The sequence below is a fragment of the Triturus cristatus genome, chromosome 10, assembly GCF_964204655.1.
Source record: "Triturus cristatus chromosome 10, aTriCri1.1, whole genome shotgun sequence".
Lineage (NCBI taxonomy): Eukaryota > Metazoa > Chordata > Amphibia > Caudata > Salamandridae > Triturus > Triturus cristatus.
In genome coordinates this window covers 423,070,296-423,214,474 of record NC_140593.1, presented here as the reverse complement: position 1 = coordinate 423,214,474, position 144,179 = coordinate 423,070,296, and the positions used below count along the sequence as shown (strand labels likewise).

General features: G+C 45.7%; 1 long non-coding RNA gene across 1 annotated transcript; it reads left to right on the top strand.

The window, feature by feature from the left end:
- Positions 1–44,415: 44,415 nt before the first annotated feature.
- Positions 44,416–128,414, top strand: LOC146789557 (uncharacterized). Its single transcript, XR_014969827.1, has 3 exons — positions 44,416–44,530; positions 101,513–101,610; positions 127,871–128,414. It is a non-coding gene; the product is annotated as an uncharacterized LOC146789557 (long non-coding RNA).
- Positions 128,415–144,179: the final 15,765 nt, after the last annotated feature.

Sequence of the window (144,179 nt, the reverse complement as noted above, 5' to 3'; positions counted from 1 at the left end):
AGTTCTAAATGAATTCCAGCATATATTTGTCTCTAAAGATGGGGAAAAGGAGTCTCCCCTACATAGATATATACACCTATCCATAGAAATCTAAATCTTTCCTTTTTTAGGACTTTAGACAAAGATATACATACATTCTACAGGTGTGGATTTTTCTCAAGAAATGCACCGAAAGGGAACAAGCAATAAGAAACATTTTACTACAGAATACGTTTGAAGATTCTCTCATGGTAATACGAAATTGAATTGAATTAGGACCTCACTGATCACTACATCAATTCCATCTCTAATATCATGGACACCCTTGCCCCCAAATAACTTAAGATAATTCCGTCAAAAAGGTCCAACCACTGGTTCAATTGTAACCTTAACAAACAACTTTGATACCTCAGTCGCGCAGAAAGAGCATGGAGACATACCCCCTCTGTGCCCAACCTCAAACTTCTAGGACATCGACGTAGCACCTACAATAGGCACATTAGGATATCCAAAGCAACGTTCTTCAAAAATCAACTAGACACGGCAACAAACTAACCAAAAAAACTGTACAAGATCATCAAAAAACAGTCAAATCGAAAAAGCGAGTTCATCTCCTTAGACAAAAAAACCTCCATTCAGTTGTGAAGCCTTTGTTTCCTTTTTCACTAAGAAAAACATACTAATCACCAACAATATTTAAAACGTTTTGAAACTCTTACCACAGGAAGCCCCCTGCTCCCCACTTCTCTAGATAAGGAAGTATTGCCAAGAAATCCCCCTCACACCTAAAAATAACGCCGTCTGATCCAGCTTTAAACCTTCAATGAAAATGACATACTAAATCTTCTGACCTCTTTGAAATTCTACGACCACTTCAACTATTCCCTTGTTTGCGAATTTCTCCCTGAATCCACTCATCTACTTCTCCCTTTATGGAACATGATAATCCAAGGTTCCTAACCTGACTGCCTAAAAAGATGACTCCTATTCTAAAGAAACCCAACTCAGACCAGTCTGATCCCAACAACTACATCTCCAACATCCCAACTTTGGCCAAAAACTTGGAAACATGTGTACACGTACAGCTTTGAAATCACATCGAGCAAGTCCAACTCTCAGACCCCTCAGACCAATGGCAATCAGGTTTACGATCAGGCCATAGCACCAAAACCGCCATGATCCATATTGTCGACGATGCCCTACGATTATTCGACCAGAATGAATCGTGCCTCCTAATTCTACTTGACCTCTCAGCAGCGTTTGACACTATCAATCATGATACCCTCTTAAACCTTCTAGAACACAGGATGGGTCTGTCCGGCACAGTTTTTAATTGGCTTTCCTCTTTCCTACATCACAGATCTCAGTGCATCCTACTCAACCACATTCTTTCCGACCAGTTGCCAGTGACACTTGGCATACCCCAAGGCTCTACTCGCCCCCTGACATTGTTTAACCTATACATGGAGCCCCTAATGAAAATCCTCAAACTCGCCCACATTTACTACCATATGTATGCAGATGATACTCAACTCTACATGAAAATCACTTTGCCTGATGACATCAATATCTGTAACCTCACCTTGACAAAAATGTAATACTGGCTGACTCATAATCACCTCAAACTCAAACTCAGTGCAATAACAACTGAATTCTTATTAATCTCGCTACCTTCCAGCGCCCCTAATGTAGAAGACTGGCTTCCACATCTTACTCCCTTTAGCTACACCGCACACATCTTTGACTTTGCATGATCCCTAGGTATAACCTTGGACAAAGTCCTCTCCATTCAAAAACATATCATTATGAAACTTAAACTTTTCCTGCCCCTTGGAAGACCTCAAAACAGCAGTTCAAGCTCTTGTACTACCGAAACTAGGCTTCGGTAACTGTACCCTTGCAGGCCTTCCAAAAACACCGCTTCCACCGCTGAAAGCCACAATGAATGAAACAGCTAAACTCAACACTGGATCAAAAATAAAGAGATCACCCCAGACCTCTAATCAGTGAAATGGCTACCCTCTGAGGCTAAGATCCATCTTAAAATTGCATGTATGACAAATAAAGCATCACACCTCAACACCCTTCCTACCTGTCCCAGAAACTGTCCCTCTCGGGTACAAACAGGACTTCCAGAAGCATAGGTTTCCTACTACTCAAGCCACAAAAACTCAAGAGAAAGAAAGCATACATGGATCCTTCTCTAGAATTGCTGCAAGAATCTGGAACGCTCTCCCTACTGAAATCAGATGCAACTCTTCCGCTTCCGTATTCAAGAAATGAGTTTAAACTCTATTATCCAACAAATTCACCATCCCACTGAGGACTTACATGCTTCTTAATTGGTTTACCCCCTCCTGCAATCTTCTCTCTCCTACGTTGCTCCACCATTTACACTATGTTCCTCCATCCCTAAAACTACGCTCAGGCTGGGAATTTGTTGGACTATGTGTTCCTATCTCTCTTCTACCCATCTGTTCATGTAATTTCTGTTCTCTGTGATATATGTCATGTTATGTATTTAATATCAGGCTATACTATATTGTTATTATTTGTGTATTTTTACTTGTGCTGTAAAGCATTCTGTCACCCGTAACAGCCTTGTTTATGCTATATAAAACTCTAAATAAGGCATTCTTACAGTTACTTTGACCTTACCAATTAACTTATTGTGTGACAATAGCCTGGGACAGTTTAAATGTCCTTGACTAGGCACAGAGTAAGAAAAGGACTCTAGGAGCATTTCTCAGTTTATTAGTGTGAATCTTGCAGTTCTTTATTTGGAGCAAGAAGCACAACAACAGTTAACATGTGAAATTGGTGATGTTAGCAGAGCACCATGACAGCCCTCATCACGGCTACCGATGAAATCTGAGCCCTACTCTTCCAAGGAGAGACTGCAGCTCGAATCCTCCTAGATGTCTTAGAAGCCTTCAGTATGGTCTTCCACTACACACTCATTACAAGGCTGCACAACATAGGCATCCAAAGAGCTCATGTGAAGAATGCAAAAAGTCTGCCTTATCCCCTTCACCTCCAAACCCCAAGGAAATAATCCGTGGAGTACCCCAAAGATCTTCACTCAGTCCCACCCTCTTCAACACTTATATGACACCTCTAACCAGCATCTCTAAAACCCACAGACTAAACATCATATCCTAGGCCGACAACACATAACTCATTCTCTCTCTCTCTGAAGACACCACCAACACAACACAACCAGCTTCCACAACTGCATGACAGACATCACACACTGGATGAATGACAATTGCCTGAATCTCAACACAGACAAGACAGAGGTACTGATTCTCAGAAACAAAAACTCAGTACTCGTACCTACTCCTACCCCTACTGACCACGCTAGGAACCTAAGTATCATTTAGGACAACAAACTAACCATGACGACTCTATCTCCTCCTCCTGCTGTTTCTTTCTCCATATGCTTCTTAAAATATACAAATGGGTACCACAGAGCTCAAGAAGCAATATCACCCAGGCCCTCATATCCAGCAGATGGACTACAGCAGCACTTTCTACACAGGGATCACAGCTCACCTCTGATGACTACAGACCATATAAATGAATGAATGAATAGGAAATTTATATAGCGCATAGTTACCCTCGGGCATCCCAGCGCTTTGTCCAGAGTGACAAACAGAAGAAGCTGACAGTTCGACCACATTAAGCAGGAAAGAGGTAAGTTTTCAGAAGTTTCCGGAATCGTAAGAAACACGTCTCTGTGCGCAAACACAGGGGGAGATTGTTCCACAAGATAGCTATATTGACTGAATATCTCCGCCCCCCCGGCCCGCGCCCTTCTAACTCTAGGAACTTGAAGAAGATGTTTTTGGTCAGATCGTAGGGCCCTGTTGGCTTTATAAGGCACAGCTAAATTCCGCAGGATAGGAGGTCCCTTCCCCTGAAGAATTTTGTGCGCAGTGCAAAGAGCCTTAAATTTGACCCTTTCGCGCACCGGAAGCCAGTGCAAGGCTATCAGAGCGGGTCTGGCTGATTGTGTCCTAGGTGTATTCATAAGTAGCCTAGCCGCAGCATTTTGTACTTGCTGAAGTTTATTAAACGTGGCTTCAGGGGCACCTAAGAAGATGGTATTACTGTAATCTAATCTAGATACAATAAGCCCCTGAACAAGTAGCTTCCTAGATGGCCAAGGTAGCAGGGGGAGAACTTTCCGAGCTGAACGGAGGAGACCGAAGCACACTCCTGACGTTTTTTTTTCCTGGGTCTTGAAGGAGAGATCTCGTTCCAGCCAGAAACCCAAACTTTTAATCTCTTCTTTAGGGCTCGGCAAAGCTCCGATGCAACTGGGCCAGCTGGAAAGAGGAAGAGAGGGGGTTTTACGTCCGAGCAGAATTAGTTCGGTCTTTGAACCATTCAGCTTCAACGCTGAATCACACATCCAGGTGTGGACCTTAGACATGCAGGAATGCAGCGAGTCGGGGTTCTCCACCAGTTGGGATAGGGTGACCACCAACTGCGTGTCATCGGCATAGCTGACGATCTTAATGCCAAATGGGGCCACCACATCCTCCAGGGGGGCCATGTATACATTTAATAATGTGGGGCTCAAAGAGGAGCCCTGAGGCACACCACACTGGAGGGGGATGGAGGCCGAACGTTCGCTACCTTCCCAGACCTGATACGTCCGGTCGCAAAGAAATGACTTAAGCCACTTCAGCGCCACACCTGCCACCCCTGTATCTGCCAGCCGTTGGATCAACACTTGATGGTTCACCGTGTCGAAAGCAGCACTGAGGTCCAGGAGGATCACTGCCACTGACCCTCCCGAATCTAGAATGCTCCTCGCTTCCTCAACGACTGCCAGAAGAGCAGTGCCCTGCCCTGGCCGGAAGCCTCGTAGCCAGCCATTAGCCTCCAAGAAGTATGATAACTGCTGATTCGCTAGTCTTTCGGTGATCTTGCTGAGACCAGGGAGGAGGGAGATAGGCCTGAAATTTGCCAAATCAGACGAATCTAGATTCGACTTTTTCAACAGAGCCTTTACCACTGCCCTTTTCCAGCTCGGTGGTACCAAACCCTGCGCAAAGGATGCATTGATAAGGTCCGCAACTGGGGCTGCGATAGTAGTTGCTACCAGTTTCAGAAATCTCATATGGACCGGGTCCCTAGGAGAACCACTTTTCAACGAGCCCAACTCGTTGCGAACTTCATCCACTGAAACTGGCCCGAAGGTATCCAAGTAAACACGGGCACCTCGAGATTGGTTACCTATAAATGTAGTTCGGGCAACCTGTGGAAGGGTGCTAAGAATATTGACTATTTTCATGTTGAAATAATTTGCAAGCTCCTTACATTTCAAGGGTTGCCAAAGGCTCAGGAACTTTAAGAAGTTCATTTACCACCTTAAAAGTTTCTCTAGAGGAATTAGCGGAACTATATATTCTCTCCTCAAAAAATTGGGCCTTTGCAAGACGGAGAGCAGCTTTATACGCCCTCATTGCCGTACGATAGTCCTTTCGCCTCGCCTCTACCCCCTCCTTTCTCCATGCCCTCTCCAGCTTCTTACAGCCCCTCCTGAGTGATCTCAAGTCAGGCATGTACCATGGAGCAGAGACCGCCCTCTTCTCCCTTATTGACGTTCTTTTCCTAGGAATGATAGCATCCAAAGAGCTGGTCAGCCACTGGTTGATATTTGCATCTGCGCATGCCGGGTCCACAACAGATGAAGGGCGCGAACCTTCCAGAACAGTAGTCTAGCTGTCGACCGTCAGCCTAGACCAGGCTCTCTCCAGAGAATGAGCCTTTGGGAGGGGGATCGTAGCACGCTCTATATGCCAAGTGAAAGGCACCAGGAAATTATCTGACCACGGAAGGGGCAAAGGAAGCATAGTTTTGAGAAAGGGCATGTTAGAAAAGATGGGGTCCAGCAGATGACCCTTAATATGCGTGGCTCCTGAGTTGGAGAGACTCAGCTCGAAGGCTTTAAGATCGCCCAACAAGTCTGCCGCTATGAGATCTTCGGGGTCGTTAAAATGGAGATTAAAGTCTCCTAAAGCTAAAAAGTTGGCCGTGGAGGCAGCTAACGGCATGGCAGTCTCCATCAGCGAACTGGCAAAGTTAGCCACACACCCTGGGGGACGGTAGACCAATAGACCTGACACCGACAGCGTAGGTGAAATCCGGAGAGAGAACTGACAGCTCTCACAGTCTAGAACCCCTCCGGGCTGAGCCCTGCACACAAAACTATCTCTATAGATAATGGCAATGCCGCCCCCTCGCCCCACAGGTCTGTCCAGATGGTATATTAGGAAGCCTGAGGGGGGGGCTTGGACTATGTCTGCCCCGGCACCCGGCGTAATCCAAGTTTCGGTCAAAAACAGGACATCTAGGTGCAGGTCCTGTATCAGAAAGTTAATCTCTAAAGAATTGCTGGGGAGAGATCTGCAATTCAACAGTGCCATAGCTAGGACATTCCTACGCTTTCCTGACTCAGTTGACTGACAGCTCCTACAGCCCAGAAACGGTTTAACACATGAGTGCATGTACTTACATGATGCATCTATAGGGGGGCGCAGAGAAAGGAGATCCTCACCAGAGTAGGTAATCCTTATGGCAGGTGCTTTTGCCGAGAGGTCTGGCCCTAAGCCCGGCTGGGCCCGGCTGGGCCCGGACGGGCACAGACGGGCTGGACTCTGGCGTGACTCCGGCGGTGATCCGGCGAGCCGGCTGCGCGTAACCGCTGCGCGTCCGCATGGCCTCCTTAAGAGAGGTCAAGCGTCCTTGTGACGCTCCTCCGACCAATCCGATGTCGCCTCCAGCAGTCCAGCAGTCCTATACTGCCCTAAGATGGCCGCCAAAGTTGCAAGTAACGGGGAAAGGACCCGCAAAAGCGCGGTGAAAAGACGATTATAGTGCAGGTGAGTGGGCAGAATTTAAAAACAGGGGAAAAGGCAAAGCAACCTTAAATTAAATACAGCAACAAGGACAATGTTTAAAAACGCCTCTCAGCCAGCGAAAATGGAGCAAATAGCGCGGCGCGCTCTGACCGCTCCAAGGAGTCGGTCACTCCACCAACAAGGCTTGACCCTCAGATTTGCCCTCCTTAAGAGAGGTCAAGCGTCCTTGTGACGCTCCCCCGACCAATCCGATGTCGCCTCCAGCAGTCCAGCAGTCCTATACTGCCCTAAGATGGCCGCCAAAGTTGCAAGTAACGGGGAAAGGACCCGCAAAAGCACGGTGAAAAGATGACTATACTGCAGGTGAGTGGGCAGAATTTAAAAACAGGGGAAAAGGCAAAGCAACCTTAAATTAAATATAGCAACAAGGACAATGTTTAAAAACGACTCTCAGCCAGCGAAAATGCAGCAAATAGCGCGGCGCACTCTGACCGCTCCAAGGAGTCGGTCACTCCACCAACAAGGCTTGACCCTCAGATTTGCCCTCCTTAAGAGAGGTCAAGCGTCCTTGTGACGCTCCCCCGACCAATCCGATGTCGCCTCCAGCAGTCCAGCAGTCCTATACTGCCCTAAGATGGCCGCCAAAGTTGCAAGTAACGTGGAAAGGACCCATAAAAGCGCGGTGAAAAGACGATTATAGTGCAGGTGAGTGGGCAGAATTTAAAAACAGGGGAAAAGGCAAAGCAACCTTAAATTAAATATAGCAACAAGGACAATGTTTAAAAACGCCTCTCAGCCAGCAAAAATGCAGCAAATAGCGCGGCGCGCTCTGACCGCTCCAAGGAGTCGGTCACTCCACCAACTATAGCACATCACATCCAGATTTGCCCTTGTCCTCCCTACATGAGCCTATATCGCCCCCTACCTCATGGAACTCCATAGGCTCCCTGTACAGAAAGGATGCTAGTTCAAGCTCCTGACCCATGCATAAAAGGTCCTACACAACTGCGGAACACCGTCTAAACTTCCATCAACCGACCAGATACTTCTGCTCCGTATCCCTTTCTCTAACTCTCACCCCCCACATCCAACGCAGCAGCTGGGGAGGTTGCTCCTTCCCCTACCTAGCCCTGTCACTTCAGTTAAATCAATCCAGTTCAGTCACAGGTGATAAACATTCTCATAAGAATGACAGTCAATAGTTGTTGTTCCAATGCTTTCTATACGAATTAACAGGCAGGTTAGATGGAGTATGCCGTAGGAAATGTATAGAAGAAAAACATACAAATTGTTAGAAATTGGGTTTCTAATTGGCAAAAACCACAATCCTAGTAGAGGTTAGTCAGATACGCACAAAAAATTAACCTGTGTTCACCCTCAGGAAGTTTGGTACAGAGTAGTCAGGCTTAATTTAAGAGGCAATGTGTTATTTATTGGTGCAATACAGCAAACAGTAAATCAGTGAAAAAAACACAAAAAGACTCCATATCAGTTTAGAACTAGGATTTCATAAACAAAACAAAGAACCAACCAAAAATCCAATAAGCATAAATTGAGATATGAATTTTTAAAGATTGCGGGGCAGATTACGGTCTCGTTAGGAAAGACTCCAAATGAGATTCAGATGAAGTGAATCCGATTCAGAGCATATGTTTCCGACCGAATCGTCCACGTTTTCAGACAATCAAGTACGATGCGTAGAAGCCGTCCGGGCTGATGACGAATCGGTTCCGAACCAGATTCAGGCAGTCCGACTCTTATGGAGCCGAGTCATGCAGCGCAATGGGGACGGTCCAAACGAGCCGGTACGATGACCGATTCGGACAGCCGTACCGACTTGGTTTTGACGAGACAAAACAGCTTTGGAAATCGGACTTTGAAGGCCCATAGCAGCCCCCCCCCCTTTCACCCTGACCCCTCCCAATCAGTCACGGAGGGTATCCGTGGGTCCCCTCTTTCTATGCATACACAGTGGGGCAGGCATCATTGTGTGCACACCACAGGGTGCACGCTTTTCCCCACCCACCCCTTTTTTCAATGAGAGCCCGTTTTCACGTTTGGTAAACAGGCTCCCATTGAATTCAATGGGAGTCCAACGGAATCGTATCTGGATGCATCCTGATACATCCAAATCACTTGGTTGGACTCCACCGAACCGAGTCATAAGATAAGCATTCCGGAACCGATTCAGTTGGAATGCTTTCCTAACGAGATCATAATCTGCCCCTAAGTAAAAAAATAGGACTTAGAAGCAAATAGCGCTAGCAGTGTTCAATAATTGTGCAGGACCAAGACAACAGTTCAGCCCAATTACGATGGAGCACAGGCAGGATATAGGAGCCACGCAGTGCCCATTAAGCAAAAGTACAGCAATCATTGCTCCAAACAACGAGATGCAGGTGCATTTGAGGGATGCTACACTGTCAGTCCTGCAGTCTAGGAGATACATTGAATTTTGCCATGCAACAATGGGGATGCACTGGTTTCTGAAGACAAAGCGCTGGTTCTGAGGTGCATTAGTTCTGTAGCTGATGTGCTGGGTTTCTCCACGAAAACAAAGGGATGCGTCAATCTTCCTTCGGCAGTAGCAGCAATGCGGCAGTTCTGATGCGGCGATGCTTGTGGCGATACTCAGGCTCCATGTGCATTGTAAAATTCTGTTGCCGCAACAGCAGTAATGAATCAGTTCTCTTCGATTCAGCAGAAGATGCACCTGGCTTCACTTGCAATAAACCAGACACTTGAGCAGAGTTAAAGACTTTAATGTCCCTGAGACTTTGAAGAACAGGAGGCTAGTCAGCTAGCATTTAGAGACACTCTAGGACAGGTGATGAAGGTCCAGTCACAGGGAGCAACAGAGAGCATAGCAAGGCAGCAGTCCTCAAGAGCAGCAGTCCAGCAACAGCAGCCCTTGGCACAGCAGTCCTTCTTGGCAAAGTGGTTTCAGGTCCTGAAGTGTACTGATTTGGTAGGGTCAGAGGTCCAGTACTTATACTCAGTTGTGCCTTTGAAGTGGGGGGACTTAAAAGAAGGGTCTTTGAAGTGCACAGATATCCCTTCATCCTGCCCTGGCTCCAGACTCACTACAGGGGGTTATGCGTGGGCAGGGTCAAGCCTATTCAGGTGTAAGTATGAAACTTTGCCCAGCTCCTCCCTCCCTTCGTCCCAGGAAAATGCATACAGTCACACCCAACCTTCCGTTGTGTGGGACTCTCTAGAGGGAATACACAAAGTGAATTGTTGCCTAGCGAAGCCACTGATCGAAGACAGGCAGTGGCCTGGACAGTAGCCTTTCCAGGATTGTAACTACAAATCCAATGTCACCATTAAAGAGGATTTGCCACTCCTATTTTAGAGGCACTAAACATGGCCACTCCACCTTTTCTCAGTTATGAATTACAACGTATTAATTGTAATAAGGATTTCCCAATGTTAAACTATGAGAGGGGTAGGCCTCTCAGTAGTGAAAAAGAAGTTTGGGAGTTTTATCACTACCAGGTCATACACAACTTAAAGTACATGTCCTTCTTTTTAGTTACATACCATCCTGCCCTAAGGGTTACATCAGGCCTACCTGACATATGTGTAATAAAAAGTGAGTTTAAGGCTTAGAAAGTGGTTTTAAATGGCAAGTTGACATGACAGTGTAAACTGTACATAGGGGTTCTGCAGAGACAAGCCTGAGACATGTTTAAAGAGCTAATTCTGTGGTTGGCACAATCAGTGCTGCAGGCCCACTAGTAAAAAATCAACACCGGGTTTTGGCTCAAAACACTCAGCTGAACTGAGCCCAATTAACTAGCAAAACAGAACAAATAGTTCAAGCTAAGACTGACTAAACCTTACGCTTTTTCAACTCCTAAAATGAAATGAAACATGAGAGGAGGGTTTTATAAATTTCCTTTTTAGTCGATGAAAATGTTTTTAATTAATTTCACATTTCAAAACAATTTTGCGCTATAGCATTACTTCATTGCGCATTAACCTTTTGTACAAATCCATATCTGACATTACATATAATACATCAACATAATACTCATGATCCCCTAAATGAGTAAAACAGACATACATACACTCTTCAAACAATCATGGCCAATATACTCATGCATACACAAAACTACACACACACTAAAAAACTGGGTCCTAGTAGCAACCTTTCTTCTCTGGTAGATTGACTACAAATCAATTTGAACAACAAAAACGTTCTGTCTTTTTTGTTGAAACAATAAAGTTCCAGTATTATTTTTGAAACAAAAAAAAAAATTTTTATGGGCGGTGCAACACTAGGACCGAACTGGTGAAATGAGACCCAAACCTGTATGGGTTCAACTTCTTCAGTGGCCAGACCACAGCAAAGGTTTCCCATTTAATAGCACTCCACCTTTGTTCCCTGGAAAGTAACCTCCTAGAGATGAAGGCTACAGATTGGTTTAGGCCCTCTCCATTTAGCACTGATAAAACTGCCCTCAGGCCATTGGAGAAGTCAGGGGCCTTGAGCACAGGAGCTGTGCCCATGGCCTGCGTCAGGGACTCAAATGCTTTTTGACACTTATACCCTATTGTGCCCAGTTGTGCCTTTCAATCTGTGGTGACTTCAAAGAAGGAACTATGAAGTGCACATAGTCCCCTTCATTCTGCCCTGGCTATCAAAGTCATGATCTCTTTTTTATATTCCACAGAAGATACTTGCATCTGTGTAACTAAGGGCAGGGATGCATATGACAAAGATCTTGCAGGGGCATTCTGATTCCAAGAACAACTGGTAAGCCAATACATACAACACAGTCACTTTTACAATGGAATGATTCCTACAATGTTTGCAAACATATTGTTGGCAAATCTATACTGCGCACAATCCCACTGATCAAAAAGATGCTGAAACCAAAGATTGAAAGTGAGAGTGTAACCAAATATGAGAGGTGGAGCTTCCATAAAGATGTATGACATGGCACTAGATTAGCATGTGTTGAAGGCCAAAAGAAGTCATCACAGTTTTGTCTTGGTCAGTTTGGGCAGATAGTAGCCAGTTCTATTAATATTAATTCATGCTCTCACTTTTAACACTTTTAATCTTTGCAGGATTTCGACTTAATGTATGCCATGAACATATCCTTTAGATACTTAGCATTGAAATGTTTAGTTGTACTTACATTCACTTGTGATTCATATTTTCCTGATTACGTTGAGTATGTCATTGACCTCAGCATTTTTCATCTCTTTTTATCTGCTTTGAAGAAGTAGCCTTTGGCTGTGGAACAGATATGGGATGTTTGCTATAAGTTTGTATTGTTCAATGGAATCCTTCTACCTTTTAGCATTCTCCTGTGGAATCTGTGTCATAGATATATAATATCTTTTTCTGGGTTGTTATTGTTTTATATTTGAGATATTCATTTAATGAATAGAGTAGCTTATATAATCAAAAATCAACTCAAAATTATAGTCAAAAATATTTTAGTGAGTAGGAGTGCCTCCAGAGTTTTACCTATGTATACTTTCACAATATTGTAGATGTAGCCCAATAATTTGAGTTGGTTATTCTCACACATAACAATTTTAAAATCTGCAAACCAATCTTTAAAAAGTGAAGTTAATTTCAGGATTTGCCACATCGCATGGTGTAAGCAAGATACAGGCTTGCTCCTAGAAAACGTAAGGATATCTTTTTCTTGGCAAATAAAAAAATAAAAATTGTACATGCATAATAGTAGCTGCACAACAGGCCTACTTTGTAGCTCTGGCTTTTGACAACACAACTGCCGTATAGACTTATAGTTTACAATGTACTTTAACTGGATTTTGAGTCTGCCCCTTTTAATGAGTGGCTTTCCTCAACCAGTTGCTTTTAAGTATGACCTGAAACCAGGGCCGAACTGGACATAGCAGGCACCGGGTATTTACCCGGTCGACCTGAAGGGTGGGGGCCGGTTTTGGGTCAGTGGGGGCTGTTTTTGCTACTGGGGGCCAGTTTGGCAACAGTGCTGCAAAATCGGCCGCTTGTAACAAAAGCACAGCAGCAGCGCTTCTGCTAGCACCCCCACCCCATCCCCTACCGGGGCCGGTCAGACATAAGTGCCAGGGCTGATTTGCGATCCCAGTCCGGCCCTGCTCGAAACTTTTTCATTCTTTTCTTGGCTCTGCCCAGTGGAGTATTCAACCGTCACCGAATACTGTTGGCTAATTCTATGTACCCTTCTGCCTCTACTTGAGTGCACTTCAAAACTGTAGTCCTCTCTGGCCTCTCCTGCTGATTTGAAAATGCTTATGCTGCATGCTCTAACACATTGAATCCAGAACTGTTGGCTTTATCAATGATAATTACTTTATTTGCTCCACGAGTAAATTGTTTCCTGCTGGAGAATTCCCTTCCATTACACCTTGGATCATTTTGGGGGTTTTTGCGTTCCCATTCTCAAAAGTGATTTTTGTCTAGGATAATTTGGTGGAAGGGTTCAGGGAAGAGTCTGATACCACTCTCAGACTCTAGTTTGGGGTTGTTCCTAAACTTTCCTGGCAGACTTCCTTGCCCCTTTAATAAGATTTACTCACACTCTATATGATACCCTTACAAGGTAATATTGTGCATGAGTACATTTATTACTTCTCAATCGAGTCATTTGCACAAGTCTGTCCCACACACACAAATGATTCTATGAACTGGACCTCATTTTCTTACATTCAAAATTGTGATGTAGAGGGAAATATGAAAAAAATGACTCAATTTTAAGCATGCTATCAAATGAGGGCTGATGAGCTACTGAACACCAAAATCTAGCTACGGGTTGCAGATTAGATAGCTAAGAAACAGTTATTCTTACGTTGAAATATATCTTCTGTACATTTTTCTGAAGGCAATTAAATTCAAATATACAAAATAGTTGACTGCTTTTATTCAGTTGGTCAAAATCAGTGTGCTAGAATCAACATGAATTAAGTTAAGAAAAAAGAGTCACATATAAGTAAGGTTGCAGTTGAATGATCTGATTCATGATAGTTCAAATGAAGACATTACTATGATCTGAAAGTAAAACATTTTTAAACATTGTATTACTGAAATGCACCATGGCATGTTTCTCTACATTAATAACCTGTTACATTTAATTTCAGGCTGAAGATCCCAAGATGGAGGAAAGGAAGGCATGCTGCATGACAAGTTGTTTTGCATTTTGCAGAAAAAAAAAAAATGGCTGTTTTCCGAACCAGTCTGAGCTTACTATCTTATTGCATTTAAAGCAATAATAATATAAATCAATAATTGCTGCCACTTATATCCAATCTAGGGATATGTGACAATGTTCACTTCAGAAAGCAAGAATATCCAGAACATTTCCCTGTGAACTAGGATTGAGCATCTAGCCTAGTGGTGTTAACTCTGTATTTTAATGAGTTTGGCCCATGTGTGCAATATGCAGCTGTGGATAGTCCCCGGTTACAGGAGGTTTCTGCTCCTATGCGGCTATTTTCTTACAAAGGTTGCCCGCATTCACACCTGACTGCATTACAGATTTCTGTAAAGTAAACATGTTGCTGATCAGTCTCTCATGGTCAAAGGTATCAAAACTTGGTAAAGATGTACCTAGTGAACAATAATCAATTGGGAACGGTTTGTGCTGGAATATGTCCAATATTGTGACTACCTACAAGTTAGATTTACAACAAATGTGAAAGGAGTCAGCATGAGCTGTGATCAATAATTGCTGTTAGTTGTATCCATTCTAGGGAAAAGTGACAGTGTTCACTTCAGCAATGGAGAATATGAAGACTATGAAGAACATTTACCTGCGAACTAGGGTTGAGCATGCAGCCCAGTGGTGTTCACTCTGTATTTGAATGAGTTTAGCCCATGGGTGCAACAGGCAACTGTGGATAGTACTGGGTTATTGGATGTGTAGGAAAGTTGAATCTGCTTCTATGGTTACCCCCACTTTTTGCTTGATGTAATGCTGTTTCTGACTTGTCTGACTGGGATCCTGCTAATCAGGACCCCAGTCTTGCTGCTTTCTCCCCTAAATTGTTATGGTAAGTACTTAGGTACATCCCAGTTTGGATACTGGGGTACCCTTATAAGTCCCTAGTATATGGTGCTAAGGTACCCACGGCATAGGTACCCCAGATGTCCCCCATAGCCTGAAGCATGTATTATGCCACCAATGGGAAACCATTCAAACCATCACTACAGGCCTGCTATTGCAGCCTATGTAAGCTGGTGCTAGTACCACTTACAAAAGATATAGGTTTCCCTATATCTAGGGTCACTGCACTTAAAACCTATAAGTCACCCATACAGCAGGCCTTCTCAGTCCTGAAGGCAGGGTGCTCAGTTCTAAGTGTGAGGTTGTCAATTCTCCCGTGTTGTAAGTGAGACAGCCATACAACATATAGAGGGGCACCGCATCATTACGCAATGACCATCTCGAAACTGGCTGTAAGGAACTCTGTTATGTTTGGTATCAAGCATGTTGGAATCATACCCCCACATCATAAAAGGTGATGGAGGTATGCTTCCAAGCACTGTAAAGGCCCTCCGTTAGGCCCTCAGTGCCCCTGGTACCCGTCTTCTATACCTGGACAGCACAAAATGGCTTCTGCCAACCAGAGACACGATTCTGCCCAACTGCTGCTGAGCCAAGCTTGAGGAGGGGAAGGCAGAACAATAAGCATCCTGTCACAGGGAGGTGTGACCACATTCCAGACAGGGTTTAGTGTATTGGGACAGGATCCACCACATAGTCTGCGTGCAGGGCACATTTGGTGCCCTCCATGCATAATCCAGTTCAAACAAGTTCAGAGAGCCGTTGGCTCCAGCGCAAAACTGCACAAAGGACAGGGCAGTATCCTCCTCCATGTCCAGCCTTCCTTAGGGAGGGACCCCTGGGTGTGAAGGAGTGCCCTGGGTGGGAGAACATAGTCCTATCCTTTTTTTTATTTTTTTTTATTGACATTTTAATACCAATAAAACGACATACAATGCCAACATATTGTCAACTTACAAACTGTGGCGCAACAACATTCTTCATCCATTATGAACAATACTGTCTTGTGGCTGTGGATCCCAGTAATTACAGTTCCAGCGTACAGCTATATTTAGTCAATCGGGTAAGCTTGTAAGTACTGCACCAAGTAGTGCCAGTAGTCTCTGGGCCGAGATCCCATCGGCAGCTCCTCCTCATATGTTTGTAACGTTTCTTTACGATACGTCAGGTCCTGTATCCATTGCCTAATCCGGGGTGCCCTTCTGCCGCCCCGGCACAGCGATATCCTCCTCTTGGCCAATAGCAACGCCGCCACACAGAATTTTCTCTTGGTCGCCCTTATCCCAGGGAGCAGTCCCAGCAGACACGTTTTAATGTCACATGCAATTGTCGCATCCACCATTTTCCCCACTATCTGTGTCACCTCCACCCAGTACCCAGCCACCTTGCTGCAATACCATGCCAAATACGCGAAATCTGAGCCTTCCATCCCACAGCGACAACATCTGCTCGCAGCCCATATTTATAAAGTTTTTCTGGGGTGTAATATGTGCGGTGTAGATATTTGTAATGAATCATACACAGGCCCCCATTAGGTGTTAGCATACTAGTGAGGGAGCAAGCTGTAGTCCATTCCTCCTCCGTCAGTGGCTCTTCCAAGTCACTGCTCCATTTACCCATTGCATTATATGTAGTGCCCGCTATGTCCTCTTGCAGTGAAGTATATAATCTCGAAACCAGGCGTGCGGCCGTGGCATTTGTTATCAGTAGTTGCAGTGTAGCCATCACCGGTGGCTCCGCAGGGTGTGTCGGGTATAACGCCCTCAGCGCTCCCTGCAGTCGATGATATGTGAATCGGAATAGCAGTGTTTGATTACTGATAAATGTCAGTTCTGTAAGTGGTCTGAAAGCCCCATTTCGTAAAGATCACCCGTGGTGACAAGCCCCACCTGCCGAAGCAGTCCCATTCCCACCTCCTCCCGAGTAACCGATAGCTCCGGGTGATAGTGTATCGGCAGTGCCGGTGCATACAGTGGCAGTTTACCCGCCTTCCTGCCCATAGTCTTCCAAGCTTTGGTGGTCGTGTCTATAGTGTTGAGATCTCGATTGTGCAATGGGGGTCTTTGGTGGGGTAGAATAGCGTCCAAGGGAATTGGGTGCGCATCTCCCTCTTCTATCGCTGCATGCGTCAAATATGGAATCGGATGATACCACACATGGGCAATCTGGGCCTGTGCACATAAGTAATAAAGGAAGAAGTCAGGGACCTTAAACCCCCCCCCCTGGTGTAAGGCAGTGTGAGAGCACGCATTCCTATCCTAGCCTGTCTGCCCGCCCATATTAGACGAAGAGCTAGGGTGGAGATCCTACGGAACACCTCGAGTGGGGGCTGAATCGGAATATTGTTAAATAAATACAATAACTTCGGCAGGATGACCATCTTTACCACAGCTAGACGGTCCGCCAAGGACAAGGGCAACTGAATCCATCGCTCTACCTTTTCCTCTAGTGTCCCAAGTGTCCTTCCGTAGTTTGTGCAACTTCCGGATCCCGATGGTACCAGATACCTAAGTATCGAACCGGGTCTGATTGCCACTCCAAGGGGTAGTCCAAAGCGCAAGGACTCGTGGTGTCCGTGAGCGGCACGATCAGGGACTTAGACCAGTTTATTTTTAGGCCCGAATGTTGTCCGAATCGGATATACTCCCTCAGCAAAGGGTTCAAGTTAATCCCAGGGTCACGTGCATAGAGTAACATGTCGTCGTCATACAACGATATGTGCAGTGGTCTTTGTGGGAACTGCAGCGCCGAATAGTGTTGTTTTTGCCTGATTTTACATGCTAAGGGTTCCAATGCTAACGCAAACAGCAGGGGCGACAAAGGGCATCCCTGCCTCGTCCCTCGTGCTATGCGTATTGGGTCGGAGATGTAATTGTTGACCCTAATACAGGCAGTGGGTGCCGTGTACAGTAATTGTATCCCCTGCAGGAAAATCTGTGGGAAGCCCATGCGTTGCAGTATCGTTTGCAAATAAGGCCGTTCAATGGAATCGAAGGCCTTTGCTGCATCAAGTAGCACCGCGGCCGCCTTGGTAGTGGGAATCAAATAGTGCGACAATGCAAAGAGCGTCCTGGTGTTATGAAATGTGGACCTAGATGGGATAAACCCCGATTGGTCCGGCAACACCAGTTTAGTCATTAGTGGCTGTAACCGCATGGCCAGAAGCTTAGCTAGTATTTTATTATCAACGTTTATTAAGGATAACGGCCGGTATGAGTCACAGCATTCTGGGTCTTTGTCCGGTTTTAATAGGGTCATGATCATGGCTTCTCGTAATGACGGCAGTAGCCGCTGTCGTTCATGGGCCTCACCGTACATGTCCACCAAGTGTGGTACCAATTGGTCTACGAATGTCTTATAGAACTCGCACGTGAATCCATCCGGACCCGGCGCTTTTCCGTTAGGAAGAGATTTAATGACCTCTGTCACCTCCTCCTCAGTTATAGGCGCAGACAGATATTCTCTCTGTGCATCCGATGGCCACGCAATCGCAACATCCGCCAGATACTCCATTATCTCTTCCGATGTTGCCGTAGACTGTGAGGCATAGAGAGCTTCATAGGTCTTCATGAATTCCACCATGATGCCTGGCATGTCAGATCGCAGTTCGCCCCTGTTATCTCTTACCGCCCTGACTATCTGTGGCTGCCGGCCTGAACATATTTTCGCTGCCAGGCTTTTATTCGGTCTGCCACTTTCACCATAGCGTCGCGCCTTCTGTCGCCTGCCAATATATTTTAATTCATCATCTGCATAAGTTTGGTATTCCGTGAGGACAGTACGAATTTCACCCAGAAGTCTCAAGTCGCGCGTACGTTCATATTCATGTTCTAGGTCCCTTAGCTTATCCTCACGTATAGTAAGCTGGCGCCGGAGATCCTTAAGGATGCCAGCGGTTGTACCAATGCAAACGCCCCGAACAGTCGCCTTAAATGCTTCCCACAATAGGCCCTTATCCTCCGTGGTGGGGGCATTAATATCAAAATATTCCTCAATAGTCAAAGCCTCCTTATACCTCGGATCCAACAGTGCCCTGGCGTTAAATCTCCAGCTATACGGCGGCGGCGCATAGTGCGGGATCACCAGTGTCAGCAACACCGGACTGTGGTCCGATAGTGTTCTAGGGAGGTGTTTGACGGTGTCCACCCAATGTACTATCTCCTCAGATCCCAGCCAATAGTCAATGCGTGACCAACTGCCATGTGCAGCCGAAACATGCGTCGCCTCCGTGCCGGATGGGTTCCGGACACGCCAGATATCCAACATGCGCCTGTCTATCATGATTTCTTTCACTTTGCTTACTGCCTTTCTATGTGGCTCTTGCGCGGTACCTGATCTATCCAGTGTGTTATTTAGCGCAAGGTTGAAATCTCCTCCCCAAAGCACTGGTATGTCTGGCAGCTCACTAAGCGTGCGCCAGATCTTGTGGTAAAAATCGGGGTCGTCCACATTTGGACCGTACGTATTTAGTATGGCGAGTCGCTGCCCCCGCACCCTTCCCGTGATGAGGACTGATCTCCCAGTTTCATCCGTGAGCGTGGTATCGATAGTAAACTGTACCCCCTTCTTCACCAATATGATAACCCCCCTAGCGTATGAGGAATACGAGGATCCGTGCGTGGCCTCCGCCCATCGACTCCCCAATTGTGATTTAGTTGTGGGTGCTATGTGCGTTTCTTGCAGCAGGGCAACATCTATCCCATGTCTGTCTAGGTATGCAAAGATCTGTCTAACTTTTTTGGGATTATTGAGCCCCCTGACATTCCATGTTAGTAAATTCAATGGCTTAGTTCGTGTCGTCATATTTGTGTGTAGTCATCTATGACCCCTGTAGAGTGAGTCAGCTGAGAAGCCGCATCCGTGCACCAAGACCCACACAGCCGTATAATCACATATGTCCAGGCAGTCTCATTGGATTCAGCAATGTATCTCAAACGCCCCAGCCTGTGAACAAACAAAACCCAACCCCCTTGCATCCCCCCACCGCCCACTTCAGCATCCCAACCATGCCAAAGCCATATCCCCCTGTCAATTGAACACATAACTCAAACTTTGTTTGGGGAGCTCCCGTGTAGGGGATCCACCGAGAGCACACATCTCCATCCACCGAAATGGATGTGGTCAAGCTTAAGGATATTTCGCAGACCCACCCCAGCCCGCAAGTCCAGGGCCTCTAACGATCACCTGTTAACGCCCCCTCAGAATACTCTCTCTTATTTTTGGTGCATCTTGTTGACGGAGCTCTGTCCCACAAACCCAGACTCAGTACCAATAATAGCTGTCCGGTTCCCCGCCCCGCAGCCCATGTCCGCCAGTGTCTTACATGCCTCATAGCCGTGCGTCGGTTTGGGTCCCATCAGGCTTAGTCAATAACACCCCATAGGAGTATGTATAGGTAGGTCTTACCAGTTTGGGATGCTTCATTTTCGAGGTCTAGTACACCCATGGTGTTCATTCAGTCCTGACCATTCTCCTGCTCCGTCCGCCGTAGCTCTTTGCGCTTGGCAAGCAACTGTTTGAGGAAGTCCTGTGCTGCTTTTGGTGACTGTAAAATGGTGGAGCGGCCCTCGTAGATCACTTTTAGCCGCGCAGGATACAGCATTGCGTATTCAATTTTGAGGCCTCGCAACTTCTCCTTCACCGCGCCGAATTCTCTCCGTGCCAGTTGCACAGCCATCGTGAAATCCGGGTAAAACTCCAGCTGGTTTCCCTGTTTTTTTTCCCGTGCCAACCTCAAAATGGTATCTCGGTCTCTATAGTTGAGAACACGGGCCAATATTGGCCGTGGCGTGGCTCCTGGTTTCGGTCACGGGGCAAGAGACCTGTGGGCACGTTCCATCACGAACATTGTGGATAGGTTCTCCGCGCCAAATACATTACGGAGTAGTTCCTCAACATAGGTCTCCATGCGACCTGTGTTTGTTGACTCTGGGATCCCCGCGATACGGACGTTATTGCGTCTGGACCGAGGTTCCAAATCCTCCACCTTGGCTTTAATAACGTCCAGCAGCCGCTCCATCTCCGTGCATGTTTTGGTCGTGCTATGGGACTCATCCTCCACCGCCGCGATGCGAGTTTCCGCCCCGACCAGACGTTCCCCATGTTTGTCCAGCTTGGCCGCCATGGTGTCCACACGCAGTGTGATCGTGTCTAGCTTGCCGTTGATGTCTTGTAGGCTCCTTTGTATGGCCTGAAGAACCCCCTCTATGCCCGCCGACATCTCCGGGTCAGTATTCGTTGCAGTGGCCTGTGTCATCGTCGCCTCTTTGGTCGCTTTTTTTGCCTCAAACTGGAGCTTGGTCTGCACCCTGTCCGTTTTCCCCATGTTACCTCTACGTTGATGCTCGATCGTTCCTGCAACCGTCTGTGCAGGATAGTACAGCACCAAGTGCAGGGACCGCAGTTCACTGCTGCGGGCGCAGCCACCAGCTGAGTATCTCCCTACCGCCGGAGCCCCCGCCCCGGGTTCTGTCGTGTAGGCGGTCTGGCCCGCGGCAAGGCAATCACACAGTGCGCCGAACATCGCTCACCTTCTCCTACTGTGCGATCCGTCACCGCAGCCGCGGCCCCGCCACAGGGACAGGTCGCGAGTAGCTAGGCCCTCATCTGTGCACCAGCGATCATAGACCCTCGAAGCGCTACTTTTCTCCAGCCGAGACAGGGCAATCTCTGGCCTGCTCTCAGTCCTGGCTCCCACCGTTCTTTCCCAAGTGCAAGTGGGTCAGTTGTAGCCCTCCAAGTACCCCCATTGCCATTACAGGGTCCCTGGGCGCTTCCGTTGTCCATACGCTGTGCTTGTAGATGCAGGTGCAGGCATCCCGGCAGTTGATGCTATCGCGCACCACGCAGCCCTCGCTCAGTGGCCTTGCCCCAGCAGCCTATCTCTCACTTGCTCATTGCTTCTCCGCTTCATGTCGCCGGTTTCACTCCATGTTTACCCTGCTTGCTCTCACCCACGCCGCCACGTGTAGCGCCGCCAGAGGTATTTTTGTCACCAGCTGGTGTGGCTTCCCCGTCGCACCTCTAGCGCCCGCACACAGTAGCAGCAAGTCTCGGGGGGGTCGCGTGGTGCTCCTTCCACCTGTCTTCGCTATGGGGCGGGTTCGTCGCCTTCTTCGCTTCGGTGTTCACCGTTAGTCCCTGGGCGCCGCCATCTTGATCGCGCCGTTTCACTGCTCCGGGTCGGAGACGAAGCTCGTCCTGTGAGGTGCTGCAGCTCTGATTGCGCCTCTTCTCTCGGTCAAATCATGGCCCTGTGCTTCCGATCGTCATTGCGTCCACTTGCGGGTCGCCTCGGGTCCGCTTTACATGCTTATTCCAGCGTTTTCGGCTTGACCAGGCGGAGCCGTCTTAACAGGCGGCCATCTCGCTGTGCGCCCTCTAGCGCCCCCCAACATAGTCCTATCCTTGGCACATGGAATCACATCAAATGGGGTCATGTACTTAGCAGCAGCTAGCCTGCCTACCACCTCTTCAGCTTAGAGAATAGTGCATATATCAGACATATTCACCAAATTTTAGAACCTGACAGTTTAGGTAGAGTCATCAATTTGTTGACCCTCGCTTTGGAACAGGAACACTGAGCTGAATAGTGTGATAGTGGAGAACATATTGAATACAATATCCAGTATCTTAGTAATCACGTCTTAAAGCACTCCTTGACCTGGTATGATATCCTGCTCTTCAAAGGCAAAATATGTCCATGTCTGTCTTGGTCACAGATAGGTGTCAACCGTGGAGTTAGAGATAAGATGTACCCAAACTATGCTAAATCCTACTTACATTGTTCTTTCTATTAAAGTATTCAGATCAGGGGTAACGTGGTGTGTCGCTAACCAAAGAGAGGTAAATATCTAGAGCCTCAGCACATCCTTGCAACTAGAACTAATACACAATACAGTACGGGGGCACAATGAAGGCTACTTGCTGATATCTGTGCTATCTGCTGACCAACAGGAATATATAAATAATAGAAGACTCAACACCCATGATGACTGCTGCTCTTATGAGTCTTTGGAAGTCTTGCTGAAATGAGACATGTCATTTCTGTATCACATGCCTGTCCTGCATCTCCGCCAATGCAGGCCATGTTGAAGGGATGGTTGAAGGACACTGGGTAAAACTGCAGTGGTAAAAACAAGTAACTCTGACAGAATGCTAGGGCTCAAGGAACATTAGAATTCATGTGCTAAAGGCAGAGGGAGAGGTAGAGGGAAGAAAGCATTGGCCCCCAAAATAAAGATAACACCCTCTTTAAAGTCATACTACTAAGTTCTTATTGCCCCCGTCACCTGGGTCTCCAATAAGGAAGGCGCCTGTCCCACTACCACCAGTAGGATGGAATCGAACCAACTCCAGAATTCGTCGCCGACTATGCCAACCATGCCACTGGAAGAAACCCAATCTTACTCTTGGTCTCTGATAGAACGGCAGAGACACTGTCTGAGGATTCTATTAGTCCTCAAATATCTGTTCGTCCTGCGGTTTCTATCTCAAACCGCTTTAGTGTGTTAGAGACGCAAGATGCTCAGCCTGGCTCCCGTCTAAAATTAATGCAACAAGTAACATCCTTCCAATATCCTTCTACATCTAGCCCAGGGTCTTTGGCTGATGTCCTTTTAGTACTCAAGGATGAGATGAGGAACAGATTTACAGTCTCCGAGACTAATCAAGGGGCAATTCAAGCATTGTGTGCAGTATTAGCCCAGATGTTGGAAGAGGTATCCTTAAGAACAGACATTTTGGAGCAGGAGATTCCAAAAATTAAAGAGGCACTCAATAATTCCTCAGCAGAAATGGCTAAGTTAGTAAGTCAATATAGGGAAATGAAGGATGATCTACAGCGGCTGGAGAACCACTCTAGGAGAAACAACCTGAGACTGATTATTGTTCCAGAAGCCCTAGAAGGTTCTGACATCAGGGGGTTTGTTACATCATTACAAAAAGAGCCAGTTTTAAAAAATTCCCCAAATATAGATTTGTCACAAGAGATACAACGGGTGCATCGAGACTCCTATAAAAGAAACCCAGCACAACAGAAGTCCAAAAAAATCCTGATAAATGTTGACACATATACTGTTAAGGAGGTAATTGTATCAACAGCACTCAAGGAAGGAACATTAACATCTAATTCCCTTTCTAAATCTTATTCATTTGTTATCAGGTCTGACGTATGTCATACCACAGCACATAAACAGTGGGAGATGGGCAAACAAATGGAGAAATAGAACAAACTGGGGGCTAGGGCACAATTGAAGTTCCCAGCATCATTCCGTACCATGTGGAACAATCACATGTACATCCACCGCTCGGCTGAGGAGGCAGGTGATCTTATGGATAAAATTAAGAAGGGAGCAGGGGTTTAGGTGAGGAGTAAGTTGAAATAAGGGAGGCCCTGAGAGACCAGAGAGACCAGGGAAAGGAAAATGGTTAAACACTTCTTTTTTTCTGGCCCAAGGGACTGAAGCCGATTAGGCTTATAACCTAAATAGTAGGAGGGGTTTCCAGGGGGGTTGGAGGGGCACGTGGGTGAGATGGGGGGTGGGAAGTGGGAGGAGCACGGGGTGGGGAGCAGTGGGAAACAATTAAAATAAATCCTCTATCATACTGTCAATTTCAGGTAGCCCGCTCATGGTTTTCTGTATCAGGTACAGATACAGCTGGAATGCCCCCTTTAATAGTTGAGCCTCTGCAATGGGTGTTTGTGATCAAAAATTCCTCTCGTGGAATATTAATGGTTTAAGATACCCACATTGACAGAGGTTAGTGATGAAACATGTAGAGCAAAGTCCCGCCCAAATATGACTAATTCAGGAGACCCATTTGAGCCACTTAGAGAGTCGCACCATACTTGCAAGGTACTCTTGGATAAAATATTTTTGCACTTCAGAACAGACAGCCCACTGCAAGGAGGTGGCCATTTTGATAAAACAAGGGGCGGGCTGCATAATTAAATCAATCAAAACTGACCAAATTGGGAGATGGATAATAGCTAAATTAGACTTTGGAGGATCAGAGTTAGTATGCGTATCCTTTTAGGGTCCTAACACCGATGATCCCACATACATATGCAAGCTACAATGGAATCTGATGGAAGTAGTCTCCCCTATAATAATTGGAGGAGATTTTAATGTGCTTCTGGACCCCTAAAGGATAGATCTAATCAGAGCCACTATGTAGGGGCACTCGGGTACATCAGACTCTAAATAATATGATACATGATCTGGAGCTTTCAGATCTGTGGAGGGCAAAGATGGGTAATAAACAGGGCTTCACCTATCACAATAAGAAACATGGACACTTTTCTAGGATCGACTATGTTCTGATTGACAGGTCTATTGTAGATGATATGACATCAATAGTCATCCAGTCTAGCCATATATCAGATCATGCCCCTGTTGTCTTTGCTTTAGCAGAGAGCCGGTACAATTTAAGACCTAGATGGACACCTAAAAGATCTATGCCGACTGACCCAGAGATAGCCAGAGATCTCAAACTTGCATCCCAAGACTATTTCTCTGAAAATATTGGATCAACGTCTATGGATTATGTGTGGGATGCCTTCAAGGTTTATTTGGGGGGCTTTCTACACAGTCGCATTTGTGCCAAGAATAGGGAGGAATCACATGAGCTACGAATGCTGGAGGATAAAATCTCCCAATTTGAGGCAGAAAGGATCCGGCTTAATCAGGGGGCACCTGAAAGAATATCACAAATTCAGGTGGATCTTGAAAATGCCCGCCAGGAATTTAGAGTAAGGCTTGATCAGAAATGTAAGGCACAGTGGCTGACAAAATCTATGCAGAATTTTGAATATGGAGAGAAGGCAGAAGCACTCTTGGCATGGTAAGCCAGAGCGGACCGTGAAAAAAACCACATAAATGAATTAATCATAAATGAAAATGGGGACACATCGAGTAGATTGGTGGACATGCAAGCTCGACTGCTTTTACTATTCTCTGAGCTATATAAGGAGGAGATTATACCAAATACTGAGATCCTCAAAACCTGGTTGAGGGAGAAATCCCTATCGACCACAACAGCTGAAAGCTGCGAAAGTCTAGATGCCCCAATAACTGAGGGTGAGATTAGAGAGCAAATCGGGAAATGTAAAAATAATAAAGCAGCAGATACAGATGCGCTTCCCAGTGAGGTATATAAACTTCCGCTGGAAGAGCTGGTCCCGAATATTGGCATTTTATTTAATTCAGTCTATCAGTCAGCGGGTAAGATACCTAGGTCATGGAAAGAGGCAACTATAGTGCTTATTTTGAAATCTGCAAAGGATCCTTTAAGGGCGGACTCTTATAGACCGATCTCTCTGCTAAATGCTGATTATAAGATCTTCATGAGCATTCTAGTAGGGAGGCTGGTTAAAATCGTCCCAAAGCTTATTAATGCCGACCAGAAAGGATTTATTCCTAAAAGATATATTCAAGAACAAGTGCAACAATTAATAGGCAATATAGAGCTGGCCATGGCTCGATCTGAACCCTTGGCCCTAGTGGCACTAGATGCGGCCAAGGCGTTTGATAGAGTCTGCTGGTTATATCTCTTGGAAGTGTTAAGGTCGATGGGCTTTGGGCCCGTCTTTAGCCAGACCTTTTTAAACTGTTATCAGGGGGTTTCCGCTAAAATATTATTAAACAGGATTTTAACATCTAGCTTTAATATTCTAAGAGAAACGAGACAGGGCTGCCCCCTTTCACCCATATTATTCAACATCTACATAGAACCCTCGGCACAAGCAATAAGAGCAGATGATCTGATTACACCTTTTAAATCCTATCAATGTAGCAGCAAAGTTGTATTATACGCGGATGATCAGCTGCTATATACTGACAACCCGGCGGTGGCAACACCAAGAGTTGAAATTTTGTTAGAGGAATTCGGATTCTTGTCGGGATATCTAGCCAACACCTCTAAAACTGAGGTGATGTGCTGGAACATCAACAACTGGGGGGTATAATAAGCCAAGAGTTTAAATACGTGGGTATCATAATTGTCAAGGATATCGAGAAAATCCCGTGGATTATTTAAATCGGACTATATAAGAAGTCGACTGACTATTAGCCAGGTGGAAAAACTTCCCTTTAACAATCTACGGCAGGGTTAACCTAGTTAAAATGGTTATTCTCCCCAAACTAACGTACCTTTTTCAATGCCATCCCCCTTAATTTCCCAAAACTGGACATCAGTAAAATTCTGAGTAAGATCGTGAGTTTCATCTGGGCTTATAAAGGTACCAGATTGGCTTGGAAAAAGCTTAGGCGTAGGCTTATTAATGGGAGGTTGGCACTTCCGGATATTAAGTGGTACTGTGTTGCAATCAATTAAAAAATATTCGGATGTTGCTTACAAAGCCAGATAAGTCATCTTGGTGCAGGCTTTTGGCTGAAATGACAAGGCAGGATGGTGGATACGGCTGCCTATATAAATTCAGGGCACCTAGGTACTTTAAAAAGTGCGACTGAAAGTACTGAAGGCTGCTCTTAGTCTGTGATTCAAAGTCAGAAGTAGATGGGGGATAGGGTATTACTCTGAGTTTGCCCCAATCTGGGAATCCCCAGGGACCCCGTTATGTCTTAAGGATAGTCTTACAACACCAATAAGAAGAGCGGGTGGCACTATATGGTCAGATCTGGTATCATCAGAGGGGGTTCACTCATGGGAGTTTTTAAGAGCCAGGATCGGAAGTGGCTTCTCCAGATTTAAATACATGCAATTAGTCTCTTGGTTTGCAGTAGAGAAGAGGGAAATACATGGGGTTTGGGAGTTGGAGCAATTCTTCCAAGATGTGAACCTTAAGAGCATGGAAATCTCAAAATGGTATAAAAAGTCTTTAGAGGCAGAGGAGAAGGAATACCCCCCACCAACACCTAGTATGGAATCAGGTCCCCTTGGAATGTGACATCGAAGAATTATATGAACCTTCTTTGAAGCTTTTGTATAAGTATGTTAAGCCGGCAAATCTCAAGAAGAATCATTTCTTTGTTATTAATTGATTACACTATACCCCTGCTAGGATACCAAAGTTTACTCCACTTTCCACCCCTAAATGCCCAAGATGCGACCTTACTAAAGCCAACGACCTCCCTATCTTTTAAGAGTATCCCAGACTCTTTGCTTTTTGGAGGGGAGTTGAGGATGCCCTTTGTGATATCTTTGGAGAGAAAATTATTTTAAATGTGACTCTAGTTCTTTTTGGGGATGATGGTACGTTAAGTAAGAAGATGAGGTATTCACATAGAGGTTTACTGCTATATCTTGTCTTAATAGTACAGACGGAAATGTGTATGAACTAGAGAGATCCTTTGCCCCCCATGCTTGAAGACTGGGTAAAAGCTGCTTCTACAATGGCCCGACTGGACCAGAGAGGAGGAAATGAGAACTGTTTGAACATCTGGCAGGCCTTTACATCATGGGGTAGAGGTCTGGGACTGGTGTAGCCCCTCTCGGTCCTATGATTACACCAAGCCACCAACAATGGGGCAGGTCTGGTCCTGGGTACAGACCAAAGCGAATGAACAGGTTGGAAGGGCGGCTTTTAAAGAATTGCAGACGCATATTTGGTGAGATGAGGACAGAAAAGAAAAAAAAGACATTGGAGGAACAAGCATTAATAAATGCCTTAGATTCTTCCATTAAGGCCCTGATGCGATCCATAGAAGAATATTCATCTCACTCGGGATATAAATTAAACAGGGATATATCAGAAGTTAAACCCTTAACATTCATTGCACCAGGGAGGTACTGGGTGACTCGGGTCTTGCGTGGCAACCTGGATTTATCAAATATCTAGGGATAGGGTTTGGCGGTAATATACTTGAATATCTTCAACAGAATGATACTGTCACGCTGGGAAAGATTAAAACTCTCTTAGACGCATGGTCACCAAGATTCATCATGTGGTGGGGGTAAAATTGAAACCCTCAAGATGATGATCACGCCCTTAGTGAATTATCTAATTACCAAGTTCCCTCTTCTATTGACTGAGGATTTCCACCTTAAGCTAGATATCCTCAGATCTAAATTTCTATGGCAAGGCAAAAAGGCGAGAATTGGCCTGAAGAAACTCAGATTAGACAAATCGCTCGGTGGGGTCAACCTAGCCGACTTTAAACTTTACCAAACAGCGTTCTTGGCAAAACAGGGCTCGTATTGGATCATGACACCCGCTGAATATACCCCAGTTTGGCTCGAAATTGAATATTTACTCAATAATCTTGCCCCAGTAGCCCTTCTCACCTCCAATTTCATGAATGTCAGCTGTTCAAAATCCATATTTAAAAACACAAGAGCAGCTCTACTGAAATTGGATAAGAATTTAGACATCAGCATAAGACGTTCCAATTTTGAGTCACTATGGGACAACCACAATATTTTATATAAAGGAAAGACACTACATAATGAGGCCTGGATTGATAAGGGTATCTTTTTTCCGTACCAACTGGTCGATTCAGCATACCCGATCACCTTCAAGGATCTGCAGTCTAAATATAATCTGGACACCCTGGAGTTTTACAATTTTTTAAAGGTTAAGGCGGCACTAACGAAGGCTAAACTACTGCCCTCACCCCCTTGCTCACCAAATTAAGTAGAGAGGATAAACAAGCTAGGTCACCAAGTCTCTTGGATTTACAAACTACTCCATCCAGAGCAAACTGCCCTCACCTTATCTTCTTTTGGGATTCCCACTCCTCTTCCCCGATCTCCGAAGCTGAATGGTCCCAAACTTGGAGCTCTGTCCCCAGGAATAAAAATTTCCCCAGCCCTTTCACAGACAAAATTCTGGCTCCTACATAAGGCTTATTGGACACCAGCCCACCTACCCTTGCACACGATACATGAGGACCCTACATGCTGGAATTGTAAAGAGGGAATAAGGGACCTGGCCCATCTGCTACTATACTGCAAATGTGTTGAGCCATTTTGGGACAGGGTATTTGACTTTATCTCCAAACTATTTTCATGCACCCTTAAAAGGGAACTATCTACACTGACATCCAGATTCTTCTGTGTGGATACAATAAACGATAAGGATAGTGCCCTACTGGACCTCCTTCTGACAGCAGCAGTTAAGTTTATCATAAAAAACTGGAAAGATACACAAAAAGCGTCTTTTAATTGCTGGTTAAACTGGGTCTCCCATCTTAGAGGCGCTGACAATATTGCTCGCCAAAACTCACCATGGAAGTGCCACCTTAGGCATATGTGGGATAGCCTTGATCTATACTTCAAATCACATAAATCACCATGATTCACAAAATTCAATGAGGGGGTAGGCCCTCCGCCTGACCATACCCTTGTGTTATCTGTCCAGCTAAATATCCCCTTCAAGAACAACACAATAGATCAATGAGGGTATATCATATTAGTAGCTGCATACTGTCAATTTTAAATATGTACTTTTGTATTTTTTGTATTGTGGTATTTTATAAATTATGTTTTTAATTTAAGGTGGCCCTTACAGCACATCACCCATCCTCTCAAAGTGTGTTGTTATTACAGATCTTGTGACACAATGTTTGAAATGTATGTTGCCACCTTAATAATGTAATCTTTCCTTCTTTATTGATTTTCTTGTTGGTAATTTGTATAATTTTGATATTTGTATTTGTTTTTATGAATACGACCAATAAAAACCTTTGAACGAAAGAAATGCCATAGGTTTCGCCTATGTGATTAATAAGTAGTTTTTTGTTGTATGTTGTAGCTTACTGAGTAATATAAGTTACTGGAAGTCTGTTAAAGTGTTATGTACAAGAAGGCAATATATTTTACTGTTACTAGTAGTATAGTGTGGGGAAGTAATAGCAACATTTAAAAAAATGAATTGAAAGAGGAACATAATAAAACTAATTGATGTAATAGCAATATAATGTGTTTAGAGGAGTTCTGACATCTTTTGGGCCTGGTGCCACTGCACCTGCTGCAACATTCAAATCAAGCACCTAGTGCCTGCAAGATAATTGTAGTTGGGACTGCCTGCTTAGTAGTAAAATATAGCAATATATGGTGTTTAGACTCTGCAGTTGTTCAATCGGATTGACGTGGGGCGCATCTCTCTTGTAGCGTCCCTGCCCACACATCATCCGGTTCTGAGCGAGAAAGACGAAAGTGAGGGGGGCTGTTGCAGCGAGTTAGAGGGTGCCTTGGTGTGCTTTTACCTGCCCTTACATCCCGAGGAGCTGAGCCTGTGGATTGCGAGTCTCCCTCCCGCCGTCGCCGGACAAACGCGACCGCCGTGTGGGGGGAGAGTAGTGAAAACTACATATCCCAAGATCCCTGCCATCCCGGAAGTGCCGCTTTTTCGCGCCAGAAGGCGCTACGAAACTGACTCTGCCCTCGGCTGAGCGGGGGCTGTTGTAGCGAGCTAGAGGGTGCCTTGGTGTGCTTTTACCTGCCCTTACATCCCGAGGAGCTGAGCCTGTGGATTGCGAGTCTCCCTCCCGCCGTCGCCGGACAAACGCGACCGCCGTGTGGGGGGAGAGTAGTGAAAACTACATATCCCAAGATCCCTGCCATCCCGGAAGTGCCGCTTTTTCGCGCCAGAAGGCGCTACGAAACTGACTCTGCCCTCGGCTGAGCGGGGGCTGTTGCAGCGAGTTAGAGGGTGCCTTGGTGTGCTTTTACCTGCCCTTACATCCCGAGGAGCTGAGCCTGTGGATTGCGAGTCTCCCTCCCGCCGTCGCCGGACAAACGCGACCGCCGTGTGGGGGGAGAGTAGTGAAAACTACATATCCCAAGATCCCTGCCATCCCGGAAGTGCCGCTTTTTCGCGCCAGAAGGCGCTACGAAACTGACTCTGCCCTCCGCATCGCGGGACGCGCGCGGGCGGCGCTGGGCTAAGCCCGGGCAAAGGGCGGGCCCTCTTAGGCCCTCAGAGGCCTGAGGAGACTGGACTGGGCCAGGGACGTTGGTCGTTTCGTCGGATAAACTTCAGGACATTGTAAGCACACCATTGTTAATACTTATTATTATCATTCGGACAGTTAGGCAATAGTGTTATATGTATATGTGGGTTAATTTTACATATACAATAGATGTTATTATCCCCCATCCATTGCCGTAATAGGAATTTTATTGACTAACTATTATAAATGCTATGGTAATTAGTTAAACAAGTATAAAAAAATTCGTCATTATCCATTTGTGCGTAGCTACCTAGACCATATTGATAAAATGTCACGTGAAACCAGAAGTAGTAAAGCTATGTCAGGTAGTTCCAAATTAACTGGAACCTTAGATGATTTTATAGTTCGTACAAATACACTGATAGATCAGGGTATTGTCCTTATGGAAAGGAGGGTCTCCCAAGATCTTGCCCAAGCAAAAAGGTCATCAATGGGCCATATTGCTACAGCTCGCACCCCAACGCGAACCCTTGAGAATATTACTACCAATTCTAACACACGGCATATTAATGCAGAGGTTCACGGTATTACAATGGCACTCTCCGATACTCAAGATTGTAATACTCCTGATCCACAGGGTTTGGCTATTATAGAAAGCATCTCGCTAGCCCCTCAGACAGAAAACCAGACAGCAAACAATAATATCTCAAGAAAAGGGATAAGGGAGGGAGCAATTCCCAAAAAAATAACAAGTAGACGATTAAATAAAAAATATCCCGCTACTAAATCTATTAAGGCTTCTAAGTCAGGAAAGTGCAAAGAAAATAATATATCTAATGCAAGAGGGTCAAGGGAAGGCAAGGGCCAAGAACCGGGGAAAGGAGGAGTTGCCCCTAAGACACTACCCATGAATATTGTAGATGACAGCTTTTTAGATAACTCCTTAGCTGACATTCTATCTGTTAATCTATCAGCTGAAAGTATAGGCATAAACATAGGGAACGAAGATTCCCTTATACTGACCTTGTCAAAAATATTCAAGACCTTGCTCATTCCTATAGAAGAAAGACTAATCGGGATAGAAAAACAACTTATAGAACTGAGGAAAGAGAAAAAAGATGAATATACTAGCAATCACAAAAAGGTAACTCAGGTTCCAGCCCCTATTATCAATGCACAGGTACCAAAAATACTTGACAATGACATAGAAAAGGAAAGGAATACAGCCCTAAAGGTCTCTATCAACAATCCTATCATTATTGACGTAGATGAAAATAGTGCAAAGTCCATAACGTCATGTGAAACAGCTAAAAAGTTGACTCCTTGTAGTATCTCTACAAACAATAACTTCATCACGCACACAGAAAAGCGCAGGAATATTAATTTACCTCCTGAAGCATGTGATTATGTAGTTATTCTAACTGGGGTTCCGGAATTAAGCTCATCAGTCTTAGAACCTTATGTGGCGCTCAAAAACAAAGTGTCACATTGGCTGAATAACAATCATCCACTACCACCAACAATAAGAAGCAATATCTTAATGGTAGAGAGGGTCCCCTGGGTAGGCCATAATAGGAAAAAAATACAAGGGGACTGTGTGATTGTATCATTTGAGGACCCTCGGTCAGTAGGACATATCTGTTCGGGAGTCCCAAGGAATAATGGTTCACTGATTGTAGCAAGACCCCTGGCTTATTTTTATCCACCAATGGAACACCAAGATAATGCATGGAGCTGGTTAAGGGACTCAAATCCAGATAGGGGTGGAATTTGGTGTGAATCTTTCGGGAACACATATCCTAAAAGATGGGGAAGGGAGGGGGATGATGGCTGGACTTTAATACAACGTAGGGCAGGGAGGCCCCAACATGCCAACTCTCAGTATCACAGAGAATGGATGGGCCCACAGTACACTCAACCTTTAATTTCTTGTTACAATAGGTTTAGTGGACTGGAGGGCATTGATTGACTCCAAGTACATGGGGAAGGACACAAATCCACACTCTGTACATTTGTTTTACCCGTAAATTCACCCGTGGCTTTAATAAGTCCCCTTAGGACGCCTAATTATTCAAATGGTTCATTTCAATTACTATCAACTGGTATACAGGGGGGAAATACTATATCTAAAAAAAAACCCTTGGAAGCTCCTGAATCCACACTCAAAGTGGAACAAACAAAGCATCAAGAGGCAAACGATCCTAATAGCAATAGATCAGACATACCGAGAAGATTAGGTAAATCTTCATCGGCTGCTAGCTGCAGCTCAAATCAAGGCCCTTCTATGGCCAGGATTGTTTCATGGAACGTTGCAGGAGTGGGTTCAAAAACAAGTGACCCCGAATGGAACCTTTATATAAACTCCTTTGAAATATGCGTTCTACAAGAAACATGGGCTACGACAGCTAGGCATAGGGTTGGATATAGAACGTATCAGTTGGAAGCAGTTCCATCAGTAAGAGGGCGTCCATCAGGAGGGCTAATAATATGGGTTAGTGTGTCCATTAATATAGCCATACAGCAATTAAGAACCGATTCCTTAGATATACTCGGTCTAAAAATGGTTACCATTGATAATCGGATGATCCATCTTTTTAATATATATAATCGACCATGCCCATCATATAAGGAGTCACCATGTATTGACAAATTAGAATCAATACTGGATACGTTGGACCCGGAAGCAAGCACGATAATATGTGGGGATATGAACTGCAACTTTGAACCCATTGCCGGAATGAATAAATTGTATGAGGATGAAGATAATGCTAATGGCATACCATCCTTATCTAGTAATGGGACAGTTGCAGGTTCTACCCTAGCTTTTCAAATTACAAGGGTACTGGTAAGCCATGGACTGAGGGCATGTAACGGGCGTTTTCCTTCTGACAGTCCCAAGGTACCCACTTTCACGAGACGTAATTGCCAAAGTTTAATTGATTATGTTATTATTTCCATGGACTTGTGGCCATATACAAAAGACTTGATGGTCATATACAAAAGACTTGATGGTCAAAGATAGATTTGATAGTGATCACCATTCCTTGGAAGTCAGCTTTGCAAAGAGCTTAATACTGGGTCAGGAAGTAGATGAGGGAGGACACCAACCTGTCCCAGATAATGTTATATTAAGTAATAATCGTCGGTCCGTTAAATGGGCATACATACTGGGACAAGAAGATTTAGTGGCAAATATTTATAATTGCCTCACTAATGTATTTGACATCTATAATCCCTCCGAAAGCGAACCCGGTTTATTTCTTAAATTACATAAAGAGTTCTTTAATGAACTACTAGAACTCATGACTAGAAGACCAAAAAAAAGAATGGGTGCTGTGAAGCTGCAGCCTACAGGTAAACCATGGTTCAACAAAGAATGCCGAACAGCAAAATCAGCTTTGATAGATTCGGTCAAAAGTAAAAATACTATGGTAATTAAAGAAAATAGGAAATTATATAATAAGGTGCTGACCAATGCAAAGCGTTCATGGGATGAGGAATTATGGTCCGGTTTGCTGATGGCAGCTAAAATGAAGGACCAAAAGCTATTTTGGGAAACAGTGGCTAAGGGTAATCAAAGAGAGAAAGGTTCGAGAGAAGTTTATCTTAATGAAGCAACCTGGATAGACCATTTTACGAACCTGTACGCCGCCCAAGGGACTGCTAATGCAGTGCAGGAAGATCATGCTGTGTTGCTTACAGAGGTTGAATCTACACATATAGTTTTTGATTTGGTGGAAACAAAAATAGCTATCAACTCTGTCAAATATGGGAAAGCTCCTGGGCTGGACAAAGTACCAGGTGATCTGTTCAAGCATGAACTAGATGTCTGGGTTCCCTACCTTAATCATCTGTGCAACATTGTTGCTGCTGGGGAGACAATTCCGGACACATGGAACGGGGCGGAAATTATTACTATTTTTAAAAAGGGCGATAGAAGCAATCCTGCTAACTATCGTCCCATAAGTCTTTTAGACATTACCCAAAAAATTTATGCTAGGCATATACTAAACCGCATAAATACCTGGTTGGAAGAAGAACAAATTTTAACAAAATATCAGGCAGGTTTCAGAGTAAAAACAGGAACCATTGACCAAGTCCTAAGGCTCTGTTGTTTGTATTGGAAATACGTCGTTATTCGTAAAGGTCATTTGTATGTGGCATTCGTAGATTTACGGGCCGCATTTGACCTTATACCGCGAGACCTTTTATGGGAATCTTTGAAATCCCAGGGGATCCCGCTAGGTCTACTAAAATTGGTTATTGGACTACATATGGACAACTATGCAAAGGTGAGGTGGGGTCCTACTGGGGAACTCACAAAAGCTATCCCCATAAAAAGAGGAGTACGCCAGGGGTGTGTACTGGCGCCAACCCTATTCTCCCTGTTTGTTAACGATATACCATCTTATATGGAGTGTAGTGATAACGACGCTCCAAGACTAGGGGGTGAACGGGTTTCTTCCCTTTTGTTTGCAGATGACACCATTCTCATTTCCCAAACACCACGGGGCCTTCAAAATTTGTTAAATAGATTCCAGTCGTATTGTTCCTTGAAGGGCCTAGAAATTAATACAAAAAAAACGAAATACATGGCACTGAGCCCACATAGGAACTTCAAGAAAAATTTAATGTTAAATGGCCAGAAGCTTGATTATGTCCAGAATTTTATATATTTAGGTGTCTCTATAGATTCTTCCTTAGCTTGGAGACCGCAGCTAGAAAAGAATAAGATCATCTTCAAACAAAACTGTTTACCAATTCTTAAGAGACACAAAGAATGCTTGAATAAGGCAGTGACCCCTGCGATAGAGATTTTCAAGTATAAAGTCCAATCAGCAGTATTATATGGGGCGGAATTATGGGGTCTTGTATGTAGACATACATTTGAAAATCTTGAGAACAAGTTTCTTAGGGGGCTGATAAAAATACCTACAAATACCCCTTTAATACCACTTCTCTTGGATCTAAACCTGAAACGAACAGATCAACACGCAATATTGAGACCATTATTGCTGTGGGTTAGATTGTGGACGACCCCAGAACTACTCAATTACAAGAACGGCCTGAAAGAAGTCATGGATCTTGACAATTGTAACAAAGTTTATTGGTTCAAGCATGTAAGAATTTGGTTAGGTACAATTGGATTGGCCCATTTTTGGAATGATCCTGAGGCTATGAATTCGTGCTCCAAGAAAATTGTTAAATCATCTTTCTGGTCATACGTGAGCAACGAATTAGTATATGCAAGAATTCATGGACCGCTAACTGAAAAGTTCCTATTGTTTAAGGATGTCGCATCTTTTGAACCATTTTTAGACGAGATCCATCCGCCTTTATCAAAAACCTTGTACCTAAAATTTAGATATGGTACCCTTAGAACTAAGGCCTTTGAAAAAAGCTGGGCGAAATCAGGAAGTGATCTCTGTATCTCATGTACTCATGGTACTAAGGAAGATGATTTACACATACTTCTATTCTGCTCCAGCTATGTAATACCAAGGAAAAAGTGGATAGCACCACTCTGCCATAAAATAGGCTCTAGATCATACAAGGAGGCTGGCAGAATTTTAAAAACTGACACCAGCCAGGTGATAGTTTTTGGAGTTAGTAGGTTTCTTCTCGCTGCTAATTTTATTAGAATAAAGTTGGGTCTACATTTTTAAAGAAAAAGATAAATCGAGGCGATACATTATTTGATATTCTCAAAAAGACCATGATATTAAAACATGTAATTGCTGCTTTATTTTCCAACTAGGTATATGTGGTTGTTGCTTTTTATGAATTTCATACGAATTTTTAAGAATTCTTTTTATATAAAAAAATGTCCTAGCGGTTATTGATTTAATACTATTTTAATAGTTTTTAAATTATATTTATTGTTAAATTGTATTTTTAACTTTGTAAATTTTCCGCCCGGGTAAAATGTGTTTGACAAAGATTATGAAACTAGATATTGTACACGGATGCTATGGATATACACGAATAGGTTAGCTTATTTGACCTTTTATTTACTGCTTTTCTTATTTTTTTTTTTTGTGCTAGCAAATGTCAAAATGTAAGATAACAAATGTTTCTATTGCTCTTTTATGACACAAATGCGTCGAAATAAAGATTTAAATGAAAAATGGTGTTTAGAGGAGTTATGGCCCCTCTGCCAAGTCACCACCATTCAAATCATGACCATATTGCCTCTAAGGTAACTGCACTTATGACTGCCTGTTTAGTAGTAAAATATTGCAATATTTGGTGTTTAGAGGGGTTCCTAGAACTTTGGGCCCCAGTATCACTGCACATGCTGCACCATTCAACCAATCAATCAGGGAATTGTAAGCGCGCTACTCACCTGTGAGGGCCTCAAGGCGCTGGGGGGGGGGAGGTCACACCGCACTGTTTAGCCGAAGAGCCAAGTCTTGAGAGTCTTCCTGAAGGTGTTCAGGGAGGGGGCGCATCTGATGTCTGCCGTTAGCTCACTCCAAGTCTTGGCTGCGATGTGTGAGAAGGATCTTTCGCCTGCTCTGGCTCTGTGGATGCGAGGAGTTTCGGCCAGTGCGAGGTTGGAGGATCGGTGGTTTCTTTTGGGTGTGTGGAAGTTGATTCTGTTGTTGAGGTATTTGGGTCCATTGTTGTGTAGGCATTTGTAAGCGTGAGTGAGGATTTTGAAGGTGACTCTTTTCTCCACGCGGAGCCAGTGGAGTCTTCGTAGATGTTGGCTGATGTGTTTGTGTCGATGGATGCTGAGTACAAGTCTGGCGGCGGAGTTCCGTAGAAAGTTCTATAGATGCCGTGGTAGAGTGTGTTTCCGTAGTCTAGTCTGCTGGTGATGAGTGTGTGAGTGACTGTGCTCCTTGACTCAAGGGGGATCCATTTGAAGGTTTTGCTGAGGACCCGGAGGGTGTTGAAGCAGCTGGACGTGACGGCGTTGACCTGTTGGTTCATGGTGAGTCGAGTACGATGCCGAGGTTTTTGGCGTGGTCTGAGGGGGTGGGTGGGCTTCCGAGGGCAGTCGGCCACCAGGTGTTGTCCCATGCTGAGGGGGTGGTTCCAAGGACGAAGACTTCTGTCTTCTCGGAGTTGAGCTTCAGCCAGCTGTTGGTCATCCAGACTGCAACGTCTTGCATTCCTTTCTGGAAGTTGGGTTTGGCGGTGGTGGGGTGTTTGGTGAGGGAGAGGATGAGCTGGGTGTCATCTGCGTAGGATACAATGCTGAGGCCGTGTTGTTGGATGATGGCTGCGAGGGGGGCCATGTAGATGTTGAAGTGGGTCGGGCTCAGTGATGATTCCTGTGGGACTCCGCAGGTGATTTTCGTGGGATCGGAGAGGAAGGATGATAGTCTGATCCTTTGGCTTCTTCTGGTGAGGAATGATCGGATCCAGTCCAGGGCTGTTCCTTGTATGCTGGCGTCGTGTAGTATGGCGACTAGTGTGCAGTGGAAGATGGTGTCGAAGGCTGCTGACAGGTCGAGTAGGATGAGGGCTGCGGAGTGGCCTTGGTCTAGGAGGGTGCGGATGTCGTCTGTGGCGGCTAGTAGGGTGGTCTCTGTACTGTGGTTGCTTTGGAATCCGGATTGTGATGAGTCGAGGATGGCGTACTCTTTGATGAATTGTGTCAATTCCTTGTTGACTGTTTTCTCTGCAACTTTGGCTGTGAAGGGGAGGAGTGAGATGGGCCGGTAGTTCTTTAGGTCGGAGGGGTCAGCTGTGGGCTTCTTCAGCAGGGGCCTGACTTCTGTGCGCTTCCAGTCGTCTGGGAAGGTGCCTGTGTTGAAGGTGGTGTTGATGATACATTGTATTTTGGGTGCGATGGCTCTGTGGTAGATGTGAGGAGGGCCATTGAAATCATGACCCTACTGCCTACAAGGTAACTACACTTGTGACTGCTTATTTAGTAGTAACATTCCGCAATAATCTGGGTTTAGTGGGGTCCCTAGAGCTTTTGGGTCGAGAGCCACTGCACCTACTGCACAATTCAAATCAAGTTTTAACTGCAAGGTAATTGCAATTGTGACTGCCTGCTTAGTAGTCAAATATAGAAATATGTGTTTAGAGGAGTTCTGATAACTTTTGGGCCTGGTGCCACAGCACCTGCTGCACTATTCAAATCATGACCCTGTTGTCTGCAAACTAACAGCACTTCTGACTGCCTGTTTAGTAGTAAAATATAGCAATTTTAGGTGTTTAGTGGGGTGCCTAGAACTCTAGAACTTTTGGTCCTGGTCTCACTGCACCTGCTGCACCATTGAAATCATGACAATGTTGGCTGCAATGTAACTGCACTTGTGACTGCCTGATCAGTTTTAAATGTTAGCAATAATCTGTGTTTAATGGGGTCCCTAGAACTTTTGGTCCTGGTGCCACTGCACCTGCTGCACCATTCAAATTAAACCCCTTTTAACTGCGATTGTGACTGCCTGTTTAGTAGTCAAATATAGCAATAGTATGTGTTTAGAGGAGTTCTGACAACATTTGGGCCCGGTGCTAGAGCACCTGAGGCACCATTCAAATCATGAGCAAGCAAGATAACTGCACTAGTGGCTGCAAGTTTAGTAGCAAAATATAGCCTAGATCTTATATGTAACTATTTTTACACAACAATGTTTAGTACAACATTTAGAATTTGATCATAATGACCAAATAGATTACGTTGAAAATTCAATCTGATAATGCCTACAAACTGCAAAGAAAGGTACTGAGGCATGAACAGTAAATGCCACAAACGTTCTATGTCTAAAGAATTTGCTTTAAACAACTAAGTAATAAAACGCAAGCATTCCAGAATACTGCTAGAAGCTGCCTGCCTTTTCCATGGGAAGAGATCTTATCTTGACAGTCAATGGGGCTTAAAGAGTGTGAATACCTTTAATAGAAGTATCGTAAATGAGAAGAGCCAGTCAAACTAAAAAATGAAAACGTTTCACACAAAAGTGAATGAACACAGTAATTTGGCTATGGGAACTGATAAGAGCCCCCTTTTAAATACAAGAACTTTCACAGGGGAAACCAGCACAATTCCCAGGAACACAGCATTAGATTTTCCTTGATGAGTTAGATATCACTCCAACACATTGTGGATATCTGATCACTGGTTTGCGATTGCAATTGCAGTTGCAAAATTTTGTTTTATGTGATTACAATTCACAATTAGGAGGGATACCTCTTTCAAGTCCCCTATATAATGCTATTGGGCATGACTCACAGAGCCCCTCTTGCAACTCTCAAACAGGTTTTTGTGCATCTTAAAACATTCTGCCATTCACAATAAGGTGATTTAGGAAGCAGAGGGTTAGCAATACAAACTGTTTTGTACTTAAGACCCTTTTTTCCACTAATTCCAGATGGGACAATAACTTTAGTAATTGCTTTTAATCACCTCTATGAGCACTTATCCACCTCAGTCATTGCACTTGGCTCTTAGCTCCATTTGCCCAAGTCTCACCATTCTCTGAGATGTCTCCTTTTTCCCAGTTTTGTTTTCCCAGCCTGGAAACAAGCAAGTGTTAAGCTATTATGAAAAAAAGGAAAAAAGCCCACAGCTGATCCCGCCATTCTTTGGAGCATAGTGATTATGCGGAGTGCAGACTACGAACAGGACATTTTATCACAACTGAATGATCTCAACTGCTATAAGCAACTCCCCGCTAACACGATCTGGTCACTCACGGACCATATCAATAGACACTTAAAACAATGGCATGGGCAGGTTTTACTGGATGAGGATGAGTTCACTTACTGACGGGTCAACCATTCCAGATATCCGTGTATATACAAATTGCCAAAAATCCACACGAACCTCCCCTTTCCACCAGGTGGACCCATCATGTCTGGCAATGATGGGCCTACCGAGAGAATATCAGAGTACGTGGATATCTTTTTGAAACCACTAGTTAGTAACTTACCTTCATATATCGGTGACACTATGCATATCCTGGGGACATTAACAGACTTGAATTGGGAGGTGCACACGATTTTAGTGACTTTAGATGTCACAGCTTTATACATTAGTATTAAGAGAGAAATTGAGTTACATGCCATTAGACGGATTTTGAACACCAGATCAGCTAGTGCATGGGACCATACTGAAATGTTGATCAATATGATTGAGTTGATCCTTGACATCAATGTGTTCTTATTCAAGGAGAAATGGTACCGGCAAAAGCAAGGGGTTGCCATGGGCTCTAGATTCTCTCCATCCTATGCCAACCTTTTCATGGGTTGGTTCTAGGAGACATGGATCTGGGTACCATGGGCACTAAGTGGACTGATTCTATCCTTTTTTGGGGGAGGTATACTGACGACTTCCTAATGATTTGGACTGGTGGCACAGATTAACTTTTGGAGTACTTTGAACACCTGAACAACAATAAAGGTAATAACAAGTTCACCGTTGAATATAGTATGAGTGGGATTATGTTTCTGGATGTGGAGCTATATACTAGGGATAATAAGATTCATAGCAGACATTTTCGCAAAACAACTGCTTGCAGCGCGTTGTTACATGCTTCTAGTGCCCACCATGCACACCAGATTAGGGCTATCCCTTTTGGAGAACTAATACAGGCAAGACAGAACTGTAGCTATGCCCCTGAGTTTGAAGAATGTACAAGTGAAACGATGGCTCGCTTCAATAGGAGGGGTTATGACAAGAATACACTCACGAGGGCCAAACAAAGAATACATCAGATCAATAGACAGGACACATTGAGGGAACACAAAAAGGTTACTGAGAAGAATAAAAAAGTATGCATGATCACAAACTATAACACATTGTTGGGGATACTTGTGCGTTGCCTTAGGAGGCATTGGCACATTATGAAGGCAGACAGATCCCTATATGGATCAATTACGGAAAGACCTGACATTACCTATTGGAGAGGGGTCTGCCTCAGAAACTTACTAAGTTCGAGTTATCCAGGGGCAAGAATGACAGCGAATTGGTTGACTCCACACACTATAGGATTTTACACATTTTGCCATTGCAATGTGTGCCACAGGGCCTGCAACAAGAAAATACAGTTTGAAGGCCCTGGCGATAAAGTATACAGAATCATGTCTAACATTAATTGTAATACAAAATTTGTTGTATATATCTTTTAATGTAAGTGAAGCAAGAAGTATGTGGGCAGCACCATCATAACCCTACAAGAGAGAATTGGGGAGCATATGAGAGCTGCTAAGCAAGGAGACATGAGATATCCGATTGCAGCACATATAGCGCATTGCCCTTCACAGAACAGGAATTGAGACTTCAAATTTTATGGAATTGATCAGACTCTGAGGCACCCTATGTTGGGCAACAGGGAATTGGCATTACGCAGACGAGAAGCATTCTGGATTCTAAGACTATGTAGCACTGTGATAGGGTTCAATTTAGATCAGGAGCTACATTACTTCCTGGGCAGATGAATGTCGTTATTGGTTGTGTGTTGATCTGATGTCTGTTATATGACAATGCATAAAGGTGATGTTGGTCAAAGTACAGTCATGTATAATGATCAATGGGTTTTAACGTTTCATATTTTCTACATACAAGTTTTAAACCTTTAACCGCGGCGGAAATTCTGCTGCGTTGCGGGTGAAATACAGGGTGGGGGTGGTTCGGACGGCCCCCGGCTGTCGTCCACACATGCCCAGAATAGAAATTAACTACACAATATAACGTTTTTTGTGTTTTGCTCATGATTATTTTGTGGGAACACTTGGGATTAGTTAATTTCCATTGCACATTTAAGGAGACATAATTATTAGCACCTTAAGAAGATGGAGAGTGCAATGCATTCTGATTATGACCAGCACTGTGCTGTTGGTGGGGCGATCTTAGATGATCCCTAGTGTCTTTTTACTCTGAGGAAGAGGGATCAGAATAGGAGCGATATGCACTGTGTCTAAGAAAGGCAGTGTGATACCTGAGTGATTGGGGGAAACTACGTACTGACAGGAATCAGCGTTTATTGTCACGCTTTTCGTTTAAAATTATTGGAATTGCGCAGTCATTTGACGTTACCTATTTCTGTATTACTATAATATGTATTCACATACATATGATGTTTAGTTTTATTTTGTGGCTTATAAGTCACAGTAATTTATACTCATTCTCAGTGGCATCACGCTTATGTTAATGAATAGCGTCAAGTCAGAAATGATTGTTCCTTATGTAAGGACCAGTTTGATTGACAAAATAGATATATTGTGTGGCACACTTTAACCAGGATTTCTAAGGATATGGCGAATGTGGACCTCAGTAATGGTCACAACAATGTCCACTTTATTCAAAGATGGCGCCTTAAAGGAGTTCAAAATTATTAGATTTAGTGGCGCCCGAGGTTGTTTCAATTAGTAGCTTATTAGTCACTGTAATGTATATTTAATTTTGGTGGTATCTTGTTTATGGTAATAAATATTTGTAGGCCAGAAATATTTGTTTACCCGCAATAGCAAGGGATTGTGTTAACGGAATCTCAACATTGGTAACTGCAATGTCGTGTCGGATGATCTACTCCGTTCAAAGATGCTGCCCAATAGGAGTTCAGAATGGTTGGACTTAGCGGTGCACACTCTAAGGTGGCGCCCGAGGATGGGGGACAGAGACTATTGTCCTCTCTCCATGTTGACTGGTTGCAGAACGCGGGAGCTATTTAAATACTGGCCTTTCAGCGGACCGCGTCTTGTACTAGAGGACACGGTTGGCTTTTTGGAGACGGACTATTTACATTAGCCGATAAGGATGGGAGAATGTGGCTGAACTATGCAGCATCATTTGGCTACAGTTGAGGGAGACGTTATGTTTACGGTGGGCATTTCATTTTCTGATAAGAGGTGTTACCTTATACACGAGGATGTTTGGAGGGGACTTACCTGTCCGTTTCCCCATGCTTGGTAAGCGTGGGGGTTGGCCTTATGGAATTTTGAGCCTACGCTTGTGATTACTACTCATGACTCCGTGATTATTGCTCATGACTGCGTTATTAAGTGACACATAAAGTATGCATTTTGAGGCATCCGGGGGAATATGTTTTGTAATACTTTAGTGAAGATGGCTATATCCTAAGGATTTATGATGCCGCATCTAGCAAATAATTTAAGCTCCAACACAGACAGTGGGGGCTCTGAGCGTTGAAATTAATATTAAATATTATGCAGGCTTGAAATGCGTTGTGAGCATTCTATTTAACCGTGGATGCCACACATATGGAGGATATATTACCATATGGACTGAGTGCCTAAAATTGTGTACGGATCAGGTTACCACATTGCATGGTGCAATTGATATAGATTTAGAGGATGTGTGGTTTAGGGCTGTACTCAGAACCTTACCGGTGAGTCTATATACATATATTGTTTTCCGGTTTCCGGATTTAGACTCAATCTGATCTAATTAGAATCACCAACAAGTTTTAATTTCGAATTGGAATCCATGATTGTGGAATAGCCTCTTACCTACATGTAGGATGGAATTATCACCATATGAGAAGTAGGTGATACTGTGGTTTTACTTTTTAGTCATTCTCTAAGGAGTGGTTTGGCCTTGGATGGGCTTGGATTTTGACTACTGTTGCTTTCATTTTCCCCACCTTAGATCTTAACCAGAGACTGTGGAGGCATTTGGCTACGATTTATTCATGCATGACCTTCGGATGTGGATTGTGTATATTGTACCTTCCGGATGTTCTTTGGTGCTTTCCCGCATATTATTGATATGCATTCTTTTCTTGATTCTCTTAGTCGCTATATTTACTCACATTGGTATTCTTCACTGCTAAAGTGCTTGGGATTAATTTGGGTTCCTTCAAAACATCCGGATTATAAGACCTTCTCCCCACCTGTTTTCTTCTATGTTTTAATTGGGTCACTAGGGATCCACACTGTGCATGTATAAAAATTTGTCTCCAATCTGTGATTGGAGCCTTACTAAGTCACGGTTAGATTTATTTACTTGTCTGTTGTACACCAGTTTCTTTATGGTGTTACAATGGCCTCTTTATTTTGTATTTGTTTACTTAGCCTTGAAAAAGTCGCTGGACAATTTCCCTGTGTGGTGACGAAACACATGTTGGCTGGCTAAGAACTCTATACAGTAACAAGAAAAAGAAAAGAATGAAAGAAAGGACTACAACTACTTTGTTCTATAATTTGTGTACACAATTTCACATTATTCATGTCTTTACCTTGTGGACGTGTGCTGAGGATTGTATATACCATTCTTTTTTAGCTGGGTCTGGTGGCTCAGTGGACTAATGTGTCCACTGTAGGGGCCTGTGTTCAGCCTCATGGTCACAGGTTCAATTTCCGGCAGTTCCACTCAGCCTATCATCCTTCTGAGATCGATAAAATGAGTAACATTGGGTTGGGTAACAATAAACATCTGTTATTTAGCACCAAGGTACTCTTGGGTGAACGTGCGCTTCAAAAAATACTCGTCATTGTAGACCCATCTCTCTGCCCCTTACAATAATAGTATATGAAAAACAGTTATTCTCCATATTTTATACAACACACTGTTGGATCCTGTGCCATCTAGGTTCTGGCCTTCCGCAGCATGGAGTCTGTTTTGTCACAGTCCTTGACACCAGTTAAATAAAATTGGCGTACCCGCAAAATATAGACACGGTGTCCCTATTGTCCATGGTATGGGAGGCCTTCAAAGTTACCATTCGAGGGGTGTGTATAGCAAAGGGTGGAGGGATCCTGAGGGACATTCACACAACACACTGTGAAAGCTGAAAATTGACCTTAGACAGATGGAGGCCACATTAAAGACTACGTCTATCGAGGATCTGCAGAAGAAAATTAGGGATGCGCTGTGCGAATAGCAAGATAAGGCAGAAAGAGAGTGCTTGTCCGAGGGAAATATCACCAAGCCCGAAAATATGGGGAGGGAGAAAGGCCTGGAAAAGCCCTTGCTGAACTGGTCCACAAACTGAGATTTTCTAACACTTTCTTAGAGGTCATTGACACAGACGGACAGCATACAGAGATACACCAGACTTAATGAAACCTTCCATGCATTCTACACCACACTCTATACCACACATAGAACACAGCCCATAGAGTTTGACCCCTACTTTGAAAATGTACTGCTGGGACGGCTGGGAGATGGCCAGAGGGAGTTCCTCTCAGCTGCATTTGAGGAAGATAAGATGCATGCTGCGATAATGCAACTCCGCTCTGGACAAGCCCCCGGCACAGAGGGCCGCACTGCGGAATTTTGCAAAACATATAGTGACTGCCTCATCCTGATACTCAAAAGTGTATATGAAGAGGCTCGAGAGACAGGACTCCTCCCGAGGACGATGCGAGAGGCACTCATCATTTCCATATTAAAGCCCGGGAAGCCAGGCGACAAATGCGATTCATACAGGCCACTATCGCTCATAAATTGTGATGCAAACATACTAGCAAAAATACTTGCGAACCGACTGAGCCTCCTCATGTCTGCTTTGGTACTGCCTGACTAATCAGGCTTTGTTCCAGGGTGGGTGACGTTGTACAACCTGAGCACTCTTTTTGCCTTTATGCAGAACATCAACCCGGATCTAGCTGCGGTGGAAGTTGTTTAGACGCCACTAAGGCTTTTCACTCCCTTGAATGGGATTATCTCACTGGTGTCCTATGGCGTATGGGCTTCTCGCCTCCCTTCCTGTCACGGATCCAACTATTCTAAGATGAACCACAGGCCAAAGTGCTGATTAATGGAATGTGCTCCCCCAGCTTTCAAATCATGAGCGGAATGAGACAGGGATGTGCATTATCCCCCCTCCTTTTTTCGTGTTGGCCATGGAGCCTCTTGCAGCCAAGCTCCGGCAACATAATCGAGAGAATGCACTCCGATATCCCGAGAGGCACATTCTGATATCCTTCTATGCAGACAATATCACACTGTATCTGTGAGACTCCGAAATCAGTCTGAACCCAATATTGCGAGAATTTCTACAATTTTGATTGTATTCCGGGGTCAATATCAACTTGGAGAAGTCCCAGATCTTTTCCCTTACTCAGTCGGTTCAGCCACATAGTCCTGATTATCCGTTGACTTGGTGCGAAACGCAAGTGAAATATTTAGGGCTTATGGTAACTAGGGACAGGACGAAGCTTATGCGGACCAATTGCGGCCGAGCGCTAGAGGCCCTGACAAACTCCATAACTAGAAGGATCTCCATGCCTATTTCACTGGCAGGGCACATATCACTGATTAAGATGATAATCCTCCCGAAACTGCTCTAACTTTTCATCAATGTTCCTTATGCACCTAGTAAACACTATTTTAACCCCTTCCCTGCTCATGACGGAACCGTTCCGTCATGAGCCACGGTTGCCGTGTGCTCATGACGGAACGGTTCCGTCATGACACGCCCGTTGGCGGCCGCTCCGCCTACGCGGCGCTGTTTCCCCGCCTGTGCGGGGGGACAACGCAACTGGGCGGAGTCATGACGGAACCGTTCCGTCATGAGCACAGCCCAACCGTGGCTCATGACGGAGCGGCTCCGTCATGAGCACAGCGCCACCGCGCTGCCCCCCCGCACCCCCCAGCACCACAGCGGAATTCCCGCCGCGGTGAAAGGGTTAAAGCCCTTAAAACCCAACTGCTCCGGCTGATTTGGGGCAGAAGACAACCTAGACTGAAATGGGGGACCTTAATCAAGCCATTTGCGAGTGGGGGTTCAAGGCACCAGATATGGAGCCATACTTTCTGTGCGCACAAGCACACTTTGCTGCATATTGGATATGACCACCTCCGTACATGCCACATCTGGCTGTGGAGCAGGGGTACATGTCACCCGTACAAAGCACGACCTATCTGGGATCGCCTGTGAACCCTAGGAGTAGGGACCCGACAAAGGTTAACTGCACAACCATGGCATGGCGCGGCATTGCTAAGTGATTACAAGTGCCTATGCTAAACTCCCCACTGCTGGGAACATCGCCCGGATCTCCGGTAATGCAGGAGGCGAGCTGCCGGCAAATGCTCCAGAAGCATGGAGTGCTGACCTGGGGGACCTTATATGAGAGCGGTCATTTTCGCACCCGCAAGACTTTCTTCCAGGACCGACTGCCTACCTCAATGGAGCTATTTTTATATGTAAGGCTCCGCTAAGATGTTAAAAATGCCACCCCTGACTTTCCCACTGAACCTGCGACCCTAGCCCCACTGCATGCCCTACTACAAAAGTCTGCGCCCACACACGTGGTTTCTATGCTTTATCGTACCACCCAAGCAGAAAGTCCTGAGGCGAAACAGACCTCAGGGGCCAACTGGGAAGAGGACCTGGGGACCCCCCTTAATGAGGAGCAGTGGACATATTGCTGTCAACAGCCCAGGAACATATCGGCAAGCAGCAGGCTGTGCACTATACACTTCATATTCATGCACCACCTATACTACACTCCTGCTTGACTCAACTGACTTCAGTTGAGAGACAATGATAAATGCGATAGATGCAGGGAGACGGGAGCTGGATTTCTACACTTGGCGGGGGAGTGCCCCCCCATTCGGGGATACTGGCAACGGATGCTAGATGCATTGGGACAGATGATTGGCTCTCCTCTCCCAGATACCCCGCTCACGACACTGTTAGGATACACAGCAAGACTTGACCCCTCAGTTAGAAAATATGCCTCACTGGGCTTTTTACTAGCCAAACGCAGAGTAGCCTGTAGGTGGGGGAGAGGGCGGGCTCCCAAGTTCAAGGCGTGGCTGAGTGACCTCATAGTTTGCCAAGACCAACTACTTACGTATGCAGAGCTAATGCAACCTGCCTCCTGACCGAGAGACATATGGGACCACTTACGAATGTACTTGCTTGAACACCTAGTCAAATGAGGAGCACGGGGAAATGTTTGAGCTCCAGTGCCCCCACAGGAGGAAATATTCAGACAGTGGGCGGGCGTGGGAGGAGCGTGAATAAACAGCCTCGAAGGACCTGGTGTTCAATACTTCACTGCTGACCTTATCTGATGTGTTCTACCATACCGATTTTTCTAGACTACTATACTGAAGGCTAACTGTGCTATTAATGCAATCCATGACTGTACTATACAACAGCAATGTGATGAGTTGTTATGCTTAGCTGAAGCCTGTTTGTGAATTGTAAAACTAATGAAAATATATATATATACTTTTTTTAAATAAGAAATAAAAATTGGCGTAACGTAGTATAACCTTTTGTTATTTCTATCTACCGCATTCAACAATGTCCCTCACAAACTTTTTCTTGCCTTCCTTTTACATGAATGATCAGTGACTATGCTTTATCTTGGCTTATATCATATGTGGTGAACCATGCTCAGGCAGTGCATCTGCCTCCCATTCAAAATCTGATTATGTCTATCATGGAGTCCCTCAGGGTTCATGACTAAGCTTTCCTTCGTTATAACATGAGTTAAATTTGGGCAAACTGAAATTCTCTTTTTGAGTATTCTATGGCCAGTGACATTGATTGCACTAAAATTGTCATTATATTTTAGGATCAAGGAAAAATCAGTGGATATCCAATTGCAGTTTCACTTCTGTCTTATCAGTATAGAGACTCGGGTGAGCACCAAGTTACAAAAACATAAGACACTTAAAACGGTGGTTCTAGTGGTGAGATCATTTTTACCATCCCACTCATGGTCTGCAGTGCTAAGCTTTTCACCTTTATTGCAACATGTTTTTTGATGTTTTGCTTTATTTTTCCACATGGACCTCCAAAGCGTCTTCATCTTGCTTCTTTTGCTTTTGCATCCTTTGTAGAAATCATGTCTCTCCTCCCAGTTGGGTCCCACCAAACCATGGACCATGTCTTGAAATATCTAAGAAGATTTTCGAACTCCTTAAACTTCAATTAAACTTTATCCTCTTGCTTAGTGGCAAGGAATTGAAAATTAGGCTGCTTGCCTTATCTGTGGATTACTATGAGGCTTGCACATTTACACTCATGCTTCTGCCCTCCGTTGGCTTCATGTCTGGCTTACTGTCTATGAAAGGTTGATATTTCCCTTACCTGACAGTCAAACACTAAAACTACTTGCCCCTCACAATGTGTCTTTTAGCTGACCATCATGCTTTATTTAAAGCTCTCAAGACCTGGCTTTTTCCACCAAATACTTGCTTTGGTCTTCTTGACTGCTCAGTCTGTTTTCTATCATCACAGGGGTATCTTTTGGTGTTATTATGAATTTTCCCAATCTTTTCATCATTATTATAATTAGCATAATTACATGATGCCTTTCAAAACAAATCATGAGCATTACTCACAGATGTGTACTGTATGTTACTTTGGTAAAACACTTTGGCCCAGATTTACTAACACATTCTGCAGGTTGTGTAACTTTTGTGATGCAAACCTAGGGCAAAGCGTTGAGGTGGGATTTACTGTTCAATGCAAACCAGGATTTCAGTTGGAAAATATACCAAAGTAATGCAAAGATGCATTATACTTACTTAGTGCTACTTTGTGTCAAGGAGGCATTCCATGTAACCATCCATGGGTTTTGAAGCAAATCCCTGTCTACTTACATTCATAAGGTAAACAAAACAAGAGAATGAGAAATTGAGTTAAGCTTGTTTCTCTTCGCCTTATCAATATAGCAATCAAATGAAAACAAGCTTGCTACCATTCAAATATAGCATCTCAAAAGACTTTCAATTATGTTTTCAGAAAAACCATTAGTTTTTTTTAAAAGAGCCATCACCCACCAAACTAGTTGGTGGCCTGCTTCATCTTCTTCATTGGGTTACCACCTAAGACACCTAGTGCATTTCAGTTGTGCTGTGATGCCTGAAAATCGTGCATTTGTGGGTGAATTAAAACTGCCTCAAGGTGATTCGGCCCTTGGGAAGTTTTAATCATGGATCCTTTGGTTAGGATTAAAAACTGTGACGATGGACGTGAAGTGAGATAATAATGGTCTCACACATCCTAGTGTTAGGTCAGCATGTTTCACACAAACATGCGTGCTTTCTGAGTCACAATGGCTTTCTTCAGGATGAGGTTGCTAGGAAGACCCTAGTGACAGGTTGAAAGCACGCTAAATCATGCAAAAATGGTGGCAGTAACATACGATTTTCACCAACCTTCTTGCAATTTCTAGAGTGAATACAATAAGAAGCACTATTCAGACAAGTATGCCCAGCATAGACTAAATAGTCCTGCCGGCGTATCAGAGCTTAGCATTTCCACATGTAGGCATGGATAATATGTCACGTGCTGGGCACAGTAGTGGGAGTGACCCATACCTCCCACAAGTCTACGCCCCTCGTGGATGTGTCTGTGGCTAATCCTTTAGTCACTAAAATTGGTAACCCAGTAATGGAGCAGTGAATTAGAATGCCGGATTTGACAACACGCATATTGTAATCTTGCCTCGCTGGTGTGTCTGGATAAACATTTGCACTATGTTAGAGATGCAGTGTTTTATGAACCCATCTATAGACCCCCTGTGAATCTGCAGTGTTTGCTAAACTGAGCAGCAACAAAGGCTGATGGTCAGCGATATTGACCAATATGTTTAACAAGATAGGGACTTTTAATCTAAAAAATCGGTTAGTCTGCTCCTCAAATGATTGCTACTGTGATTTTTACTTTCATGAGCCGTAATGGGTGATGTATAGTACCTATATCATAATTAGCAAGGCAAATCTGACCCTAGTGTAATAGTGAGGGGCAAAGAGGGGCATCATTAAAAGGACATGTTATGTCCCTCAGAGTGTGGTACCTGTGGCCTTCCTGAGGAAGTGGTCCGTAATCCTTGTTGTGTTGTTTGCATCTGACGTTACTCTAATGCTCGCAGATCCGTGTCTTAATCTTTTTACTGGTCATTCCCATGTAGCGAAGCATGCAGGGGCACATGATCATATAGATCACATTGGTAGAGTTACTGTTGGTGTGCTTTTTAATTACCCACACCTTTCCTAGTTCTAGATTGAGCATTTTTGCAGTTGAGGTAAGTAGGTACATGCTGCAGTTCCCATATGCGTAGTGTCCTACTACTACATCTGGAAAGCCCCAATTGTTCAGCACAGTGTTCCTTGGTTTAGTTTGGTTTTTGGGGCAGGTGGATACCAGCCTGTCCTTTAAACTACTGGGTTTCTTGAAGGAGAATTGAGATTTTTTTCATTTAAGCTTCCTTGTTTGAAGGATGCACCAATGTTTGTTAATCAATCAATCAATCAATCAATCAAGAACATTTATAAAGCGCGCTACTCACCCGCGAGGGTCTCAAGGTGCTGTGGGAGGGGGTGGGGGGGGGGGGGGAGTCGCTACTGCTCGAAGAGCCAGGTCTTGAGGAGCTTCCTGAAGGAGAGATGATCCTGGATCAGACGTAGGTGGGTGGGGAAGGAGTATCACGTCTTGGCCGCCAGCCAGGGATTGTGCTTGTGAATTGAAGTCTATGGTTTTGCTTCAATTTCTCCTCAACCTTAAAAACTATCCATAGGGTAAATTCTCCCTTAGTGCTCTCGGGTGAAAACTGTCATATTTGAGCAGTGTGCTCTTATCCGTGGTTTTGTGATGAGCCTTGGTCTGTAGTCCGTTATTTTCAGGAGCAGCCCTTGCATGTAAGAGCGGTGGGCCAAGGGGACTCAACAGAAGAATAAATAAATATTTAATTTTCCCTCATTGTCATCTCCCCCAACCGGTCCCACTGTTCTTACCTGCACAGGCCACTCCTGGTCATTTTCTGCAAATATCGTTCAATCCAAAAATGTAATGGATGTGTTTTCCAACATGTGCATGAACTTCAGATTACTGTCAAAACCATTAATATATTCCAGTAATGGTGTGATCAATTGTCTCTCTCCATCCCAGATTATAAGGATGTCATCTATATACTGCTTTGACAATTTTATGTTCTTGTACGGAGAGCTGTAATTTAGGATGTGTTTCCATTACAACAGAAACTTACAAAGAAGAGATCTACCTTTGTGCCCTGGACTGTGTGTGCTTCAGTGCATCTCTGTTTCGGACATTGGGTCTGCACTTTGTTTATATACTGCCGACAATTTCCTAAAGGTCGCTGGGTGCTTAGCATGATTGCACTACTAAATGTTTAAACATCAGATATTATATTTTTATTACAGACAATAACTATAGATAGATGTGCAAACATTGGGCTTAGTGACCAGATACTTTTCTTTCCTTTATCACCAAACTCAAAGAAGTACTTTATAAGGGCTAGGTGGGCACAGTCTAATATGAATCTCCTAGGGATGTTGTATTCCAATTCCTCCTGCTTAAGAGCATCTCTGATAACTGTCAGTGTTTCCTCCTGAGGTAGGCTTGTGTACAAGCTCTCAATGTCAAGGCTCACTAATGAATTATTGGTAGTATTGTATTCTATGTTTGTGAGTAAGTTTAGAATATCTATAGTGTCCTTCAGGTAAGTAGGGGTGCCCTGCACTATAGATTTGAGCAAGAAACCACAGAAGCAGGATAGCAGCTCTAGAAAAGAGCCTAACACTCGACATGATCAAGCGGCCAGCTGGTGGTGTCTTTGGAAGTGTTTAGAAATTGGGTATTTTGGGGCTGGTCATGCAGAGGAATTCTGCTTCATTTTTGGAAATTGCCCCATTGGACTGGGCTTCCTCCACAAGATTATCTTGTTTCTCAGTTGTGTTGCAGGATCTAGGGGAGGATTGTATAGTTCTTCCTGTCTTCCAGGAGACAGTTACACTCAGTCCTGTAATCCTCTTTATTCTGTATTACAACAACTCTCCCCTTGTCTGCCTGTTTTAAGATGATTGTTTGGTCAGCTTTCAAATCCCTTGATGCTATGGTCTCTTCCTTAATCATGACTTTTGTCAGGACCAGGTTACTAGAGAGGCCCTAGTCAGTGTTCGCATGTGTGCTAAAGCATGCAAAAATAGTGCTAAGTGGTTGGTAACTTACTATTTTCACCAACCTTCTCAGACTATGATGGTAACACATAGCACTGAAGACATTGTGCAAAGCCTGTACAGCGCACTCATACCATGCAAATGTGCGCATCATGCTTGAGCACAGTTCTCCGCACCAAGTCAACATACATGTGGGAAATAGATTCTATCATCCTACCACATGAAGCATACCATGCCATTAGTCCTCTGTTTGCCTCCACGGAAGGAAATATTTTGGGCTCTCTAGGAGGGTCATGACTGAAATCACACAGACAAAGTGCAATACAAACATTCATGCATTTCATTACAAGGCTTGATGGGGGAAAAAAGTGAATGTGCAGAATGTAACGTAGGTGTCTATCAATTGTTTCATCTACTTTAATTGCACTATTTCAGGGTGACATGGATCTTCTGAGGGGAGGGGATGGGGCCTATAGTCATACACTGCTGGGATAATTAGTAACTGTCACAGATTGCAACCAAAAAGATAGCGTCTGGGGTGGGAACCCAATGCTGAAGCATGCCACCAACTAGGTTTGTGGGTGAGGGTTCTTTTAATGCATGAGTGAAAGGCATTTGCGAAGCTATATTTAAATGGTAGTGAGCTTGTTTTCATTTGATTGCTTTACAAACACTTATAGACATGGATTTGCATCAAACTCTTACGCTTCCTCAAGGCGACTGTAATGGGGGAAAACAAGTCCTCTTCCGATACAAAACATAGGCTTTAAAGAACACACACACCTTTGCAGTATGGTGTCAGGTTGTGTGCATTTGCGCATGGCAGCCAAAAGTGCACCATGTGCTCAGGGGAGAGAAATGTGAAAAGTCTTTATCAATATGGCACAGTTTGTTCTCTCCCTTTGATGCTACTGACTGGGGTTAAACATTAGTAATTCTGGGCCTTTGTTTAGCAAAATGCCCCTTCCTGCGTGAGCATCAAAGTTAGAAGGTATTATTTCATATTTGTTTTAAATACTCTATTCACAATTGGACTTATTTTGTGCAGTGAATGCTATGCAGCAGTGTTCGCTCATCCAGAGGACACAAGGCCTCTGCACCACAATCGGAGCAACTGCTTTATTTACCAGCTGTCCAATCAAAACGAATCTTTATATGTATAAGCTATAATATTGACTTGGCAGCAGGGTAGGCCTCCACTTGTTCTACTCATATTGTGTGTGAACAAAGGAGAATGGATTGTACTATGGAATATAGACGATAGGAATATCATGGTACCAGAATGTCATGGACAGAATATTGAGGGGCAACATATTGTTAGGTAAGCCAATATAGAGGAAGTATAGATTTACTTTTAACGCCACATATGCACCTTTCAGATATAGATGACAAAGATTTAGTCAAGATATATGCAAGGAATTGGGTTACTGGTTGAGGGGGATAAAACCCTACTCAAGCAGCAACCACAGTCCTTGTCAGGGAGAAGTCACAAGCAAATCCCAAATTAACCTGTGCTCAATCCTCTGGTTGCTTGGCACAGGCCAGTCAGGGCTTAGCTTGGGGGCAATGTATAAAGTGTTTATATAGTACTTCAAAACCAATAAAGTAAAACACAATACATGAAAAATCCAACACAAATTTAGAAAAATTGAGTAAAATGTTACAAAAAATTTAAGACCAATAGAGCAAAAATCCAATCAGTAGTACTGGAGAGATGCAATTTCAGATATTTAAGTGAAAATAGTGCCAAAAAACACAAAGAGCCAGCTGTAATTTTCTGGTCATGCCAGAATGGGTCAAAGTCACAACTTCAGGCCAACCACGATGGAGCGCTCGTCAACTACATGGACCAAATTAGGCTGGCTGAACAAAGAACCTTAAAATCCTGCAGTGCAAAGTCTATCGTTGAAGAAACATTACGCACCAGCTGGTTCCAAAGAGGGTGCAAGTCTTGCCATACAGAGCCCTGCATTGTCGCCATGGATGTCGTCAACAAGGGGTTTGAGATGTGAAGGCATGCGCTGAGGAATAGTTGTGCAGCTGCGGTTCTCAGGAGGGTATGAGCTGCGATGCAAAGTCCTGCATTGTGGATGCATTGAGCAGCAGTTCCGATATGGAGTTTGGTGAGGTGCTATGCCACACAGCAGCTCTGATGATAGTTTTTGAGAAGCGATGCGCTGCAATACATTGGTTCTGCTGGCACCACAGTTAAGCTGGCAGAGCACCTTCAGGCCCACTTCCAAGAGTCCAAGACTAAGGTGGCACCTCTTGGGAGGGCAAGACTCAAAGCTGGTAGAGTCTAGGTGCTGCGTTCAAGATGGGCGAAGCCTGTTCTCTTCCTGAGGGCTCAGGCAGAGCCTTTGAGTTGTGCAAGTGTACTAAGTGACAGCACCTCCTTGTTAAATTAGAGGCCCATCCTGCAATACCTAGCTTCCCTGTGTTCCACTGTCTGGGAGCAATACCCAAAGATCAACTTCCAGCTACACCTATTCATGTGACCCAGGAACAGGCTGCAGGCACCATAAAGTTGGGACAAGAAAATACCCAACTCATTAGTAGCATTTAATTTACAGACTGCAGGGTCTACAAGTAAATTAAATGTGCCAATTAGGTATTGGTTAATACTACCATATTTAGGGGAGAGAGCACAATCCCTTTAGCACTGGTTTGCCTTAGAGTCACAATACATATATGAAATTCTAGACTAACCTTAGACAACACAGCATATCTGCTAATTAAATGTTGCCAGAGCGTATAAAAATGCACCCTCTTGCTCTGTCCGAAGCGAGAATAGAAAATCCTGTAGAGAGACGCATGCTCAGCATGAACACCCCCTGAATGCTATGTCCCCACGTAGGTCTTGCCTCTATCCTCCAATTTTCCAAAATAGCCTCTCCTACTTTACTCATTTCTTTACTCCCCTCTTTGCTGGCCTGCAAGATCAAGCCATTACTTAACCTCTACTGACCTGTGAGAGTAGAAGAGGTGATTTTAGAATTTCTTAATGAGCAGCAGGAAGGTGGGTAAGTTCATAGTTATGCATGGAGTGAGTTCTGTATGAATGGGGCAGTAGTTGAGCAACTTTGTTTAAACTCTTAGGAGGTTTTAGCTGTATATATGAATCAAGCAAGTATGTGTGTATCCAGAAATTGAGAAATGTTGTTCATAGAAAAATGCTGCCCCGGGGAGTTCCCTGTCTGCATAAGATGCTGGGACACTGTGTTAGAAAAGCAAGTATGTTTAGATTGATAGCACAAGCTTGTGTCCTCCTCTCCAGTTGGATCACCAGTCTGTGTTTGGGAGGGAGCTGGAAAACTTGCCATTCCAATTAGTTCCAGTTTCTTGTGCCAGGTGAACCTTCTGGAATACATTATTTGACAGATACACTAGGTCAACAGGACTGCCATCTTCACAGCCAAGCTGTGCTTATTGAAAGCAAGGCTTCTGACCTGGTGGTCCTGGGTAGGAAAGAACAGCCAGTGTTTCACACTCTGAGAAAAATGGTCATTAATTGTTTTTTTTTTTAGAAATATCTGCTTTTGCAGTTTGTTTCTGAAAAAAAAAATAAGGCCAGCTAGCAAGCTCAAATTAAACAGTAAGTGAGAGGTCTTTGAACAACTTGTGCTTGGGCTGAAGCACTTGCAGTGTAAAAAGCCACAGGAATCTTTAAATATGTCAAGTGAGTCGAGGTAATGGTGATGGCGGTGGTGCTACTATAATCCCAGCTGTTGTCCATGCTCACACCATTCTTTCCTCTCAGGCGGTGAGATAGGCATAGGGGAACACAGGGTATCAAAAGGAGCCCATGGGCAACTGCCAATTTGTCATTTCCCAGCACAAATTCTAGCTGGCTGAAATTGTGAATTTGGCACTCTTCATTGGCTCTGACTTCCCACCAACTCCTCCAGCCTGAAAAATGCCAACCTTCTGAAGGCAGTGGAATGTATTCATCAGGACACCTGAAATACTCTGCAGATCTTGCTATAACATTTCTATGTATAGAAAAAAGTGAATAATGGAAGGCTTGGATTAATTACATCCACTGGTAATCACTCTGGCCGCATCCCAATTCATTGTTTTGCACACCTTGTCACCTAAGTTTCGACGCAGCTATATGCATATCAGTCTTGATCCTGCTCCAAAAGAAACAGTCCAGCCCAAACTCTTTTTTGCATACTTTGATAAAACGTCAGAGCTTCAAGTTGCTGTTAATCTACACTCTGGACCAATCCTAAAACATCATATTAGCTTTGCTGTTGTATCTTGAGAGGGAGATTAAACAAAATACTGCCTTGAAAGAAGAGGAGCTGTCCTCAGACATTGAAAAAACACAATAGAACTAAGAGAACATAGGATAATCAATGTTGAGAATGACTTAATAAATAGAGACTGTTCAGGACCCACAAGAATCTACAACCATGCAGGAAATGCCCAAAGTGAATGGCAGTTGCATCACCTGAAGGTAGAGGAGGTGAAGAAGACATCAGAGGAGGGCACCTGTTGTGCTACTTACTGCTCCTAGATTTGTGTGAGCATGTATCACCGTGCCCAAATCTAAGAAGAAAGCAAGGTGTCAGTATCATCTAGTTTACATACTGTCTTTGCTTGGGTCAGATTGTCATCCTGATCCTGAAACCATTTAATCAATGTTCTATGATGCAAGTTTCCAGAGATATCAAGATTTGAAGCCCTGGAAGACTCTAAGTCTGCCTTGTTAAAGATAGAAGGCAACTACTCCAGTGTTTCTGCAAATGTCCCACCACAAGACAAATTTACCTATGACCAATCATTACCAAGAAACTGGCATCTAAGGGGTCTATTCACCAACTGCATTTTTGAAAAATGTTCACTTAAATTCTTCAAAATATTATAAACCAGGGGTCTCCAACCCTTTCTGTAATAACAGCTACTTATGTTCAATGAAACTCATCAAGAGGTACTAATTGTACTAATGTAATAGTGACAAGATTACATCAGTGGTCACTATCATTAGCAGTGATCCCTTCAGAGCATCAGGTACCGTTGCCAGCAGTAATGTTAAAAAGTATTTGTCAATATAGAATGCCTCTACATGGGTGATATATAACAACCATAGCTGTAATGCCTCTGGTACCAAGGTAATACCATTTGTAAAAATGTCTCCAGCGCCAAATGATGTATCAATCAAATATCAGATTAAATTTATTTTGGAAATTCAGCCATTTTTCACCAAAAATTGGCTTATAAGTTCTGAAAATAAACACATTTGTGTCTCAAATATACACTCTTAATTTTAGTATACATAGATGAATTCACTCAAGCAAAACCTAATTTAGTACGCTGGACTGTACACAAAAGAGCTACCTACAGGTAGCTGGAGAGCTACCAGTAGCTCACGAGCTACTTGTTGATGAAGCCTTTTTGTAAACTAATCTATACACCCATGACAATTGTAAGGTAGTGATTGGGTATAGGAATAATGGTGCCACTCAGGAAATTATCATCTAGGTATGCAAGCTTCGTTATAATTAGTAACGGTGCTGTAGGGTGAGGAGCACCACTGATCCCCCCAAAGATATCAGCCATAGCTAACAGAAACAAGAGATAAATTATCCCCAGCACACGTAAACAGTCATTTAAGTTAGTAAGACTGCACGAAGTGAGCAAATATTGAAAAAAGTTGAGTAAAGTTTCGTAATTTTACTCAGGGGTACACGAGGAGCGACGTCGAAAAGGAAACACACACCATAATGGATGCAGGAATCCTGACTTCGGGGACGTATTTGGATCCCTTGGTCTTTCCCTTAAACAGTAGTGGGACGTCGTGAGGAACAGAACCCTCTTTTGTGTGTTGGAATTATCACCACAAAACAAAATCACTTTCAAGAAAGACAGAGCCTTGCTAAAGTCGCGGGAGATTGCCCATAAGTGACGAAACACGTGTCGGCTGTCGGAAGAACTTGGCAATAAAAGAAAGAAAATTACGAAACTTTACTCAACTTTTTTCAATCTTTGCTCACAACGTGCAATCTTACTAGCTTAAAGGACTGTTTACATGTGCTGGGGATAATTTAAATCTATACACCTATGTTATAATAGGAAATGAGGGACACAAAGGAGCGGTAGGGAAATGGGAAATATTGAAATTGTATTGTAATTACATTTATATAGCGCTTAAAAATTGTGACGAGGCATCAAAGCACTTTCTGGCAAGTAGCACGCTACTCCGTAACCCAAAAAGGGTTAGTGGTGAATTAGTATTGGGAAACATGAAATTAATTTGAGCGATGGACATGTGAGTCTGTTAGTTGGATTGAAAAGGATAGTGATGGGATAGAAAAGGGAAGGGTCTAGAAATTGTGTATTTGGGGAGCATAGCAGTAGGAGCAGATTTGGTATGAGTAAAGTAGAGATGGAGGGGGAACAGGCTCTAGAAGTAGATTAGGAAGAAAGGTGAGGTATCGAATGAGTCTAGGAGGGATACATGAGAAAAGAGTTACAAAGGCTTGTTTTGGATATCAAAATAGTAAAAGAGGTTTGAAATGATTCAAGGAGGAGTAGAGGATGGAACAGTCTAGAAAGGGTTATTTTGGGGGTCATAGTAGTAGAATGGGGTTTGGGAAGAGTCAGAGTGGAGGGAGAGGATATATTGAGAGAAGTATAGGGTGAGATATGGGATAGTGCATTGGAGATGCTGAATTAGGAGTAAAGTAATAAATATGAACATACATAAGTACATGGTAGGTATATATGTATACGAAAAGTGATATATATATAGTTTTATGTTATATTTAATAAACTCAGACTTTCAAGTGTTACTGTACTGGAGGGGCTTGGGGAGGAGTGGGGAGGGGCTAAGGAAAGACTATGGGGAGGTTAGGAAATGCCATGTACCCACCCACATAGAATAAGCCCATTCCTATTTACAAACTGCACTTCTATAGTTACTACAGCCATAAAGGACCCAAAACAATAATAATTGTACTCCAGCTCAGACGTAGAGTAAGTCCAGCACTACACATGGCCAGCCATTGGTACTGCAACACATTTCTACAGAAAATAATGGAGTCAGGGAGAGATTTGAAATAAAACCCCAAACTAAATAATGTTAAGCAATATACTTTATTGTTGAGTTGATTAAATGTAAAGGGTAAAAAAATATTTTCTTATAATAACCTTTTGTACATTAAAAATATGTACCATACAGTAATGTTTGGTACATAAGAAATAAATACAAAAATTTGACTTTGAGTGCAGATGTTTTAATTATATGTCAATTAATTAAATATCTAGTTCAAGAGTGAGTTAATAGTGCTGTTGCACTTTTTTAAATTATATTTTATATTTACAATAGTTAGTTTACATTAATAAGTAACACAAACATAGTTTCACAACTGTTTATAAAGTTTAATAAACTATTATACATTTCCCCTATACTTTACCTTAAAGAGTTCTTCGCCACAGTTGTGGAGGTCTCCACCACATGAACAGAACATAAAATAATGTGTTCAAGCTACTGCTAGTGTAACCATATGGTCATATTTGACATTTTTCCAGACTCCACCACTAAAATGAGAGGTAGGGACATAGAAGTTTACAGTATCTATGTGAATAGTCCCCTAACTGTTTTATATCTGAAGGTGTCCCACTGTGGTCGCAGGTATATTTCCTGTCACCAGTGACTTCCAGAAATATTGACTTTGACATGTTTTAACAGAGGAAAAGAGGCCATCTTTCTAGATTGTGTCTGGCTGTTGTATCTTCAATTGGCATTTTCCGGAATAGTCCAGAACTACAGGTGCTGTCAAGTGTACTCTCTGCAAACCAGCAGTACTACTAAAGCTATGTGTTGGAATATAGTTTTTGGAGTGGTGAACTATTGGGCTTTGGGGAACCATTTTTGCACAAGTGAGTAAACCCAAAGAAACATGAGCTCCAAGAAAACTTGAACAAATGATACAACATCCATAGAACAACAGTTATACTGTTGTGACCAGTTACCCCAACAATGACTGGTTTGTCAGGCATAATCCACACAGTTAAATGAGGACAGAATATTGAACTGTTGTATCTTCAATTGGCATTTTCCGGAATAGTCCAGAACTACAGGTGCTGTCAAGTGTACTCTCTGCAAACCAGCAGTACTACTAAAGCTATGTGTTGGAATATAGTTTTTGGAGTGGTGAACTATTGGGCTTTGGGGAACCATTATGCACAAGTGAGTAAACCCAAAGAAACATGAGCTCCAAGAAAACTTGAACAAATGATACAACATCCATAGAACAACAGTTATACTGTTGTGACCAGTTACCCCAACAATGACTGGTTTGTCAGGCATAATCCACACAGTTAAATGAGGACAGAATATTGAACTGTATAAAACTTTCCCTGATTGAAGTCAATTGCTGTAATTTCTAGTTCTCTCGGTTAATCACTAGAAATGTTTTTAGAGGTATATAAACTGACTCTAGCAGTTGCTGTCAACTTCTGGTTTTCTTTATTGTAGCCAACCAAACTATCTATGTATACCAATTGTATATACAGAGCAAATATTAATGGTAATAGCTCTGCCTGATTATTACATTTATTACATGTGATTACTTTATCATACTCTATCTGACTTAAAAACCATCTTCTGCCTTCTGGAAAAAAGCTCTCACTGCTGAACCTAGATATTTTCAAGAAGTAAAAGTACATAAAGAAGCACTTGGGTACCTAATTGAAAGGCAGTACTATCTGAAGTGCTAACAAACCAGTGATTAAAAATAGTATCAAGCATGGACACTGTCGAATAACCTCTCCTTGCCCCATGATTCAGCAACAATGGAAAAAGCTTCTGTATGAAGATATGTGAATTTGATGGTGGTCCTATTGTGTACAGACAACTTTAGACAGACAAGACGGTGGAAGGTGTAGAGTATGCTGCTTGGATGGAGCTATGTTAACAATGTAATGATTTTAAAGTATGTAATGTTATTGTCACTTACTCTAAAGAAATAAAGATACTTATGTTTGAGAAACTAAACAAATAATTGGGCTTCTGTAGTAGACACTGCCAATTACAACTGCTTGCTAACTATTAAGTCATTAATTCCTAAATAGATTTGGGTTGCTTTCTAAGTAACTGTACTAAAATTATTTGTAGACTTTTTTGGCAATCTAATGTACACATGAGAAGCACTAGTTCTGTATAAATTCTCTATTGCTTTGATTGAATTTATTTGCCCACTGGGAAAATCCAGAACGATGTCATATATACCCATGATAATCAACACCGCACAGCCGCTCCTACAAGAACACCACTGATCATACCAAGTAAGTGCCTAGCACATCGCTAATGCAACCATTCTCCTTACAGAGTGCAATTAGCACGGGGTCCCCTGAGTTCTGAAGACTCATGAGGCCTCGGACTTCTTGATAGCAAGTATGGAATCTGTCTCATGTGTTTACAAACTTTCTCCACCTTGTAGAATTACTGCAACAACCAATAAGAATAGTCATATATAGAGTGTGTGCTTTATGTTACATGTTGTGTATGTCTAGTCTTTGTTCCATTTTTTACAGGACACTGCACCAGTACTAATTTTCTGAGGGTGTTTTATAGACACTGTATATATCACCTTTACAGGTCACGATCTTCACGTCTGGAGTGATTCTACCCAGCTAATGTTCTTTTTATACTTTTGTGTTTCTTTTGAGATTGACATTAAGGTATTACCTTGTCGCAATATAAATTGACAATAATAGGCATATTTAGCAACATTGACACATTTATTCAACACATAGTATTCCCTATGTATTGATGGTATTATACTGTCTTATGTGAGTAGGGTAGGGATCTTTGTACCCGTCCTGAAGAAGAAGTAGCACGCTTCGAAACACGTTGACACAGACACACACAGGAGGTTTTGTACATTAATACATCAAAACTCCACCTCACCATTTTTAATAATACCAGCAGGGAGGTTTACTAAAAATCCTTTTAGTCCTCACTTGCCAGGTATTTTTTAACACTCACTTACCATCCACTTCTGACCTTACCACTCACACCCTCACACACAACACATAGTGTTACATCCCGCGTACCCTCTGGTTAGTAGCACGCTGCTCTCCGTATAGAGGGGCGCAAAGACCCCTATGATGAAGCATGACACCAAGAACGACCCTTGACCCTGTCTTCAGGCAGGCAAGTCGCTCCGCACGCCGCGCAGCTCCACCCGACTGCCCATGTCCTGAGCCCAGCTGCCACTGCTGACTGTGTTCGAGGCCCGCCTCCACCCGCAGGCTACCACCTGCGCCTCATCCCTGATGGCCAGTGGTAGGTCTTAGGTTTTGCTTGCTTGCTTTGTTTTTTGGCTGTAGTTGTTATTGTGTTTTACTGTATCCGTTTTTCACCTCCTTCATTCCCCTGTTCTGCTGTGCCCTTTTTCACTTCTGTACCCTTTGCTGTTGCTGCTTTCCCGCCGCTGCGTCCCCTGCGTCCCCGCCCCCCCGCTTCCATTTGTCCACTCCCTCCCTCCTCCCAGCTGCTCCTTCCTCCCACCTCCCCTTCTTATGGCGGCCGCTGAACGGTGAAGAGAGAGACCGTTGACCCTGTCTACAGGCAGGCAGGTCGCTCCCCATGCCGCGCAGCTCCACCTGACTGTGTCCGTGTCGTGAGCCCAGCTGCCACTGCTGACTGTGTTCCAGGCCCGCCTCCACCCGCAGGCTACTACCTGCGCCTCATCCCTAGTGGCCAGTGGTAGGCCTTAGGTTTTGCTTGCTTGCTTTGTTTTTTGGCTGCATTTGTTATTGTGTTTAATTGTATCCGTTTTTCGCCTCCTTCATTCCCCTGTTCTGCTGTGCCCTTTTTCACTTCTGTACCCTTCGCCGTTGCCGCTTTCCCGCTGCTGTGTCCCCTGAGGCCCCGCCCCCCGCTCCCATTCGTCCGCTCCCTCCCTCCTCCCAGCTGCTCCTCCCTCCCAACTCCCCTGCCAAGCACCTGGACTGCGCCCAGCTCCAGAACCCCTGGCCCCCGCGAACGCCACGAGGCCCGCCTCCACTACGACTCCAGCTCCCTCCACGCACTCAATGCTGGATGATCATAAACCTGCTGCATGGCCGCCCCAAAACGCACCCAAGGACCCTTCTCCAGCACCCGACCCGCCAACCCACCAACCAGGAAAGAACCGAACCACCTCTGATGCATCCTCCTCAACACCCGCTCCGCACGCAAACACACAGTTGAAATCTGGGACCTTCTCGACTCAACCGCCCCAGACGTCGCCTTCCTGATGGAGGCCTGGCTGAACCCCTCCTCGGCACCCAACATCGCCATAGCCATCCCGGACGGCTACAAGATCTCCCGCAGGGACCGCACCAACGGAGTAGAAGGAGGAATCCCCATCGTCCACAGGAACACTCTCAGAGTCTCGACCAACACCGACGACCCCCTCAGCACCGCCGAACAAGTGCACTTCCAGATCCACACCAACCCCAACACCACCCTCACCCCGACCACAGTTCAGCAACTCCATTGCTGACTTCGTCAGCACACACACCCTCGCCTCCACGGACTACATCCTCCTCGGGGACCTGAACTTCCACCTCGAGAACAACGACACCAACTCCACCACCCTGATCGGCAACCTCGGACTCAGACAACTCGTCACAACACCCACCCACTCCGCCAGACACACGCTTGAGCCCATCTTCTCCTCAAGCTCCCACGTCTCCTTCAACCACAGCACCGAACTCCACTGGACCGGCCATCGCTGCATCCACTTCACCTTCCGGAAACCAACCACGCACCACTGCACCCAACAGATCCCCTGCCGCTGCTGGAGCAAAGTCACCGAAGACCAGCTAACCACCACCCTCACCCGGAGCCCACTCGCCGACCCACCAACCCCGACACTGCCGCCCGCAACCTCAGACAGTGGATCAACGACTGCTCCAACACCCTCGCCCGATCAAGAAACCCTCCAACAACCACACCAGCAAGAAAGCCAGCTGGTTCACTGAAGACCTCCAGGCCTCCAAGCAAACCTGCCGAAAGCTAGAGAAGAAGTGGCACCGTGAACGAACGCCGGAAAGCCACGCAGCCCACAAGAACGCCACCCGCAGACACATCTCATCAGATCCGCCAAAAGGGCCTCCTTCAAAGACTGCCTATACAACAACGCACACAACAGCAAAGAGCTCTTCAACATCATGAAGGAACTCTCCAACCCCAGCTCCAACACCGACATTCCACCCTCGCAAGACCTGTGTGACTCCCTTGCCACCTTCTTCCATCGCAAGATCGCCGCCATGCACGACAGCTTCAACGCCACTACCGCCCTGACTACCACTGAGACCTCCCCCCCCACGACAACCATCCACACCGAACGCCTGCTCTCCGGGACCAACATAAACGACAAAAACACCATCAAAATCATGAACACCATCCACTCCGGATCTCCGTCAGACCCATGCCCACACCACATCTTTAACAAAGCCAGCACCACCATCGCACCCCATCTCCGGAAAGCCATCAACATCTCCTTAACATGCCGAGATCAACACCCTCCTCAAAAAACCCAAGGCTGACCCCAAGGACCTCAAGAACGTCCGGCCCATCTCTCTGCTCCCATTCCAGGCAAAGGTCATCGAGAAGACAGTCAACATACAACTGACCCGCTACCTCGAGGAAAACAGCATCCTGGACCCGTCCCAGTCCGGGTTCTGCAGCCACCATGGCACCGAAACCGCCCTCATCGCTGCCACTGATGACATCAGGGCCCTGCTCGACAACGGAGAAACCGCGGCCCTCATCCTCCTGGACCTGTCAGCCGCCTTGGACATGGTCTGTCACCGCACACTATGCACACGCCTCCACAACGCTGGGATCTAAGAGAAGGCCCTGGACTGGACCACCTCCTTCCTCTCCGGCAGAACATAGAGCATCCGCCTCCCCCTTTCCGCTCCGAAGCCATCGAGATCATTTGCGGCATACCCCAGGGCTCATCCCTCAGTCCAATGCTGTTTAACATCTACATGGCACCGCTCGCCCACGTCGCCTGACTGCACGACCTCAACATCATTTCCTATGCCAATGACACCCAGCTGATCCTCTCCCTCACCAAGGACCCCCGCACCGCCAAAACCAACCTCCACGAAGGAATGAAAGACGTCGCCGAGTAGATGAAGAACAGCCGACTGAAACTAAACTCGGACAAGACGGAAGACCTCATCCTCGGCTCCACCCACTCAGCCTGGGACGACTCCTGGTGGCTGACCACACTGGGAAAAGCACCAACACCCCACGACCACGCACGCAACCTAGGGTTCATCCTCAACTCCACTCTCTCCATGACTAAGCAGGTCAACGCCGTCTCGTCCTCCTGCTTCAACACCCTCCGCATGCTCCGCAAGATCTACAAGTGGATCCCCACCGAAACGAGAAGAACGGTCACCCAGGCCCTCGTCAGCAGCAGGCTGGACTACAGAGACGCCCTCTACGCAGGAGCCTCGGCCAAACTCCTGAAACGACTTCAACGCATTCAGAATGCCTCTGCACGCCTGATCCTCGACATCCCTCGCCGCAGCCACATCACACCCCACCTGAGAGACCTGGCACTGGCTCCCTGTCAACAAGAGGATAACCTTCAAGCTCCTTACCCATGCACATAAGGCACTCCACAACACCGTACCAGCGTACCTCAAGAGTCGACTCAGTTTCTACACCCCCACCCGCCAGCTACACTCCGCCGACCTCGCCCTTGCCACAGTCCCCCACATACGAAGAGCGACCTCCGGCGGCAGATCGTTCTACCACCTCGCGGCCAAGACCTGGAACACCCTCCTCACCTACCTACCGCAGACCCAAGACCTACTCACCTTCAGAAGACTCCTCAAGACCTTGCTTTTCGAGCAGTAGCAGCACTCCCCCCCCCCCCAGTGCCTTGAGACCCTCACGGGTAAGTAGTGCGCTTTATAAATACCATGATTGATTGATTGATTGAACAGCCCTTTTGGTGTGTGAGGGGTATTTAAAGAACACAATGTGCTTCCCACCAATGTAGGAAACACATCCAACCCAAGACCATATGTCTTGTTTCGCCTATTTCTTGTGGGTGGATTCCATTTGTTTATTAGTTATAGTTAGGGGAGATCGAATCCACTCCCATTGTCTGCCCGGACACACTCTCTCTCCACTCCCTCCTTTGGTATTTATGGTATTCAGACAGGGCACAGCTGTGGGAGATAGCCGGAATTTCTGGCCTTAAAACTCTAGTCATAAGGCTGACAACCAAGAGCGAGCAGTGTACCTCTCTTTCAGAAGCCTTTTTAGAAAGCCCTTTGTTTTGTTTTCAATTCAAAAACTTTATTTCGACAATTAAGTAATAAAAGTAACATATACCATCCATTTACATCAACATGAATTAAAATAAAACTTGATTTTCTACATGTTAAGAATCAATATGTTACACTAAACTCCATTTAAAATAAACAATAATATTAAAAATGTACATACAGACGATTAAAAACATTTCATTTTTAGACAACAATGTTTAGTATTCCTCATCATAAGTCTATCAGAACAACAGAATATCCTAGTCTAGGAATCTTATGTATGAGTATAAATGGATAAATAGACAAATAATTGCGGGAATTGAATGGCTACAATTGGGTGCCTATTCATTGGGTACTTTCGTGAGGAGCTGTCTGGACCGTATTATCCAAGCCCACTTTATAAATTTTGCCATTGCTATTGCGATGGTCGGGCTTGGATCTGTACACAAAATTCTTAATGCCTCCTCGTGCTTTCTAGTGCCTATGAGCCGACAAACGGGTATTACCCATTTTTTGCGTGGAAGCACATAAAGGGGGCAAAAGAACAAAAAATTACTCAAAGATTCAGACATATCCCTACATTTGGGGCATTTATCCTCGGACCCTTTAGTCCATTTGGATGTGAATGAACGAATAGGGAGGGTACCTATCCTAAACTGAAAATAGAGTTTGCGATCAGTTGGTATTTCGATCATGCCCCAGTATAGTTCCTGTCTAGGATGGGCTTTGAATTCTAGAAATCTGGCTGTTAGATGAGATGTACTCCCATTGGAAGCTAATTCCATAGCGATCATCTCCCAGTACTTGGTTTTCATACTGTCTTTTGAGGGGAAGACCGCATTTTGGGGGTCATCCCATAAGTTACTCAATCCTAGTCTACAGAGTAGTGATTTGATAGACCTCAGCCAGTCTATTTTATGAAAAATATCTTTTTCCATTATTTCTTTTAGGCCCAGGGCATAGTGTTTGAGCTCCTCAGTTGACCAGACCCTACGCCAGTACAACAATGGCCGCAAATTAGCGGTATCTTGTAGGGTCTTTAGACCAAGGTCCCAAAAGAGAGGTAGCAGAGGAGTACTCTGGGGCACGCCGACAACTTTTCGGATAAACTCACTCTCCATGGCATTCAAGCGTCTCGGATTATTGCCATACCCCCATAGCTCAGATCCACATAAAGTTGAGCTGCGGACCTTCATCGAATAAATTTCAAGGAGTGGGCCTATTGGCTGCGTTTTCGAAGTTTTAAATCTCTTTAAAAGGGAGCCCGTCTGTTGCTGGTACTTCAAGATAGTTAAATCTAACTGGCTTTTCCAATGCATGTTCTTCTGCAACGTGACTCCTAGATAGGTAAATGCATCAACCTGCTCTAAGGGCGAACCATTCATGGAGATTACACCAGTGAAGGGTTTATAAGATCTACACGGATTAGGGCCATTAAGAACCATGAACTTGGTCTTAGAGACATTTATTTCCCGACCACGCAGCAAGCAAAACTCTTCAAAGCGTCGGAGGGTAAGCTGCAGGCCACTCGGAGTTTTGGAGATCAGCAGCGTATCGTCCGCGAACATGAGGACTGGGATTCGAGTGCCAACCATGGCCGATGCATCCGAGGGGACCCGGGCGAGGAACTCGGCAACCACGTTCACGAAGAGTGAGAACAGGGTCGGTGCCAAGACACAGCCCTGCCGGACTCCCCGCTCCACGGGGAAACACTCCGTTACCTCACGCTGCCGGCCCCATCGAACCCGGGCATAGTTATCCTCATGCAAGCGGACGACCAATGCCAACAACTCCGGTGCCATCCCCTGCCCCTCCAATACTTGCCATAGCTTACTGCGAGGAACCAGATCAAAGGCCGCCCTCAGATCGACAAACACGGCATACAAAACCCCTTTTTCTAAGACCACCGTCCTCCAATAGAGGACAACAAACCTGAAAATCTGATCAATGGTGCTGGTTTTTGGGCGAAACCCAGCCTGTAGAGGACTTAGAACATTACTAGCCTCCATCCAGGTTTGGATCTTGCCCAAGACCAGCCGGCCCAAGATTTTCTGCATTGCATCGATTAAACTAATGGGCCTGTAATTACTAGCCAATGATTTGTCCCCTTTTTTGTATATCGGGACAATTTCAGCACCTCTCCAAGAATAAGGGATAGACATTCCCTGCGCTATAGCGTTAGCTAGGTGGGTGATATATAAACTCCATCTTGGTCTGTCATGCAAAAATACATCGGCCGGGATGCAATCCATACCGGGTGCACGTCCCTGAGTAACCATATCGAGCGCAATATCAACCTCCTCGGTACTAAACACAGGGCTGTAATAAAACAGCCTCTCCTGACGGTACGTACTAACATCCTCAGTTCCTTTTGAGTATTGTGACTTAAAAAACTTTACCCAGGAGCTCTGGGGAACATGATTATGGGGACTGTCTGTATTTTCGCCATTCTTCCATTTAAAAATATTCCAGAACTTTTTCTGGTTTTTGTCTGTACATGCTGCTTTTAAGTCTTGCCACTCACCCTCCTCCCATTCCTTTTTTGCTTCCCATTGGACCTTTCTATAAGTCCTACGAACTATTTTGATCTTGCTTGGATCTTTTGTTTTTAGAGCTTGTCTCAAGTTTCTACGAGCTTGTTTGCAGGAGGCATTAAACCAATCCTCCTGTTTACTTCTCGGGACTTGATTTCCTGAGGAAGGCCTACAGAAACAGGATTTGAGTTTGATAAATAGATTTTCGTGTATGCTTTCAAATTCTGCTAAGGGTTGGCTGTTGGTACCTTCTACCCTCATAAGTGGCAATGCCTCTTCGACATATGTCTCAATGCTTTCTATGAGATCAAGGTGCTCTACTACATGGGGGCGTGGCTTGTCGTGAAGCGAAATGGCCGCTCTGTGAGCGAGCTCCGCCGGCCAGAAAACTATCCTGAATTTATCCTGCACTCTGGGGTGAGCGTGGGCTTCCCAGGTTAGCTGGTACTGCGCCGGAAGGTGTGGTGCACTTGCGGTGGAGAGCGGAGCCCGAAAGGAGTATCGCCGGCTGAGTTCACGGACCGCGAGTCTGGCGGGCGACCCGGTGGGAGGCCCATCCTGGTGGCGAGGTCGGGTCTGGTGGCTACTCGAGGCCGAGGCGGCCGCGGCGGAATCAGGCCGGAACAGTGAAGGCGGATAAGCGGAGTGCGGAGCGCGCCCGGCCTGGCCTAGAGACTGCGAGCTGAAGGTGGAGTGTGATTGCGGCGCTCCTGAAACTGGAGGTGTGGGGACACGGCGGCACACCCGAGGCCCGTGAGGAGGCCTGTGATCGGCGCGCCGCCCGGAGCGCAGTTGGAGCACTGTCGTGTGTCTGGATCCCGGGGGCCTGCATGCGGTGACTGCGGCGCCTGATGTGCCCGGCGGGGTACTAGCTGCCTTACCTGTTGCTGCCTGGACCCTGCTTGCCCCCGAGGGCGACCCATCGAGCGCTGCTGGGCCCCGGTGGTGGCCACGTGGTACAGAGCTGGAGTCGCTGGAGCTCCGCGGCCGGCGGTGAGTGACGGGCCCTACTGGGAGCAGAGACAACCACGCGGGGGACAGGCGTGCCAGGGAACTAAGCAGGCGGGTGGTCCCGGTCGCTGATTGTGGCGCTGTACTACTACTACAGGCTGGGCTGCGGAAAGGCGGCCATTGAGGGTGCCAGTTGTGCTGCACTGCCGAGGAGGCTGGCCCGCCCTGGGTTGCAGCCCGGGGATAATCTGACACAGGCTTTGCGAGGAGCTGGGAGGCCGACACAAGTGACCCGTCGACGGGGGACGAGGAGAGGTGGTCGCCGCCTAACATCCTGCTTCTGGCGATAGTGCGGCCCTGTCTGGGGTCGGCGCGGTGAGGGCCTGGTCTCTGGTGGCGACGGTTGGCTGGTGAGGTGGGCCGGACGCGTCCCCCTGAACATGGGAAAGCACGATTTCAGGCAGGCGAAGTTAACCTTCGACCACTAACGCTCAGCCAGGCAGGCTGAGACGGAGCAGGACCCCCCAGACGATGTGCGGCAGGACTCAACCCCCGTAGATCAGGGTGAAGATCTACGTACATTGATGCTCGAGATGCGCTCCAGCCTCCGGAATATGGACACGAAGTTGGACAATCTCACAAGTCAGCTGGACTCCGTGAAAACGCAGGTATCGGCACATGAAACGCGGCTGGATACGCTCGAGACTAGACAATCGGAGTTCCATGAGTTTCAAGTGGAGACGAAGGGACAACTCCTACACATGGACAAATTGCTGAGCGTCATTCGCGCCAAAAACGAGGACTTGGAAGCGCGCTCGATGCGCAATAATCTACGCGTTACGGGGGTGCCGGAGACCACCGCCATATCGAAAATGGAAACATACATAACCGACCTCCTTCACGAACTGTTTGACCCCGGCCTGTCGTCAGTGTTTGCGGTGGAGAGGGCGCACAGGTCACTGGGACAAAAGCCCCCAGTCGGCGCGCCGCCTCGGCCCATAATTGCTCGTCTCCTGAATTATCAAGACCGGGATGTGATACTCAAATTAGCCAGGGAGAAAGGGACTATTACACACAAGGGCAACACGCTCTCCTTCTACCCGGACTTTACCCCGGCCGTCCAGGCTGCCCGCCGGGAGTTCTTGCCGGCTAAGCGGCTCCTCCTGCAGGCGCAGGTTCCCTATTCGCTGCTGTACCCAGCCAAGTTAAAGGTGTCTTTTGATGGATCTACCCACATCTTCGTTGAGGCTAAGGAAGCTATGAAGTTTGCAAAACATGTGGGTCGTAAAGCTAGTCAGACACCCAAGAATGCTGATGGGACCGAGCCTGGTAATCTTAGCGATATTGAGTGATTGTGGCCACCCATGCGGGCACCTTGATGTAAGGACATACTGACACTTGAGGGTATGTTTCCGGGTTACTTGGGGGTGTATGAGGGGAGTGCCCTGTACCCTGGCTCTGCTCCCTGCCGTGGTCACGGATCTACTGTATTCAGGGTTTGGGAGGCCCGCATCCCCCGCAGTTCTTCCGGCCACCCTGTTCATTACAGGGTAGTGTCCGGTGTAGCCACACCCCACTGGGAATGTTCCCCTGTACATTTACGGTCTCTGGGAGTTGGGGTAGGGGAGGGTTCTTACACGACCCGGTTGGGGGGTTGGAGTGGGTGGGGGGAGGAAGACGGGAGTTTTTGTTTAAATGTTCAATGCCACGATTGATTTTCTGCCCTAGATATGTTGTCAGTTCAGTGCAGATTGCTTCCATATACAGGTCTATGTGTTATACAGTTGTTACGTGATGAAAATGTCCAGATCTGGAACGACTCTGAATTGCATTACATGGAATGTTCGGGGGCTCAATGACCATAGAAAGGCACGGCTGGTACATGCATATATGGTGCGGCATTGTGTGGATGTGTGCATGCTGCAGGAAACCCACTTGCATACTGCCCCCGCCCCGCGGCTGAGACACGCCAGATGGGGCCATGTTTACTCCGCAATCTACTCTAATTATGCCCGTGGGGTGGCCATATTGATCCGTCGAGGCTTGGACTGGCGGGAGGGTTCTGTTCTGTGCGACCCTGAGGGGAGATATGTTGTGGTTCGGGGGGTTCTGTGTGGAGTGCATGTGGTGTTGGTAGCAGTCTACGGACCGAACGTGGATTCTCCTGCGTTCTTCCATGAGCTGTGGGGGAAGGTGAGGAAGACTGGCTGCGACACGGTCATCTGGGGTGGTGACTTTAATGCTGTGATGAATGACAGGGACGACAGACAGGGGGTGGCGCGTGCACTGAATCCGCTGGCGAGCTCGGCGATACGAGAGATTGTTGTGGACGGTGCGCTGGTAGATGTATGGCGTGGTTGGCATATTGGGATACGGGAGGGCACTTGCATATCGGCACAGGGTAGTGCGTGGTCTCGCTTAGACTTCTGGCTGGTGTCGCGAGATGTTGCACTGTGGACGTCGAAGGCCGAACACATGTCCCGCTCGCGGATCACGCGCCCTGCATGTTAACACTAGTGCTCCCGGGCGAAGCTCCCCTGGCATTCTCATGGCGGCTCCCACCTCACGCGTTGTTAGACGAGGCCTTCAAGGAAGAGATCCGTACGGATGTTACCGACTATTTCGAGCGTAACGTGGGGTCAGTGAGCACGATGGCGACTCTATGGGAAGCCTTCAAGGTTGTCATTAGAGGCCAGTGTATCGCTCGCCAGGCGGGTGTATTGAAGGTAATAAGGGGCACCCTGGCTTCGCTGGAGGCGGACATAAAACGGCTCGAGGGCGCGGTGTTTGTGGGAGAGGATCCGGAGGTGGCGGGGCGGTTGAAAACTAAATTGTTGGAATATAACGAAGAGGCCATGAGGGAGGTTAAATTTCTCGGTAAATATGCGGAAGCTCGCCGTTACGGCGAAGGTGGGAGGCCGGGAAAGCTATTGGCTAATATGACCAGGCAGAAGCGACCCGCGTCGTATATCCATGAGCTGCGCACGGCTGAGGGTACACTACTACACACTAAGGGGGAGATTGGAAGGGCGTTCGCTGAGTTCTATTCAGGATTGTACACTACCACTCAGAATGAGAGCCCAGAGGGGCTTGAGTCCTTCCTGGACTCCATTGCACTGGTGTGGTTTAATAATAAGCATAGAGAGTATATGGATCTCCCAATAGACGCGGGGGATGTGGCACAGGTCATCAGGAGCCTGCCTCCGGATAAGGCGCCTGGACCATATGGCCTTACGACGGCCTTTTCTAAGGCATATGTCGACGAGCTGGCGCCTCGGCTACTGGCGGTGTACGAGGAGGCCCTGGGAACTGGGGTCTTGCCGGATACCATGCGCGAGGCGCTGATCATCACATTGCTGAAACCGGATAAGCCCGCTGACGACTTGCACTCGTACAGGCCTCTGTCTCTGATTAATGTCGACGTAAAGATACTGGCTAAGCTGTTGGCGAACCGGGTGCAACCAATGCTGCCGATGATTGCTCTACCAGATCAGTCAGGGTTTATACCGGGGAGGGCGACATCCCACAACTTACGTACGATATTTGCCACTCTACATTACCTCCATCCTGAGGTCAAGGCCGCGGTGGTGTTCTTGGATGCCACAAAAGCCTTTGACACTCTTGAATGGCCCTATCTGTTCCGAATACTGGAGAGGATGGGGTTCAGCGCGCCGCTGCTGCTTCGGAAAATTCACTTGCTGTACACGTTGCCCGCCGCGCGGGTGCGGGTCAATGGCCGGGTGTCTGACCCGTTCAGCATATCGCGGGGAACTAGGCAGGGGTGCCCTCTATCCCCGCTGCTATTTGCCATAGCTATGGAACCGCTGGCAGCTAGGATCCGGCAGCACCACACGGCGAGGGGTATTGGTTTCAGCTCCAGGAGCCTTCTGATTTCGCTTTATGCGGACGATGTGACCCTTTATCTCATTAATCCCGCAGACAATCTTGATCCCGTCCTACGGGAATTCGTTCGCTTTGAAGGCCTCGCGGGCATATCCATCAACTGGGCTAAGTCGGTGGTCTTTCCCCTCACGGACGGAACCGAGGTGGTTGCCTCTGAATACCCGCTGCATTGGGAGGCTGAGGAGGTCAAATATCTGGGAATTTGGATCAGCCGGGACACCCAGGAGATCTGGAATCTCAATTTCGGTAGGGCGGTGATGTGGCTCAGAGAAAAGGTGAAGATGTGGGCTTCCCTGCCGCTGTCGTTGACAGGGCGCATTGCGCTGACAAAAATGATTGTGCTGCCCAAGTTCCTTTATCTGTTCGCCAATATACCCGTGCCGCTTACGGCCCACTTCTTTGCTACTCTGCGTTCCTCCCTGATGGAGCTGGTGTGGGCTGGTGGGCAGGCCAGAGTGGCATGGGAGACGCTGACGCTGCCCCTCCAACGGGGGGGGTTGGGGGCCCCCGATTTGAAGCTGTATGCACTTTGTGCACAGGCACAGTTCTTACATTTCTGGGCCCACCCCACTCCTTTTCAGCCCCACGTCGCGGTGGAGCGGGATGTGATGGCGTCCCTTCCGCTGGGTGTCGCGATCTGTGCAAAGGCTAGCCGCCCGGGGGTGGACGTGGATACGGCGGAGCTGCTCTGGTGGGTGTGGGAGGAGCTGCGTCAGAGAGCACAGGTTCCGCTGCTCTATGCCCCCTCGCTCCCTCTGCTGCGCAACCCATTGCTGCCCTGTGCTGCTGATGGGATGGCTGGTGGCCTGACTGAGAGGTTGCGTCTTCGTACATTCGCTGACCTTTTCCCTGATGGTAGGTTCATGCCTCCCCCATCGCCGGAGGACGGAGAGACTGTGCCCTTCTCTGAGTTGTTCCTGTACCACAAGCTCCGGGCGGCGTGCCGGGCACTTTCAGGGGAGTTCCCCGCCGAGCCACCGGTCTTTCGGGCTCTGGAGGCGGTGGTGGGCTCCCCGTCGCCCCGCAAACTGGTTACTCGTATATATCGCCATATGCAAGACGCGGGGCCCACTGCGATGCCGAACGCTCTGCTAAAATGGAATGAAGAGCTTCAGCCTGAGGTGTCGGAGGAACAGTGGGAGTTCTGTTGCGGGCAGCTCACTGAGCTTTCGCCGAATTATAACTTGCGCCTCATACACTTTAAATTTCTACATCGCTTCTACAGGACACCCATCAGCCTGAAAAGGATGGGACTTCGGGAGACGGATGACTGCTGGAGGTGCGGCTCTGCCGCAGCTTCCTTCTTACATATTGCGTGGTCCTGCCCCAAACTGGATAGCTATTGGCCTCAAGTGTTTCAAGTGATTAACCAGATTGTGAGTAGTGCAGAGGTTCCCTCTCCCCTGATTGGGCTGCTGGGGTATGTCCGAGCCACCCCGCCACCGACACGCAAATTGCAGGCTTTGCTCTTGTTGTTTGCCAAGAGGCGAGTGGCCATCCATTGGGGGCGGCGGGGGGTGCCCACGGTGAAGAGATGGCTGGCGGATGTCACGTATGGATGCACGCAGCTGGCCACGTTCTGGGAGCTGATGCCTGTTGCCTCCAGACCCAGGGAAATCTGGGAGCCGTTTGTGAGTTGGGCTCGGGAACATCAGCGCACAGAGTCGGAGGTGGACGGCCAGAGTGCCTGATGGATCAGGGGACATTGTTGTGCATGGGAGTGATGTGGTGCTCTTGGTCGTGTATGCAGGAAACACATGAGGAGTTTGACTGCCCTGGTTGGCGGAACTTGGATCTCCAGGGGGTTGCCTTCTCCAGGTGCCGCTGCGTGGAGGGTGGGTCTTATGGGCCCCTGGACTGGACTGCTCGAGATGTGGTCCCCAGCTGGATACTGCGAAGTTGATGGTCGCAACTTGATGTCATTATTCTGTCTGACACTATCTAGGAAGCTGTCTGTACCACGATTGTGATGTCACGTGGCAAGTTTGGTTTTGTTTTCTTTTGTTTTAGTTGTTTTGCAGTTGCACGCTACTTCATTTACATGACTTCAACAGTGTATGACTTTGATCCGTACAGTCGGCGAAAAGCCGCGCACATTGGCTGCCTGCCTCCGGGTTGTTGGCTAAACAGCAGTGTACACTACTATGGCAAAATAAAGGTTTTGAAAACTTAAAAAAAAAAAAAAAAAAAGGTGCTCTACTACATTACGCCACTTAAGGTGGCGTTCATCATTTGTTAGGGCGACAGCTGGACCTATCATTTCAGTGGCTCGTCCCTACTATCTCCCAGCCCAATCTTAAAAATAGCGATCAGTGGATTATGGTCGCTTTCTATCCGTGTCTTAACCTCCATATCCTCAAGGGTATGCCACATCTTCAGATGCACTAAGATGTAATCTATATTACTTGCCCTGATGCCGTTATCAAACGTTTTGCTACATGTCCTGTCAGATGCTGTTCTGCCATTAGCTGCCCTCAATTGGTTGCCCAAGCAAAACCCTTTCATATACAATGCCACCTCAGTCCACTTGCTCACTGTCTTTGTCTCAAGCTGAGGGACACCCCATCTTATGTCTTCTTCCTCTGTTAAAAACATATCTTGAGGCCCTAGTGGCTCAAAAGTCGTGTTAAAATCTCCAGCAATTAGTGGGAGCGCATCATCAGAGGTGGATTCAATAAGAGTATTCAGTAATGCTACCACCTCAGATTTTTTTCCACCTGGTAGGCCCCTAGCATATACATTATATATATCGATTTTGTAGTTTAACAAGGAAATCAACCTTATGCCTAAAACATCATTGGTCTGGGTTGGGATAGGTAGGATGTTACACTCCAGACTTTGTTTGACCAAGCCTCCCACTGGCCAACCCCTGGGCTTTTTTTCCGCTGGGATAAAAAAATTCAAGTAACCCAACATAAATACAGGCCCTAGAGACCATGTCTCCTGAAAAAGACAGATATCATGCTTGCAGATGAAATCTGCCCAATCTGGAGACAATAGTTTGGATCCCACGCCCGCCACATTCCAAGATAGGAACAATACATGCCCTGCAAGGTTGGTTCCCCCTACAGTATTCACAAAATTTGGTGATGGGCAAGGGGCTGCATCAAGTAGAGAACGTGATAAACCCTCAATGCTTGAAGTTTCATTTTGATACACATCTTGTTGATCTTGTTCATTAGCCCCAATAATATTTATTTGGGCAGAGGGCATATTAACAAATCTTTCGCCATCTATTCTAAGCTGTTCATATTTCCTTAAACCCTCATCTGTCACCAAAACTACATGGGTCTCTATATGATTGTCTACTGCCCCTGGGGCTTCATGTGACATTTCGCAGTCGGAATGACCACAGCCACCAATTAGTCAGTCACACTCCGCTAGCCCAGATAGCACATCAAATCTATTGATTGATCTAAAATCATCAAAGGTGCTACCTTTTGACAAAGGACCTCCACACATGATCCCACCTAAGGGTAGAGACAAGGGAGCATAGAAATAGGCCAGCGACATTGTACTTATTGGGGACAAAGGGTCATTCTGGGGCCAGGAGCAGATGTATTCCACACAACGTCTGTCTCTAAAATTAATAACAATACAATCCCCCTTTGACAATTTAGGTCTCTTACCCACCCAGTTTACTCTTCTGACGAACAAAATTTCAGCACTCATATGGGGCGGCAGTGGTCGCTTAGTATTTAGCCAAAATGTACATTTATTCTTTAGGTCCTCATAAGATTCCCTTGCTCCATTCTCCAACGATGGGACCCCTGTTAAGATTACCACATAAGGGGCAGCTTCATGGGGTAAATGAAGATCAATTAAACCTGGTGTAGCCTGTACTGAGGATTGTACAAGTGGGGGCTGCTTTTCGTTACTAACACTACCTGCCCCAACAATATTAGTTCCAACGCGTGGAGGAAGGTCTTCAGCTCTTGTCCGGTTTTCGACAGCTAGGGTAGGTTGGAGTACCTGCGGGGTAGAAGAATTATCTTTCGCGGTACTAGTCGTTAATTTATTAGTAGCAGTCTTGGTCTCAGTGCGTGGACCTGTTACACTAGAACACTCTTTTTGCAGGCCCAGGCCCTGTCTACCACCCTGTGGTTGGGCCGAGGCAAGTGACAATTCCATGCATACAAGCCTACTTTCAATAGAGCCCAGCCTTTCATAAATCGGGTCACATAATTTTTTTACAGTACTTTCTAATTTACTCCAGAATGATGATGTATCATATTCTCCCATAAACTTTAACCCCAAAGATGATGTTTGGTTTGGCATTGTTTCAAAGGTTTTAGAGCATGGGACTGTATTCTTCCTTACAGCGGAAACGGGGGCAAGACCAGGCTTGGCACTCTTGCCGGCAACAATCTTTTGGTTTCCCCTGCGGTTTTTTTTCAAGGTAGGGGCTGGTTGTTGGTGGGCAGTAATCACTTTTGCATTGCTAGCTGAGCGAGTCTTCATGCTTAACAGAGGCTTGATCGTTAGAACCGCATTATCATTATTCGTAATGTCAACAATTTCATCCGGTGTGTCAGTCAGAGATGGAGTACATAACATTATTTCGTCGTTTTGCTCCTCCATCAAGAGAGATATAGAACACATGGAGTCCGACCTGGCAGGCTGACAGCACGGTGGTGATCTTACATTAGCCATATTTCCCAAAGAGGACCTCTTGTCACACAGAATGTCTAAGGATAATCTTTTTTCGGTTAGTTCAATATCTTTAGCAAGCACTGACTGTACTCGCACCAGAAAATTATCTAAAGTTCCCAATAATGCACCCCCAGTTGATTGTGTAATAGGACCATCCCTTTTGGCCATTTTATCCTTTGCTTGATATATATACTAACAGCCTCAGTCAGATGATATCCCACTAACTTGCAAGCACTTAAATGCTGCTTACCTTCTGCAGCTCGACAAATGAATTTTTGTCGGTGGGTGTTAGAGGAGGGTCCCGTTCCGTTCTCAAACGATCTCAGACGGCCTTAGACGGCCCGCCCTTTGCCCGGGCTTCGCCCCGGTCTGCGCCCTGCTCGCGTCCCGCTCGCGCTATAGTGGGCGTGGGTTATATAGTGAGAGGAGGAGTGGCCGGGAAGAGGGACCAGGTGCGGTGAACAATTGCGAGGAAAGGCACCCTGGGGCTCGCAGTCCCAGCGACAGCAGCAACCTCCTGGGACGTCAGCGCTCTACAAGACTCCCCAAGTGCTCCTCAGCAAAGTGGCAGGTAAAATGATTTAAAAAACAAAGTCCGCGCCTACGAGCGGCTCCCGCGAAGCGGGGGCCGCGAGACGTTTTGTAGATGAGGTGATGGGAGGAGTGGCCGGGAAGAGGGACCAGGTGCGGTGAACAATTGCGAGGAAAGGCACCCTGGGCCTCGCAGTCCCAGCGACAGCAGCAACCTCCTGGGACGTCAGCGCTCTACAAGACTCCCCAAGTGCTCCTCAGCAAAGTGGCAGGTAAAATGATTTTTTTTAAAAGTCCGCGCCTACGAGCGGCTCCCGCGAAGCGGGGGCCGCGAGGCGTTTTGTAGATGAGGTGATGGGAGGAGTGGCCGGGAAGAGGGACCAGGTGCGGTGAACAATTGCGAGGAAAGGCACCCTGGGCCTCGCAGTCCCAGCGACAGCAGCAACCTCCTGGGACGTCAGCGCTCTACAAGACTCCCCAAGTGCTCCTCAGCAAAGTGGCAGGTAAAATGATTTAAAAAACAAAGTCCGCGCCTGCGAGCTGTTTTGCTTTCTTGTACACACACTTGGACACATCTAACACACACACACACACCACACTTTCTTTCCGTGACATCAGACGCTGTACTGACCATGGCTGACGGGTCTAGTCTAACATATGGGGAAGATGAAATTGACAGGATCCTAGCTGCAAATCCCACTGACCCGGGCCCAAGCACTGCCGATTGGGATGAATTAACTAACCTAAAAAAATACACAGATTAAAACAGCACTGCATGGCCTTTTCATGACAGAGTACCTGAGGGCCAATGCGGCACCTCAGGGTGTGATTGTCCGCTATGAACCTTTCATTTTTCAGAATGATAAAGTAGTCAAAAAGGACTGGTCACTCATCTAGTGGCATTGTACCAGGGATTGGTTAGTTCTGATTATAAAGACAGCAACCAGATTAGCGCAGGAACTAAAAATAGACATCCAAAAATTAGAGGTACAACTGAAGACCTATCAATCCCATGCTGTGTTGAAAAAACGCCTTGAGGAACTCGATCAACAAATGACGGAGTTTGAGGTTACCCTCAAAGTAAATTCAACAAACTTAAAAAGGATAAAGAACGCTTTTCCCATGAGAGAGCTTACCCATACACAAGGGATGACTATGTACAAAAGGATTGCAACAGTGTCCAGGACAGTGATACCTCAGATAGTAGTTCCAACGGTTCGAATTCCAGTAAGAGAAGCTCCTTTAGGAACCAGAGAGGCGGTCAGCAATACCAAAGACCGTACAATCCAAGACGGAGAGGATGGGGCAACTACCAAGGTCCTCCTGTTTTCCAACAAAACCCGTACGGACCTTCACCAATGGGGGGGTGCATACCCACAATGGGCACCCAATTATGATTACAATTACTATGGGCCACCACCTTTTTTAGGATCACGCCCAGGACCCAGACGAGGCAGGAATAGGAGAGGCAACAATGTGCATTGGGCAATGGAAGAAACAGAGGACCCCCGCGTCTCGACGAGGAGCATGACAGGCTCACTCAACAACCAGGCGTCCACCAGCAAGAGGGGCAATTAGTGGGGAATATCACAGCACATGAACTCACGGAAACTCAATGAAGAGTCTTGGAAAAAGGCTTGGGTTTTGTAACGACTAACAGACTGGATAAATTCAAGATCCATGCGGAAATGCAAGAATTCATCAGGAACCTTAAGCTACGGGCTTTCTTTAAAAAAGTGGGTGACACTATAAAGACTGATTTGGCATGGTATACCCTTTACACAGTGATGTGTTCGATCAATGACCTACCGTGTATTTTTGGTATGCTTGTTGTATGAATCCATGATTTCTCCCTCAATGACAATGAGGAACACATCTGAGGGAGCACTATACTATGAGGAACACATCTGAGGGAGCACGATACTATGACACTGGGACACTGGTATCTCAAAGATATTGGGTCCAGTGAGTAATATTTGGTTTTTTAGACATATAAACCAATTGCATATTACAGGAAATACCTCTAGATCGTATAACATCATACTGATTATATGCAAGAAACCCCTATGACATTAGCCCAATAGCTTGTAAAAATAGCAGTACAAACATCAGCATGGTGCCCTATGCATGAGGGTCTAATTTCAATCTGAGAGCGGCTACAGCTGTTGTCAAGCAATATGTTTCACAATCAATAAACATCCAACAGGTATGTCTATAGAGTCATACAGGTTCCATTTTTGGATTAAATATAATGGGAAATACTCGCCACTGTTTTTAAAGTAGACAGAATGGTTCTCTGACAACCATTAATAATATCGGAGATAGATGACAACTACAATTCCCAGCATCCGCAGGAGCGTTTGCAGCCTGTGTGATGATTCATCTCCTCTGAGCTGCGCGCACATGTAGATGACGTTTCCCTGTGATGACGCATACACGCCAAACAACCAAGGCGGTTAGTGGTCGCTTTCTATTTAAATACAGATTTCTGTCCATGATTCATAGGAGTTTTTCATAGGAGTTCTTTATATGAGTACGGCAAGTTTGGGCTCATTTGGGCAGTAACTGTGGGGTTTGTCTTAACTAACGGTTTGTCTTAACAACTTGACTGCCTAATTGGTCTGTGGGTCCTGCCTGAACTCGTCTTTTTAACTTGAGTTTGGTGTTTTGATCCTTGCGTAGAGAAATTAATTGGGCATAGGCATGATAGTAAAGTGATTAGTATTCATGCATAGTCCTCCGAAGTTAAAACCGATTTAGTGATGTATCAATGGGAGTCTAGAAAGATGTATATTTCCATGATAGACATCTTGATAAGCATGTATACTTTTAGAGTACTTCCTTTTGGCGATTTTTTTGTAATTTGATTGTCAATAAACACCGGATAGTATTAAGTCTGCTCCTATGAAACATTGATTAGAAACAATGATCAGTCTTTTTTGAGCGCCTTAGTGGCGTACAAATCTTTTTACATTATATACGGGTGCCCCTGTGGTTCGGCAGTAGTCATTGGAGTGCATGGCAATTTTTTTTAAAAAAGATAGGTGGCCATCTTCAAAGTATTTTGACTTTGAAAGTGGTTCTTATGTTTTTACCTTCAATACAGAGCGGTGCCTCACTTCCTGACCGGATGCCAGGTGAGGTGAGGAGTACACCCGCATAGAGATGGGTAAGCGCAACAATTTCTATACATTTTCTGGGTGTCGAAAAAGGAGGCTGAGAGGGGGAGGAGCCTAGCGCGCAACCAAGATGGCCGCGTAGGTGCGAGGCTCCCGAGGACCTCCGCGACCTCCTACATAAATCCTGGCGGAATCCTGTCCTAGATGAGGGGACTGTGTTTGTGAACCCGAGCTGAGGTGACGCCCGTTTTCCGTTTTTAATTCGGACTTCGGACACCGGCGGGAGCACCGATTGAGGTTTGCGGCCTTCTCCACACCGGCCCCCCGTACTGGAGTTGTGGGGCGATCCGGCGACAAGTTGAACAACAGCGGCGGGCAAGGCTGGGCGACTCGCGTACCCCGCGCTTTCACTTTCGCTCTTGCGCCCTCCTTGCTGCCAGGCGAGGTGGGGTTGCGGAGCGGTGTGCGGTGGTGTGGCCTCGTTGGGGTGCCCTGCCGGCCCGCCGGCTGCAGTCCGTCCTGCGGAGCGGTGGTCGCCCCCCCCGGAGCCCTTGAACGGGATTGTCTACCCCCTTTTTGAGGAGATTGGCTCGATTTGGGGACCGCGACCATGGCCACAAAACAAGATGGCGACCGGGCTAAGGTGAAGTTGACCCGTCGTGGCGCGGCCCATCAATCCAACAACATGGACCGCTACACCCTCCAGAAGGGATCTCCGGAGGCGCTGCGTAGGTCCCCTACGGGCCCGACTGATGCTCCTGCTCTGTCCACGGACCTGACCCTCCGAGATGTCATGGGCGCCATCGCCGAGATGAAGGCCTCGGTGGACCAGCGCTTTGACACTCTGGCGCAGAAGATCGACTCGGTCCTCGTGGACGTGGGACTTGTGAGAGCCGATCTCTCAAAAACAAATGACCGGGTCGATTCTTTGGCCCATTCTACCTCGGGCCTCACATCTGACGTGGCGGCCCTCCAACAGGAGGTGCGCAGGCTTGGCCAGGCGAGCGCCCTGATGAATCGTCGACTGGAGGATTCCGAGGGTCGGGCCCGGAGAAATAATGTTCGCATTATCGGGGTGCCGGAGGGACGCGAGGCAGAGGCAGCGGATCTGTTTGTGGAGGACCTGGTCCTCACCCATCTTCAGCCTCGGGGGCTGAGTAAATTCTTTGCAGTGGAACGTGCCCATAGGGTCCCCGGGGGTAGGCCTAAGGCCGGAGCCCCTCCGAGGCCTCTCATCGCCCGGATCTTCAATTTTCGGGACAGAGACGCTATCCTGCAGACTTCCAGGCTACAAGGGCCGGTCAAACTGGACAACATGGATATAAATTTCTATCCTGACTTTACTCCGGCGGTCCAAAAGCAGAGACAGAGCTTTCTTGGTGTCAAACGCCGCCTACGGGACCTGAATCTCAAATATGCGATGCTTTTTCCGGCTAAGCTGAGGGTGGAGGTGGATGGCCGCACGCACTTTTTTGATCGTCCCGAGGCGGCCGGGGACTGGCTGGACACTTTGCCTGGAGATCGGGGCCGGGGGGGTTGGGGGGGAGCGGTTGGTGGGGAGGGCCCGCAGGATCAGGACTGAGGGACTAATGGTAGGCCTTGCTCTCGACTGTGTTATTGTCACCATTGACTGTTAGGGTAAGTTCCCCTCCTGTGGAGGTCGTGTGGGGTCTCTTGGGGGATCTCCCTCCTCCTCTGGGGGACTAGTTAGTTTTCTTCTCTATGGGGCGACAGGCACACTGCACTTTGGGGGGGCTGTTTGGGCTCATGCAGGGGTGCAGGGTGGGGGGAGTTCTGTTGGGATGGGTGGGTTGGGGTGGGGTGTGGTTCGTTTCTACCGCAAGGCAAACCCTTCATTGTATTGGTGTTTTTGAGATGCTCTCCGGGGGACAAATGATGGCTTCTGTATGTGATGGGGGGTAGGGACCTGACTTTGTTGTCCTGGAACGTTAACGGACTGGGTGATAGGATTAAGCGGGGTGTGGTCCTGCAATATCTGAAACGGATTTCGCCTGATGTGGTCTTTCTGCAGGAGACACACCTCATTGGTAACTCCTTTTGTGCCATGAACCGACGTGGCTATCGTTTGGTGGCCCACTCGGGCTTCACATCCGGCTCACGAGGGGTGGGCATTATGGTCAAGACCTCGCTCCCGCTAGAAATAGACGAGGTACGCCATGATGAGAGGGGACGCTACACAGTCTTGGTGGGGAGAATGGAGGGCAAGGTAGTCGTCTTTGTCTCAGTGTACGTCCCACCGGGGCTACAGTCCACCACCTTTGCGGACCTGGGACGCCTCCTGCTTGACCTTCCGGGGGGGCTTCTGGTGGTTGGGGGGGACTTCAATGCGGTGGCTTCTGGGACTATGGATCGTTATCCCCCTAGGGACCTCCCCCGGGCACAAGCGTGGCTGTCTGGCCTTTTAGACACACTGGGATTGGTGGACTGCTGGCGTTTGAAGCATCCCACTCAGCTGCAGTACACCTTCCATTCGGGTGCCCATGGTAGCCTTTCGCGGCTTGATCATGTCCTTGTCCCTGCGGCCTATGCTGGGAGGGTGGGGGAGGTGCGCCATCTGGCGCGGGGTATTTCAGATCACTCCCCACTCCTGTTGCACTTTGATGTCTTCCCGAGGGGGGAGGGCAGGGTAGCTCCAATCAATGCCTGGTACCTGCGCGACCCCACTATTCGTGCTGACTTGATCAAATCCTTGCAACGGTATTTTGAGGAGAATGTGGGGTCTGTCCCGTCGGCCATCTCCCTGTGGGAGGCTTTCAAGACAGTAATTAGAGGGGAGGCCCTCTCCTTTATTTCCCATGCCCGGAAGCGCGCACAGGAGGAGGTGACCCGGGTGGAGGCCGAAATTGCCGAATTGGAGGGTGATCTGGGGGGTGGGGTGACTGACGCTGCGCTGCACGTTCTCCACCTTAAGCAGGCGGCCTATAGGTCCCTCGTTACGGAGGCGGCCAGGGGCCTCAGTAGAGAGCAACAGGGGCGATTGTATGATGTGGGTGATAAGGCCGGCAAGTTGATTGCGTGGTCGGACAAGAAGGAGAGAGCTAGTCGTGTGGTCCCGCTGATTGAGAGAATGGATGGTGTACGTGTTACTGAGCCGGAAGGCATTGTCGCTTGCTTCGCGGATTATTTCCGCGAGGTATTTTCCCCGGTTTCTCCCTGCCCGGAGGAGGATTCCCATGCCCTGCTGCGTGACATTGCGCTGCCCTCCCTCTCCATGGAGGACAGGGAGTTGATGGATGCCGCCCCCACCTCGGACGAGATTGCCCTCGCCATCCGCTCGGTCGCCTCTGGCAAGGCCATGGGCCCGAACGGCATTCCCATTGAGCTGTATAAGCTGCGACCGGATGTACTGGCACCCCACCTCCGCGCAATGTTCCTTGCGGCCCACTCGCGGGGCTCCCTCCCGCCGGACCAGCGTCTGGCTACCATCGTGGTTATCCACAAGGAGGGGAGACCGCGAGACCGGGTTACGTCCTACCGGCCTATCTCGCTCTTGAACGCGGAGCCTAAAATCCTCGCCAAGGTGCTCGCCAACCGGCTGGTCGGCGTGGTGGGCGACTTGGTCCACCAAGACCAGTCCGGCTTTATTCCCCATCGCAATACGGCCCTTAATCTGCGGCGCTTGCACGGGGTGCTCGCGCGTGTTCCGTTCATGCGGGAGCCGGCCATCTTGGCGTCCTTGGACGCCACCATGGCGTTCGACACGCTTGAGTGGCCATACATCTGGGCGATGCTGGCGAAATTTGGATTTGGCCCGGGATTCATCAGTTGGGTCAAATTGCTGTACTCGGACCCATTGGCACAGGTGGTGGTGAATGGTCGAGTCTCGGCCCCATTCGTGCTGGGACGGGGCACGCGACAGGGTTGTCCCCTGTCGCCGCTCCTGTTTGCACTGGCCTTGGAACCCCTGGCGGAGTGGCTGCGGTGGCACCCTTCTATCCGTGGTCTCCGTTGGACCCCCGAGTATGAGGACCGCGTGTCCCTCTACGCTGACGATATCCTCTTGTACTTAGCCTCCCCGCGCAAATCACTGATTGTCCTGGTCGATGTTCTGCGCTCCTTTGGTCGTAATTCAGGCCTTGTCATCAATTGGGCTAAATCCTGTGTCTATGTGCTTTCCGGGGAGGCTCCTGTCCTCCCTCGGGGCTGTCCAATCCAGATTGCCTCGCAGGGATTTCGATACCTGGGGGTTTATATTACACTGGACCCGGTGGCCCGCTACGAGCGAAATTTGCTTCCCCCCCTCCAACGCTTGAAGGAGGACGTCGCGCGTTGGCGGCGCTTGCCGCTTTCGCCGCTCGGCCGGGCGGCATTGTTCAAGATGATGTCATTGCCGCGTTTTCTGTACGCTCTCCAGAACACTATGGACTTGGTCCCGGCGCGCTACTTCCGTGAAGTGGAAAGTCTACAGCGCCGTCTGTTTTGGGACGGGAGGCCGCGTATAGCCCTGGCAAAGTTGACGCTCCCGTGGTACGACGGAGGGATTGCCCTCCCGGATATTAAGCGGTATTACTGGGCCTCCCAGTTAGCTGCAATTAATCACGGCTTCTATGGGCCCGCCCTCAACCCGGCATTTGAAATGGACAAAATGCTCCTGCCCGGTGGCGACTACAATCGAGCGCTCTACACTAGCGTGCCCGATTCCCGCTTAACGGGACCCACGCGTGTCATGGTGCGAGTATGGCACGCGGCTAATGCAGCTATGGGATGGAAGGACCGTTTGACCCGGGCGTCACCGTTGTATGCGTCGGAGAGGTTGGGCTCTTTGTGGACCTCGAAGGGCTTTGAGAGGTGGGACACGATAGGCATCAGTACAGTGGGGGATCTCTGGACGAGGGGAGGATTCAAAACATTCGAGACGCTGCAGGCGGAGTTTCAGCTGCAGGGCAGTGAATACTTTCGCTACCTGCAGGTCCGTCACGCACTGGGGTCCGTCTTCCCAGATGTGGCCTCCATCCCGGAGTCCTCCCCCCTGGAGGATAGAGTGCTAGATGGCCACGTTCCGGACAGCACGATCTCCCTCATTTATAAGAAATTGATAAATGACCGCTCGGGCCTACTGACTGGCCTCCGCGAGGCTTGGGTTGCCGATGGGCTGGAGCTGGACGACGAGGATTGGATTTCCGCGGTGGCCTCTCCAAAGGAGGTGGCCATCCCGGCTCGCCTTCGCTTCGTCCAGCTTAAGATACTCCACCGGGTGTATATGACGGGGCCAAAGCTTCTGCGTATGGGCTATGCCGAGGATGGGTTGTGTAGGCGTGAGTGTGGTGCTTTGGCGACTTTTCTGCACATTCTGTGGGAATGTCCGAGGGTGGAGCGATTCTGGCGTGGTGTGCATGAGGTCCTGCGAGCGGTTACGCATGTCGCGCTGTTGCCTGAAGCGAGGAGATGCTTGCTGAATGTGTGGGAACCGACCGACTACTCGGTTCCGCAGACGCGATGGGTGACTCTGGGATATATGATAGCTAAGCGTGATATTGCTCAACTGTGGGGATCCCAGAGGCCCCCGGCGGTGTCGGCCTGGAAAGAACACATGGATTGGTGCATGTTCCGAGAAAAGGTGGTGTATGTGGCGCGGGGTAAGCCTGGGGCATGGGTGAAGATATGGGGCCCCTGGAACGCCTACCGCGGGGGTATTTGCGAGCCGCCGTTGTTGCCTCCCGCTTCACCAGCTCTATCCCCCTAGATGGCCCCCTCCCTCAGCCCCGGGCACAGTGTTCTCCCAGTCCCGGATCTGTTCCCCTTCCCCTCTCTGGATTTCTTTGGATGGTTGGGGTTCCCCACTTGAGGAGCACATGTCGTCACTTTTGATCGCGGGTTGCCTTGCGGGTGTGGTTTTATGTTGTTGTGTTGTATAAAATGAAACCGTACTGTGGGCTCAGAGTCACGTGGCCCACGTTGTTGATACCTCCTGCTTTAGCGTCTCTGCAAAGCCCAGTGCCTCATTGTATGTAAATCATTTGATTCTGTCACTTTAGCGGCCGGCCGGAAGGTTGTAGGCCCATACCTGTATATACTTGAGATTGCAATAAACGGTTTCAAAAAAAAAAAAGAAAAAGGAGGCTGAGTTTCTGATCCAAAAATCACCCAGGACCCCATACTTCTACACCATCCCCAAGATACACAAGGTCCTAGTACAATCACCAGGCCGTATGATAGTCTCGGGCATAGGCTCAATCCTGGAGCCTCTGTCAAAATTTGCGGATGCGTTCTTACGCCCACTGATCCAACAAACTAACACCTACTTGAAAGACACAAAAGCAGTACTACAGCTACTACAAGAACTAACCTTTGACCCAGAGAGGCAACTACTCCTGGGTCTTGACGTAGAGAGTTTGTACACCAGTCTGCACCACGATGAGACACTTAACATCATTGAGGAGATTCTTTTCTCTAACCTGTGGGAGTACCAACACCGAGGAAGCTAGTAATGGATTGCATTGCTCTGGCCCTAACCAAGAACTTTTTCCTGTATGAAGACACTCTCTACTTACAGAAATACGGGACCAGCATGGGGAGCACTTTTGCTCCGAATCTGGCTGGTCAATATGTACATCATCTGGAAAGTAGCAGGATTCTCCATCAGGACAACCCTTTCAGGCACAACATTAAGACCTGGAAACGATACATTGACGACGAGTTGTCTGGGAAGGGGACATCCCTTCAACCGAGCAATTCATGATATGGCTCAACCAGCAGAATTCTTTCCACAAATTCACCAGCACTGTATCTCGCAACCAACTGGTATTTCTGGACCTGAACATATATCCAGAGGGTGGAACATTGAAAACCACCACACACTTCAAACCTACGGCAAGAAACTGTCTGTTGTTATATGACAGCTTTCACCTTTGTCACCTACACGATAATCTCCCCTATGGGCAGTTTCTTCACATTCGGAGAAACTGTACCAACCTAACAGACTACAAGAAACAAGCCTCAGATCTAAAAATCAAACTCTTTCAACTGAACTATCCCACCCCCCATCGTAGACAAAGCAATGAAGAGGGCGCGCAATAATAACAGGGAGGCTCTTTTGGAAGACAATGTTCCAAAAGACCCAGATGCTAGAACAATCTGCGTGACTACCTACAACACCCATATCAAAAATTTTGAACAAACATTGGAGAATCCTTAACTGCGGTGACCTCAATTTAGAGAAACCACTGCTCGCACACAGAAGAGGCAGAAACCTTAAGGACATGCTTGTCCACACACGACCACGAGCTGGCCGAGCCATGACCACGAGCAATCCTACTCTACAACCTGTCCAAGGCCACCACCGTGTGGCAACTGCAGCACGTGCCACCTGACCAAAAAAAGCAGATGGATCAAGTTTAGAAATGGCAGTGAATGGGAGCAGAAGAAGTTTACCAACTGTAACAGTCGGAACGTTATCTACTTGATCACGTGCCCCTCTGCAGTTTAGAATACATTGGCATGACGTCATGACCAGAAAAAATCCGCATTGGTGAACATAAGCGCAATGTTCGATGTAAAAAAAGTACTACAAAAATGGCGACACATTACCTGTCAGAGACCCACATGGTAAATGACCTACAATGGACAATCATAGAGCAACTACCATTAGAACAGGCCTCCTAGAAAAAGAACAACGTTGGGTGTTCCGCCTGGGCACTAATGTCACTGGACTTAACGATAATATTCCTTGGAGCCAGTTTACTTGATCAAGATAATCTCCGGGCACCACCTTGACAGCTTACGGAGGACTGATAACCCTCTCCAGTCTGCCATCCTTCTTTCATCTGAAATTATTCACTAAATGTACTTCCTGCAACCACCAGGAGAGACTAGGCAAAACTAACCTGCGTGGTGCCTAAATAAATAAGTTTGAGCATCCCCCTTCACATCCAACTTGTTCCATCAGGAGCACTAGATCGGTGTATTTCTCTAAAAATCCCTGTTTTCTTAAAATCCCCGTTTTTTTCTTAAATGGTTCTTTATTTAATTTTTTGGACTGTGTAAAGAACTCCCATGTGTGTTTTTCACATTTACTTGCCTTTTTAATTTTTGGTGCCCGTATTGGCCGACACACCTTTTTTCCGCGCACCATCCGTGCGTTTTACTATGACAAACATAACGCACAGGGCGTAATCTACCTGCCGTCTTTTGCCATTATTAGATCAGCGCAACCGCAGTCAATCAGTCAGTTAGCGGTCTAGTCTTACCGCTACGTGCCATCTTCCTCTTCCACTTTGATTTCACCGGAACCTCTTCAGGTCTCCTCTATTCAGGGCTGCATTTGGCAGACGTTCCGTCGCACATGTATACATTACAAGTGGCAGGAAATCTTTTGGCAATTAAGAAGAGCATAAATATCGAGCACTCCAGGCTTCTCACTAAACCACAGAGCCACGGAGGGGACGAGCGACTGAGGTAACATCCCAACATATGTAAGTACGGCACAGCCACTCCTGCAAGACCACCACTGCTCATACCAAGTAAGTGCCTAGCCATCGCAAATGCAACCATTCTCCTTACAGAGTGTAATTAGCACGGAGTCCCCTGCGTTCTGAAGGCTCATGAGGCCTCGGACTTCTGGATAGCAAGTATGGAATCTGTCTCATGTGTTTACAAACTTTCTCCACCTTGTAAAATTACTACAACAACCAATAAGAATAGTCCTATATAGAGTGTGCGCTTTATGTTACATATTGTGTATGTCTAGTCTTTGTTCCATCTTTTACAGGACACTGCACCAGTACTAATTTTCTCAGGGTGTTTTATAGACACTGTATATATTACTTTTACAGGTCACGATCTTCATGTCTGGAGTGATTCTACCCAGCTAATGTTCTTTTTATACTTTTGTGTTTCTTTTCATATTGACATTAAGGTATTACCTTGTTGCAATATAAATTGACCATAATAGGCATATTTAGCAACATTGATACATTTATTCAACACATAGTATTCCCTATGTATTGATGGTATTATACTGTCTTATGTGAGTAGGGTAGGGATATGTGTACCCGTCCTGAAGAAGAAGCAGCGCGCTTCGAAACATGTTGACAAAGATACACGCAGGAGGTTTTGTACAATAATACATCAAACCTCCACCTCACCGTTTTAAATACCAGCAGGGAGGTTTATTAAAAATTATTTTAGTCCTCACTTGCCAGGTATTTTTAACACTCACTCACCATCCACTTCTGACCCTACCACTCACACCCTCACACACTACACATAGTGGTTACATTAAGTGCCCACTGGTTAGTAGCACGCCGCGCTCCGTAGAGGGGCGTGAAGATCCCTATGATGAAGCATGACACCAAGGGCGCTTTTGGTGTGTGAGGGGTATTTAAAGAACACAATGTGCTTCCCACCAATATAGGAAACACATCCAACCCAAGACCATATATCTTGTTTCGCCTATTTCTTGTGGGTGGATTCCATTTGTTTATTAATCAAATTATGTGTACCTGATAAAAATGTACCTGTAGTATGTTTATGTTACCCTCTCATTGGCTGGCAGACTCTTATGACATGAAAGGTCTGCCACATCTCATTGAATTACATTGTGAATGCTTGTTCTGTGTCAGTCTTGATTAGATTCTGATCTGCACTTCGTAAAATTCAGGGAAACTACATGGAAGTGATATGATAATCATATCATGGATGTTAGGGTGGCTGATGTTGGGATCTGATTTTAGGGATTTACAGGTAAGGAAACTTGATGTAAAATAAATCTAAATTGAACTAATTACCTTTACATAAAGAAGCCCTTAGGTACCTGATTGGAAGGCAACACTATCTGAAGTACGCACAAACCAGTAATTAAAGACGGTAACTAGCATGGACACTGTCAAATAACATCTCATTGCCCCATGATTCCGAGACAATGACTCACAATGGAAAAAGATTCTGTGTGAAGATATGTGAATTTAAAGGCGGCTCCCATTGTGTACAGACAACTTTAGACAGACAAGGCGGTGGAAAGTGTAGAGTATGCTGCTGGGATGGAGCTATGTTAACAAAGTTATGTTTTAATGTCTGTAATGTTATTGTCACTTACGCTAAAGAAATAATGACAATTATTTTTGAGAAGCTAAACAATAAATTGGGCTTCTGTAGTAGACCGTGCCAATGACAACTGCTTGCTAACTATTAAGTTATTACTTCCTAAATAGATTTGTATTGCTTTCTAAGTAACTGTACTAAAATGATTTGTAGACTTTTTTGGCACTCCAATATACACCTAAGAAGCACTAGTTCTGTATCAATTCCCTATGGCTTTGATTGAACGTATTTGCCCACTGGGAAAATCCAGTACAATATCACAGATTCTCATGATAATCACAAGATAAATCCACTAATTTCGATTAGCTAAAAATAGTCAGATGGCGACCTCATCTTTTGCGCCCTAAATTTCAATTATCTTCTCTTAATCCTCCTCATTCAAATGGATTGTGGAGCAGAGTTGTAAAACTATTTTTGCTCATTGAGATAGTATATTCAAAATGTACTGTTACTTTGAAAAAGCAACAAACTTTCTAAAGAAATTTTACATATTATGTCCCTTCATGTTCTCTATAAATGAACTTTGTTTTATTTCATAGATTAACAACAAAAGTAAAAGACACAGATTATCATTCTGGAAGCACTCCATGCCACCCCAGGCACCCTGCCACTCCAAAGTGGTGCAGGTAATGCCCCCCAACACTGACCAGCACCTTTCCTGAGGCAAGTACCCAGTGGGGTTAGATTAGTATTTTTGTCCCACATCACTTTACAGCACCTTCCCTGACGCAAACACCCTATGGAATCAGAATAATAATGTTGCCCCCCAACAGTGACCAGCACCCTCCCTGAGGTAAGCCCTCAACAGAGTTAGAATAGTAATTTTGTCCTCCAACACTGACAAGCACCTTTCCTAAGGCAAGCACCCAGTGGAGTTAGAATAGTATTTTTGTCCCCCTTCTCTGAGGCAATCACCCTGTGAAGTCAGAATAATAATTTTGCCCCCCAACAGTGACCAGCACCTTCCCTGAGGTAAGCACTCGGCGGAGTTAGAACAGTTACTTTGCCCCCCACCACTGACCAGCACCTTCCCTGAGGCAAGCACCGTGTGGAGTTAGAATAGTATTTTTTCTCCCACATCACTGACCAGTACCTTCCCTGACGTAAGCACCCGGCAAAGTGAGAATAGTAATTTGGCATCCCACCACTGACCAGCACCTTTCCTGAGGTACCCACCCAGTGGAGATAGTTTAGCAATTTTGACCCCCATCACTGACCAGCAACTTCATTGAGGGAAGTTCCCGCAGAGTTGGAAGAATAATTTTAACTCCCGGCCCTGACCAGCACCTTTCTTTGACTGGTATCCAGTATAGTTACACAAGCTATTATGACATATAACTGACTTGAACCTTCATAACTACATTTTAAAAATGTAAGGCTGAAAATATACTTTGGTTGGTATAAAATATATTTTACAGTAGATTTTCCAAAGGATTCTTTTGTTGAAATTAGATTGTTATATGTGTATGGCAATTCTTTATTAAAATTGGAAACAAAAATGCAATTTCTGAGTTTGGGTTTAAAATTAACCGTATATGTAGTTTCAAATTCACTTACATTCGACAGTAAATGTGTATTCTCTGGCTGGGGCTGTTTTTCAAGTTCTGTGAATTGCCAAATCTAAAACTGATAAAGCTGTATCCGGGCTAGGAACTATGGACAACTTCCTGGTTAAAAAGGTGAATCAAATTAAAAATGAGCGCAGGGCTTCACTAGGTAAAGGAGATCATCCTTCTGTACACGAGGAGGTGCCTTTCTCTCCGCCGGTCCGGCCTGCATCTGACATTCTGGGGGGGGGGTGACAAGGACACCTTTACGACAGCAGTACAAGTTCATGTTGACTCCAATAGTGCCCTACCTGATACAAGTAATGAATCAGTTGTAGAAGAGATACCAACTCCCCCTAGACCAGTGCGCTTATGTAGAAAGGCACAATCTAAACACGGGGGGAAGACCAGCAAAAAAAGAGTAGAAAAAAGTCATTCTGCCTCAAACAGTCCTGGGGTTATTATAGATTGTCAGGAAAGTATAAATATGGCAAGTACAAATTTTAATTTAAATATGGAGCAATTTGTCTTTCTAACTCGCTCCATAGAAGTTAAGATAGAGGCAAAAGTCATAGAGATGTTGAAACCCCTGATTTCTAAACTAGATACGGTGGCATCTGAAGTGGAGAGACTGGGTGGGCTTCTAGTAACTTACATGGCCTTAGTGGAAGAAAGATCTAAGGTAGTGGATAAGAGCTTAGATGCTGAGGGGCAGGGCTCTGATAGAGTAAATTCACAACAATTTACTCAACCAATATCTGTAATCGAGTTAGTCCCACCAGATTCTATTCCCATAACCACTCAGCATAAAAAGGCCACAGTAGTTTCTGAGGGCCTGCCAGCTCTCATGCATGTAAAGAAAAATTGCCATGTTAATCTTCCTCCTGACTGTGCACCTTACGTGGTTGTACTTACAAATGTTCCCCCATTAAGCGCCTTTCTCATCAGGTAACTGAGGAATCCCATGATTCACTAAAAATAGAACTGTATCATGGTTGAATAAAAATTGTGGGTTCCCAGTTATATTTGCTGATCAAATACTGTCCACCAAGAGGGTGAGCTGGATTGGCACATCTAGGAACTCAATAACTGGTGACTGTATTATAGTTAATTTCAAGCATCCACAGCATGTTGCCACAGTTCTATTAAGAGCGGCTTCTCTAGTCCATAATGTGAATGGTATAAGCGTACGTCCCCTTGGTAATTTTTATACCCACTTGATTAAAGCTCCACCGTCTTTTGGGTCATTTCGATCCCCTACTCCTATTCAGTCACCGATTTCCAATGACGCATATTTGCACAATGTTGATAAACAGTGTGGGCCTGGGTTCAACATTGTATCATATAACAGATTTGACACCCTTTCAGGTTTAGAATCTTGTGATTGACGTAAGGAACTTGTGGGCCAGGAAAATGGGAGCATGGGTCATGCTGCGCCAATCTGGACAAAAAGAAGTCAAAACAATGTTATTTCGTGGAATATTGCGGGTTTGGGTTCTAAGATGGAGGATTGCAATTGGATTAGGTTTATTAAGCAGTACCAAATCATTTGCTTGCAGGAGAATTGGTCTACTGATTGTAATAATTTTCTAGAAGGGTATAAGGCTTATTATGTCCCCGCTATAGCAACAGCAAGGGGCAGGCCCAAAGGGGGTATGGTTACATTTATCTCGGTTGCACTATCCTGTAAAGTACGTAGAGTCTCAACAAGTAGTACTGGTATTATTGGTTTAGTTTTAATGGGGGAAAATTGTTTGGCCGGTCTGGTTAATTTTTATAATGCTATTAATCTTTGCTTAGCTCACAGTCAGATAGCTGCACTGAATGTTTTTGTTAGTAACTCCATGAAGGATTGTGTCCATAATCTCCTGATCATGGGGGGTTTTAATGTCCATCCCTGTAAGGATCCTCTTTTTAAAAGTATTACAGATTTGAATTGTCCACGATCCGCCGATTTCCACTTTGAACATACAAACGAGGGGGAACATTTAAATGATATGGTTAATGACCTGGACTTAATGGCAACAATGGCTTTGACTGACCCCACTATGTGTTTTGAGATACCGACCTTTAAGGGTCACGGGAGGGGTTCCTTCATTGACTTTGTATTAATATCATCATTAATGCAGTCATTTGTGGGTTCCTTTACCATTGAAGCCAGCGAGTTCAGTGATCACAACCCCCTCACTGTACATATGAGGGGACCGTGGTCAGTGAAAGAAGGTATGAATACTTCTTCAGGCAGGGTGAGCACGACAGGTGGAAGACGTCGCTTAAAATGGTGTAAGATCACCCCAGATCTATTGTCCAAAGAGATTAAAGCTGCATGTGCAGATGAGATCATGGTTTGTACACAAGATGGTGCTCAGCCATATAATGTCCTTAATGCCTTCCAAAGTTTAGAGAATAAGGTCTCAAAGCTGTTGTCAGCTCCAACAAACAAGTTGGAGATTAAGGGACCTAGATGGTTCAATCACGAGTGTTCTAAAGCTGCTAGAAATTTAAAAATAGTTCTGGCAGCTAAACCTAGGATAAAGGCAGAAGTTCAGGTTGGTCGAAAGATATATAAAACCACTATTGCCCGACAAAAGGACATTCTTAGGGAAGAGGCATGGAGTGAGATACTTGACCCTTCTACTCTGCAGTGTAGCTCTCGATTCTGGGCAGTGATGAGGAAACCTTTTTTGGCCCAGGAGCAGGGTGATGGCCTGGAATGCCATATTTCTAAGGAGGACTGGGAGGCACATTATGAGAAACTGTACTGTAGCTCCGAAGTCGAGCCTCCTAGTTTTGCCACTTCTGTTGGGGGGTGAAACAATTACCTTTTATCGAGGTGAAGTTATCAAGGGTATTGTGGGGCTAACAGCCGGGAAGGCACCAGGACCAGACGGGATTCCTCCGGACCTGTATAAGTCTGAGCCTAACTTTTGGGCACCCATACTAGAATCTGTTTTCAATGCTGCTGTGAAAGAGGGGTGTCCACAATCATGGGGTATTTCGACAATTGTCCCGGTTTTTAAGAAGGGGGACAAAGGCAGCCCACATTGCTACAGACTATTTCATTAATAGATTCTATGGTCAAAATTGTAGGCAGAATTCTATTGCAGCGACTTTCTGACTGGGCAGAGGGGAATAATATTATGTCCATTTCACAGTATGGATTCTGTAGAGGTCGTTCCACAATAACTCAGTGTCTTAACCTTTTTCTAACACTAAGTAAGTATACTGTAGTATAGAAGGGCACCATCCACCTCGCCTTCATGGATCTGTCCTCAGCTTTCGACTGTGTAAACAGGGGTAAGCTGTGGCAGTCCATGAGGGAGAAGGGGGTGGATAGCGGTGTGGTTGATTTTTTGGCTGACTTACACAACAACACCAGAGCTAATGTGAGATATTCTCAAGAACTGTGTGTATCAAATAATTTTAAAATCAGAAAAGGTGTACGTCAGGGATGTATCTTGGCCCCTTTTCTTTTTAATTTTTATATTAACGAGCTAGATAGCGTATTACAGAATGTTCAGGCTGACTATCCTAGAGCCGGCAGGCGGGGAATTCCTATTTTACTGTATGCAGATGATGCGGTTCTAATTTCGAGAACGGAGAAGGGCCTTCAATCACTCCTAGATGCTTTTAATTTATTCATGACAGATAGAGATCTTTTGGTTAATAATTCTAAATCATTTGTCATGCAAGTAGGACAGCAACCAAGGAGGACTTTCACATTTAAAATTGATGAAGCTATAATTCCGTTAACAAAAACATTCTCCTATCTTGGGCTTCTTTTTGACACTAAACTTAATTGGGCCCCTCATCTTGCAAAAAAGAAAGGAGAATTTGTAAGGGTTAATGCCTCAATTTTTAACTTTGCTGCTAAAATTGGGAAAAAAAACATTTGTGCCATGCTTAAACTGTATAATGCAAAGTCAGTGGCAACTGCAATTTACGGCAACGAAATTTGGGGTCATGCTGATGGTGAGCATCTGCAGACTGTCGATAATTCTTTTCTGAAGCGTCTTTTATGCGTCCCATGGCACATCTATCCTTGCTGTGCATGAAGAGTTAGGGGCGCAATTCTTAAGTGATTTGTTCTCCTTACGTCCCTTGACCCGTTGGCTTAAATTATGGTTAAATCAGGACATACCATTAACGCATTTAATTATGAGGGATTTCTTGGGTCGGGACAAGGTAATGTGCACCCCTTGGATCAAATATCTGAAGTCAAATTTTTCGAGGCTAGGCCAACTAGAATTGTTTGAAGATCCGAGCAAAATTGTACAAGGGGAACTGGAGCTCATCAAACGGGCCTTCCTTATGGATAGGAGGCCCCGGAGGGAAGGGGTGGAGCTCCAGAAACAAAGCGTGAGGAAATTTGCCATGCTGAAAACTTGTGAAACAATAGAACCGTACCTGACTGGCTCATTGACCACCCATGAAAAATATTTGCTGACAAGGTTTAGGCTAAACCTTTTTCATCAGACCTAAAACCGATATTTTTAACAAACTGGCAGCACCCTGCGGCTGCGACGGAAAGTCTCTGCAGGATATGCTGCATTTTATATTTTTATGTAAGTTTTATGAGTTCCCCCGTAAGCGCTATCTGCTGACCCTTTTAAAAAAACTTGATTTTATTCAAATCAGACCGGCACTAATGTATTTACAACTCTTGCATAGTGATTGTATCCTCCAAATGAAGGAATTTTTAAAACTAACTGTCAAACTGAGAATTTGTATGGACCAGTAATGACTCATTGCGTATTTTGCACTATTTGTATGTCTTTATCTCTAGTAATGTTGTATTTGGTGGAAAAATGTACAACCATTCACTATCTGGCATTTTACTTGAAATGTGCTTATATGTGTGACATGTATTTTATATTGTATACGTACTTTTATGGTCTATGAAAGAACCGAAATAAAGAATTTATGATGATGATGAACTCCCGGCCCTGCCCAGCACCTTTCTTTGACTAGTATCCGGTATAGTTACACAAGCTATTATGACATATAACTGACTTGAACCTTCATAACTGCATTTTAAAAATGTAAGGCTGAAAATATATTTTGGTTGGTATAAAATATATTTTACAGTAGATTTTCCAAAGGATTCTTTTGTTGAAATTAGATTGTTATATGTGTATGGCAATTCTTTATTAAAATTGGAAACAAAAATGCAATTTCTGAGTTTGGGTTTAAAATTAACCGTATATGTAGTTTCAAATTCACTTACATTCTAAAGTAAATGTGTATTCTCTGGCTGGGGCTGTTTTTCAAGTTCTGTGAATTAATTAAAAAAAAACGTTTAGGTATATCATTTAATTGATTTTATTAAGAAGCTGTTTCATTTTACCTTTACACTTTGGTCAACAGATGGCAGTGTTTGAGCAGCAAAGTTTCAGTTTTCTCCTCCTACTTCAGCTGCGTGTGGTCACCATGGAAGTCAGTGCACCACTGAGTACAAAATGGTGGTCGGTGCATTTATATGTTTTTTAGAAGTAAACAAACATTTGAAAGAAAATATGTTTTGAATTAGAACCTGACAGAATGTATATTTATTATGTGCTGGGTGAAATGTTCGTTTATATGTTCTGTTTCACAAGGGCAGCCATTTTGAGCAGATGATGGGTCGGCTGCTGAAATGGAAATAATGTAAGGACACCTGTTTTTTGCTTGTATTCCTCATATGTAGAGGCTGCTTCTACCACTGACCGAAGTGTTTTTCTTGTTAAAAATGTTTTGTATGTACATATAAATCTCAGATATCGTTTTTTTTTTTTTTTGAAAATCCTTTATTGCACATAAAAACTCAATACAAACATGGGCCTACAACCACCAGGGCTGGCCGCTAATATATACATGTTCAACAACATCAAGGAAGCAATGGGCCCCCTGGGGCTCAGCCGAATTGACAAAGTACTGAGTGCACCTCAGAAGTTATTCGGATACATACATTTTAGAAATACAAACAAAAAAGGAAAAATAAAATAACACCAAAAGACAAGGCGGAAACCATCGAAAAAGGGGCGTCTAACCACGGCTGGGGGACCACACAGTACCAACTCCACCCTCTGGTGGTCAATGAGGATGATCAAGGGGGAGGTGGGGGCGACGGGAGAGCCACAACCATCTACAGGTGAAATGCAATAGTCCGGGAACCTCAGGATCAGGGGGACAAGGCAGCATCAGATGAGTCCACGAGGGGGGGTGTGAAGATGTTCCCACGGTACGCGTTCCACTGGCCCCAAATTCTACCCCACGCCCCCGGCTTACCCCGGGCCACATACACAGTCTTCTCTCTGCACATGCACCAGGCCATGTTCTCCTTCCATACTGACTCGGTGGGAGGCCGCCGGGAACCCCAAAGTTGTGCGATGTCCCTCTTAGCAACCATGTTCCCAAGGGCCGCCCACCGAGTCTGAGCCGCATTATAATCGTTAGGCTCCCACACGTTCAGCACACATCGGCGAACCTCAGGCAACAGGGCGACCCCAGTGACACATTCCATGACAGCGTGCACCCGGCGCCAATACTCGGCAACCTTACGGCACTCCCAGAGAACATGGAGAAAAGTGGCGCTGAGCCCACAGCCGCGGCTACAGAGCCCGTCTTCAGAGAAACCCATCAGAACTAAACGAGGGCCCGTCACGTAGACACGGTGGAGACCCTTTTAAAAAAACTTGATTTTATTCAAATCAGACCGGCACTAATGTATTTACAACTCTTGCATAGTGATTGTATCCTCCAAATGAAGGAATTTTTAAAACCCCAAAGCTGTGCGATGTCCCTCTTAGCAACCATGTTCCCAGGCCGCCCACCGAGTCTGAGCCGCATTATAATCGTTAGGCTCCCACACGTTCAGCACACATCGGCGAACCTCAGGCAACAGGGCGACCCCAGTGACACATTCCATGACAGCGTGCACCCGGCGCCAATACTCCGCAACCTTACGGCACTCCCAGAGAACATGGAGAAAAGTGGCGCTGAGCCCACAGCCGCGGCTACAGAGCCCGTCTTCAGAGAAACCCATCAGAACTAAACGAGGGCCCGTCACGTAGACACGGTGGAGAATTTTAAGCTGGACAAGACGGAGAGACGCGCGGGTATGGCCACCTCCTTAGGGGAGGACAGCGCAGAATGCCAGTCCTCGTCGTCCAGTTCCACCCCATCCCCGATCCACGCCTCCCGCAGACGCACGAGGAGATCCGCCCGAATGTTTATTCATTTTTTATAGATAAGGGAAATAGTACTGTCGGGCAAGTGACCGTCGAGTATGCGGTCCTCGAGTGGCGAAGACACAGGGACTGCAGTCCCCGCCCCGATGGCCGAGAGCAAAGCGTGGCGAACCTGAAAGTACCGAAAGAACTCCCTCTCACTCAATTCGTACTCACTCTGCAGCGCAGCGAAGGATTTAACCGCACCCTTCACCCAAAGGTCACCTACTCTGCTGATGCCAATCGTGTCCCAACGCTCGAATCCCTTCGTCGTCCAGAGGCTTCCCAATCTTTCAGACGCAAACAAGGGGGTCGCGCCCGTCAAGCGATCATTCCAGCCCATGGCCACATTCGCAGCCTTCCACAAGCGTACTGCAATCTTAGTGGGACCGGTTAAGGTCCTCCCAGCCGATCGAGAGTAAAGCGCTCTGTTAAAGTTGCCGCCAGGCAACAAAAATCTATCCATTTCGAAAGCCGGATTCGGACCAGGTGAGTACGTTGCATGGTTAATAGCAGATAGCTGGGAAGCCCAATAGTACCTCCTGATGTCCGGGAGCGTGATGCCCCCTTCGTACCAGGGGAGAGTCAGTTTTGCAAGAGCAATACGTGCACGACCGCCCCAAACATGTCTCCTTTGTAAGCTCTCTACTTCCCGGAAGTAAGCCGCCGGAATAATATCAAAGGAGTTCTGAAGTGCGTAAAGAAATCGGGGAAGAGACATCATTTTAAAAAGTGCCGCACGACCGAGGGGAGACAAGGGAAGCTTACGCCAACGGGCCACGTCTAACCTCAATCTCCGAAGTGGAGAGAGGAGATTATGCTCGTAGCGGACAGCAGGATCCAATGAGACGTACACCCCCAGGTACGTAAAGCCGGAGCTGGACGCCTTAATGGGAAAACGAGAAGGCAAGAGAGGAAAGCCACCGGATATAGCATAGACACAAGATTTGGACCAGTTAATGATCAAACCAGAGTTCTTGCCAAAGTGAGGATGTCAAAGAGCACATTGAGTGACTTACGTGGTGAGGTGAGGTACAAGAGAATGTCGTCCGCGTACAACGAAACACGATCCTCGAAGCCAGGGGCCCACTGGATCCCTCTTATCGACGGTTCCCAATGGAGCCAAGCAGCGAGCGGTTCCAAAGCTAACGCGAAGAGCAGGGGAGACAACGGACACCCCTGCCTAGTGCCCCTCCCAAGAACGAAGGGCCAGGAAACCCTCCCGTTAACGACCACCTGTGCCAGCGGGGCAGCGTATAAGAGTTTAACCCAATTAATAAATCCCGCCCCAAAGCCAAACTTTGCCAGGGCGGCCCAAAGATACGGCCATTCTATCGTATCAAAGGCCATCGTGGCGTCCAAGGAAACCAAGATGGCCGGCTCTGAAAGATATTCCGCCCTTGCAAGTACGCCATGTAGGCGCCGCAAGTTAAGGGCCGTATTCCGGTGCGGGATAAAACCGGATTGGTCCGGATGCACCAGATCGCAAATAACAGTAAGCAGGCGGTTCGCAAGAACCTTGGCAAGGATTTTCGGCTCTGCGTTCAGCAGATAAATAGGCCTATACAAGGCGCAACAGTCCCGAGGCTTACCGTCCTTGGGAATCACGACTATAGTGGCCTGGCGTTGGTCATCAGGGAGAGAGCCGAGTTCAAGCAACTCCGAGAACATACGACGGAGAAATGGCGCAAGTTTATCCGGTTGCAGTTTATAGAGTTCAATCGGGAGTCCGTTGGCGCCCATAGCCCTGCCTGAGCGAAGGGAACGAATCGCGGTTGCAATCTCGTCAACCGAAAGTGGGGCATCCATCTGCTCACGCTCACGCTCCTCCACCGACAAGCAGGGCAAAGCAATATCCTTCAACAAGTGACGAGAGTCAGCCTCATCTCTAGTAGACACCGGGGAGTACACAGCACAGAAGTAGTCCGCAAAACACTCCACAATCTCACCAGGGTCAGTCACACTCACTCCCTCCGACGTCTGAAGCACGGGGACCACTCGATTCACTCTCTCCTTCTTATCAAGCCAAGCAATCAATTTACCCGCCTTATCCCCAGCATCATACAGTCTACCCTGCTGTTCCCTATACATTGTCCGAGCAGCATCCGTAACAAGGGACTTATATTCGAACTGCTTCAGGTTGAGGGCATGGAGCCTGTCCTGAGTGACACCCGTCTCCAAGGCAGCCTCCAACCCCGATATCTCAGCCTCTAACGCAACCACCTCCCCGTTCTTAGCTTTCTTGGCCTCCACGATCAGGGATAGGGCGTGTCCTCGGAGGACCGTTTTGAAGGCCTCCCACAGGGACACTGAGGACAAGACGGACCCCTCATTCTCCAGAAAATACTGATCAAGCGACTTAATGAGACCCTTGCGAATCTTGGGGTCACGCAAGTACCAGGGGTTAATGGGGGCGATCCGCCCGGCGGATCGCATCCCGGTATCAAAGAGGAGCCACAATGGGGAATGATCGGAAATGCCCCGGGCCAGGTGCTTAACCTCCCGGACCCGGGTGGTCTGGGCCGCGGGCATTAGAAAATAATCTAGTCTGGAGAGACTCCCGTGGGCCCCGGAGTGGAATGTGGACTGACTGTGTCGGATGTATCAACCTCCAGCAGTCCACCAGACCGAAAGTGTCCAAGAACCCGCCGAGCCACGCCTGGGCGGCAGAGAGGGCCCTGGGAGGGTAACGATCTAACTCGCCAGAAATCACGGAATTAAAATCCCCACCCACAATCAGGAGACTATCAGGAAGTTCAAGTAACATACGACCCACATCAGAGAAAGTGGAGGTCTGGAGGCCCGGGGGAACATAGACCGAAACCAATGAAAGAGTTTGCCCCTCCCACCGCCCAGTCAAAGACGCATAGCGCACTCTATCATCAAGAGTAACTTTGTCAATCTCAAGCGGGAGGGAAGAGCGCAGCAAGATGCCCACCCCTCTGTAGCCAGTGGTGAAGCCAGAGTGAGCGACCAGTCGGTAGCCCCCCCTGTTCATAGCATGACATACATTTCCCACCAAGTGCGTCTCTTGAAGAAATACCACATCAGGGGCCAATCGATGCAAATATTGCAACACAACCCCACGTTTGATACGGTCCCCCAATCCGTTGACGTTCCAAGACATCAGTTTCAACCCGTCCCCCCCCATCCCCACACAAGAAGCTGGAGTCCCCGGGCACGCAGCCAGACACCTGAAACTGAAAGAAAACAATAACACCGCCTTGAAAAGAAAAAACACACAACCCATCCACCACTGCCACCCTCCCACCCCCACACCATTGCCACCCCCCCCACCCTGCACCCCTGCGGACTATACAGCTTCCCCAACTTGCAGTGTGCCTGTCGCCCTAACAATCCCATGCTACAAAAAGACCCTAGAGGAGGAAAGGGACCCGTCCCCGCCCGCACCCAGACGAAACATTAATAGACAAAATATACAATTGAAGTAGAACCTGTCTGAGCACAGAAGGAAATGTCAAAGTGGAGGACCAAGAATTATTCCTGCAGAGGCCCACCGCCCTCGGCACCGCCAGTACGCCCAGTTCGGTCTCCCGGTTCCGGCAGGGAATCCAACCAGTCACTCACTGTGTCGGGGCGTTCAAAAAAGAGAGTCCGATCTTCATATTCCACACGAAGCCTGGCAGGGAAAAGCATAGAGTATTTGATGTCCAGATCTCGAAGACGGCGCTTCACCCCCAGAAAGCTCATTCTCTGTTTCTGAACGAGTTGGGTGAAGTCCGGGAAGAGGTTGACGGAGGAATTCTCATATTTAACTGGGCCGTGCACCCTCGAGGCCTGCAAGATCGCATCCCGGTCTCTGTAATGAAAAAGTTTTGCAATGATAGGCCTCGGGGGAGCGCCTGGTCGAGGCCTACCGCCCGGGACACGATGGGCACGCTCCACGGCGAAGAACTTGCTCAGGCCTGAAGGAGCAAGATGATTGAGGATAAGATCCTCGACCATAAGGTCCACCGGACGATTGTTGGAAGTCTCCGGTACACCTATGACACAGATATTATTGCGTCGTGCCCGACCTTCGAAATCCTCCAGCCGCCGGGACATCGCGTCGTTTGCAGACTTTAGATCGCCAAGAGTTGCCTGGAGGTCTGATACATCCGTGACAAGAGTGGATGTCCTCAAGTCCAGCGATTGAACCCTCTCGTTAGTCTTAGAGAGATCCGCCCGGATTAGCGTAACATCAATGGCAACCGTGTCAATTTTACGGGCCAGAGCCTCGTACTGCTGGGCGATGGTCTCCCTTATGCCGTTGATGGCGCCCATAACGTCCTGCAGCGACAATTCCGTGGGGACGGACGGACCCCCACCGGAGTCCTCCATGACGGCACCCGCCGGCCCGGGGGTCCCTTTACCCTGGGTATAGCGATCCATGATGTCACTCTGGACTGGTCCTCCACGCAGGGATGTCTTGGTCTTCCGTTTCTCGGGATCCCCCTTGCCCCCCATGTTGGGCGATGCTCACCGGTGGGGTCCGCCTGGACCGATAGCAAAGGGGCACCAGCAGATCAGACACAGACTGTCCGAGAGCCCGCTCGGGAGAGTTGAGAAAAAGGCACAAATCAGTCCAGTACCAAGGCCGGAGGACGCCCCAGCCGTGCAAAGTAGCTCCTCGATCAGGACATGCAGAAGTGCAAAAGCAAAACTGAAAGTGGGTGCGCGGTCATTGGCAAGGCTCCGATGCCGTTGTTGTTCAACTACTCCCCGGCCCCACGGTTCACCAAAGCACCGGGCACAGCTTCCAGGTGGGCCTCCAAAATGCAAGACGCTGTATTTCAGGTCTCCCCGGTCCGATTTTCGTTCTGAGAAGAGTTATGGATTCAGCCAAAGATCATCTTCCAGAATCCGTCCACAAATCCAGGATAATGTCAGGATACATTGCGAGGAGCGGCAAGGGTCCGTGGAGCCCTGTGCTCACGCGACCATCTTGGATGCGCGCGAAGCTCCTCCTCCCAGATATCGTTTTTGAAAAAAAATTTAAATATAAGATAATTATTACAAAGGTTTTAAAATTAATGCACAAGTATTAAAATGAGGACCTGGGTATTAATAGACTCCCCCACCCAAAACCCCTGTTTCCCTTGCATCACTTTCCAGAGGATGGGTTACAAAAAGAAAAAGCACATTTTCTATCATTTATAATAGGATATTTATTATACATTGTAATGGTATGTGTTATAATAGTATGCATTATGAATATATGCATTGTAATGGTAGTTTCTATATAACCCTATTATCATGTTTTGTAATGGTTTGCGTTGTAAATACATGCACTGTAATGGTAGTCACATTGTAAATATTGCGATGTAAACGTAGGCGTTGTAATGGTATGCATTGTAACGTTATATATTCAGTAACCGACCTTACAGATGACAGGTAGGGCCCTAAAGTGGCTATTTGCCTCCGGTCAGAGAGGAAGTCAGGCTACATAAAGATGGGAAACGTCACAGCTTTTCATAAGATGTAATAGCATCTCATGGGAGATGGTATTGAATGCGGCTGACAGATCCAATAAGATCAGCACAGCATTCTGCCCCCCCATCCAGGGCTAGATTTCAGGTGTCTTCAAATTCCAATAATACAGATTCCATCGAGTGCTTAGGCCGAAATCCCAACTGTCAAGGGTGCAAAACGATTGCCTCTTTCAGGAAGGTTGTTAGATGCTTATTAACCAGTTTTTCAACAATTTTGCCTAGGGTAGGATGTAAAGAGATTTGCTGAATATTGAAAAGGGTAGAGGGGTCTGTGACTTGCTTTTTCTGTTGAGGTTTGACTGCAGCAAGTTTCCAGTCTGCAGGGACTTCCACTGAGACAAGTGAGGAATTGATTATATTATTAATAACTCAATTGATAATATCCACAATAGCATGCAGAACAGCAGGTGGACAGGCGTCGAAAGGGGAACCAGATTTACATGAGAGAATTGCTTGGCGTGACTGTTCCAGGCTAATCCTACGAAAGGCCTGGAGAGATGGCCCCATATAAGAGGGATCCAGCTCTGTAAGAGAAGTTTGCATCGTATTAAAATATCTTAGTAGGGTTTTGGGGCCATATGTACGAAGGAAATTTTGTGATCTCAAACGTTTGCGATCGCAAATCAGCAATGTCCAATGTATGACACAAAACACCCCTTGCAAAATAAGGAATCGCAAATTTTGCGATTCACTATTTTGCGATTGCATTTAAGGAATCGCAAATTGTGATTCCTTAAATGCAATGTAAGAAGCACAATAAAAGTGCGATTTGGCCGTAAGGAATCGCAATTTACCACCAACTTCCGGTTGGTGGTAATTTGCGATTCCTTTGAAAAATGCACTTTTTAGCATTTTTCAAAGTGCCATGTGCCTCACATACATGCCCTTAGGGCATGTATGTGTGCCACATGTGCACACATGCACATTTCAGGGGTGCAACAGGGTGTCCTTTTGACACCCTGGCACCCTTGAAATTGCATTCTCAATTTGCGATTCTCTAATTGCGAATCGCAAATTGAGAATGTCTTCCCATTCATTCCTATGGGCCTCCTGGCCCATAGGAATGATTGGGGAGGTATTCCTTAATTGCGAATCGCAATTTGCGATTCCCAATTAAGGAATATGTAGGATTTGCAAAAAACTTATGCAAATTCTAAATACATAGCCTTTTGCGATTCTCAAATAGCGATTCACAAAAAATCGCTATTTCGAAATCGCAAATGGACATTTTCATACATATGGCCCTTGATTTTTTCTTCAAAGAAATTTGATTACATAGGTTCTGGGAGGGGGATGTCTTCATCTAAATCTTTTGAGAATGTAAAGGATTCAACCATTTGGAAAATAGATTTTTAGTATTGTCCTGCGTTTATTAATTGCTTAGAATAATAGTGCTTTTTTGCTAATTTGATTTGCAGGTGGTAGGATTTGAGGGCTGCTCTGAATTGGGACAGCTCTTTTATTTTACAAGCTCTTCTACACCTCCGTTCCTGCTGTTTACAATGAAGATGGTGGTCAGCTAGTGCCTGCGTGTACCAAGGGGCTGAGGCCTTGGGACTGTGTTTCTTTTTTGGTTGGACTGTGGGGGCTAGCTTGTCTCTGACCGTAGTAATCCAGGAATTGAAATGCTGGGCATCTTCAGTAGTGTTACCTGATAGAATGGGTCTAGATGCTAATTCACATGTGCTTAAGTCAGGATTAGTTATAATTTTAGTCGTTTTATGAATCACTGTTGGAATGGACATTGGGGGTGTAGGGGAGAGGCTAGTACTAGGAATTTTAATGCTAAATGGAGTAAGCATATGATCTGTCCAGGCTGGAGGAGACAATGTTTTGACTGTCAGGGTATTGAGATTAGAACATACTCCATACAGGATATGTCTGGTATAGTGTGTAGAAAGCAGCACCAACTGCTGGAGCCCAAGAGTTTCTAAAGTATCAAGGAAGTTCCCCACTCTGGGTTTGTTTCTACACTCTAAATGGAAGTTGAAATCTCTCAGAAGGGTAAAATTCGAGTACTGAAGTATTTGAGGGCCTAATGTGTCACCATGGTTTTCTAAAAAAAACGAAATTGGGGCTGGGTGCCATATATCAATCGTCCTGTGAAGGAGACGGATCCTTTGAGCTTGAAGTAGAAACCAAGGCTTTCTGCCCATTTCAAATAGGGAAGGTCAAAGTTTGAGCATTGAAATGAGTCTCTGTAAATGATAGCTAGTCCCCCTCTCCGCATCTCCATTCTATCTTGTCTACAGATGGTGTATCCTGGGGGAAGGGCTTGGACAATGTCCAGGTTACACCTCTCTTTAAGCTATGACTCTGTGATAAAGAGAAAATAGAGTTGAGAACCAGAAATCACAGCATGAATATCTTAAGCATGTTTCCATAAGGAGCGGGCACTGATTCAATGGATGTGTTGAGAACCCATCGTTCTGAGGGCTTGGTTGTTAAACTGAGGGCCTAAATTCCATTCTGCAATTACGGCAGGTTAGAGGGCCTTTCCATTTTGTAAGCACTAGGCGGGTATTACATTTTGGGGGAGCAATGATAAGTGATTTAAAACATTAGGTGTCATGGAAATACCTTGACAGCTTTGGGCAGCGTGGCTGACGCTGTCTGCGTTCCGGACATGGATGGGCGCAGACGGGCCTGTCTTTGGCATGCCTTTGGTGCACCAGTGGCGCACCCGCTGCACCCGCTTCCACAGTGGCAGGCACAGTAAATACTTGTACCTGCCGACCACTAGAGATCCGAAAATCAAAGATGGCCGCTCTGAAAGGACGTCCTGCCTCTCAGAAGAGCAGTGAAGTGAAAGTGCAATGTGCAAACAATTAAAACTGAGCAGCAATGATGTAGCGATTAAAGTGAAATAAAGCAGGTCTAACGATTAAAAGCCCTATATCAGATTCATGTCAGATTCAAGTTCATTCACCAATTATCAATTTGTTCCCTCCAAAAAGATAGAAGGTAAGCTTTTAAGGCAAAAAGCGATTCATGTAAGTAGCGTGAACTTAGCTATTGCGCTGCGCATTCGCGATGGCAGGCACATTAAATACTTGTGCCTGTCGACCACAAGAGTGCTGGAAGTCAAAGATGGCCACTCTGAACTGATGTCCTGCCTCCTGGAAGAGGAGTGCAGTGAAAGTGCAATGTGCAAATAATTAAAACTGGGCAGCACTTATGTAGCGATTAAAGTAAAACAAAGCTGGTCCAATGTTTAAAAGCCCTATATCAGATTCATGTCAGATTCACGTTAATTTCCCGATTATCAATTTGTTTCCACCAAAAGTAAAAAAGTACGATTTCAAGGTAAAAAGCGATTCACACAAGTATTATAAGCTTAGCTATTCTGTATTGATCCGTCTTCAAACGGGTCTATCCAGACTTCTCTTAGTTCTGGGGGTGGGTTTGCTCAAAATGTGTCACTGCCAGACCTGACCCCTATTTTTAGACAAGCTGCGCTGCACGAAGCATGCACAACATGTCTATAGAGGGCTGCAATTAAAAGTGCGACTCACACAAGCACAATCCTCTGAACTCCATCGCTAACCCTCTTGCTTTTGCTGGCTGACATGTGCACTTTGCGATGTCAGCACAAAGATCTAGGAAAATATAAGCACTTGAACTGACACATCCGTCAGTTCAGATAATTACAGTTTCTGTCGCTCTGAATGAACTGTTGAAAACAGATTCTCTCTTTGTGCCCACTGAGTCCAGAGGGGGGCCGCTCCAGCACACCCTCTGCATCAACGCCACTGCCTGCTAGAGTTCAGGCCACCTGGAGTTTGTCCTTCTAGCTGTCAATGGTCTTTACAATGTCACAGTCCAAGGTCTTGCTCTCCTTCATATTCTGGGGATGCCATTGTAAAGTCCAGTTTAGCCTGTTCGTGTGGTAATTCCCTTCCTTTGATCCTCAAACTGGTTCTGGTCAATTCTCTGGGTTTGGCTCCAGCCTAACTAGTGACACAAAAGGCTAGTATCTGTGTGTGTGTGTATGTGTGCGTGTGCGTGTGGGTGTGTGTGTGTGTGTGTGTAAGTCCTTTTGAAATGTAATCAGAGCAGGGCCCAATTCCACCCCTGCCATCCCGTCAGGAAGACCCACTTCCCTCTACACCCAGGCCTTTTCGTACACTGTCTGGCTCCAAATCACATTTCCCAGTGGAAGAGCCATCACCTGCCTAGGGAGCGGGAAACTCCCAGTAATTTTAGGCAGAAAAATTTCTAAAGCAAATATTTTAATTTAATTGAAAATCCAACCTTACAATTAGAGGATTTTAAATCATAATTCAAAAGAGCATTAAAAGTATTTTTCTAGCTGCTACCAATCCGAATTTAGCATTTAATAAATGTAACAAGGTAGCGCAATGATTCCTTGTGGCAACAGCCAGCCTTCCTAAAGTGAAAATCGTTGTTGGGGATATTTCACTGTGAGGACTTGTTCAACATTAATTTCTACATGCCCTACTTTTATTTATCTGCACACTGCCTATAAGGCAAAAGTATGTTTTAGGCCTGTCAAAAGGAGTATTTTAACAGGTCAAATTTTCAATTTAAAATTGCCACAGGCAGGTTACCAGTATGCAGCTGCCAGGCTGCCCACAACTATAGTTTCTCATTGGCAGCCTGTACCTGAGCACACGTGTTCATGTGTAACTAGCCAGTTCCCCTTAACATAGCAGCGTCACAGTTGCCTTATCTTAAAAGGCAGACACTGGTGATAAACATGAGCAGTCCAATTTACCATGATATTACTGGGAGTGAGACTCGAGTCAGATGACAATGCTATTATTGAACTAAGAGGGGAGCCAGAATCATGTGTACCCTGTTTGTGGGCAATATTCTTATTATGTATGAGCAAAAGTTTAGTCTATTAATTCAAACAAAACAGATGTTTTGTACAGCAGAGATGCTGAACTCACATAATTTGAAAGTGCTCTTACATGTGATAATGAAGAAAAAGATGACGCGATGAAATAAACTAGTTGCCTAGGATCACACAATTTGTGACCAGTTTACGGATCATGCGTGTTACAGTTGTGTTGAGTAGATTATTTAGGTCACTAGACCAGCGGGTCACACTTTATTTTATGATTTCCTGAAGTCTGCTGGTCAAGGTTGGTTTGTTGATTCCAGACAGCATTCTCAATTTGTTCTATGGCCTTTAAGATCTTCGTCAACAAAGTAAACTGGAGGGTGGTGGAAGCCAGTGCTTTCTGGGAGGCGGGTTTAGGAAGCAATATGTGCAGGCTAGCATGTCCACCATATACTGCAATAGCCGGATGAAGGAGAGCCAACAGCTTGTGCAGCAGAGATCCAGGCTCAAATGTACCATTCACTCAGTATCAGTAAACCATACACTCTAAGCTTCTATACATGATGAAAACGAACGGCCCCTGTTTGGGCCACCGAACAGCCAATAGGAAATCTCTTCTCTGCAATAGAGCTTAAACGTCTTGCACCCCTGTAATATTAACCTGCTGTTACCAGGACCCACCACTGCATAGCCTTGATTGAAGGGCCTGTTAACAATCTCAACTCAGAATGGGCAAAATATGGGTGTCCCACAGTTACCAGAGCACTGCCCCACAGAAATGCAAAAAATGGAGCACTTCCATAGGACTCACATGATTGTCCAGTGGAAAAACGGGGATTTCCAAGCCATTATTTAGTTAAACTTTTCTAATCTTGGGATTAAATAATCAATAAACCAGCCATGCGGTCATTTAGTCTAGACAATATTCACTTGCTGCTGAATACTGGTATGAAGGTATTTGACAGATATTGGCTTCCCTCCTAGTTCAATATTTGCATTGTTATTTCTAAGAAGATATACAGCTTTTCATATTCTGTTGTGAGATCGGAATGAAGCATCTCGATGGTACTGATCTGGTGACTTGCATAATGTAACCTATGCAGTTGGTTCTATTTCGAAAGGTTACCCCAGATCCAATGTGGCTAGGGCACATCAGATGGCACCTTGTCGCTGGCATACAACTTTTTCTGTTCTGGCCTTTACTTTTACATATCATTGTTTTCAGGTATTTCTTGTCTGATCGTATTGATTGAACTGAACCACAGTCACAAATTCCGGAACCTACTAACTTGTTAGATGGAAACTGAGGGAGGACTACAAATTTGGACCAACAATCCCTTTGCACAGGAATTACGATTTTGGTTTGGCTATGTATATGATATATTTGCCATCTGGCATGGCAACGAAGATATGGCCACAGAATTTCTACAATGGCTGAACACCAAAATAGTTGCCTGACATTCACCATAAGCCACAATTGTAGAAATGTATCTTTCTTAGATGTGACCATCAGCGCTAACAAAGGTAAGCTTTTGACAAAACTATATGAAGTACTGGGTATTTTAGTCCCAGCGGTGCAGGGGCACACACCCTATGACTTCGGGGTTTCACCCTGTTCCGGACCTACAGAAACACAGAGTCTTCTGGGTGAAGTCAAAGAATCGTTTATTGGCTGCAGACCAATGACAGGTATCCTAGAAGTACAACAGCGTGTATGTTCTCAGGAGACTGCTGAAAATCATAGGAACGGACTTCTCCTTAAGTACAAAATATCATGCTCCAGGCATACATTCCTTGGTTTATGATATGGTCATATAAAGGCATACATTACAAACGAAAAAGCAGAGTCATGATGACCATCCCACATTCCAGTTCGGCCAGCCCACAATGATTTACACAGGAAGGTTCAGATCCCATGTTTGAAGTAAATAGACCCCCCAATAAACATGAGCATCTCCTGTTTTGGGAAACAAGCAATAAAGCAAGAACAAGCAGGTGCAGAAGAGATTAGCCGGGGGATTGTGTAGAATGAAAGGGTTTTATGACGGGTCAAGCCCTGATACGAATCACAGGTGGACGGAGGAAGGGGAGCTCGTGAGACCGGTTTGACCCGGGGCAGCAGAACCAGCTGCCCAGGTCACGGAGAAGTCAGAGGGAAAGCCCATGTACTGTGAGGCCCGTATTAACTCCATCATAGCCTATGTGAGGGCAATGACAAGATGGCCACTGCTTCCAAAATGGAACCCGCGTAGTTGAGCAGAATACGTGTACACAGTGCGTTCGTAACTAGAACGACACGCAAAGCACTCGTACGTGCCGCATTTACCATTCGCGGTTCGCTAATACCAAGATAGACAGGGGTAAGGCCCTGTCCCCTACGCGGTTCCCGAATATCAAAGTACGACAGACCCTCCTTTTGCCCTTACATAGGCAATCACTATACTCATCTTAATCCGAGTCTAGGTCAATGTTCATGAAGTCATGGAGATGTTGCTGTAGCATCATCCTATTACTTAACTCGTCCCTCGATACAGGCTTCCTTACACATAAGGTAGCACAGAGGCCATATATCGCAGGAGCACACTGTATACATAGACAGAACAGGAAAAGAATGGCTAAGATCATTCCAATGACCATCAGAACCTTCCAACCCCAGGCAGATATCAATTCCCAGAACCATCCCATCAGTGACCAATCTCCCTTATCCACGTGTATGGCTTCAGATATTTTATGGAGTTTGGAGATGGCTTGATACACTGTTGGAGCATTATCTGGTATGAAAATGCAGCAACTGGATTGGATGACCTTGCATACCCCACCGCGGTCTGCGAGAATAACGTCTAGGACCATGCGGTTCTGCAAAGTCATAAGGCGATCCGCTTGGAGCTCAGCTGTCAAATTACTAAGGGCACCAGCCGTTACATTGACGGTGGATTCAACCACACGAGTCAGCTGTCTCAGGTTCCTACTATTGACCATAGGTCCCCAAAACGGCAGGAAACCCAAGAAGAAGTCTCCTGCTTCCTGACCGGCAGTGTCCTCCTTACTGATCACACCTCTCACAACTCTGGTCTTGTGATAATCAGAGGCGGCAGTAAATGTCGGCGGTAGCAAGTTCGCAATATAACATGTGCCCGAGAAATCAGGGGGCAACCATGTATATGCTCGGTCATGACAGATGAAATATGTGCCCTTAGCAGCCAAAAATGCAGGGGAAAACTGTGACGGGAAAGTGTACGTTTCAGTACAGTCACTTCTTCCCAGTTGAGCCCTAGGGTTCTGACCATTACCCTGTAAGCAGAACCGACCCATGTGGGGTACGACCCAGATTGGAGATGAGATTTTCCGCTGTCTTTCACCCAGACTAATACTATACCCTGTCGTGTTCCATCCCATATAAGGTCTCAGCTCTTCTTTGGGAATGGATGAGTATGCATTAATATCTCTACTCATATCGGCAACTCCTTTCATCAAAGCCTTATTATTGGTGATGGGTCTGATGGAACGCGGTGGGCGAGGGGAGTATGTATCTAGAGCGTAGAGAAACATGGTTTGGAATGCCCATGACGATCCATTGTAACTGTACGGTAGCACCAGGTAGGGAATACCCTTGTTAATGGTATGTGGCATTAACCCACAGACCCAGCAATTGGTCGTATTCATTACCAGTTGGTGCTGGTGCAAGAGTTGGATAAATGAGTTATTTACGAACTCTGATCGTCGGGTCTGTTCGTGCTCAGGCAAAGGGTGAAAAGAGTGAGAGGAGGCAGTAGAAAGAAGTATAGGCTGTTGAGTGGGTGCAATGGGTTTTGGAGCAGAGAAAAACACACATCCTACAATAAACATCATGATACTACACAGTGTAAAAAAGCACAAAAAGACAAAACATTTACTTCTTACAATTCTACACATCCTGGCTTGAAAGTTCATTTCTTCAATCGGTCTCTCCATCTTACAAAACTCCATCCTCTACTCGGGCCGCTCGCGGTGGATGAGTTTCTTCTGCTAAGGAGTACGCCTGTCAGTCCAGGGAAACGCCCTAGACCAACCAGAACCGTCGACCTAGCGTCTTCGGCCTGTACCCCAAAGTCTTGGCACCGCGACCCTGCGGCAGAACCCGGATGGTGGTTCGAAAAACAAAAATCAAGAAAGTCCTTCAGATGGGAGAGCAAGAAATGTCAAAAGGGAAATAATGAGGGAATCTTTATTTGTCCATGGGCCTAGGTCTCAAATTATAGCGGAGACGGCCAGTTGTTGTTTGGTCTTGAAAAAGAAGTTCAGGCTCAGTGGTGTCCAGTCGATTCGATGGCGGCACAGCTTCCTGCAGGATATTGTCACTCTCTTGGACTGAAGCTGTGTCTTTTAGGCGTGCGTCACTGAATGGTACAAAACGAGGCACAATGTCTGTCTCTGAGTCGGCGATACCCTCTTTGACCCACTGGTCATATGGCAGAGGCAAGGGAACTACCTTGCAGTGAGTACCATGGATCCAGTGCTTCTTCCCTTTCACTCGCACTGCTGATCTTGTCGAAAGAAGAACAAGATGAGGGCCGATCCAACGAGGCTCGTCGTTGCCCTTACGCTGGAAATTCCGTACTAGGACCCACGAACCAGGGTTGATGGGGTGTCCAGGAGGTTCAGAGGCTTGGGGAAGAGTATCATGTACCTGTTGGTGCAAAACACGCAGTTTAACAGTCAAATCATACAGGTAATCGAGCAGTACTGGATGCTCTATCTCGCTGAATTTAGTGGGCCTTGGCACACCCCATACATTAGCCGGGCGGCCAAAGACCACCTCGTAGGGACTAAGTCCCACTCGTGAGTGTATTGTCATTCTGGTGGACAAGAGTGCTAGAGGCAGGGCATCAGGCCATTTAAGACCAGTGCTCGCCTGGATTTTGGCTAACTTGAGCTTTAAGGCTCCATTGTAGCGTTCAACCAGTCCAGCCGATTGGGGGTGATTTGCAGCGTGAAATTTCTGCCTTATGCCTAAACCTTCACATACATTCTTCATCACTTTACCCACAAACTCACTCCCGTTATCACACCACACCATTCTCGGCATCCCAAACCTGGGGAAAAACTCCTTCACAAGGGCTTTGGCTGTGGATAGGGCAGTGTTATCTTTCAGAGGATAAGCCTCTACCCATTTGGAAAAAGCACAAACAACCACCAATACATATTTCAGGTTGTTGCACCTTTCCATGTGAATAAAGTCCAGCTGCAAAACTTCGAATGGACATGATGGGGGTGCAAAGTGACCGGCCGGAGTTGGGGTTCCCCTACCAGGGTTGTATTTCAAGCATACTATACAATTCTTGACCACATTCTCTGCACATTTGGGAATTCCAACATTCTGCCATACTGGAGCCAACAACTTACAGATACCTTTTGTACTGATATGTGCCATTCCATGTGCCATAGTAACCACTGGAAGCACATATGCATCAGGCAACAACCATCGCCTATGTTCTGTCAGGTCGATCCAACAACCATTCTCATCCAACTTACCCATACTCTCTCTCCACTTGCTTAACTCTTCTTCTGTAGCTTCAGCCTGAAGCGACTTCACACTCTCTATTGTGTTCTCACATATTCCCACATCATTAACCCATCTTGCGGGACCTGCAACATACATTCTAGTCTTCACATTCTGTGCGGTTTCTCTCGCGGTCTCATCAGCAAACGCATTCCCACGTCCAACATCATCGGTGACTTTCTTGTGCGCACTGCATTTCATGATCGCAACTTGCAAAGGTAGGGTCAGTGACTCAAGGAGATCATTCACCAACTTGCCATTCTGAATTTTAGCTCCATGCGACGTCAGGAACCCACGCTCCTTCCACAAACGCCCAAAATTATGAGCCACGCCAAAGGCGTACTGGCTATCTGTGTATATGTTCACTCTCATTCCTTCAGACAACACGCATGCTCTCGTGAGGGCAATTAATTCTGCTGCTTGGGCCGAATTATGTGGCACTCGTGCAGTTTCCACGACCGTGTGTAAAGTCGTGATAGCATATGCAGCAGTCGTGTCACCATTAGGGAGCTTGAAACAGGACCCATCTACCCATAAAGTGCCATCACACTCAGTCAGGGGAGTATCTTTGAGATCTACTCTCCCTTTCGTCTCTTCTTCTGTTCTGAACAGACAGTCATGTTGCTCAATCTCATCTGAGTCTGCTGGAATCGGCAATAATGTGGCTGGATTCAGCGTATTGCATCTTTTTATGTGTATGTGATTCGCTAACAGTGTGAGTTCATATCCTGATAATCGCGCACTAGTCAGGTGTTGTGTCTTAGTTCTATTTAATAATGTATCTACAGCGTGTGGAACCATGACAATCAGTGTGTTGTCCATTACCAGACCAGCAGATTGTCGGATAGACATAGCTGCAGCGGCTGTCGCTCTCAGACAGCTTGGCAATGCCCTCGCTACAGGGTCCAAGGTGGATGAAAAATATGCGCATGGGCGCGGTCTGTCGCCAAAAGGCTGTGTTAACACTGACAACGCACATCCATCTTTCTCGTGAACATACAATGTAAAAGGCTTACTGTAGTCGGGAGTACCCAACACAGGAGCTGAACATAATGCATTGCGCAATTCCACAAAACTTTTCTGGCACTCTTCAGACCATGGGATAGGATTCGGTGTGTCTTTGCATGTTAAAGCTAATAAAGGTTTTGCCAATAAAGAAAAACTAGGGATCCAATGCCTACAGTATGAAGTGATACCCAAGAAAGCACGCACTTCTCTCTGTGTCTTTGGCACACTCAACTGTGCAATGGCTTGAATTCTCTCTGGGGTCAGTTTCCTTCCCTCCTTCGATAAGAGATGACCTAAGTAGGTCACTTCTTGTCGACAATATTGCAGCTTAGAGAGAGACACTTTGTGATGGTAAGCTGATAAATGGCGCAACAGTGACAATGTGGCTTCTTTACAGATCTTCTCAGTATCCGCGGCGATCAGTAAATCGTCCACGTACTGGATCAGGATAGCGCCACTAGGTAAAATAAGTGCATCAAGCTGCGCTTTCAGAGCTTGACTATATATGGATGGACTCTCGCAGTAGCCTTGGGGAGCGCGTTTGAAGCGGAAGCTTCGGCCTCCCAGACTAAAACCAAAAATGTCTCTGCTCTCTTCTGCAATTGGGATACTAAAGAAAGCATTCTTTAAATCGATCACTGAAAACCATGCAGCAGAGGCTGGAATCATCGTTAACAAGGCAGTTATATCGGGGACAACCGGAAACTGAGGCACGACAATCTTATTAACCTCTCTAAGATCGATCACAAATCTGTAAACAGGTGGCTGTGAAGGGTCAGTTCGTTTCAAAACAGGTAAAATCGGGCTATTGCAAACGTTGCCTCTTGTCTCTTCAATCACACCCTTATTAATCAAGTCGCTGACAATGTCCAACAATGCTTTCTGCCCTTCATTAGAGATCTTGTACTGGGGAATACGTGGCAGTCTGACATTAGCCTTTAAAGTCACCACATATGGTGGTATTTCCAAGAGGCCCACATCATTGGGACCAGTAGCCCAAAGGGCATCCGGAAGGGATGACAATTCAGGTGGCATCGTGTTTTTAGACAAATACATTGGGGAAACCACTTTCTTGCCTAATGTAAGTTGTACTCCTGAAGGAGAACAATACAGTGTAGCGTGCAATCTTTTCAACAAATCTAATCCCAGCAAATTCTCACCACAACCTGTTGTCAGGATCAGGGGCGCTTTCAGCTCGCAAGGTCCAACAGAAAGTGACATGGGACTGGAAATCGGGTTCCTAACTGGGGCGCCAGAAAAACCTACTGAAACATTTATATCGCCAGACAAAGGTGCGCCAGGGAGTTTGGAATGCATGATTGAACTCTTTGCAGCACCAGTGTCTAGCAGAAAAGGCTCCGTTACATTTGCTGTAGTCACCTCAACATACGGTCCACTCTGATCCACTGGCACTGAAACAACTCCCTCTCTCTGTCTATGGCTGTCCTAGTAACCATTATTTTCTGCATCGCCATCTTCTACATAATAATCATTATTGTAATACTGTGCCGTATTACCAGTCGCGTTAGCTTGCTGATCAAAACTATTAATTGCGCTTTGGGGCGGAAGAGGACGCGCATTTTGGGGAACACTTCCACGCCCTCTGCCTCTAGGAGCTTGCTGACCACCTCTACCTCTTGCGCCATACGTATTACCATTCCGTTGCATTAATTTAGGACAACTATATTTAAAATGGCCTTCCTCTTTACAGTATGAACATTGGTTGGGACCTACAGGGACACGTGGTTGATAATACCCGTTCATTTGCTGGTTTGTCTGAAATTGTTGGGGTTGGTGATAGACACCTTGGGGTTGTCTATAATTATTACCACCTCCATGTGGTGGATAGGCCTGCTGTAGAAGGACCTTCGTTTTTAGTTCCTTCGTTTTCTTCTCCGTCCTATCTTTCTCGTCTTTATCTCTGTTTTCATAATACTGTGCAGTAGCCAGTATTTGCGCTGAAGAGGAAACAGCCCAAGAACTCTCTGAATCTTTCAACTTTTTACACAGGTCAGGGAGTAAATTCTGCACAAACTTATCCACAAACAACCGTTGTCCACCCTCAGTACTCATATCTTGCCCACTGTGGTCAATAAACGTTTCTTCAAACCTAGTAAAGAAGTCTGACACTGTCTCATCTTTCTTTTGCTTGCATGCAGATAACTTGTCCCAATTTACGCGCATCGCAGGCATTAGTGTCTTCATATACGTAATGATCCTACCAGGCAATTCAGCTACTAAAGGTTCTGGTTTCGCACCACCCGTTTGTCTAGCATCAGCAGCAACAATGTTAGCCCATGTATCCCCTAGCTCTGCATTGTGATCTACATTACGAATTGATCCCCATAGAGGCTGTGGAACAACATTACCGAACAACATGTCTATGTCGGCCAGATTCATAACGCATGACCCTGCCGTCTGTGACAACTCTTTATAATAACCTGCTGGGTTTTTACGGGGATCAGGCAATGTCTGCTTAAGTGCTAACACCTCAGAGCGCTTCCACGGAACGTGCACCCAAACACGTTGGAAATGCGCTGGCACAGCGGGGTTATTGCCGACAGCTGCAACTGCTTCCTTCCACACCGGGGGAACTTCTCTCATAGGGTATTGTCGCGCTTTTGCCTTACTCCCCACAAGGACCTCTTGTTCAAACAATGACTGTTGGCAGTCGTCATTCCTTAAGGACAGTACAATCGCAACTGCTTTATCTACTTCGCGGTCCACAATTATACCAGTTCCAAAATCGCACCTCACTCTACACAATTCCTGCGGGTTCGGATTTCTACCACTATCCTCCAATTCTTCACAGAGAATTTCGCACATTTTCTCAAATACATATCTCTGTTTCGGTGCATCCCATTGATGGAAAGTGTTAACAACCGATTCCACATCATACAGTGAAGGAAAAACGATCCATCTGCGCGCCATGTGATCTATTACCTTTTTCTCATCGGGGTTAGGCAATTGGCTGCGCAACTGCTTACGCTGTACACCAGGAGTTGCACCAGATGACCCAAAGAGAGGCGACATTAATGTAGTAACCACATTAGCCAAACGCTGTCGCGCTGAAGGAGAAGCTGAAGCGAGAACGGGGGGAAAAACAGAGGGAAGAAAAGAGGATGTAGAGACAGGTACTGGAGTGGTAGAAGGAAAAGTATTAGGGGAGGCAGTTACTGGATCAAGCAAAGTCGCAGAAAGTGCGGAGGTAGTTGGAAGCACTACTGGAGGCGCTTGAGAAGACTGCGCTACAGGAATAGGAACTGGTTGCAAAGCAACTGGCGGTTGCGGCAAGGCTTGCAGTATATGCACTGGAGGCGGCATATTTACAAGCTGGGGAGGCGCCGTGGCAGTTTGAGCATACGGGGGTGGCGAACTCAACAAATGTGACATCAGGGGATCTTTCTCCTTTTCTTCTGACTCATCCTGCTTAGAATATGGCAAAGCCGGGTAACATTTGTCAATCCCTAACTTACGCTGCCTGTGCAATTGCTCATTCATTTGCTCCTCTTCATTGTCTTTAAATTGTACAGCTGCTTGCATTACTGACATACCTCTCTCTCTCTTATTCTTTTTTGCTAGCTTAATTTCCTTCTGTTTGGCTTCTTTTCGCCATAAGCGGAAAGAGTCAAACATCGCCGGCCGGGCTTTCTTCGTAAACAATTTAATTTCCAGATTATCTAGAATATCGGTATCGAAACTACCATTTTGGGGCCATTTTAAAACACCGTCTTTCCTGGTGTAGTGGATCCACACTTCGTTATATGCAATGGGGCCTACGCCATGTTTCACATAGAGCTCATAAGTTGGAGTTCCAACCGGAGGAACCGGACATGGTTCCTCTAGCTGGAAATCTTTTCCACAACCAAAACAGAATAATCTACCAAATAGTCTAGAACCAGGCATCTTCGCTCACTAGTCTAGATCCAAACGTCAAAGGATTATCGATTACGATAGCCTCGTGAATACACGAGTCCTCTGGCTTTGGGGTTTGCAAACACCAAATCACCAATTACCAAATCAAACCAAACGATCCCGAGGGATACCAAAACAAAAGGGAGACGCTCCACTTATACTTAACTGAATATTGCTGATCGATGACGTCACCAGAAGACTCTCTCGATTGTTTCGCTCTCTCAAACTCGTCAAGGGTCCAAAACAGGTCGATTAATCAGGGCAGCAGTCCTTCGTAGCCGTCGGGACGCGGAGAACCTCGCAGAAAAGACTTTCGGACCACGTCGACATGCAGGGGTCGATGAAGTGGCGGCCTTCCTCCGGAATTTCCACACGAAGCTCCTCACGAACCTCTGGCTTGGACTGGTACCGCTGAAATCGTCCCGAGTTGGGCGCCAAACTGAAGTACTGGGTATTTTAGTCCCAGCGGTGCAGGGGCACACACCCTATGACTTCGGGGTTTCACCCTGTTCCGGACCTACAGAAACACAGAGTCTTCTGGGTGAAGTCAAAGAATCGTTTATTGGCTGCAGACCAATGACAGGTATCCTAGAAGTACAACAGCGTGTATGTTCTCAGGAGACTGCTGAAAATCATAGGAACGGACTTCTCCTTAAGTACAAAATATCATGCTCCAGGCATACATTCCTTGGTTTATGATATGGTCATATAAAGGCATACATTACAAACGAAAAAGCAGAGTCATGATGACCATCCCACATTCCAGTTCGGCCAGCCCACAATGATTTACACAGGAAGGTTCAGATCCCATGTTTGAAGTAAATAGACCCCCCAATAAACATGAGCATCTCCTGTTTTGGGAAACAAGCAATAAAGCAAGAACAAGCAGGTGCAGAAGAGATTAGCCGGGGGATTGTGTAGAATGAAAGGGTTTTATGACGGGTCAAGCCCTGATACGAATCACAGGTGGACGGAGGAAGGGGAGCTCGTGAGACCGGTTTGACCCGGGGCAGCAGAACCAGCTGCCCAGGTCACGGAGAAGTCAGAGGGAAAGCCCATGTACTGTGAGGCCCGTATTAACTCCATCATAGCCTATGTGAGGGCAATGACAAGATGGCCACTGCTTCCAAAATGGAACCCGCGTAGTTGAGCAGAATACGTGTACACAGTGCGTTCGTAACTAGAACGACACGCAAAGCACTCGTACGTGCCGCATTTACCATTCGCGGTTCGCTAATACCAAGATAGACAGGGGTAAGGCCCTGTCCCCTACGCGGTTCCCGAATATCAAAGTACGACATATACACCAAGCCAACTGACAAAAACTGCTTTTTGTAATTCAAGAACGCACATCCTTACGCTCTGAGATAAAACTTCCCAATAGGACAATTTGTGAGGATCATAAGAAACTGCTAGGACATCCAGGATTTTAGGATAGAAATAAAGACGCTCACAGACAAGATATTTGAGTAAGAGTACTCACTCCACCTCATTCAGAAGGATAAAAAGAGGGCACAAAACAACCATAGCGAGGCTCTTTTAGCAGATAAGAATAGAGAGGAAAAGAAGGATCTCATTTTTGTGAGTACATACAGCAATGTTTTGAACCAAGTGAAGGAAATAGTTGTGAAACATTGGAGTATTTCAACATATAATCAACTATCTTTTGAGAAAACGCTCTTTTCACTAAAGATTAGTCAACATCAGAAAAAAATGTCTCCAGCACCAGAATACCATATGGGACCCTCCCAGAGTTATGAGCAGTGGTTGAAGTGTGTGGGATCGGCAGGGCACAGCGTACCCCTGCTTCTTTAATTTAATAGATTCAGTTCCCCTATTTTTTTTATTTTAAACACACGTCCCAGGACAGCAGAAATAGCCAAGGCCTTTAGATAAGGCTTGGCGTTCATCGCCATTCGGGGACAAGTAGGGCATGCAGAGAAGGAAAAGGACTCTGTCTTTTCCTTCATGCCCAGAGAAGACAAAGACAGTGACCACTTCTCCAGCTCTGTCCCCTCTTTCTTACTCTTCCTTCCTCTCTTTCTGTCTCACTCCTCCTCACTTACTGAAAATCATGACTTCAAGAAACAGTTCTCACCATCTCTTTCCTTCTTTCGTTTATTTGTTCCTCCGTGAAATGGATCCAAAAAAGAAAAAAAACTTTTGCTGGAAATGTTGTTTTTTTCTGACATTTTTCTATTCCAAAGTGCAGCCTTGGGACAGCAAGAACTGAAAGGTTCAACATGTGAAAAACAACTACATAAAGCAAGATAGAGTAGTCCAAAGTGGTCAGATTTATTTTATTCACACCCAAACACATTAGCGCCTCTTTACAGAGTTTGCCAGTGAAGCGCTACTTTTGTTTTCTCATCTTTCTTTGAACAACATAGTTTACCTGGGTGGGGAAGGGCACCATTCCTGGAGGTACAGTGCAATACATGCTTGATGGGTGGATTGGAAAACAAATTGTGTACAGCCTCTGTGTTTGGGGATGTGTTCTTTTTAAACCATGCTGCTTACGTTTTGCAAGGATATAAGCAATGGACATTGAAATTGGTCCCTTCTGGGCCCTGTTGTCATGTCCTTAACTTTTTCGGCAAAAACACGAATTGATTTCTGAGTAGTGAGTGTTAAAGCGTTAAGGTAACCCTGTTGTTCCTTCTTACATTTCACATGCTTTACTTACTCTTGCATTCCCTATGAGTGTTTGCTTTTTCCAGGATGTTATTATTACTTTATTTTTTCAGGCAGAATATTACTCTTGCCTAGTGTGTAATTTGAGTTGAGTCACATCTTGTAGTTTATAGTGTGTCATAATTGGTATCTAGTTGAAGGAAGTGCGAGTTTCTGTCAGTGGGGCAGTATGATGATCATTGGGGAGAGGATGCGGCACTATGGTCAGAGCTGCCTAATTTGGAACTCGGGGACCAGTGTACCATACCAATCTCCAGAGGGAGCACATTCCTGTGCTAGACCTTAGAAGGCCCCATATAACCTTAGAAGCCCTGGTGTCTTAGCACCAGCAGGTGGACCCTACCAGTGGGCAGTGTGGGTTAACCTTGAAGGCCTGTCCACCACAATCCATGCTGAAGTTCACCAACAGTCGTGCGGGCAGGCCTATGAAGCAGCACACCCTAGACTGACAGTGACTCAGCCACTGAGATCACAGGTCCTTTAAGCATGGCAGCTCTAGGATGGTGCGACCGGTGTGACCGCACAGGGCGCTGACTTCTGGTGAGGGCATCATGTTTGCAAGTATATTATGTTATAAAAGCACTTGCTGCCTCCTTCCTGGCCTCCAGCAATTTTCGGCAACAAAAAAATGTCATGATAAGTCTGGTGATTTATGTTCTTCCTAGAGAGAGATGGAGTTTTGTCAACTGAAAGTTTTGACTCATGGAAAGGTAGCGCAGTGGGTTAATGTGCCTACTGCAAATAACATGTACCATGCAGAACACAAAGTGCACATAATGAAAATAGGTTAGTGGGTTACTGCTTTTGTCAGTGAGTTCCTTTTGTTACTTGCAGTTTATAAAGTCAAAATCCTAACATAGAACAGTGAGGTATTAACTGTCATCTAAGAGCTGCATGCAAACTGCAAGGTATAAATTAAAGTGTTATGTGTTTTTCCTCAGTCTTTGATTATCCCAATGTTGCAAAAAGGGTTCACATGGACAGAGATCAATTCTGGTTATTGAAGAGAACCCCCAACCATGCTATTACATTCTTAATTCTGAGTTTGTGTTTCTCCAGACCAATCGTACTCGAGGAAGCCGGCATGAGGAGGGTACTGACTGAAATCATATGAACATACACGTTGTCTACATGAGTGTTTGAAATATCAACCACAGTGAACTCCTCTAGAGAGAAATTACCCACGCCAGAGGAACGTGTAGGTCGGAATTAACACCGCACGGTGATAAGTACTGATAGAAGCCTTGAAGCCTTGAAAAAGTCGCATGTAAAATACATGAAGGAGACAAAACACGTGCTGGCATTAACTTTGGCTTTCCGACTGAATCACAGTTATTGATATTAAATGAAGGACCAAGAAAAGAACAAAAGACTAAAGTTTTGCATCTTTATTTGCGTGAAGATTGTATATTGAAAAATATTACTGCAAATACTGTCCTGTTATAAATGTTGTGTGCTAGGGGATTCGTGTAAATTCATGTACTGTAGCTTAGGCCACAGAAAATTAGGAGAGATGGGTGGTTCTCTTCTCCCTTTTAGCACCACAAAAAATACTAGCACCAATAATTTATCAAGTGAATATTTTCAGGAGCGCCGTCCCTATTGACCAATACCACTATCCTTGTGTTTTCACATGGACAGAGATCAATTCTGGTCATTGAAGAGAACCCCCAACCATGGTATTACATTCTTAATTTTGAGTTTGTGTTTCTCCAGACCAATCACTATTAAACTATACTGTCTACTTAACCCCTTCAGTGCCCGCCCCTTTCCCCGCCCTGTGCCGGCCGTTTCATTAGCGGGCGGGGTTTATGACGAGCTGGTCTCGTCATGGGCACAGCGCAACCGCGGCCCATGATGAGACCAGCTCGTCACGGGCATTGAAGAGGTTATGGTTGTCATGTGACTCCTACACCCTGTAGTTCTTTGTCTTATGTAGCATTTTGTATATAGTGATTTACACATATATGATTGATTGTCTCTAATAATGTGTATGATCTAAAGTGCTCTGACACCATAAACTGGTTTCAGTGGATCTGCAAATCAAATTAAATGCATCTGAGCAAGAGTGAGGTAATGGAGATTTTAGTGGTACTGTTAAAGGCTGGTAGTGAGAGAATTCGTGGCGGAGGGAGTCATTTGGGGCACCAACAAACACTGTTGCACTGGGCTCCACCAGCGCTAAAGCCAGTCCTGCCCTTGAGGCCAGTTCGCCTCACCCATAGGTAACTCCATTGGCCTTGATTCAGCAGTAGTTGCTGCAACTCACCAGTGGTCGGCAATGCAGGATTTGCACGCACACCAAACTAAGTTAACACAATTCACGGTCTCTCTGCTTCATGCACAAGCACTTTTAACATGTTCTTCCTGCTTTGGGGGCACTGGAATTATGCAGCAATGGAGGACAAAATTATGCAGCAGTGTCGACTAAATTATGCAGCAAAAAAAGGCTGCAGGGTACTGTGGTATGTTTTCTGATACTTTATTATTTTGACATTTATACACATGCTAACAGTCTGTGCAATGATATTGCCTTATTAGTAGCAGTGTAACATACAAATGCAGCAGTGAGAAAGGTGATCAGTCAACCTTTGGAAAGGGCTGTCCACTTCGCACAAACACAATTCACATTTTTTGTACATTTTGATCCGTTTGAGCTAAAAACAATTGATTCGTTAAAATCGTCAAATTGTGCAGAAGGTGATGGATTATGTGGCAAATATTGTAGAGCCATAATTATATAGAAAACATTTACAAACTAGGATATTTTACCACTCATGTTTTAACTGCTCTTGTGGAAAAAGGGAGGAGAACCACTGAGGACAGAAACTCCATGGCTTGGAGACAAAGGACTTGTGCTTCCCCTTTTAAGCGTGTTTGGGACATTCTGTGATTGGAAACGAATCCCACTTTGTGAATGTATTTTAATGTCAATAACTCATATTAAACCCTAAATAAATATGTTTCCATTGGTTGAATTAAATAACGTAATAAGCTGTAACTGGGTAGTGAAATGCCAAATATTAAAAATTAGAATAATTTGCTCTTTCTGACCACACCTCTGACTCTGTCCACTAACCCAATCCTCGGGTTATTCCTGTACACTGATTCTCCACCCACAGTTCCCCTACCTTTTTCCCTCCACTTAGACCACTGGTTACAAGACATTTTCCATGTGGACAGTGCTCTGTATGCTCACTGACAGATCGCACGAAAGTCTTAGATCTAGGCATCCTACTCCATGAGAACATCGGACCCACACAAATTGCAATTTCAACAATATGCTTTATTTGATTGACTGTCAATGACAGCTTCGCTATATCTGGATGATTTCAAGAAAAATTCGAATCAGAACCAGTGAACATTGCAGCAATATTTGCTACCAGAGATCTTCCACATAACTGACAGCACTCCATATACATATAGAGCCTTCTGCCACAGATATCTACTGGACCATCACTGAAAGAATAATGTTCAGCGACAACATAAGGACTCTACTTGAGAGAGAATAACAATGGGTTTACAAACTGACGACCATCAAACATGGTCTCATGATGAGATCCCCTGGAATCAATTTAACTCACTATAATACCAGCACAGTGTTAATTACACAAACCCATTCCTGGTCACCATCAGTGACCTCCAATCAGTTCACATTGTTTTTTTAGACACCGAGTCCTTCTGCAGTTTCTAGTAGTAATCAGTAAGAACAGAGAGAATTATCATGATACCCCTTCTTTTTTTGGCACAACTATGACTTATATGGCAAACATTATGGATGCCCTTTTGTCCACACCTGTGGCTTCCAATAATTAGGGTCGGTCTGTTACGCAGTGAGATAGAAGCCCTTTCTATCTCTTACGGCGATGTTCATGTTACAAAACTACCTTTCTCTTCCCACTGTCTTGCGACATTGAGGCATTGCCATCAAGTTACAGTGTGTTCCAACCACGGCCCGTAAAAGGGGCTTCGCAATATCATTTTCTTATCTTTCTAGGGATTACACACCAAGCAACTATCTAATTCTAACAATAGGGTATACTCATAAATATTAGATTAAATCTTCTTAAACCAATGAGGCTCCCAGGGTGCACTTATCATAATCATTTTTACTAGGTATGACTAGAGTTATGGGGTTGTGAACGTCTGAGCCTAATAGTTTTTTGCCCGTAGCAATTGAAAGGGCATTACCACATACATGCCAATAACCCCGATTCAGGTGGCAGACTCCCGATTTTTAACGCCAAAAAAGACTTCATTTTAGATGTCCTCCCCTACAGTAGAAATCAACAGAGGAAATACATTCTCATGATTCTTTTTAATATCCCACTTGCCCCTTTTAAAACGTTGGCATGTATGTTGCCATCCCTCAATACAGGCAGCGTAAGCATCATTAGAATGTTCAAAGCAACTGACAGAGAAATCCGGTATTAATGACGCTACTTAGCACGAGACGCGAGATTTGGGGAACTACATTTCCCATGAGCCTTTAGCGGCGCATACGGTTTTGACATCATACCGCCGCCGCGCATGCGCACAGGACTCAAACTAATTTTTGGCAATACACTCATAAACCGGTCCTTGGCTTGGCAGCAGAAGAGTGTTGAGGATGAGGACCTCGGTAAAGAGGAAGCTTCAGATTCAGTAGGTGCATGCACTGCTGGCATGCGACCCGAGATGCAGTAGTGGTTCTTTCCGGAACGAAAAACGTGCTGTGTTACTGATAATTGCCTACACTGCTCTAAGCTACATTCCCCCTCTCTTGTCTTTGCTATTTGAAATTAAAACGGGGCCTTGATGCCTTCCCCGTTTGATGTCTTAACTGCCAATCACTGTAGTGTGTGACTACAGGGTCATGTTCCCAACCCCACCCTTTAGAAACTAGTGGATTCCCTAGTTAGTTCAGTTCGTTTTCAGCTAAAATGCACTAGATCATGGTGAAACACTAGTTTAGCTGTGTGCTTTTGAGGAAACTATAGGCACAGACCTAGTCTTTTGACCATACAGTCATGTTTTCTAAAAAATATCTGCGTGAATGCACGGAAACTTCAGTTGAGTAGTGACGGCGCTGATAGCGCTTTGTGTGATATATCAAGAAAACCGTAACTGAGTGTTGTATGTTGATTTTATGTGCTCTTGTGACATCACTCTGGATACCATTATTACTGTTATGATTTGTATCCTCTGCAGTTGCTTGCATGCGTAAAACTACACACGTGAGGAATTGTAGTTCGATTGGAAAAAATAATGTGGAGTTTTGAAGTTGAGCGTCCGGCTGCTCTGGGAGATTTGTCTTAATAAAGAGAAGTCAATCCTACCTGGCGCATGCCAGAGGCGCAACTAGAGTCAAATTTCGGGTGGGGGAGGGGGGGGGGGGGGTTGGGCTAAGAAAAAATTTCGGGGGGGGGGCTGTATCTTTAAGCAATAGGCAGAGTGGAGCTGATCGCAGGGGGGGCTTAATCTTTAAGCAATAGGCAGAGTGGAGCTGCAGGGGCTCTTAGAAGGGGTGAAACAACAGCAAGGCCTCATACATGCAAATGGTCTTTTAAAGACCTGTGAAGTGCTCGGGTGCTGCTGTGTGTGTGCCCAGGCTGCCACACACGACGGGGGGGCTGAAGCCCTTTGAGTCCAATGGGTGTTGTGCGCCTGGCGTATGCATATTCTTTCAATGGATTACCACAGCATTTGTGGCAACGAGTTAGCAACTCCTCGATTGGAGGAGGCTGGCTTAGTATATGGTGCTCACTTATGTAAGTGTAGCACCCTGCACTAATCCAGACAGCCCTTATGTTGAATATAGTGGTGCTACACAACTTGAGAAAGTGGTAGCTGTGGAGAGCAGCTTTCAGGCTTAGCCCGGAAGGAGTGTAAAGCAGCTTGCTGAAGCAGCACTTAATCTTATGGTATGAGTTAAGTGAAAAAGAACCACACAGTGTAGTTATAAAAAATATGTATTTAACACTAACACATTGCAGTATCTCCTACCTAGAGACACAAACACAATAATCACAATACTTTGTTACTAGAATTTGTCATTTGCACCGAATACACAGTGGTCTTCAGGGGGGAGGCCAAACTATATGCTAAAATAGTGGAATGCAGGGGCATTGCTAGCCAACACCCAAGATGGCCGCACTGGAATAGAGGTCCGACTGCCACCTCTAATTTCCCCCCTCCATTAAAATTATCTGTTTGAGCCCGCCATAATTCACGACCGGGGGCTCCTTGAGTTCAGGAGTCACACGGTCTCCCAGCACTGACAATCCGTTAACCCCATCCAGCGATATCGGCGCCGGAACTGTGTGCAGCGAGGAGGAGGGAGGTCCGGCCCAGACAGTGGTAGGCACCCTGCTACGATAGCTCAGCTGCCTGGAAGCGGGCCCGTAGGCCCTGGAGTGTGTCCCCCATGGACGTCCCAGTTTATCTCCGGCCGGGGACATACCTTGGCTCCTGGTGTACCCCTGCCGCTCGTCTACTGCTAGTCTCCGGTGGGTTTCCAGCTGGTGGCGGACGCAACGAAGTGCCCGTTGGGCTCCGGCGCAAGGGGACACCGTCGAGGCACCTCGGGCGCCACTGGCCTAACTCCAGTGTTGGTGCGGTGAGTGGGGGCAGTCTTGGATTCCCCCCTCGCCGCCTTGATACTGATGGAGCGGGTAGTACAATATTTTGTATACCTCCCCTATTCTGCATGTATATACTAATTATAATCTATTAATTATAACATTTACTAAATGAGTTTGCATGTTTATTAACCAACATTATTAATATACCAACTACACATGGGATTTGCTTTTTGCATTGCTAAATAAACTTTACAACTAAAATCCGTACACATACTAAACAGTAGTATATGTAGTAAATAGAATACTGCATGATATATGTTGCTTTTGTGTTGTTTTGTAATGTTGCCCCAGAAGACGACCTAAAGGGTGAATATAAATGCTTTAAATGTTGCTATACGCTAGATATATACATACACATAGAGGGATTAGTAAGGGGTTAACATTAAATTCATTATTTCTATGTATTAATTATGTTTTTGTGTTTGTTTCGCTTAGGTTAACATTTGGGCCTAAATTCAAAATGGCCGCAGATTCGACACTACGAAGCGGCCACTGTCCCACGAGGCGCAGAGCGAAGTGCGCAGGAGTGACATAAGACGCCTACGGCCTATTCATGACCCGTAACCCACTGTACTAAGGCAAGGCCACGGTGGGATGGGTATGCCCAGACGTGGGTCCCGTGCTCACTACGCCACTGGAGTCAAGCTATCCTGGCTGATGACGGCTGATAGCCAGAAACCGGTCCTAGGATGCTTGATTCCGGTCCAGGGAAGACATGGCTTGGCAGTTCGGGCTGGACTGTTCCCATGAGGCACAGGGTCAAGACTGATTTGCATATGGCCATGTCTGAACTGGGGTGGCGTAGTGGGCAAAAGAACGATGGATTTAACCCAGATCCCTTGACTGGGGGAGAATGTCTGCATTGTCAGCATTCCGTCCATCATTTGTTTGTTGAAACGCTTTTCGCCCTAAGTGGGATGGGTATGCCCAGACGTGGGTCCCGTGCTCACTACGCCACTGGAGTCAAGCTATCCTGGCTGATGACGGCTGATAGCCAGAAACCGGTCCTAGGATGCTTGATTCCGGTCCAGGGAAGACATGGCTTGGCAGTTCGGGCTGGACTGTTCCCATGAGGCACAGGGTCAAGACTGATTTGCATATGGCCATGTCTGAACTGGAGTGGCGTAGTGGGCAAAAGAACGATGGATTTAACCCAGATCTCTTGACTGGGGGAGAATGTCTGCATTGTCAGCATTCCGTCCATCATTTGTTTGTTGAAACGCTTTTCGCCCTAAGTGGGATGGGTATGCCCAGACGTGGGTCCCGTGCTCACTACGCCACTGGAGTCAAGCTATCCTGGCTGATGACGGCTGATAGCCAGAAACCGGTCCTAGGATGCTTGATTCCGGTCCAGGGAAGACATGGCTTGGCAGCTCGGGCTGGACTGTTCCCATGAGGCACAGGGTCAAGACTGATTTGCATATGGCCATGTCTGAACTGGGGTGGCGTAGTGGGCAAAAGAACGATGGATTTAACCCAGATCTCTTGACTGGGGGAGAATGTCTGCATTGTCAGCATTCCGTCCATCATTTGTTTGTTGAAACGCTTTTCGCCCTAAGTGGGATGGGTATGCCCAGACGTGGGTCCCGTGCTCACTACGCCACTGGAGTCAAGCTATCCTGGCTGATGACGGCTGATAGCCAGAAACCGGTCCTAGGATGCTTGATTCCGGTCCAGGGAAGACATGGCTTGGCAGTTCGGGCTGGACTGTTCCCATGAGGCACAGGGTCAAGACTGATTTGCATATGGCCATGTCTGAACTGGGGTGGCGTAGTGGGCAAAAGAACGATGGATTTAACCCAGATCTCTTGACTGGGGGAGAATGTCTGCATTGTCAGCATTCCGTCCATCATTTGTTTGTTGAAACGGTGGGATGACAGCCACGTAACAAGACAATGAACATCCACAGAAAACTAGAATGGACTGAACGTGTGACCTCACCCCATGAACTGTGCTAAAATTCATCGAACGATCTCAACCAACCAATAACGTTTGCCCAAAATCTACAATTTGTAACGTCTTTATTATAAATTGCATGGTAGAATAGAGAGGGTACTTCCTCCCCTTTTCATTTTTTGCTCACATCTCGCATCCGACGAAGACGACGGTGACGCTACGCGACGCTACTACTTAGGGTGACAGCTGCGTTCCTGAATCTCTGAAGGACTGAATGCTGCCCATTATCTGATGAACTGCAAACTTTCTTAAACCTATGGGCACTGGTAGATGCTTGCACGTCTCTGGACCTTGCCCATCCTTTGGGTCTGTAGTGTGCTGAGCGAAGAACTCTGATTTGCTATTGACCGAATGACTGCCAATTTGATCACGCTAAGCAAATGACTTAGAGGACGCCAGATTAGGTAAATATGGAGTTCTGTGATTTACATGGAAATTGATATAAACTTTCTAAATGCGGATTTAACCTTTTATAAAATATTAAATAAACAGATATTGATTAATAAAAAAAAGAGTTTGGGATTTATTGAGGGAGATAAGATCAAAATCTTGAAATGTGTTTTAGCTGGTTCTAAATCGCCATCAACCAATCCAACTATTTGATCCATTGATCAGGTGGGAGGAGTGCCTTGATGTTTAGGATTGAGATCTGTGGGTGAAAGAGTATTAATGTATAGATTTGTAATATAACTTTTCTTCCTATAGGTTATAAGGTATTCCCCTACATGTCGAGCGCTTGAACCGCTCATCTCTCCTGTGTATGCAGACCAGTGTGAAGTGATGTGTGAATGTTGGTGTTATGGGCCCCACCAATGACTGCATGTCTGAATGCGTTAGCGTGATGTCTGGTCTGTGATGAAGGGAGGATATCGGTACGGGTCTTGCCCTTTTCCCCGTTACCTAAGGTTTCGGCACTGCATCAGTTATTCTGGTAGCAGTATGATGGTTTTTATTGTTTTGGTTTGGTGATTATTGCTTGTAAATTGCTTATTGATTAGTATTGGTTTATGTATTAACACTCTATGTTGAGTCACGTCGAGTTCTATGTTGTTTGCACGACTTCTGGGATGTAGGAAGTCGGAAGTTTGTAACAGTTCCGTAGTATAGAAGAGGTGAGCGCTGTTCTCGGGAAATACGGAATTGTTTTTGCCCTGTAGGTACACGGGGAAAACGTGTGACGATTGGAGTTGCACGAAGCAGTGTCTGCATTCGATTCAGTAACATCGTCGTGTGTTGCCATTAGAGACATTTTCTTGTATGAGAGAGGGCATGGTAGGAAAGGTCACCTGTGAAATTTTGGTCTTAGGTACCAAGAGTCCAAAAGGAGCTCTGTTTACGCTTATTACTGGAAAGGTAATAGGTGTTCCCTAAGCTTGCTAGAAGGATAAATTAGAGGGAAGTGCTACTTTGTTAATAAGTGTCATAATTCTGTAGTAGGGCAGACTGTTCGCTGCTGTCGGGAAAGACAGGATTCTGTGTGAATGTACTACATTTTTCTGCGTAAAAGTGCATGAATGAAAAGGCATTCAGAATAATTTCGAAACTCTGGTTTTATTTCTCAGGAGCATTGTGGCTCCAACTATGTGTCTTAATTCTGGAGAATCGGTTAACTGATGCTTGCTAAAAGGGTAAGGTAGAGGGATGTGCTACTTTATCAACGGAAGTAACGATTCCGTAGTAGGGCAGAGGTAAGCGCTGCTCTCGGGAAAGATGGAATTCTTGTAAGAAAGGTCTTTGACTATCCTTGGTTAGCGGAACAGACAATGGTGGCATTTTTATGTCGTTACTAACAGATTTGTGAATTTGAAGAACGTAAAGAGCTTACCGAGAAATGTTTGTAAACGAGGGGTCAATGGGAGCAGGTGTAAGAGCCGCGACAGCGAGCAAGGCTGACGTCAGAAAAGCCGCGCTGGGATTGGCTAGCAATAAGAAAATGTAGACGCTCTTGGTTGGTGCATTAGTGTACGCCGCGCTAGGATTGGAGAATTACAGGGTGACGTCAACGCTCCGGATTGGTGCGTTAGTGTGAGTCGTGCTGGGATTGTAGAATTGCAGAAGTGACATAGAAGCTCCGGATTGGTGCGTTAGTGTGAGTGGTGCTACGATTGGTCGAAACAACAGAATAGTCGTAGGAGAAAACTAGCGATACACAGTATAGACAAAATGATGTATTACGATCCACCAGAAAAAGAGAAAAAGTCCTGGTTTGGAAAAATCAAGAAGTTATTTAAAAAGAACAAGCCAATTGTGACTAGGGAAGGACAGTTGCTTCCCCCACCAAAATCGCCCGCATCCTTTATGATTGCAAAATATGGATATCATACTTGTATTTGGTTAGACAATTGGGCGAAATATACCAAAGACGATGGAGTTTTGGTATTTGCAGAGCATGGTTCGTTCAATTTAGCGGTTTTGAGAAATTTGAGAAAGAGAATGATGAATCTAGAACCTAGACCAACACAGCTTGAAGCATTGGCAGAATGGGAAGATGAAATGCATGACAGAGAGAGACAGAGGAGTGGTGGAAGATATAGGTACATGTTTGGTAGATCATATGGACCTGAGAATCATGATGAGAGAATGAGGCGATGGCGAAATGCGAATATGACTGATGGTTCATTCCCTGTGAGACATGTTGAAGAAACTGGTAGTAGAAAATGTACGGAAAAGAGACACAATATAGAATCAGGAAGGTATGGATTGAATGAATCGGAGGATGATGTACTGGATGACATGTTTTATAAAAATCCACCCCGTATCAACCAGAATCTGACATGTTAACACCAAGTGCCCCAATGAGAGAAACTTTGCGAAACATTAAAATTGAACAAGTACCCCAAGAGCTAGGGAAAAATAATTCCTTCAGAGACATAGAGAGAAAATCATATGATAAAGTGAGAAAATTCGGCAGAATTAGCAAAAACCACTTTAGAATTAACTGAAAAGATCAGGAAATTAACTAAAAATTTAGAAGCTGTGACTGTCCCTGTAACTATAGGCCCTGTGATGCCTATTTTTGACAAACAGAAGGATAGTGAACATTGTCTAACAGTCCCTTATAACAGTTATAAACGAATTGAGAGGCCACAGCAAAATTCAGACGAAAACCCATGGAGACAAACAGTGAGTACGATAGAGCCAAATGTTCCTAAAAACCTGACAGTAAAGCCAAATGTAGGGGAAAGACATACCATGACTATAGAATCTGTATCAGAGACTCAGAAAGATTTAGGACAAGGTAATGAGGAAAACCCGTAGGCCCTACGTCAGAAGAACTAAGTGAATGGTTGAAAAGTTTACAGAGAAAAGATAGAGAATCACAACCGATAGATGTGGCCAAGCTAAGAATGGTTCTGGAAGAATTAATAGGAGGGACCATCCCCACAGAGAAGTTGAAAACCTATCAGGATGAAGAATAACTATTTCTGTGTAAAAGTATAACTTAGAGAGCAAAGAATCTGCATAAAAGATTAGAGGAAGTAGCAAATGAAATGGGTATAGATATTGAAAAGGTAAAGGCTTTACAAAAACCATATCGAGTCGATTTCACGGAAAAAGATATTAAAAATTTGAATACCACAGGACGAATAAGTCAGATTAAGGACATAATTATTTTGTTAAGAAAATGGGGAGATGTGGATAAATGGAGGAGCAGGTGGTACCGAAAACGAGATGATGCCTCAGATAAATCTTTTGCAGATTTCCCTGTAAGAGAGAAAGAGAAGACAGTAACAGAATGCCCTATGAGAGAAATTCCAGGTGGGAGCTATGTACATGTCCCCTGGACTAGGCAAGATATTTTGTCATTTACGAATGATTTCCCTCGACTACGCGAAAAGCCAGTCGAGTTGTACAGGCAAGTTGATAGATTTGTAAAACTATCGAAAGTTCTGTGGATTGATCTAAATAGTCTATTTGACATAATAGTACCAGTAGATCTATGGGCAGAGTGCAAGTTGATGATAAATTGGCCTACACAAGAGTACCCTAGAGATCCAAAGACAGGAGCCCCTGACCCGGAAGTCATGAAGAAATATGAACAGGTTATTGCTCTTCTGAAAAATAAAGTGCCTCCCAAAGAAACTGATTGGATAAAAATTGACCGAACTCATCAAGAGAGTAAGGAGTCAGTACATGCGTATTACGAGAGGTTAATACTCGCGTTTAAACAGTTCAGTGGAGATGAAAATTTAAATGAAAAGGATTTAAGTCAATTTGTATACAGATTTGTATATGGTCTACGTCCAGAAATTAGCGAGATGATTAAGCAACATACTGTGGATTAGCAAAATAAGAAAATAGATGAAGTACTAAGACATGCAAAGTATTTTAGTGATGAGATTGAAGGCAAGCAACGTAAATTAAAAAGAAAAAGCCATGTGGGCACAAGTAAAGGTAGCAGAAAGACAGGAAGCTCAGCTAATTGAACAAGCAAATAATACAGGACCAAAACCAAAATTTAATCCGGGAAAAGGAACGGCACATTTTAATATAAAAGAAGCTAAAAAGAAATTCCCATGTCATAATTGCGGAAGAATAGGGCATTGGAAATCCGAGTGTAAATTTCCCCCAAGTACTAATAATGAAAATGCATCATTGAATCCACAGGTGCAGAATGAGGTGAGTGGTCAACCGCAGCGACAGCAGCAGGTTGTTACCCAACAGAATCAGGTGCCAAAACCGCCTTTTCCACAGAGCGTAAATTCACAGAAATACAGTAATGAGACAGGATTCTACAACGAAGAACAGGTAACTAAGCTGCCGCGCGCTAGCGCTGTCTCGCAGTATTGGCTACAACGCGATGAGAGTGAGTCAGAAGAAGGTTATTGATGGTGCCAAAGGGAGGAAGAAGAGTGCGTATTTGGCGCAACTCTAGAAGTAGACCAGACAGGTCCTTTTGTCGACGGAAAGGTAAATGACGAAAATATTACTTTCCTAGTAGATACTGGTGCTATTCGATCAACTGTTAGGTCAGCTGATGTTAAAAATCTTCCTCTCTCGGACGAAACAATCCAAGTAGTTGGCGTATCCAACAGACAGATTAAAACGTATTTTACAGAACCAGTAAAAGTCAGTATAGGGAAATTTTCTGAAATGTACCGCTTTGTTGTGTGCGACTCAAGTCCTGTGAATTTGTTAGGTAGAGACTTGTTGTGCAAAATGAATTGCACTATATTCTGTACCCCTGATGGTTTAGCATTTGAGACCGCTGATGAAGACGTACTATATAAAATGACTATGGCAAACATGCAAAATGAGGTTTCTGAAGCCTATGCTGTATTTAACCCTGACAAACTACCAAAAGAATTGAAACAAACTGTAAAAGCAGAAGTTTGGGATTTCACAGGAGAAGAAGTAGAACTAATGAGAAATGTAGATCCAGTAAAAATAACAGTGAAGGAAGGGATGAACTACCCAAATGTCCCTCAATATAAATTGACACCTGAGATAATTGAAGGAGTTACTCCCATAATCGAGAAAATGATAAAACAAGGTATTTTGAGAGAAATAATGAGTAGTCCATGTAATTCACCAATAATGGGGCTGAAAAAGCCTAATGGGAAGTTCAGGATAGTACAAGATTTGAGAAAGATAAACAAAATTGTGTCATGTTGTCCCATTGTACCCAATCCATCTGTGATTTTGTATCAGATTCCGCATGATGCAGAATGGTATACAGTAATTGACCTATGCCATGCTTTCTTTTCCATTCCATTGCACCATGATAGCCAGCAAAGTTTTGCGTTTCGTTTTGGCGAACGTATTTTGGCTTGGTGCCGAATCCCACAGGGGTATTCAGAAAGCCACTCAATATTTAATCAGATATTGAAAAAGTCCTTAGAAAACCTAGAAATGCACGAAAATTCAGTCTTAGTGCAGTATATCGACGACCTGCTTGTTGAGTCGAAAACTCGTGAAGCTTGTGTAATGGACACCATAGCCTTGCTGAATCATTTGGCCGATGGAGGACTTAAAGTGTCACCATCAAAACTACAATTTTGTCTAAAGGAAGTACATTTTTTGGGCCATAACATTGAAAAAGGATTGAGAAAGATAACGATAGACAGAATCAGGGACATCAAAGGAATGAGAGCTCCAATGACGCAAAGAGAGGTGAGAATGTTTCTTGGAATGGTGGGGTATTGTCGTCGGTGGATAAGCAACTTCTCCCTGATTGCAAAGCCTTTGGTACGCTTGACGAGAAGTGATGTGAGAGACCCCATTGAGTTGAATAAAGAAGAATTAGCAGCTTTTAGGCGATTGAGAGATGGTTTGTTTGAAGCACCAGCTTTAGGCATGCCTGACTATGACAAAGTGTTTGAGTTGTACTGCAGTGAGAGGAATGGATATGCACTCTCTGTATTAATACAGAAACATGGAAAACTGAGAAGACCAATTGCATACTTTTCATCTATGCTAGACCCAGTAGCTGTAGCCTTACCTGGATGCTTGAAAGCAGTGGCTGCTACCTGTAGGAGTCTGGAGCAGAGTGAAGGAATTGTGATGGGATATCCTGTGAAAGTGTTTGTACCTCATGATGTGGCAATCCTTTTAACAAGGAGTTTCACTCAGTTCATGACACATAGTCGACTGACTAAATATGAGAAGGTCATATTAGGTTCAACAAATGTAAGCCTTGTGAGATGTTTGAATGTGAATCCTTTGACGCTATTGCCTGATGCTGAGAATGTTGAAGTGAGAGACAAAGTGGATCATGATTGTCTGGATGTACTCGATTTCTGTACCAAACCACGTCCTGATATAAAAGATGTACCGTTGCCAGAAAGTGACTTTGCAATGTTCATGGATGGGTCTTGTTTGAGAACAGACGACAGAATGCTGAGTGCAGCATATGCAGTATGCACAGTTCCAGCAGTAATGGAAGCATCCTACCTGAAGGGAGTAAAATCAGCCCAGGTAGCTGAACTTGTTGCTTTGACTAGAGCATGCAAGATAGGAAAGAATGTGAGAGTGACTGTGATAACTGATAGTCAGTATTAATAAAGACATAGAGCAAACTTTAACTACATGGCAGTCAAAAGAAGACGTCCAGTTAATCATGAAAAGTATTTTGCAATTTGAAGCTTGGGGAATTAAACTGTCAAGGCCAATAGCACCTCGTTACCCAGGCCCTTTGATCTTAAATCCTGCCTATAATAAGAAGAACGGCTTAAACCAAAATGAATCTAACGAGCATACAAAGACAGTTCTCAAAAGAGCAATAGGTAGCAAACTTCCGGCTTTATTTAAGAGAGAAAAACTGAATGAACAAATAACCAAAATTACTCCATGCCAGGATAAATGGGGTTGGCTTCCAGGAGCGTTAAGCTTAGAAAAAGGACTCTGACCACAGGAAGTTACAACAGATAGGCAAGATCTAGGAAATATTCAGCTGCTTTCATGGAATATTGCGGGGGCAAAAAAATGGTTAGGAAACGGCTGTCAACCCAACAATTGCGAAAAGTGCGACATAATAGCTCTGCAGGAGACATGGGCACAGGAAGACTTTCCCCTGCCAAAATATATATATTATACAGTTCCAGCAATAAAAAATAAAAACTATGGGCGACCTAAAGGAGGCCTTGCAGTATATATATCCGTAGCATTAAAAATTGAATCAGAGCACTTAACTACAACAGATCCAAATGTTCAACTGATAAAACTCACTACAGGGACAAACGGCAGAACAAAAACTGTTCTGCTGAATAATACATATGTGCATCCATCAGCACGACGTAAAAAAGTGCAAAACGCCCTGCTGATTAATATAATCACAGATATAAGGAGTACACATCCTACATGGGATTTGATAGTGACAGGGGACTTTAACTCCAATTTAATACACACCCCGGATGAAGACGACAAGTTATCCGCAGACAATACATACTGGAATGTCCCGCACCAATATCAGCAAAAGAGCACAACACCAGACCTTGAAGGCCGGCGCCTAGTCAATGCTTTGGAATATCTTGGTATGAGAATAATAAACGGGCGAACATCAGACGATTTCCCCCCAAAGCAAACTTTTCATGGAGGAAAGACTAGATCAAGACTGGATTATACAGCTATCTCAGTTTCTTTGATACCATATCTCATACACTTTTCCATAGAGTACACTACTAGGAGTGATCACTCCTATCAGCATATAAGTTTTGGGCTAAAAATTGGCAAATACCAAGCGAAAACGGAAATAAAAGGCAGTATCTATACAACTGACCTAAAACGCTTAAAATGGTCAACCGAAACAATGGAAACATTACAGTCCAGCTTAAAGCTGAGGATAATAGCTGGCGAACTGGAGGCCCCGAATAAGGTCCTAGCCTGGGAAAGATTCACTTTGGAGCTTTCAAAACTGATGATAGTGAGACGCCAACCAAAGGAAAAACAAAGAATCAGTTATGAAATAATTCAGAGACCATCGAAAGGGTTAAGAGTTTTGAAAGGGGAACTCAAAAAGGCCATTAGGAGACTAAAAAGAACTAGTCATGACCAAATAGCCTGGGACAAGGTACAGTAATTGAGAAAAACGTATAAAAAGCAACAGTGGGACGAAAAAATAACACGCAAGGATAGATTCTGGGCCGAATTACTTAGTAGCGCTAAGAAAACGAATTCAAACACATTCTGGAGAATTATAAATAAACTACAAAGACCTGTAAACGAGTTATCATCAAACATACAGGAATTTGAGTGGGCCAAATTCTTAACCGCAAAATTTACAGAATCGGTAACTCACGACACGTTAGGGGCAAAGATCAAGGTGCATCCGGAGAAAAACATCACAATGG